At 45.5% G+C, this 115,192-nt stretch overlaps 3 protein-coding genes across 8 annotated transcripts; 2 read left to right on the top strand and 1 right to left on the bottom strand.

Moving 5' to 3' along the window:
* Positions 1-6,592: 6,592 nt before the first annotated feature.
* Positions 6,593-24,073, top strand: DCAF12 (DDB1 and CUL4 associated factor 12). Of its 2 annotated transcripts, none has more exons than XM_081929874.1 (9): positions 6,593-6,946; positions 10,791-11,045; positions 14,746-14,952; positions 15,398-15,458; positions 17,136-17,329; positions 19,054-19,119; positions 20,283-20,445; positions 22,760-22,938; positions 23,879-24,073. In XM_081929874.1, exons 1-9 carry the CDS (start codon positions 6,878-6,880, stop codon positions 24,035-24,037), a joined length of 1,353 nt encoding a protein of 450 aa, XP_081786000.1. In that variant the 5' UTR covers positions 6,593-6,877; the 3' UTR covers positions 24,038-24,073. The 2 variants fall into 2 exon arrangements, with proteins under 2 accessions (XP_081786000.1, XP_081786001.1); XM_081929875.1 differs by lacking the exon at positions 6,593-6,946 and adding an exon at positions 9,269-9,596.
* Positions 24,074-36,579: 12,506 nt separating this feature from the next.
* UBAP2 (ubiquitin associated protein 2) lies at positions 36,580-112,434 on the top strand. 5 transcript variants are annotated; one of them, XM_081929608.1, is made up of 28 exons: positions 36,580-36,685; positions 57,016-57,155; positions 58,126-58,203; positions 58,675-58,785; positions 63,493-63,646; positions 64,457-64,534; positions 66,199-66,253; positions 70,013-70,113; positions 71,185-71,237; positions 73,129-73,196; positions 74,760-74,949; positions 76,204-76,417; positions 76,571-76,851; positions 80,359-80,531; positions 82,760-82,970; positions 84,939-84,978; positions 88,568-88,757; positions 89,277-89,343; positions 90,471-90,669; positions 93,523-93,614; positions 95,134-95,181; positions 104,601-104,679; positions 105,230-105,444; positions 107,716-107,815; positions 108,871-108,978; positions 110,017-110,084; positions 111,647-111,838; positions 112,073-112,434. In XM_081929608.1, the coding sequence occupies exons 2-28, from the start codon at positions 57,057-57,059 to the stop codon at positions 112,166-112,168; spliced, it is 3,360 nt and encodes a 1,119-aa protein (XP_081785734.1). In that variant the 5' UTR covers positions 36,580-36,685; positions 57,016-57,056; the 3' UTR covers positions 112,169-112,434. The 5 variants fall into 5 exon arrangements, with proteins under 5 accessions (XP_081785734.1, XP_081785731.1, XP_081785733.1 ...); XM_081929605.1 differs by having other exon boundaries at positions 95,131-95,181; XM_081929607.1 differs by lacking the exon at positions 36,580-36,685 and adding an exon at positions 37,028-37,047 and having other exon boundaries at positions 95,131-95,181.
* Positions 98,392-101,357, bottom strand: LOC309380160 (interferon type A3-like). The gene has a single exon (XM_081930031.1). The coding sequence runs from the start codon at positions 99,879-99,881 to the stop codon at positions 99,138-99,140; it is 744 nt and encodes a 247-aa protein (XP_081786157.1). The 5' UTR covers positions 99,882-101,357; the 3' UTR covers positions 98,392-99,137.
* Positions 112,435-115,192: the final 2,758 nt, after the last annotated feature.

Below are 115,192 nucleotides of genomic sequence, written 5' to 3'. Positions count from 1 at the left end.
ATATATATGCATTAGTTGTTGTCAATCCTGCCAGTGGTGTGGGTGTTGTGTGTGTGCTGCCATCGGTGCTGGATTATGATTGATGTTGTGTTCTGGTTATTGTCTTGTGTTACCTCCTTGATGTTTCTTTTGAAATGAATACATTATTATGTATCATTATTATTAATTAATAATTACCCAATCAAGCACCAGCAAAGCACAGGCATCCATTTATTAATTTATTTTAAATAACAATAGCAATAATTTGATATTTGTGAAGTACTCTACTTCTCATGGGAGGGGCGGGGAACAGAACTTTGTTAGACTTTCTTACACTCCACTGCTCACTCGTCCCACCACCATTTTTCTGTTCTAGAATCATAGAATTGTAGACTTGGAACTGATCCTGAGCATCAACCCCCTGCAATAAAGAGATCTCAAGTCTTTTTATTAAAGTACACTCCTCCCCCCACCCAACTTGAGGGTGTCCTAATGTCCTGTAGTTGTTGGCATCCGACTGTCTCAAGTGACAATATGTTAAAATAATGTAAGGTAATCAGATCCTGGCAAAGATTGCCAAAGAAGAAGAAGAAGGTCCGTAGGAGGTAGTCCAGCTCCAGACTGTGCATGATGGTGAGGGAGAGAAAGAGAAGTGCCAGCGGAGGTCCCATCTACCCTTTTTCTGTGGTTATGTTTTAAGTTGTTTTTAAAGTTGTGTTTTCATTGTTGTAACCAGCCTCGGACCTTAAAGTGAAGGGATATAATTGCTGATGATAATAATGTTAAATTTAAAGTGGTTGTTGTTGTTTAGTCATTTAGTCGTGTCCGACTCTTCGTGACCCCCTGGACCAGAGCACACCAGGCACTCCTGTCTTCCACTGCCTCCCGCAGTTTGGTCAAACTCATGCTGGTAGCTTCGAGAACACTGTCTCACCATCTCGTCCTCTGTCGTCCCCTTCTCCTTATGCCCTCCATCTTTCCCAACATCAGGGTCTTTTCCAGGGAGTCTTCTCTTCTCTTCTCTTCTCTTCTCTTCTCTGGCCTCTTCTCTGAGGCCAAAGTATTGGAGCCTCAGCTTCAGGATCTGTACTTCCAATGAGCACTCAGGGCTGATTTCCTTCAGAATGGATACGTTTGATCTTCTTGAAGTCCATGGGACTCTCAAGAGTCTCCTCCAGCACCAGAATTCAAAAGCATCCATTCTTTGGTGATCAGCCTTCTTTATGGTCCATACTCTCAGTTCCATACATCACTACTGGGAAAACCATAGCTTTAACTATACGGACCTTTGTCGGCAAGGTGATGTCTCTGCTTTTTAAGATGCTGTCTAGGTTTGTCATTGCTTTTCTCCCAAGAAGCAGGTGTCTTTTAATTTCGTGACTGCTGTCACCATCTGCAGTGATCATGGAACCCAAAAAAGTAAAATCTCTCACTGCCTCCATTTCTTCCCCTTCTATTTGCCAGGAGGTGATGGGCCCAGTGGCCATGATCTTCGTTTTTTTGATGTTGAGCTTCAGACCATATTTTGCGCTCTCCTCTTTTACCCTCATTAAAAGGTTCTTTAATTTCTCCTCACTTTCTGCCATCAAGGTTGTGTCATCTTCATATCTGAGGTTGTTGATATTTCTTCTGGCAATCTTAATTCTGTCTTGGGATTCATCCACTCCAGCCTTTCGCATGATGAATTCTGCATATAAGTTAAAAAAGCAGGGAGACAATATACAGCCTTGTTGTACAGTACTCCTTTCCCAATTTTGAACCAATCAGTTGTTCTATACCCAGTTCTAACTGTAGCTTCTTCTCCCACATAGAGATTTCTCAGGAGATAGATGAGGTGATCTGGCACTCCCATTTCTTTAAGAACTTGCCATAGATTCTTACTGATGGTCGACACAGTCAAATGGTTTTGTGTAGTCAATGAAGCAGAAGTAGATGTCTTTCTGGAACTCTCTAGCTTTCTCCATGATCCAGTGCATGTTTGCAATTTGGTCTGTGGTTCCTCTGCCCCTTCGAAATCCAGCTTGCACTTCTGGGAGTTCTCGGTCCACATACTCCTTAAGCCTGACTTGTAGGATTTTAAGCATAACCTTGCTAGCGTGTGAAATGAGCACAATTGTGCGGTAGTTGGAGCATTTTTTGGCACTGCCCTTCTTTGGGATTGGGATGTAGACTGATCTTCTCCAATCCTCTGGCCACTGCTGAGTTTTCCAGACTTGCTGGCATATTGAGTGTAGCATCTTAACAGCATCATCTTTTAAAATTTAAAATAGTTCAGCTGGAATATCATCACTTCCACTGGCCTTGTTATTAGCAGTGCTTTCTATCATACCACTTTAAACAGTCATGGCTTCTCCCTAAGAATCCTGGGAACTGTAGTTTATAAGTGCCGAGAGTTCTTTACCTCAGAAAGCTACAATTCCCAAGGTGGTTTAAGGATCAAGCCCACTCCTGGGAATATAGTAGCTCTGGAAGGGGAATAGGGGTCTCCTAACTGCTCTCAGCACCCTTTGGGGAAAGCCTGAAGCGTTCTTGCTGCTTCCTTGAAATACAGAATAGAAAGAAAGAAAAGAGTGGTAGCTTTTTTTAAGGCTTATGTTCCAGGAAAACAAAATTTGATGGAGTAGGTCAATGAATAATGTGAAGGGAAATGCATGTGTCCTGGATTAGAAAGATGGGGTGGAGGATGGGAGGATGGCTTCAGGGTTAGGGCACATGGGTTAATAAAAGATATAATGAAGGATGCTGGTCTTGCCTGCGGCCTTCCCTTTGGGCATCTGGTCAGCCACTGCAAAAACAGGATGCTGGACTAGACCAACTTGATCTAGCAGGGTTTTTATTACTACTGTAGGTTTGGGACGCAGGTGGTGCTGTGGGTTAAACCGATCAGAAGGTTGGTGGTTCGAATCCCCATGACGGGGTGAGCTACTGTTGCTCGGTCCCTGCTCCTGCCAATCTAGCAGTTCGAAAGCACGTCAAAGTGCAAGTAGATGAATAGGTACCGCTCCGGCGGGAAGGTAAACTGCGTTTCCGTACGCTGCTCTGGTTCGCCAGAAGCGGCTTAGTCATGCTGGCCACATGACCCGAAAGCTGTACGCCGGCTCCCTCGGCCAGTAAAGCGAGATGAGCGCCACAACCCCAGAAGTTAGTTCTTGGTATGAGCTTTCGTGTGCATGCACACTTCTTCAGGTATCTGAAGAAGTGTGCATGCACACGAAAGCTCATACCAAGAACTAACTTAGTTGGTTTTTAAGGTGCTACTGGAATGAATTTTTTTTTGTTTTGACTATGGCAGACCAACACGGCTACCTATCTGTAACCGCAACCCCAGAGTTGACCATGACTGGACCTAATGGTCATGGGTTCCTTTACCTTTACCTAGGTTTGGGAAGGGATCTCCCTAAGCCCTATAAATGAATCAATGGTAAGATTTTCATTATTTGTGATATTAAGTGAAAATACCACCTGCAGAGGAATTCCTGGGCTATCCTATGCAAAATGACCTGGCCAAACTAGGCCATTAAGAAACAATACAGGACCATTGAGGGACATACATTAGCAGTACAAGAGAACTGTTCTTCCGCCCCTGCCCTGAGGTATGAATGGAGACAAGGGATTTGAAAGGTTGCCAGGGTAACGGAGTGTGATGTCAAAGGAATAGTTTTGGAAAGGGGCAGAAGGATCTTGGCTGGTGGCAGGTGGAGAGAGATACCTTGGACTCCAGTACTGCACTGTGCTGTGGGGAACAAGTCCCTCTTGCGATGACCGTACTGCAGGATCTGGTCTCTCTCCATCTAATTTCAGGTTTAAACATGTGAATAAATCTTTTTAAAGCTTTTGCCTTGTCTTCAGTTCTCCAAAGGAGCACAGACCCTGGTTGAAGGCCAAGACCCCTGGAATGTCTGAGTTTCCCCTAGAGTGGCTGGGGAAACTCAGCCAGATGGGTGGGGTATAAATAATGAATTATTATTATATCATGCACGGCTCAGCAGCTATTGGGGTGGCCTGCAAAATTATGATCTTAATTATTTTATTTATATGCCACATTTTCAAAGTTAAAACTATGCATAGGGCGGCTTACAATGTATAGATTATAACAAACATATCAAAAGGAGTAATAAATAAACAAGGCATCACAACGTGCACAAATTGAATAAATTCCACATCATTCATAAGATAAAAATAAAGATACTATTATAAGATAAAACTGCTCCTTTATCCCTCAAGGGTATCCAAGAGCCCTTCTAGAGTAAGTAGCTTCTCTCCTGTATGCCTGATGATTGCCTTTTCTGGCCAATCCTTTGAGATGCTAAATACTTGGTACCTGAATCTCTTATGCATATTGATGGTGTGATCAGCTTAGCAGATAATTGCCAGACTGTATTTGAAAAGGGAGGTGTAAGCCCCTACAATCCAAAGACCATGGGAAAGGTTTTCCCATTTCCTTCCTCCTTGCAGAGAAATATTTGAGGTCAATTTGGGAGAGTCAAAATGGCTTCAGGGTGGTTCTCCTGTACTATTTCTGACATGTGGTTTATATACCTATGTATGTGTTTGCCTTGTACATTTATGTACTTTTATTATATATATATATATATATATATATGCTTTCGTAGATTTTCACGGGTACAGGAATGCAGGTTTTGGTGTCCTCGGGTGTCTTCCCGTGTAAAAGTTGGGGTGTCTAGGCGACGTTTCGACGAGGTCTCACTCGTCATCTTCAGGCTGGTGCTTTCGGCTTCTTGTTACTGGAACAGAGCAGGATCTCAGTGTTTGAGTTCCTATAAATACTGTTGAGGGGGTGTGGTGTATAGCCTCCAATGTTCTGGGCAGAGAGGAAGTTCCCAGGCTAGTGTGCCTTTTCTTCTTTTGTTCCTTAATTACTTGAGGGATATCTTGAGTGATTTCTTGAGTGATATCCTGAGTACTACTTAGGTGGGTCATTAGGTGTGGATTAGTTGCTAAAGTCTTTGTGTCTTGACCTCTTGAACTTTGTGAAGAGTTTTTCTGAGAAGATGGCTGTACTGCACTTAGTTGTGCTCTGGCTTGGCTTCGTGTATAGGGGCGAGCTGTGGTTTTGTGGCCTGTGTCAGCCAGATCTGTGTAGGGATTGCAGGGGGGTGCAGCATCAAGAACACAAGAATGCCGTCAAAAAAGAAGAAAAAACTTCCTCTCTTTTCCAACACATGAAAGAAACAGGACACGAAATTAATTTTGCAGATTCCAAATTGCTCTTTAACATGGAACATCACCACAAGAGAATAATCATGGAAGCCATCGAGATAGAGAAACACCCTCACAACATGAACAAGCGTGACGACACATCCCGCTTGCCAGACATCTGGAAATTAGCCCTCCCCACAAAAACTGACACCAGATCCAGAGGCACACAGAACGCTATCACCAATCAACCACACCAGACCCAAACCCAGACCCTCTCCACAGATAAATTACAGACACCATCCAGTAGCCAAACCATGGTGGCACCTCCGGATGCTGCACCCCCCTGCAATCCCTACACAGATCTGGCTGACACAGGCCACAAAACCACAGCTCGCCCCTATACACGAAGCCAAGCCAGAGCACAACTAAGTGCAGTACAGCCATCTTCTCAGAAAAACTCTTCACAAAGTTCAAGAGGTCAAGACACAAAGACTTTAGCAACTAATCCACACCTAATGACCCACCTAAGTAGTACTCAGGATATCACTCAAGAAATCACTCAAGATATCCCTCAAGTAATTAAGGAACAAAAGAAGAAAAGGCACACTAGCCTGGGAACTTCCTCTCTGCCCAGAACATTGGAGGCTATACACCACACCCCCTCAACAGTATTTATAGGAACTCAAACACTGAGATCCTGCTCTGTTCCAGTAACAAGAAGCCGAAAGCACCAGCCTGAAGATGACGAGTGAGACCTCGTCGAAACGTCGCCTAGACACCCCAACTTTTACACGGGAAGACACCCGAGGACACCAAAACCTGCATATATATATATATATATACACCCCAACTTTTACACGGGAAGACACCCGAGGACACCAAAACCTGCATTCCTGTACCCGTGAAAATCTACGAAAGCATATATATATATATATATATGACCTTAGAATTCCTATAACAATACAAAAATTAACATCAACAACGCACCCTAACAACTCCCCCCTAAACAACACCCCAGCAGGTGCCTATACCTAGCTACTGTATATATTATTATTAGAATTTTTATTCCGCTCAGAGGTCTCAGGGCGGTTCACAGAATAAAATCAAAATATAAAACCACAAATAACAAAAGGTGACTAAACCGATTACAGTATTTAATTTAAACTAAATAAGGAAGTTGTTGTGGGAGGACGCAGCAGGCGCGCGTTCCTCTGCTGCCCTCCAGGGGGCTCCATAAGCAACCCTCAGCGCGCGCCTTGGCCAATCAGCCCCTGGGGGTGGGATCCAGCGCGCAGAGTATTGGTACGCCTGCCTCCCTCCAGTTGCCCAGCAACACCCCGAAGGGACCGCCCCTCGGAAGAGCTCCCGCGGGGCGAGGCTGCCGTTGCCGGGCAACCCCGCGCGGCTGTTGCGCAGGCGGGCGCGTCATTGGCCCGGACGCGCCGCAAAGCGCGCGCGGGGCCGTAAAGCGCCTTCCTTCCCTCCCTCCTCCCCGTCTGGTTTTCCGGGCGCAAAATGCCGTGAGCGGCGCCCGGTCGGGCGGGCCTGTGGAGGGCGGTCGGTCGGTCGGTCGTTCGCTGGCTGGCTCGGTGCGGGAGGGAGAGAAAGAGAGAGGCAAGGCCAGGCCGAGAGGAAGGGGAAGGGGCGACCCGGCTCCGTCCCATGCTCCGTCGGCGGCGGGCGGCCCTTTCCTCCCCCTGCCCCTTCATGCGGGGCCCGGGCCGGGGTCGCGCCGGAGATGGCCAGGAAGACAGTTAGCAGGAAGAGGAGGGCGGCGGCCCCCGCGGCGGGGCCCGGAGGAGAGCAGGTAGGCCCGGGGGCGGGGGCGGAGAGGGGCCAGGAAGAGCTGAGGGGCTGGCCCCCAAATAATGCATTTGGCCCTTGGGACTTGCTTGGGGAGGAGGGGGGCTTGTTTTGGGGAGGCGGGGGGCTGGCCCCCAAATAATGCATTTGGCCCTTGGGACTTGGTTGGGGAGGAGGGGAGCTTGTTTTGGGGAGGTGGGGGGCTGGCCCCCAAATAATGCATTTGGCCCTTGGGACTTGGGGAGGAGGGGCTTGTTTTGGGGAGACGGGGAGGTGGGGGGCTGGCCCCCAAATACTGTATTTGGCCCTTGGGACTTGGTTGGGGAGGAGAGGGCTTGTTTTGGGGAGGCGGGGGGCTGGCCCCCAAATACTGTATTTGGCCCTTGGGACTTGGTTGGGGAGGAGGGGGGCTTGTTTTGGGGAGGCGGGGGGCTGGCCCCCAAATACTGTATTTGGCCCTTGGGACTTGGTTGGGGAGTTGGGGGGCTTGTTTTGGGGAGGCGGGGGGCTGGCCCCCAAATACTATATTTGGCCCTTGGGACTTGGTTGGGAAGGAGAGGGCTTGTTTTGGGGAGCTGGGGGGCTGGCCCCCAAATAATGCATTTGGCCCTTGGGACTTGGTTGGGAAGGAGAGGGCTTGTTTTGGGGAGACGGGGAGCTGGGGGGCTGGCCCCCAAATAATGCATTTGGCCCTTGGGACTTGGTTGGGAAGGAGAGGGCTTGTTTTGGGGAGGAGGGGGCTGGCCCCCAAATACTATATTTGGCCCTTGGGACTTGGTTGGGGAGTTGGGGGGCTTGTTTTGGGGAGGCGGGGGGCTGGCCCCCAAATACTGTATTTGGCCCTTGGGACTTGGTTGGGGAGGAGGGGTTTGTATTGGGGAGCTGGGGGGCTGGCCCCCAAATACTGTATTTGGCCCTTGGGACTTGCTTGGGGAGGAGGGGGGCTTGTTTTGGGGAGATGGGGGGCTGGCCCCCAAATACTGTATTTGGCCCTTGGTTGGGGAGGAGGGGGGCTTGTTTTGGGGTGGTCGTTTCGGAGGACGTGGGCCAAGCAGCCTGGTGAGGGGCTTCCGGCCCAGATGGGCAGAGCCTGCTCTTTCTTGTAGGGGGGGCGTGTGATAGGAATTTTCCTCCTCCTTTCCTGCGTGTAAGAGGAGCACCTGGTTGCAACAGTTCAATAAAGATCAGGCTTACGAGCTGCTTTGCTTCTCAATATTCTCTGCTTGGCCTCTGTTATTTTCTCCGACCGATGGAGAACCCGTAAAGGACTCTAGAAGGGCTCTTGGGTACCCCTTAAGGGAAACGGGCAATTTTTGTTTACAACAGGGGACATAGGCTTGGGCCTCGGGTTGGCATCCGCCTGTCTCCGGACGCACACGGCGATGTGCCAGAGGCAGACGTGAAACATACCGTACGTGTGAATACACACACGCGCGTCCTCTGCTCCGTGCCGATCAATCAGTAATATAGTTCAGTGTATAATCAATATATGATACTGTATAAGGTAACGTGCAGGTTATTGTGGGGGCAGCGGCGGGGAGCGGGAGAAACGGAGGGGAGCGAAACAGAAGGTAAAGCGCCGCGGCTTGCGGGAAGGCAAGGAGTAAACAATGCGCACACATGTTTGCGCGGATCTGTAGAGTTACCTATTTCCTGTAGGTACCGGATTCCCGCCAAGGTGCCCAAGGCAGTTTGCAGTACTGTCTATTTCGCTTCCCTCGGTTTTCCCTCGATCCGTACCCGACACCGCCCCCATAAAAACTTTAATATTATGATCGATCGATCGATCCACACGACGGTGTGTTGCTTTGGAGGACAGAGAAAGGCCGGAGGGCCCGACTGCTCCATTGTCTCCGTTATTTGCAGCTGCCCCCCAGCTCAAAGCGCAAACAATGAAATCGGCAAATAAAACCAGTCTCGTCGCTCCCCCCCCCCCCAGAAAGCAAGCGAGGGTTTGGGCGCGTTAGCTCCGAGCCGCGGGTCCCAGCGCCTTGTCTCTCCATCCCCTTCTTCTGCCGTGGGGACCCTTCCTCCTCCCGCCGCTTGCTTTATCGGCGTTCAGAGGTAGGCTGCCCCTGAACATGCAGGCTCCGTTTCCTTCCCACCGCGCTCCTCCCCGTTGACTCTGATCTCTCCAAGGTGCGTGGAGTTGGAAAGGGCGATGAAGCCGCCCGGATCGGTGTCGGTCGAGGTGGCGCAGCCAGATGACACTTCCCGGTTGCCCAACCCCCGGGGCCTTCTTGCCACCTGCAATGGCGATGGCGGGGGTTGCTGGATGCGTCCTTGGAGCGGGGTGGTGATCATGGAGCGCAATTGGAGAGGGGACCAGGGCGCATCGCAGCTGCGCCCGGGAGAGCGCCGGGGGGCTGATCGGTGCCTGCTATTCGGCCTCCCCCTGGAAAGACCTGCTCCCCTCCCCTCTCCCACCAGCCCGAAGGAGAAGCCAGCGGCTCTCGGGAGCGCCCGAGCCCTGGATTCGGCGTTCGGAGCTTTGCAACCGCCTCGGCCCCGAACGCCAGGAGGGCACCAGGCGCGCCGGCCGCTGCTCTCCACCCAGTAGTGCCCAAACGCCCCCCAGGCTCCCGATGCTGCGGACCGCGTGTAAACGGAGGGGGTGGAGGCGGGGCTTGGCTGGCCAGAGGAGGGCGCATCAGGTTTGTTTTCGGGGGCTGGAGTAGAAAGGGAAGCTGGGCATCCGCGTGAGCGACAAGCCAAGGCCCCCATCTCCCCGAACCTCGCTCGCCTATGTAGCCCCGACGAGCTTGCTGGCTGGGGCAGAGTCCTTCAGAAGCCGCTGGCAAAGACTATTAAGACTAGCATGATTGATTGGTCCTCCATACAGAAAGGGGGGGGGTGGAAATCCCTGTAGGTGAAAACAACAACAAAGCAGCCCATCTGGAAGCTTGGGTGCAGCCGACTGACTTGCCAATTTCCCGTGTGCAGGGATTTCATTTTCGATTTTGTGTATTGGAGGCGCATTCTGTGATGTAAGTAGGAGTTGGCCCTGCTGCCTGAAGACCTAAAGTTTAGATGCAGTTTATTGTCTCGGGGGGAATTAAACTTTAGGTGTCTGGGTCAGCTGAAAATGTAAATTTATGTGAATCCATCTTGGTCCTCTGCAAACGGCCACATTGTAGTCCATGTTCATGGTACTAATGGTTCATTATTTTCCATTTTAACCCAAGGTGTAGGCACGATAATGCCTCAGAAAGTAAAGGTAGCTGTACTGGCCAGTAAGTAATATTTCAAAATCCACATCGGAGCAATCAGTATCTTTATTAGGCAAACCAATATGCCACGAAATGACGGGCAACCTTTCCAGGTCTCCAGAACTCTTCGGGCTAGATGGTAAACAAGCGAAGGAATGGCTGGTCATAATTAGAAATGAATTAACCATAAAATGTAAAATGAGCTAAAAAGCCAATGCTTATCACTTTACAATAGATTGTCAAAAAGCATGTATATCATATGTATAAGATAATAAAAAGTGTTAACAAGACATTGGAAATGAAACAAATCAGTGCCGTGTGAATACTCCTAGGGAAGAGGGTGTTGCATAAAGTGGGAGCCACCACAGATTAAGTCCTTCACTTGTTTGCCACTCACCTAACCTCTGAAGGCAGGGAACGTCTTAAGAGAAACGGACAGATTCCTTTATGAAGACGTGTCATTATTATTATTTATTATTCAGTAGAGCAAGATCCTAGAATATATCTCTGATCCAGTGAAAGATGTGTCATATTCTTAAGGGGTCTCTTTGTTACATAAAATGGATCTTCCCTCTGGGGCAGATAGGCAGAATCCTTTGAAGGTCATAAGTTACATGAACTGTTGTCATTTTCCCGCAGTATGGCTGGGACCACTCAGCTCACAAAAGGAAGCGGCTCCCCCCGGTTAAAAGGTCACTGGTGTGCTACTTGAAAGGAAGAGAGGTGCGGATGCAGGATGAGTCCAGCTACCACCGACTCCTGCACGGATATGCAGCCCAGCAACTGCCCAGTCTCCTGAAGGAAAGAGAGTTTCACCTTGGGACCCTCAATAAAGTGTTTGCATCTCAGTGGCTGAATCACCGGCAAGTGGTGTGTGGGACAAAATGCAACACAGTAAGTGCAAATATCTCTCTACCTCCTTAAGCTAGAACCGCTCCTGGATATTGTGTAGCTACACAAAGTGTTCAGAAAAAGACCAAGATGAGACCGTTTAAAACCTTGCCTGCTTTTTCCTAGCATTTGCTGCGTTTTCATACACACTTTCTACTTTCCCTTTTAGTTTTATCTATAAGCCGCCTTGAGTCCCTGTCGGGGAAAAAGACGGGGTAGGAATAAATGTACAGTACAGTATAGTAAAAATTATGCAGCATTTGTCTTTAATTGAAAGTGAGTTCATTACTGTATTATTTCAGCCTTGTATATAAACTTCTAGAACCTCCTAGCCTGCAATTATTATTTTTTTACTAGTGTGGTAGAGAGACCTTTCCTCCTCTGTCAGCCCATTTATTCGCCTGCCTGTAGTTCCTGGTTTCCTGTTGCAAGCCTGCTTGTACCTACCATAAATCTAAGGGTAAATTATTGTGTATATGCTCTGTGGTACAATGCCATTTTTGAGGTGAGGCAACCCGCACTGTGGGCAGTAGCTGAAGTGCAGCTGCACCATAGTTTTGTATAAAAGCGTGATATTAAAGTTTCTTTTTCACTTCATTTCCTAATGATCCCTAGCATGAAATTCACCCTTTACACTGCTGTCTCTCACTGCGTTGGCATCATTGAACAATCCAGTTACAACCCCAAGGTCTGTTTGATCTGGTCAATCGCTGCCCATGAGCTTATATGTGATCCATTTTTTTCAAAATAGGTTTTACATTGGTCATTTTCTAGTCCTCATTTATGGAGGCTGATTATAGAGACAAGTTACTTATTTTTGTTAGGAGGTCAGCCATTTCTCATTTAAAAACTCTTGGGTGGATGCCTTCCAGACCTGGTGATTTGTCAGTTTTAATTTTCTCAATCAGGCAGGGAATAATGCTGCATTTAATCAGAGCAGAGAATCTTGATCTGGCTATGTATAGGGCAGTTTCATGTGTTCTTAAATTGTGTGAATGCCAGTTTCATTGTAGAACACACACAGATCACTTTTTGACTCACAGTTCTTTTGTTTGAATGAGCTGTTGGCTTCAATTTGGTGCACTAAAAATCCATGTTTTCTTTTCACTGACAATCCTTCTAAATGGGAAATTTTTAAATACAGCCAACCCTCTATTATTATGGGGTTGAGTTCCTGGCCCTTGTGCGTGTCGGCAGGGCATGCACAAGCCTGTCCCATTCCGCCCCACTTCTTCTGGGTAAAAACTACCCGCGCTTTAGTGGTTGCGCATTAATTGAACATGCAAAAAATTGGTTTCCCGCTTGTTTGATACACTTGACCAAGTTCATTTTTGGTTCATTTGGGTTTTAGTTTGTGTAATGTAGTGGAGAGATGCATGGTGAACTGGAATAGTCAGGCTGATTGAAGAAGTCAGGGTATGAATGGTATCAGAAGATGGTCTTGAAGACACGTGTTTAGGTTTTTTAGCATTTGTAGGGGAATTGCATCAGTTGGCTTGAGTTTTACAGGTGAGCTGAAGCAAAACTAAGTAGTTTCGATTAAATTCAAATTTGAACTGTATAATTTGGGTTCCTAAGCTAGCATGAAATAGGCCTTGAGACCTTGTGGGAAAGAGCTTTGAATCTGGTGAGCAACGTTTTACATGCCTGAGCAAGAAGCAGATGACTGAAAATTTCCCAGTCCAGGTCTACAGTATTGCTGCTGCTGCTGCTGCCGCTGCCAACTTTTCTGCAAGGAGCACTTCAAATCTGAAAATGGATTCTGTGTCTGATTCATGCATGAATTGATTTAGCTTTGAGTGAGCAACTCGCTAGGCTTCCTAGCTACAGTTAGGATAATGAAACGAGTTCATTCATCCACTAATAAGACCAGTAGTAAAGCAAACCTAGAAATACTTGGATAACCTCTGGCCCGCTTATACAGGTTTCTGCACACTACATGGTTAAATTGAAATTAGTAGTTTACTCCAGAATTACACCCCATGATGTAAACACTCCCTCTTCTTTTCATAACGGGGACTGCTGCTTTGCCATCAGTTTTTTAAGGAGTTCTTGTTTGACCTTTTAAAATTTATTACTTTCATATTATGCTTCTGCTCGTGGTGCTACATACTGCATTTGTTGGATTGTTCTGCCTGAGTCTAAAAACGGAACTTCGATTTAAAATGGCTTGCATGCTCTGTGACAGAGCTGGGCTGTGCAAGAAGTTCTGGGTAGCTGATGGGCTTTTGTTACTCCTCAGAACTCTAGCTCTTCATTGTCTAAAGTGAATTTCTAGCCTTCAGGGATGCAGAAAAGCAGTATGTTTGAAAAGCAGCATAAAAATGCTCCGTATGTATATAGACGGCTGTCATATACACAGCCAGGCCCATTGATAGAGCTCAGTATTGTTGTCAGTGCCTGGCAGATGCTCTCCAGGTTTTCAGACAGGAGCGCCTCTCCCAGCCCTGTCCGGAGAGGCCAGGGATCAAATCTGGGATGACTGAGCTACAGCCCTTTCCCTTGCAGAAATATTCGTTGATTGGATGCAGTGTCTAAAAGGGGCCCCTGTGATTTGGCTTCCTGGTTGTATTTTTCACGGCGTTCCCCTAGAGCAGAACAAAGCATCTGTTTTGTAGGCAGCTGCAACCTGCTAAGTTAGCACGCCAGGCTCTGCAAGCAACCTCTTGTTGACTCTTCCTTAATAGATCTGGAGGGAAGGCAGCCAAGCAGCATAGATCTGTGTGAAGGTAGCAGTGCTGCAGTGTGGTTTGGTAGGTTGCATATTTCCCCTTCTCTCTATTACGTTTGGGTCTCCAGAGCAAACAAGTACTTACTTGGGTTCCTGCCTCCCATGTGCTAGCATGGGTAGGCAAACTAAGGCCTGGGGGCCAGATCCGGCCCAACCACTGCCTAAATCCAGCCCACGGACGGTCCAGGAATCAGTGTGTTTTTACATGACTAGAATGTCTCCTTTTATTTAAAATGCATCTCTGGGTTATTTGTGGAGCCTGCCTGGTGTTTTTACATGAGTAGAATATGTGATTTTATTTAAAATGCATCTCTGGGTTATTTGTGGGGCATAGGAATTCGTTCATCTTTCCCCCCCCCAAAAAAAAACCATAGTCTGGCCCCCCCAAGGTCTGTGGGACAGTGGACTGGCCCCCTGCTGAAAAAGTTTGCTGACCCCTGTGCTAGAGCATACGTGAGCAACTTCCCAGCTTGCACTTTGAGACAGTAGTGGGATCGCATTCCCTCAGGTGATCTGTCAGATCCCAGCTGCTGGTGGTGCCAAAGTTGTTGTGGGGAAGGAACACCAAAGTCAGGAACACCTGATGCAGAAAAATAAATTATTAACAGTAATATGCTTTTTCAGTGTTCGTTGTTTCACATTACCTTGCTTAAATCCTGCCCTGCGTGGTTGGCCAGCACCATCCCTATATTGTGGATGGTGGTAGAAGAATTGAACCAATGACTCCCTGGTTCTTTGTTCACCTTCTTTGGGCATGTTACCACAAAAGCATGGGCTGCTTCTTCTCTTTATGCAAAGCACGTTTGGTTAAAAATGTCCTATAATCACAGTGTTCTCTGTGCAGATTCAGCTTTAGGAATGACCACAGGTGTGTCTTCCTTCCTTCCTCCCTCCCTCCCTCCCTCCCTCCCTCCCTCCCTCCCTCCCTCCCTCCCTCCCTCCCTTCTTCCTTCCTTCTTTCCTTCCTTCCAGTTGTTTGTGGTCGATGTCCAGACGGGTCAGATTACCAAGATTCCAATTCTGAAGGACCGAGAACCAGACATGGTGAACCAGCAGGGCTGCGGGATTCACGCCATTGAGCTGAACCCTTCCAGGACCCTCTTGGCTACGGGAGGGGACAACCCAAACAGCCTTGCGATTTATCGCCTGCCTACACTTGATCCTGTCTGCGTGGGAGATGTAAGTGCCCCTACATGCTTCAGACGTTTTATTTCATTTTCATGGAAATTCTGTCTCAATCTGGTGATGAGTCCATTCGATGATGGGCAGATTAAAGAAGGCATCTTTATGTTAGTTGTCAGAAGTTGGATGGTCTGATGTACTTCTACATAACGGGAATGTTTAATATTCTGAAGCTGTGGGAGATTGCAGGGAATTGGATTTGGTTGGCGTCCTGTGAACTTGTTTATAATCTTCTAGTGTAAAAATCCAAAAACTGCCCCCTCTCATCAGGCATCTCTGGTTGCCTTTTTGGAGAACAACCTTGCATGCGTGTTATCAAGAAAACCAGCTGCATTTATTTGATGTTTAAGGAAATACATGAAACCTTTACCTTGATATATGAAACCTTTGCCTTGAAAGAATTCTCCCGCATCCTCATTTCTTCCTTCCTTTCTTTCTCTAGGACGGCCACAAAGATTGGATATTTTCTATTGCATGGATCAGTGACACCATGGCTGTTTCTGGTAACTTCTGCTAATGGCTTTATTTCTGTGCGCCCTAACATCTAACGGACTGTAGCTTCTCTTGTAACTCACAAGCTCCCCTCAGGCATTGTACATGTGTGTAAAACCAACAGTAGTGGGAACGTGTGTGGTAAACTCAGCTCCCACTCTGTCTCCATCCTTTTCCAGGGTTCCACGTCCTGGGAAGCCTCTGTGAAAACCAGGAAGATTCCTGCTTCAGGGAGTTGCTTTCCAGGTCATGGAGTGTTATGACAATGGCGATTAGCGTGCCTGTTGCTTTTACACATGAGTAGAATGCCTGAGGCTTCAAATGTGTCTTTTTGATTTTTTAATCATGTCTGTCTTAAGTACTTAAGCTCCCTTTTCCATATTCCCCCTACCCATCAACCCAAAAGAAAACGGCACTTTTTGCAAGGAGTTAGATGTCTCTAACATCTCTGTGTCCCTCATCAAAGTATATATCACACAGTTCCTCCGACCCCCTTGCAGCTTGTATGAGAGAATCTCACATTTTTGGCACCCAAGAGCTAGATTCCCTGCCCCCCAAGAGTTTTGTCATTCCATTCTAAAATTCAGCAGAGAACAAAAGGGCATGGACTTAGGCATGGAGGGATAGGTGGCCACTTGCAAGTTAGCAGAAAGGTGAATTTTTAGCCATGGCAAAGTGGCCAAGAAACTCTGGAGAGAGCACTGAAGTCTTCTGAAAGACCTGCCTAGGCTCTCTCTAGTTTCTGAGCCTTATTGTGGATCCACACCTTGAACATTATAGTGGCTTTTCTGTAACCAGAAAGGGTAGAGGCTTGAGGTTTCAGAGGAAATCTCATAACAACCACCACCCCATTGCCAAACTGCTTCCAATTCTACCCTAAAGTTCTGAAATACTGATACTTGAACCACAAGCTGGGCTGCTTGGCCCCAGTTCTGCATTGCCACTTCCTCGCCTGGAAGCTAAAATGGGCTTCTGAGCTTTTCCTGTGTCACCGTATGCTGTGATAATGGTTGCAGCATTTGCATATCTTCAGAATAGCAAATGAACCATGGCAGATTTCACTCTTCCATAGTGATTATAATTGCACTGTGTTACAGCCAAGCTGAGAAACAGCCCACAGGATGTACTGAGCGACGCTGACAGCGTTCGGCATAGCTCCAAAGCCCTCGCAGTGGAGGCTGGCTGGACTTTGTCCCACTGTAACACATCCAGTGGAGAAATGCCAGGACGCTGTGGCATGATCTTTATTTTTTGCTCTTGTTTACAACCTCCTGTAAAGTCTACAGTTGTGCCTTTGTCAGGATGCACTGCAGGACTGCGTTTACACAGTTTGTTCTGTCGTGTGTTAACCAAACAGACGGTTGCAGGAGGCTGTCAGAGTTCAATTAATCTTGAAAGAATTTCAGATGTTTGCCCCTTTTGGAATGCATTCTGTGTGCACAACCTTTTCTCTGCGGGAAACTGGGGGTTCTGCTCTCCTCGCTTGCCTGAAACATCCTGTGCCAAGATAGACAGTTCAGTGTTCCTGGCTTGGCCTGTGGCAGGCAGAGAGCTGCATTATGAGTGGTGCGTGACTGAATACGTAGCGCTTGCCTCTCTTTAGGCATGTGCCCCATCGCAGTCAGAGAGCGGCATAATACTAGGAGGGCATGTGTTTAATGTGTCCTTGGGTCTGCTGTCCCATGCAGGCTCCCGAGATGGTTCAATGGGGCTCTGGGAAGTGACGGATGAAGTCCTAGCCAAGAGCGATGCAAGACGCAACTTGTCTCGAGTTCCCGTCTATGCTCACATAACACACAGGGCTCTGAAGGACATCCCCAAGGAGAACACCAACCCGGACAACTGCAAGGTTCGGGCACTAGCTTTCAACAACAAGAACAAGGTCAGTAAGATAAATAAGTTCCGAGGTATCTGACCATAACCTCCTCATTGCCAGTGCTATAAATACGTTGAAAGTAGCTACGATCCCGAGAATTTCAGTGTTGGAATTGTTGTTGTTGTTGTTATGCACTCTGCTCCCACCTTTAGTGCCTTTTCTGGCTAAAACCACATTAGTAAAGGTAAAGGTACCCCTGCCCGTACGGGCCAGTCTTGACAGACTCTGGGGTTGTGCGCCCATCTCACTTAAGAGCCCAGGGGCCAGCGCTGTCCGGAGACACTTCCGGGTCACGTGGCCAGCGTGACAAAGCTGCATCTGGTGAGCCAGCGCAGCACACGGAAACACCGTTTACCTTCCCGCCAGTAAGCGGTCCCTATTTATCTACTTGCACCTGGGGGTGCTTTTGAACTGCTAGGTTGGCAGGCGCTGGGACCGAGCAACGGGAGCACGCCCCGCTGCTGGGATTCGAACCACCGACCTTTCGATCGGCAAGCCCTAGGCGCTGAGGCCTTAACCCACAGCGCCAACCACATTAAGTAACTGAAAAAAGTGTGTGCTGAAAGCTCAAAACAAAAAACGGCATATTTGAGTTTTCCAGGAATTCGCATGTGGGACACCCACCCACCCCATAACACCCAGCTGGGCTTCCCCCCATGTTTGCATTTTTACGTAAACACCTCTCACCCATTCTATCATTCCGGCCTGCTCCAGAATGCAAATTCTTGATGCTGGGAGAGGCGGAAGAAGAACACCCATATTTCTGCAGGTGTTGCAAATTAAGCAAATGTTAAAAATTGTGATGACGTTGAGGCAGGCACCTGCTGTGCTTCCCATTGGTTTGCTGACGCAGACACTGAAATCGAAGGGGGGAAGACAGATGCAATTATTTGTGTTGCAAATGGCAAAGGCACTGAGGGGGTCATGCCCCATGGTCTCTGTGGAGCAGTGATGTTGTGAAATAAGGCACTTATTTTTAAAATAAGGGATATCTGGCAGTCCTGCCTGGCTTTCGCCATCAGATTTTTGCAACCTGTGCCTCTGATTCTGAGGTCTAGAAACTGCTGAGTGCTTCATTTTTAAATAAAAACTAGGGCACTCTGGATTCTTAAGAGCTGCACACAGCAGCCTAGAGGTGCATGCAGTTCTTCTCTTGACCACTTTTGGCTATAAGCTTGTGCTGTTCTTTCTTCCCATGCTACCTTTCTGAATTTTAATGGTTTGCAGGAACCCACTGAAAAATTATAGTGTGCATCCTGTGGTTCTGTTGATGTTGCTAAATAATCATAATCATAATCATAATTGTTGTTGTTGTTGTATTTATTTATACCCCACCCGCTCTTGGCAGCTCCCAACCGAACATTAAAAACACAAATCTTAAAAAACTTTCCTAAACAGTCCCATCATGCCTGTGCTGTGCTGGCTGGGGCTGAAGGGAGTCCAGCAACACCTGGAGGGCTACACTTTTCCTATCCCTTTTCCAAAGCATTTTGTTTTAAATTACTTCAGTAATCCTTGGAAAAACCATCCATGTTAGGTCAATGGTGGTTGACCCAACATTGCAAATGGGGTCGGGCGGATGAGTTTGTGTCAGTGCTGAGATTCTGAGATGGGGTCTCTGGGTCTCTGTTGTTTTAGCATTGTATATTGGCAGACTTTTAATACTGATTGGTACTCCGCAAGGATCTTCTGCAGTGGCCAAGTGGATTACAAAGCTCTTTCTGTTCCAGGAGCTGGGAGCAGTGTCCCTGGATGGATATTTCCACCTCTGGAAAGCAGAATACACACTTTCAAAGGTAACCTGCTAGTGTGGGAAACATGTATGCTGGGCTTTATTCCTGATTTGGGATTGAATAAGTTTTGAGCCAAATTGCAGCACTTCCTGACAGTTGGAAGGGCTGACCAGAATTGTTGAGCTTTTTTTTAAAGGGGAAATGCCATACGTCGCTCACTGAAAAATCAACAGCTAACAAACGCACACGGTGCTAAACCCAATCATTGTATCCCCTATTGACATCAACAATCGCCAAACAACCGCCTGCTTGATGCGACGGAGGAAGAGAGAGAGGGTGGAGGGTGGCAGAGACATTCATTCCCCCATTCTTTTAATCCCTCGATCAGTAAGGATCCCGGGATCGACCGGGGATCTGTCTGTCGATCATGGTCGACCGGTTGAACATGTCTGCTCTAAAGCATAGCTGAGTGATTTATCAAAGGCTCTCTTATCTGCTGTAAAGCAGTCTCCGTGTTTCCAGTGACAACTGTTACAGTGGGTGGAGATTTGCAGTCAGTTTTGGACAGAGTTGCACCCGCCCATGAAATACCAGGCACATAGTTTGGGGGTTCTCCTGGGCTCGGTGCTGTGTATGGAGGGGCACACAGTGTCTGTGGCTAGGATGCCTTTTACCAGCTTAGAGTGATGGCTGCAGAGAAAGCAAAACTTGCCAGTGACACAAGCTCTGCTCACAGCAAGGGTGGATCTCTACCATGCATGGTCTGTCAGGTTGCCGATAAGGATGGCTCTAAATTGCCTGCTGGCTTACCGGGGCATTTAAGAGCTGCTTCAGGTACCCTGCTTACTGGCCCATCACTGAGGTTCAACAGATTGGCAGGTAATGGAGCAGGGCCTTTTCAGTGGTGAACCCATATTTTTGCCATTTTCTCCTGAAAGGTGGGGCATAGGAATCTGCCTTAAACCGAGTCAAACCATTGATCCATATAGTCCATTATTGTTAGCACTGATTGTCAGCAGTTCTGTAAGCAAGTTTAGCCTGCAAATACACTTCATTTCTCCTATTATTTGTTTGCAAGGCCTGCTAATTCTGGCTGGCAAACGTTTAAAAATCTAATAGTTGAATACAAAGAAGTATACTTTCTTGATACTTCATTGCATCCTATTGTTCATTGTCCTCTCTACTGCTTCTCATGTGGGTTGTTTTCTGTCTTTATTTCCCCCCAGCTGCTGTCAACGAAGCTACCATACTGCAGGGAGAATGTGTGTCTGGCCTATGGTCAGGAGTGGTCTGTGTACGCTGTTGGATCTCAGGCACATGTCTCCTTTCTGGACCCAAGGCAGCCTTCCCACAATGTCAAGTCTGTCTGTTCCAGGGAGCGAGGCAGTGGTAAGGATTCTTTGTGAGAAAACCTGAGCAGTGGAATTTCAGCCTATACACTAGGCAATATGTTACAGTGTTCCTTCACTGGATGATGTTGGCAATGGGATGGTGTTGTACATCCTCTGTAAGTGGGAAGGAGGAAAACTGGTGCTCCTGCAAGGATCTCCTCTGTGCCAAATAGTATAGAAGTAGTCTGCCCCATGGGTTGTTCTTAATATTCCTTTTAATACAATGTTATATTGTGAGAGCTCTGTTTGCATGGACAACTTGCCGGCTACGACTGCTTTCTTTGCAATTACTAATTCCAGCATCTCCATTTCTGCCCTTTCCCCCAATAATCAATTCATTTTTAAATTGTGATCATATCTTCTGAAGTAGTTGCAGTTTCCCATTTCGATGTCCTTTGAAATTCTTGCCTCCAAGTCACTATTGCATTGCTGTGATAGTACAGAACATCAGTACTGCAGTTGTTCTGTTACTCGGACAGATTCTGCACCATTTTCTAAGCAGTTATATAAACCTCCTAATTCTACTCCAGGTTGGATTTATGAGCTTGTCTTGTGAGACACCGTGTCTAAAGGTCTTTTTAAAATGTAGGTCTCTTAACCTACTGGCTCCAGGTTATCAGTAAGATGTCCCACACTTTTAGAGAGAAAAATCAAATATGGCATGGCATTCATTAAATCTATGTCTTGCCTTAAGCACCACTTTAATGTTTTCAAGGATCTAAATTGTTCTGTTTCATTCCTACATCTTTCCTGGCATCAAAATGAGGCTGACTTGTCCAAAATCCCTGGGTTTTCTCCTATTGGTTCAGTTATACTTCCCAGAACCTTGCTGATCTTTTATGATTGCCAAGGCCTTATTTTTAGCCAAATCTTGGGCCTCACTTGATGGCATAGGCCACGTCATCTGGCTGCTCATGTTGGTTGATATACGTTAAGAAGTCAAGGCAGACCTTGCACTGGCTCAGGGCTGTGCGATAATAATTCTTTCCTGTCTGGATTTTTTAAATAACACAGTTTGGTATACTGCGGCATTGAAGTGTAATTCATCATGTTCTTAAACCGCAGCAGCAAGGTTCTGTGACTAGAGGTTCATGCCCAAAATAGTTCAGAGAGTGGGTGCACACGAGAAAAGGTTTCCCATTATCTCCAGGTACCATTTGTGCCTGTGCATGACATTAAATCATTTAACGTTCAGAATTTTGAGACTGGGACTGGTTTTTGAAGTATCATAAATTTCAAAATCTGTTCTCGTATACTCCCCCCTTCACCGCCCCAGCTAATTGGCATATTGTTTATCTCCTTCATTTATTTTGTAATGTGGAAAGGGGCATTTTTTTGCTACTAATGAGACATAAAGCACAGCAGTTGCTGACATTCAGGTTCCTGTTAATAAAAGTACATTGGCGTTGACAGACTGGAACAAATCAAGGGGTCTGTGACCTTTTCTCCAACTGTGGGTTTCTCACAAACCTGGCAGGGTGATCACCATGTTGTCTTTCTCCACCACCTAGTAAGCAGAGGGAATGTAATGGTAATGGGGCCCCTGATCATTAGGTCCAGTCATGACCGACTGGGGTTGCGGTGCTCATCTCGCTTTATTGGCCGAGGGAGCCGGCGTACAGCTTCCGGGTCATGTGGCCAGCATGACTAAGCCGCTTCTGGCGAACCAGAGCAGCGCACGGAAACGCTGTTTACCTTCCCGCCGGAGCGGTACCTATTTATCTACTTGCACTTTGAGGTGCTTTTGGACTTCTAGGTTGACAGGAGCAGGGACCGAGCAACGGGAGCTCACTCCGTTGCGGGGATTTGAACCGCCAACCTTCTGATCTGCAAGCCCTAGACTCAGTGGTTTAACCAACAGCGCCACCCGCATCCCTTCTAGTAAGCAGAGGTAGACTGCTGCTAAAGGTGGTGGTTTCATTTCTAGCTGTTCTGACTAATTGTCCACACTGACACTGGCATTAATGAGGGAGAAGCAACTCCATCATGTCCCTTGATGTAAGGAGCGCAACTGCCATCAAGTCAGCTGTCTGTAGAGCTTGGGGGGGGGGGACTAAACAAAATTAAAGGAAAAAAAATACTCTTCACATTTTTTTGCTGAGGTGTCATTTCCCTTGTAAAAATCGTAAATTTGTAGAAATGCTGGAGGAAAATCTTCCTGGGCAATATTTTCTCTCTTAGAATGAGTGAAATCCTTTTGAAGATTTTTTTATTTTTTGAAAAAAAACGAAGGCAGCATTCTGAAATGATGATGATGATGATGATAACCATGGGCACAGATCTTGCCATTAATCATCTCCCCTCCACAACAGGTATTCGCTCTGTGAGCTTCTACGAACACATTATTACGGTGGGGACCGGGCAGGGTTCCTTGCTGTTCTATGACATCCGAGCCCAGAGGTTCCTGGACGAGAAGCCGCCGCACAGTTGCTACGGAACAAAATTAGGAGGAAGTGAAATTCTCAAGTTGTCGACTGGCAAAGGTTGGCTGGTGAGTAGTTTGTAGCTTGAACGAGAGGTAGCCTTCCCACAAACATTGCTTTTTAAGGGCTCTTCCGCTGACTGAGGGCTCTGTTTCTGGCAGCGTTGCCAGATACAGGTGAAATAAGCTGTTTGCTCTTTCCGGTGAACGGATGTGCCAGGCTATTAGAAGCTCTTGCTTTTCCTTTCCGTAAGAGTTTGGTCTGCAGAGCCTATGCAAGAGATTGCGCCACCGCCCTCTCCGCATCTTCTCCCACCACTGCTGCCATTCCTTCCTCTCCCCTGCTGGTGGCAGCGCTCTTGACCCTCCTCTCTCCATCCTGCCTTGGTCTAGATAGGGCTAAGAATGTCCTTCCTCAGAGTGAGGCATTCTGTGCTGCTGCCGTTTAAAGTTGCAGTACAAAGTGTAAAGGCCCCCCTTAAAGGGAGAGGGAGGAAGTGGGAAGCCTTGCCTGGTGGGTAGCAGGCCTGCGTGAATTTGCACCTTCCTGTACCCGCCACCTTCTGGCGGTTCCCTCCCTGCGAGAAGCAAAGCTACAGGGAACCAGGCAGAGGGCCTTCTTGGTAGTGGCACCTGCCCTGTGGAACACCCTCCCACCAGATGTCAAAGAGAACAACAACCATACTTTTAGAAGACATCTGAAGCTTTTAATGTTTAATAGACTATTGTATTTTAATATTCTGTTGAAAGCTGCCCAGAGTGGCTTGAGAAACGCAGCCAGATGGGCGGGGTGTAATTATTATAATTATTATTATTATTAGGCTGAAAACCAGCTTCAGCTTAAATTGGTGGCTCTTATTTTGCTGCTGTTCTCCATCTTGTTAAACAGCTTGGTTTTCCTAGCTGGTCGGCAGCTTCCCAATTCCCTTTTGAGTGCTCCCGGGGATGCGCAGCAGCCAGTTGCGGGGAAGGTCATGACTGACTCAGTTGTTGCCCTTTCCTTTGACAGAATCATGATGAAACCTGGCGGAATTACTTTTCAGACATCAGCTCCTTCCCAAACGCTGTTTACACCCACTGCTACGACTCGTCTGGCACGAAACTCTTTGTGGCAGGAGGTCCCCTTCCGTCTGGACTCCATGGGAATTATGCTGGTCTCTGGAGCTAAGAACAATTTCCAAACAAAGATCTTTCGTGCAAATTATTTCCCCCTCTGGCATTTCTTTTTTAAAACACAAAGGAATTGTGTGACGACTACACTGTTCTCTTCTGGTTTTGATGCAACTTGGGGTCAACCTTTTCTTTTGTTTTCTTTTCGGAAGGGGGCGCAGCATCTTCCACCCGTTTCCCAACAGTTTTTGTACATTTTTTGAACAGTTTTAGTTTTGGTTTAATCTCCTTTGATCTTTCTACAACGGGGTTTATAAACCCTTCTTTTTATTGCATTTCTTAAAAATGGCTGGGTCTTTGCCCTGAGCTTAGGCTAACCAAACTTACATGCCCCCTCCTCCCCTTACTTTGCTGTGAGGTAGAAATCCTCCATTAGATCGGCTGCTGCCAAGCTTTCTGTGAAAGCCCAGGGGCTGCGAGTGCGAGTGTGTGTGTGCGTTGGGGTGTATGTACGTACGTGCTGGTACTTTGTCAGTCACATTACCTGGAATAAAAGCTTCTTGTAATTAAAAGGAAAAAAAATTAAAAAGTATTTATATAATGAGATACGTTACTACTTTATCCACAGAGCCCAGCTTGCACCTGGCTTCACGTTATTTTGAAAAGTACAAGTTTAATGATGCTGTACTGGGTCCAACATGTGACCTGTGTTCTAGGTCTGTCTTGCCTTCTCTTTTCCCCTTTCCTCCTCCCACAGACCCACAGGAAGGATATGAGTGTATAGATGGTTGCAGGGCGAAATTCGTGGTCCATGAGAGCTCTGTGAAAGAGGTGGTGGAGGAAGAAATGGCCCGTTTTCACAGTCCACCTGTGTTAGATTTTTAGTTCTGCTGGGTGAACTGCTTTCTGAGACTGGCCCCATAGATCTGCCAAATAACTACCCCAAATGGCCTCCAGCGTTGAAAATTGTGTGTGGCCCAGCTCATTAAAGCCACTGAAACGTCTTTTAGCACTGCAGGCAGGGATAGTGACTTAAAACGTAAGCCCTACATAGCTCTGTTTAACACGGAGTGGCAATGTCTGCCTTGTGTTGGGTTCATTAGCAAGGCAATCCAAGATCCCACAAGAAGCAGCACGAGCCATAGGCTGGTCTTCTGGACTTACTGCACACGAGCGGAGACTTTTTGCCCGTGTCTGGCCTTTGGGGCTTTCTTGATGGAAGTCCCACAGGGACCCATGTGGCTGTTCTGACCCGGGTAATTCGTAACCCCTCTAAATTGGACCATCCAAGAAAATGCACTTGCAGCACGGCGTTTGTTGCTATGGCAAAATGCTTGGTTTGCTTCTTCTCTGCCAAGACAAGAAACAACACCGCAAGACAAAATCGGAGCTTTAAGCCCTTTTGCTTCTTCTCAGCTGGAGTTCAGTTTTGCTGCCCAGTTTGCCAAAGGCTGCTGCTGCTGCTGCTGCTGCTGCTGTGCCACAAAGAAACTGCACTTGTGGGGCTGGAAATAAGTAGCGAGCTGAAGAAATCCATGTCTTAGGTGAGACTGGCTGAAGCGTCCCTCTGTGTGGTTTAATACTCTGGCCTGGCATTCTTCCAAGCAGCTTCTGGATAATGTTAGCCCCATGTCTGCGCTGGGCATGGTGCAGAGCTTTCTGCCTCTCCTATTGTAGCGAAGGAGCGGGAGTATTGGCCTTCGGCTGTGGTTGTCCATTGTGTCTTCGGTTTCTTTGTTATGGAGGCCTGTGTGGAACACAGACTCATGCAGAAGAAGGAGCTGTGCTGCTCTGAGCATTGAAGGAAGCTCTTTCTCTGGATGGCATAGTCTGAAAGTAAGCCTGTTTTTGCCCCTGGGGTTGGGCAAAGAGGTAGATGAAATATGCCTCCAATTTCCAATTCATATGATGGGTTTTGGCTGTCAGAAGTCTGAGATCTAAAGAGAGCCACTGCCATGATACTTTTTTGGCGAGGGGCAGCAGCTGGCACTAAGTTGCGGCTTTAATACTGTGCAAGCTTAAAGGGTTCCTTGTGAATGCAACTGTGCCCCTGGACTTTGGTCTGGAGCCTGAAGAAAGCATATTTCATGGTAACATTAGCTTCTCTCATTCCACTTACGATCTGAGATTCTTTCCTACAAAAGGGGGCGAGAACTTCTAAAAGCACCTGTGGTGTCAAATGTTGGGATCCTTGTTAAGTCCTTATTTCATCTTCCATCTTACGATTGAGAAAAGCGGAGGCCGCAAGAAGAGCTTATGCCTCCGGACGCTGAGGCTGCACCATGTATTCCAGGGCAGCCATTTTAACAGCGATGTTTTTGATCCGTTTTGTATTTGTTTTGTGGTTCTCTTTCGCAGGCTATCTTGAAAACCTAGATTAATAAAATTTAAGAAAAGCAAAAAACCACAGTGAGCCAGACACACGATTTGATGCTGCCTGTCAGCTCCAGCTCCTGGATCTTGCGCCCCTTCGTCATAAACATGGTAGAGTTTTGCATGTGTACACTCTCTGGAGGCACATGGCTGCAAAGGCCTTTTTCATGCATTTATGAGAGTTCATTGAATAACTGCCCCCTTCCCCGAATAAAACAGTTCCCAAAAAATCATTTCCACTCTTAAGTGCCTGGACATGCAGGAAACACTGAGGGCTGTTTCACAGATCATGTGTCGCAAAGATGGGCCTGCTAATGAAACATGGTCAGTAGGGGGTCTTAGTCAGGGCTGGACCCCCAGCTAACAGCTATACGATTGCAAAGGGTCGGTGTCATCTGTATGGCATGTTTTGAACTTTCTCCTTCCAACATCTTAGAAATAGGGTTGGGTCCAGTGGCGGTGCTCAATTGGTGGTAAAACATCTATCGGTGGAACTGAGCGAAGCAGGGTTTGATTGTTTTTTTTTGTAATTCCCCTTTCTACCCTACACTATGCCTATTAAATCTGTTGCACAGCAGTCAGGGCTCCTCTAGAGCAGATTTGGGGGGGCTCCACCCCCTAAATTCCACCGATGGATACCTGAGTGTCAGGTAAGCTACACTGTTAGATACATACCCTGGGAAAATTGTGAATCTGCTCGTAAGTCAAACCAAGTGGGGTGTTTCTGAGACATAATCCCAGCAGCTTTGGAGACTGTAATGTCCTTCCCAGCCTTTCACAAAGAATTCCGTTTCCTTCCACCCCCTTGAGGTGAAATGAATGTCGTCATCTGGGTGCTGGATCTTAAACCTCCTTAAACTTGTACTTTTAAAAATGGGCCTGTGCACCTGGTCAACTCTTGCTCATAGCCTCCCACAGTCTCAGGGTTATATGTCACTACAATTTTCATCCAAATGACAGCACACAGGACCAATCAGAGGTTAACGTGCCTTTCTCCTATGGTACCTTGATCTTTGCAAAGCTGCCTACGACAGGATTTGCTGTTTGTCACCGTCTTTCATCTGGATATTGTTTTGTCTCTTTTTCTAAAATATACATATATATATAATGATAATGAAATGTTCTAAGCTGCAACCAACCTGTTCAGTGAATTGTAACTTTTTTAATTTGATGTTCAAGAGTGGTGTATAAAATCAAATGTGTGGATTTGTCTGAAAGTGAGAGTTTTTCCGCTGCCACGCTTAACTTGTTGAGGGGACGGTGGTGCTCCGCTTTATTTCCGGGTGGTGGTTTGCAAACTGCACTGCTTGGCTCCAAATAGATACTTATTCAATCCAAACAGATGGTTTATTAGGCAGATAGTCTAAAGCAAAGTCTTTATTATTTCCTCAAAAGCTTTCTTGGTACATCTGTGATGGACACACACACACACACACACAGAGAGAGGGAGAGAGAGAGAGAGAGATTTGCAGAGTTTTCAGAAGCTTATGGAAAAACCTGACTTTGAACTCACACACAAGTTTGAGAGAGAGGTAACATCACAGTTTCAAAAAAGAGAATAGCCCTTGACAATGTATAATTTGGAAACTGCGTATTTGAAATTGCATGCAGTTTGCATTTTTAATCCTCTTGGAAGCCTGTGGACTGCATGAGGAACCAATGCTATGGGATGCGCAGAAAACAGCTTGGAAGTGTTGCTGCAATAAAGCAGGGAGTGGGGTGGGGTGGGGTAAACTAATGACTAATAAAGCCAGAATTGCTTCTGCTGCCTTCTATGTTTGAAAGCACGATATGCCCCATATCAGTCAGTCTTTGTTTTCCAGGATCACGTTAAACTGGCTGTTTGGTGCTTTCCAAAGTAAGGGCTGTAGCTCAGTGATAAAACACATGTGATGCATGCAGGAGTCCCCAAGTTCAATCCCTGATATATCTCCAGGTGTGGTTGGAGAAGACTTTGCTGTCTGAGGCCCTGGAGAGCTGCAGTCAATCTCTGGACAATCCTGAGCTAAAGAGAGCAATGATCTAACTAGGTGGCTTCCTGTGTTTGCATGTGACAGAAACATAGGTTCCTGGAGTGGGTAACTTGTATGTAAAAGGTAAAGGGTAAATGGACCCCTGACCATTAGGTCCAGTCGTAACCGACTCTGGGGTTGCAGCGCTCATCTTGATTTATTGGCCAAGGGAGCCGGCGTACAGATTCTGGGTCATGTGACCAGCATGACTAAGCCACTTCTGGCAAACCAGAGTAGCGCACGGAAACACCGTTTACCTTCCCACCAGAGTGGTACCTATTTATCTACTTGCACTTTGACGTGCTTTAGAACTGCTAGCTTGGCAGGAGCAGGGACCGAGCAATTGGAGCTCACCCTGTCATGGGGATTCAAACCGCCGACCTTCTAATTGGCAAGTCCTAGGCACTGAGGTTTACCCACAGCGCCACCCGCGTCCCAACTTGTATGTAGAGGTGGTCAAAACTAAGTATGGCTTTTACACTGCTGGAACGGCTTCTTCGTACTATTAAAATCTGCATACCACCCTGTACCTATAGATGTCAGGGCAGTTCACAACAAAAAATTACAATATAAACATAAGAATAAAAATTACAATATAAACACATAATAAAAATAAAACAAAGACAACCCAATAAGAAGTATGCACTTGCCTGGGACATGTGAAAATATTATTATTATTAATTTTATATCCCGCCCATCTGGCTGGGCTTCCCCAGCCACTCTGGGCGGCTTCCAACAAAACACTAAAATACAGTAATGCATCAAACATTAAAAGCTTCCCTAAACAGGGCTGCCTTCAGATGTCTTCTAAAAGTATTGTAGTTGTTTTTCTCTTTGACATCTGGTGGGAGGGCGTTCCACAGGGCAGGTGCCACCACCGAGAAGGCCCTCTGCCTGGTTCCCTGTAGCTTGGCTTCTCGCAGTGAGGGAACTGCCAGAAGGCCCCTGGCACTGGACCTCAGTGTCCGGGTAGAACGATGGGGGTGGAGACGCTCCTTCAGGTATACTAGACCGAGGCTGTTTAGGGCTTTCAAGGTCAGCACCAACACTTTGAATTGTGCTCAGAAACGTAATGGAAGCCAGGTCAAGACTGGTGTTATGTGGTCTCGGAGGCCACTCCCAGTCACCAGTCTAGTTGCTGCATTCTGGATTAGTTGTAGTTTCCGGGTCACCTTCAAAGTTAGCCCCACGTAAAGCACATTGCAGTAGTCCAAGCGGGAGATAACCAGATCATGCACCACTCTGGCGAGGCAGTCCTTCTAAATTGTCATTAACTTGCATCTAGACTTATTAAATAAGGGACGCAGGTGGCGCTGTGGGTTAAACCACAGAGCCTAGGACTTGCCAATCAGAAGGTCAGTGGTTCGGATCCCTGCGGCGGGGTGAGCTCCCATTGCTCAGTCCCTGCTCCTGCCAATCTAGCAGTTCGAAAGCACGTCAAAGTGCTAGTAGATAAATAGGTACCGCTCCGGCGGGAAGGTAAACGGCGTTTCCATGCGCTGCTCTGGTTCGCCAGAAGTGGCTTAGTCATGCTGGCCACATGACCCGGAAGCTGTACACCGGCTCCCTTGGCCAATAAAGCGAGATGAGCGCCAAGCATTTCTGCAATCTTAGTATGGGTATCTCAATAAAGTGTATTTGCGCAGTGATCCCAAGTGCTTTTTTTCACTCCTGTGTCTCTATGAGCTTCCCAAGAAGCATGCTTGCCATACAGTACTATACTAGAAGATGTGGATGGCATCGAATTATTCTTGTATGCTCTTAAAAAAAAGAAGCACCATAAAATAAATTGCAGCAGAGCAGAGAACCCAGTGTAAAATAAAACCTGGACGTTAAAACACCTGAATGGCCTTGGCCAAAAAAAAAAAAAAGTTTTTCATCTGAGAAAGTTGGTGCCTGGCAAACCTTTGGGGGGGTGCAAATTTCAGAAGCAGGGCACCAGAATAAAGAAGGCCTGGTCTACAGTTTACTGCCTGCCTTTTGTCAAATAGCAGAGAGGCCTAAAACCAGGTCTGCAGAGGCTGGTCTAAGCATCTAGGCAGGCTCAAGTGCTAAAATGCAGACCTTCAACCTGTGCCATTTTTCTTGGCTGCGCGCATACCGTATTTTTTGCTCCATAAGACACACTTTTTTTCCTCTTAAAAACTAAGGGGAAATGTCTGTGCGTCTTATGGAGCGAATATGTGGTCCCTGGAGCTTAATTGCCAGAGTGTGGCACGCTTCTGAGCTGTTCTTTGGGGCTGGTGGGGGAAACCCCGGGTGTCAGCAGAGCAGCCGGGGCTTTCCCCTCCAGCCCCGGGAGCAGCGGGCAGGCTGCACGCAGATGCGTGCTCCTGAGCCGCTCTTTGGGTCTGGCAGGGGAAACCCCAGGTGCTGGCAGAGCAGCCGGGGCTTCCCCCTCCAGCCCCGACAAGCTCTTGCTTAGCCGTGCACAGCCTCCCCAGCCCAGGAGAGGCTGTGCGTGGCTATCCCATAAGCCAGGACAGCAAGAGGGACTGCTGCACACTGTCCTGGCTTCTGGGATTCAGAATATTTTTTTTTCTTGTTTTCCTTTTCCAAAAACTAGGTGCAGCTTATGGTCTGGTGCGTCTTGTAGAGCGAAAAATAAAGTAAATGTCACACTTCTTGGATTATGGCCTGTTGTGCAAATGTAAAAGGCACAGAGTTTTTGCTGGGCAAAAAGGGGTCAGCTCTATATGGAAGAGGCTGAGAGATCCACTTCTCTCTCTCCTAGGCTGCTAAAACCAAGTATTCACACTGGGTTGGGCAGGTGGCTCCTTCGTACCAGCAAGAAGCAAAGCGATGACTCACTTTGGCACCCGTGTGGGCAGGCAACTGTCTGCTTCTGCTGATGAGCGAAGGTGCACATGGAGTTCCTTACCTCTGCTTGGCAGGCTGCTGCCCACACAGCATACAAACAAAGAGGGTGGCTTCAGGCATGACAATCCTTTGCACCCAGTCAAACCCATCCTTGCTCGCTGCAGCTACGAATGGCATCTGAAAATGATTTTGCAAAGGGATGTGGCTGTCAGGAGTTCAGCCTACACTTGAGTAGGACCCTGGCAGAGACACATGCCCGACTGGCATGTTCTCGCCCTCCTGGTCGATCGTTTGGGAGCTTCATAAGCTTTCTTCAGCCCGAACATCACAGCGACCGATGCCAACAGACATCGGCACATTTAGAGATCTGCAGAGTTTGTACACCTTCGTGACAGACCTCAGCAACTCAGCATTTTGGCTAATCTACTTTATTTACAGATAAACACACACGGAGCACTGCAACATGGCTCCCTCGCTCTCTAGCATCAGACAGCAAAGAGAAAAAGAACAAAAGACATCAGTCCCACTTCACAGAACACAGTAACACAAACATCCTGTCTTCGTCACTTCCCACTCTAGAGTCGAAACGCACACCGTCATGTGATAGACAAAAATCCCATGACTGCAATTGTAGATCAGGAATTCTAACAGTGGCCGAGGCTGAAGGGGAAGATTCTTTAGAATTCCAGTTGTAGGATCATAGTCCAAATGGGCTAAATAAGCTGTGTTAGGCCTGTAATAATATCATTTCCCGATTGCTCAGCTATTGCTCAGCATAATCCTCTTTGTAGTATTAAGCAAAATACGAGTTGGACTTACAAGAAAGCATCACAATGTATCCCTAACGTGAAGCTGTCGGCAGCTCCTCCCAGATTCTGTTTTACTCATGAAACTTCTCTGAGGAAGGAAAGGTTGATATGCTGGTGTTTGGAGTAAAAAAAAAAAAACTCAGCAGAAGTTGGATTTATTAGTGAATCCCTGTTGGGATTTGCAATGTCACATTCGAACCCTGCCTCTCTAGTATCAGCCCAGAGGCATCTGAAACAGCTGCCAGTTTTGCTCCACAAAATTACCAGGTCTAGGCCTCTCCGAGAAACCCTATACATATGCATATACAAATCTATGCATCACATTTGCTATGTCAAACAGTTTAAAAAAGGACTTTTGTTAACACTGCACTCTTCCTCCCAATACCTGGAGCACACCCAAAATCAGTTTCATAACCACCTCTGGTTGCGAATGGGATCCATTCCGGAGACCCGTTCGCAACCTGAGCAGAACGCAACCCATGTCTGCGGGTCGCGATTCGCTGCTTCTGCGCATGCACGTGACGTCATTTTGAGCGTCTGCACAAGCGGCGAAACCCGGAAGTAACCCTTTCTGGTACTTCCAGGTCGCTGCGGGATGCAACCTGAAAACGCTCAACCTGAAGCAAACGCAACATGAGGTAAAAAGGTAAAGGACCCCGTGACGATTAGGTCCAGTCGTGACCGACTCTGGGGTTGCAGCGCTCATTTTGCCTTATTGGCCGAGGGAGCCGGTGTACAGCTTCCAGGTCATGTGGCCAGCATGACTAAGCCGCTTCTGGCAAAACAGCAGCGCACAGAAATGCCGTTTACCTTCCCACCGCAGTGGTACCTATTTATCTACTTACACTTTGACATGCTTTCGAACAGCTAGGTTGGCAGGAGCAGGGATCGAGCAACAGGAGCTCACCCTGTCGCGGGGATTCGAACCGCCGACCTCCTGATTGGCAAGTTCTAGGCTCTGTGGTTTGACCCACAGCACCACCCGTGTCACAACAGGAGGTATGACTGTAATTAAAATTCACAGGACAGTCTAATTATTGTTTTAAAAGTAAATAGCACTCCTCAAAAAAAGGAATAAAATAATTGATATGCTGCCAGTTTGCTGTCACATCACCCATACGTGACTCAACTTTTAGCATAAACTGGCCACCTAACTGTCTTTTGTAGAAGTCTTGCGCAAAATTTGGCCTGTGTAGAATTCCTCCCTGCTCCAAAGTTCTTGGGGAATCAAGGAGCTATAGGGCCTTTGTCCTGGAAAGGGGCAGCCCTGATTCACCTTTTCCAGGAGGCTATGATGCTGCGATGTGGACAAGTGACTCCCACCAGCGTGATGAAGCACTCTCCTCTTCAGCTTCTATCTTTGTTGCTGGGTGCCGCTTGCCAACAAGCCATCTTCATTAGAAGGGGGATGCCAAGTCACGATTAGAAGATGCTAATAATAGTCATTAGCACTGCGCAGATTAAGAGAGCACAGGGACTTGTTTGTGGCAAAGCGTGGCAAAACGGCTCTGAGACCTGCAATTATTCCCCCTCCCTGGTACAGAGATAATGCAAACGAGCAAAGCCCAGCTCGTTTAGGCCTGCGTCTCGATCAGCTTGGGTCTCTTTCGCACACCGCGCAACAAAAGAACAGGGCTTGCCATGGTGTGTACAGAGTAGAGAGACACAAGATCCATAGCTTGGTAATGGAGCATGTATGTGCTTTGAAAGCAGAAAGGCCGGATCTGACCTAACCAAACCCATCTGCAGAAGTGATATGCAAGGACTTCTGCTAGTGCAATGGGGTTTTCGCGTCTCTACTCACTCAGTGCCCCCTTAAATTGGCTCTGGAGGGTGTGGTGGGGCAGCCCCTGAACACTGCACATGGGGAAGGGGTGGGGTGTTCTTTTTTGTAATATAATTTTATTAAAGGTAAAGGTAAAGGCCAGTCGTATCCGACTCTAGGGTTGTGCACCCATCTCACTTAAGAGGCCGGGGGCCAGCGCTGTCCGGAGACACTTTCGGGTCACGTGGCCAGCGTGACGAAGCTGCTCTGGCGAGCCAGCACCAACGCAGCACACGGAAACGTCGTTTATCTTTCCGCTATAAAGCGGTACCTATTTATCTACTTGCACTTAGGGGTGCTTTCGAACTGCTAGGTGGGCAGGAGCTGGGACCGAACCGCGGGAGCTCACCCCGCCGCGGGGATTCGAACCGCCGACCATTCGATCGGCAAGTCCTAGGCACTGAGATTTTACCCACAGTGCCACCCGCGCATTAGTTTTTTAAAAAACATATTTTCAACAGTAATTAAACATACTTTTACATCTTATTCAAACTTCCATCAATCCTGTCTGAAAATTCTCCAATCTAATCTCTCAGTATGCATTTCTTATCTTCCCTATTACATTTCAAACTCATAACCAATATCTCTGTCTTTTTCTACTTTGTAACACTTCGTATATTTCTCCTTACAAAACTTCTTGTAGTCCCACTAGCATAATTTGTTGATTACAGTTGCTCTTCAAATAATTCATATACTTCTTCCAATCTTCTGTAAATCTCTGGTCCCGCAGGTTTCGAAATCCTTCCTGTCATTTTGTCCAATTCTGCATAGTCCATTAATTTCGTCTGCCATTCTTCTTTCATCGGAATTTCTTCTTGTTTCCATTTCTGGGCTAACAATACTCTTGCCACAGTTACAGATAGGTAGCCGTGTTGGTCTGCCATAGTCAAAACAAAAAAAATTCCTTCCAGTAGCACCTTAAAGACCAACTAAGTTAGTTCTTGGTATGAGCTTTCGTGTGCATGCACACTTCTTCAGATACACACTGAAGAAGTGTGCATGCACACGAAAGCTCATACCAAGAACTAACTTAGTTGGTCTTTAAGGTGCTACTGGAAGGAATTTTTTTGTTAATACTCTTGCCGCAGTTGTTACATATAAAAACAATTTAACATCTTGCCTATTAACGTCCTGACCTATAACACCAAGTAAAAATACTTATGTTTTTTAAAAATATATATATATTTCAACATCTTTTTCATCTCATTATATATCATTTCCCAGAGGTTCTTTACTTTTTTACATTCAGGGGTGGGATGTTCTACCTGGCAAGTGGATATGCTTCCGCAGACGGAACATTTGTAATAGAGTGATGCTGAACTCTACCTCATGGTCTCTGGTTCAAGCCCTGATGTCTCCAGGTAGTGTTGATGCTGAGCTAGGTAGATCAGCAGTCTGACTTGTGAGGCAGTCCCTAGCCAATCACGGTTCCCTGCAAAATGCATCAGTGACATATGCGTTTGCAAAGATACCATTGTGCCCACATTCATTTGAATAATGCTCACACTTATTTTATACTGGCCTGGAACGCACCGTATGAGGGAGAAGTTTAGAAACAATTTAAATAAATAATCGCTTCATTCCCACCCCCATATATGCTTATAATTTTTTTTATTTATTAATTTATCAGAAAGCTTTTTATACTTCTTTTCATTTACAGAAACGCCAAAGCACTTCACACAATACATACCAAAGAGAGAGAGAGAGAATGCAGTAAAGTTAACGATATCCAATCATTTACAATGATTTCAATGGATCTGATTGGGGGGTTACTTAGCTGGCTGTTACCCAGTCAATAAAAAGATCAAAACAACTAAGGACTGCTTTGTGTTACCTTCTATTATATGTTTATATTAGCCTACATTTACATAACAAGTTCATATTGCATAAAGCATATAATAATAATAATAATAATATTTTTTATACCCCGCCCTCCCCAGCCAAGGCCGGGCTCAGGGCAGTTAACAAGCAATAATAAAAACAAGTTGAATGACTTAAAAACAGGATTAAAATACATTAAAATATTGAAACATTAAAATATTAAAATGCAGCCTTATCACAGGAGAAAGGAAAAAGAAAAAAGCAATATCTGTATAATAATATAATATAATATAATATAATATAATATAATATAATATAATATAATATAATATAATATAATATAATATAATATGGAACAGCAACAAACTTCGCTGCTTGCCTCTTTAAGGACTTTTAAGTATTCCACAGCAAATATAACCCACGGCGGGGCCGGCAACGTCACCCTTTCATCTCCGACACGCCCCCTCCCAGGCCGCGCCCCCTCTCCTGGTGACGTATGAGGCCCGCAGCGACTACGCCACACGCGCGCTCTCTCTCTCTCCTTCTCCTTCTCACCGTAATTGAAGTGCCGCTGGAGGTCACGTGCGAGCGGACGTAGCCCGGCTCCTCCTCCATCTCCTCCGGAGGTAAGAGTCACGTGGGGGCAGGCGAGCGGCCGCAGAAAAGAAGCTTCTTACGAGAGCCTTTCTTTCTCGCCACCCCCCCGGATCACGTGGGAGGGAATGAGCCGGCGTGATTGGCGGGAGACGGCGTCGTGCGTGCGTGAGAAGGGGAAGCGGCGCGAGGCTGCCGCCCGCCGTACGGCGCATGCGCGGGGGGACGGCGAGATAGAGAGAGCGCGCGCGCGCGCCTGCAGCCGCGTCACGTGCTGAGGGCGGGGCTGTGCAGGCCGCAAGGGAGAGACAGAGAGAGAGAGAGAGAGCGGGCGCGCGCGCGCGGGAACGCGGGGGCGAGGCGAGGGGAGGGCAGAGGCGAGGAGTCACGTGACAGTGGTGGGCGCCGCTGCCGCCGCCGCCGCCGCTGCCGCTTTGTGAGCACATTGGCAGGTAACGAGCGCGCGACCGCGGGCGGGGAGAGGCGGATTCGGCGGGCTCCCCTCCCTTCACGGGGAAAGAAAGAAAGACAGACAGACCGGGGGGGGGAGGGGGGTTGAAATATTAGTCCATGGGGGGGGGGAGAAAGGAAGGAACAGGCGCGCGCAGCCTCTCAGCCTCCCCTCAGGGGCCAGTGGGGGGGGGAGGGGGAAAACCGAAGGAGACCACGGACCCCCCCCGAGCTCCGCTTAAAGGAGGAGGGGGCGGCCTAGAAGGTCCCCTCGCCCCTTTGAAGTCCCTCGGAAGGGCGGCGGGGCCCTCACCCCCCCCCCCCGAAGTGAAAACGTGAGAGGGAAAATGGCCCCCCACCGCCTGTGAGTGCGTGTGAATACCGTCCATGGGGAGGGGGGGCTGAGGGAGAAGGGTGCCCCCACTCCTCTTGTGAGGGGAAGGCGGACGGTGGGGGGGGGGCTGCTGGAGTTTCCCTCCCGTGTCGGCTACCTCGTGGTTTTTGGAGGGGAAAGTGGGTGTGTGGTGAGGGGAAAGTTGGCGGTGGGGCCTGGGGGGGGTCCCTCTCTCCCCGCCCCCCACCCCGTAACACACACGCTCCCAAGGGAGGCAGGGGCTGGGACAAATAAAGCTTAAAAACTCCTGGAAAGTTGCTGAGTTGTTTCTCACTCTCTCTTGCTCTACTCCCCCCCCCCATCTTTTCACGACTATTTGCTCCCTTTTGAGGTGGAAGTGGTGGTGGAGACCCCACCCTCTCATGCCCTTCTCTCCCCCAGCCCCAGAAACCTTTTATTTTCTCTCCAGGGGGCAAGAGAAGTTCGCAGACTGCCCCACCCCAGTGCACCGTCATGTTGGCGATGGAGAAGGACCGGGGGGGGGGGGAGCGTGGCAGCAGGAACTCTCTTTGTGGAGAGGAAAGGAAAAGTTCAGGGAAAATATTCCCCCCCCCCAGCCCCCTTCCCCAGGATAAAGGCGAAATGATGGATACCAGGCCCTGGGACAGCTTCTGCCTTTCAGTATCCCTGCTATGCCATGGAGCAAAGCCAGCCAGCCTCCTCTCTTCGCCCCCACAACCCCTCCAGTTTTATTTTGGGAGGTTGGTGATCCCTTTCCCTGGGTTTGGTGCCTTTCTGCACTTGGACTAGCGTTGGCTGCTTTCCCAGTAGGAGCAGTTGCCAACCTGTCTCCCACCCTTGCTTCCTAGAACAGGGTCTCCTGATACTTGAGTTTCTTTCTCTCACTCCCTCTCTCTCTCTCCCCCCCCCCCATCTGCTTGCAGTGTGTTTGGTCTCTACTCTTCCGCCTGATCTGATTGTATCACCCTGTAGGTGCATGTGAGGGTCTTCGGTATGACCCTCTGAAAGGGGATTTTTCCATCGCTGCTTCCTCCCTCAAACAACCTAACAGGGTTATGTTAGGGTCAGCAACAATTATGCCCCCCTTTTAAGAAATCACTGATACCTGAAGGGTCTCTATAAGCAATGGCACCACCTAAAGAGCTAGAGGAGGTTACTTGAGGACAAGACCTGTGAATAGTCATCCCTCTGCTTGTTGCCCTTATGCCTTCCCTGTGTTGTCTCTCTCCTCTGTTTGGGCTTGTGAGGAAATGGAAGCTGGGACAGGGTTGTGTTATTGGGATTGCATACTTAAAAAAACAAACAAATAATTCTGTCTTATGTTGCTGCTGTTTGTGAAAGAAATTGCAGCAACAATAGTGACCCATTTTCTTCAAAAAGTGTTGAGCGTTCCAAAAGAGTCACTTGCTATTTCAGGTCTGACTGCAGTGAGTTCTGGAATTCAGGGGATCATGGCAAGTTTGAGGAGTATTGCTAAGTATTGAACTAAGCATGAAACTGTCTTGGTTCGGTACACCTTCCTCCTTCGGTTGCAGTTAAACATGTTTAAGGCCAGCCTCAAGTCTGTGTTTACAATTCTCTTACACCTGAAGGGGGTAATGATCCTGCAGAATTGAAACTAGTACCTCTGTGCTGTGAATTTCCTGGTGGTTAACTTGGCCTCCTGTAAGTGACTACTAAGACTAGTTCAGTCCTGCCCTCTTGGTGCCAAAGAGCCACCTGTCTTCCTCTTCTCTATTGCCTTTATTTGAATCAGTGATGAAAGGAGTTATAATAATGTAGCACAATTGAGGGAATATTCTTTTGAGTGATTTAGGCAGGAAAAAGTGAGGGCCTATTCTGTGTTTGGAACAGTTGCTTTTTTCACCCAGGGAGGGAAGTAGGAGCTGGTTTTAAATACGGTGAAAAGAGGGGGGAAAGAGCAGACTTAGAACAGCAATGCTTCTTTCCTAAAATAGCATCATAAAAGGTGTTACTTGCTTTAGTATCCTTAGCAGCTGTTTATAGTAGTTCCTCACATCTTTCTCACATCAGTCTCTGTTTGCACATTTACCTAACTAGCTTTGTTTGTAAAAGCCATGCATTGTTTGTCTGCTGCCTTTAGCTTTGTGTGAAACAATATACCTCCAAAGCTAAAATCAGCTTGCAGTACTGGAGTGGTCTTTTTTTACTCCAAATGTGCTACTTGAAGGTGTTGTGTTAATTATTGCAAACACATGTTAAGGTACAGTCTGGGGGAAGTGAAGGTGTTTTAGGTTTTTGTTTTTGTTTGTTCTCCCAAATATTTGTGAATTTTAACTTAAGCTGTGAATGGGTTTTTTTTTTTTTGTATCTGGCAGGTTTTACAGTATATGTAGAAAATGCTTTTTTAAACATGCTATTTCCTACAAGTTGGGTGAAAGCCTGGAATTCAGGTTAATCTCTTTTTGCCCTTTCCGCTTGAGAGATAAGTAGATATGTTCCAAGTTGTTGTTATATCTTTAAATGTATTTGAGTTAGAATTTAAGAGTGGTCTAGGCAGAGTTCAAAAATCTTAGGTTTCCAAATGTGTTTTTAGTCTTGTATTATCTTTCTTTAAACATAAAAATAGGGCAGCTTGGAAATAGGCAGGCTGAGTTTCAGATTGTTTTTGCAGCAAACTTGTTCAGTGGCTGTTTAAAGGTTCTTTGTGTTGCTTTTGCTGGCAACCATCCATATAGGTTTAGCTGCATTGCTAGGCAGCCTCCTACATCTCTTTATTCAGAGCTGCTGTATGCAGTGTTTGTCAAATACAGGATTGAGAAAATCTTCACTTTAAAGACTTACTTTCAGGCACCTCTCTCTGCAGGTCTGCCAAAGTCTGAGCTTGTGCATTGTCTGTATACTATATTAAATGCGAGGCTATAAATGGGGCGGCCAGTGTCTGGTGATAGACTTGTGCTAATACAAGAAAGTGAAAATGCCTAAATCTTGCAACTAGGAAACTGTGAAGAATTGGGTGGAGTAAGAATTGATATCTAAGGGCGCACTTCTTCCAAGCTCAATTTCACTCCTAATCCCTTAGGGGGCAAAAGAATAGAAGAAAGGGTCATTGTTGTTGAGTGGGCAGTGGATTGGGTTTGGTGGGAACATGTGACCTCTATTCCCCCATTGCCCTCTAAGTATGAAAGGCAAGTGCACCACTAGGCGGGAAGAGGGTGTTGTGATACGGTGCTATTTTATTTTCAAGGATGATGGAGGGTCCTTTTGGACAGGCCTCTGCAACATGACTTTTCTTTTTAATATAATCAATACTTACTGATGTTTTCAGTGATGTTTTTATGAATACCTTTGTTAAATTTACTTTTATATTCTAATGCTGAGTTTGCGGTATTCCAAGCTGCATAAGAGACCTAGATTTTCATTGTAGGAAGAACAAGATGTGTAAAACCTTTGACAGCAGGAAAAGAACTGGAGCACAGAAAACTTTAGAAAACTTGTTGCCTTTTCTAATGTTGGCAAACTACCTTTGGCCTGAATCGCTGCTTCCTCAAGAGGCTCTTCTGTGTGCTCCAGAAATATGTTCCCTCTAGCTACCTTTTTATTCCTTACTAGTATGAAAATACCGATAAGCTCCAGTTACTTTTTTCTAAGCTGTGAAGTAGCAGTGAGGCTTTGTGTGTGTGTGTGAGAATCACAAATGTTCTAAATTCTTATACTGTACACTGAAATGGAAAAGCTGCAAGCTATACAATAATGAAGTATCAAGGCATGATTAGAGGTGACCTAGATGTACTCTATTTTTCATAGTCATTTCCAGCATCACTTGTCCTCAGTGATTGGCTACATAATACTGTGATGTCATCCTGCCTTTGATTAGCTGATAGCCAATAGCAACTGGTGGGCCACAAGTGGGGTGTGGGCTATATAACTAAACCCAAAATAATTATTGTTTTTAATTCATAATTGGTATGATGAACTCTCCTGCAACTTTTGTTGGCATGTTAAAACGCTGTGTTGATGTCACTTGTAACCAAATGTCAGAAAGGCTTGAGTCTTTACATTTTAACAGTTGGGACCGCTGTGTGGCAGCTGATGCGAAATCCAGTGACAGTTTGTCACAAGGAGCTTGTACAGAGTGTTCTTTTGAGTGACTGTGCAACAGAAGCAAACTGTAATAATCACTCAAAACAACCCTGTATGAGCACCTTGTGGCAAACGGTCAATTGGTCTGCTGCCAGGGTTAGTTAATAGTTTAGGCCAGGGTAATTTGGAGTTTGTGTAGTCAAAATTTGCCAACTGCATTTCTGTTGAAGAAATAGTAGTTTGAGTGGACATGAAACCTGTTTGAAACTGAAGTCACAAAGTTGTCTTTGTGCAAAAGGAGCAGCTGTTGTGTCCTAGGACCCTCAGAGATGAGCTTTTGGAAGTGAGGTTGTCTGAATTTTGGCTTCATGTTAACAAAATTACCCAGTTACTACTGAGTATCTTGACTTTGTTGCTGCCATTTGGTAGTACATATCTTTAGGAAACGGGTTTCCCACAATGATTGCTATGAATAATAATAATAATAATAATAATAATAATAATAATAATAATAAATTTTATTTATATCCCGCCCTCCCCAGCCAAAGCCGGGCTCAGGGCGGCTAACAAAAATAAAACAGTACAAAAGTACAGTACAAACAACACTCTAAAATCATTCATTGTAAAATTGATTCAAATCAAGCCACTGGCAACCATTGTGCCAGAGCTCCACGAAGATTGCCGAGGGAGGGAGTCAGGCTGTGCCCTGGCCAAAGGCCTGGTGGAACAGCTCTGTCTTGCAGGCCCTGCGGAAAGATGTCAAGTCCCGCAGGGCCCTAGTCTCTAGTGACAGAGCGTTCCACCAGATCGGAGCCACAGCCGAAAAAGCCCTGGCTATGCATCCACATGGATCTGCTTGTTGGCAAAATGCGAGCTTAGCCATCCCAGTGATACTTCCCCTAATGGACTTCATTTTGAATTAAAATATTAAATATATTCCTGGTTTGTAATATCGAACATTGCTTGTGTAACATATGTTTTTAGAATAAATTCTTATAGCTTATATAAATCAGTATCCTCATTGCCTCATTAGATTTATCCTACACATTGTTTGCCCATGTATATATTGCATTGTGCGTAGTCTGTGATTTGATCATATATCTGTTCATTGGTGCCATTCTTTGTCATGAGCCGGTGCCCCAAGACCCAGGGCACTTCCGTCTCCTTTGTTTAGCTGAGTAGCGGAACTTTGGCAGACACGTGGATTCCAATAAGACACAGAATGCAGGAAATGTCGTTAGTAGAGTTTACTAGGGCATAAATCATACAGTTCATTGCTAGATCCCTAGGAAGGCAAAACTTAGTTCATTTAGAGCAAATCCAGTTTCCAGCAGTTAAAAATCACACCACACAAATATAAATGCAAAAATGAAAGTAAAAACAGAATAGCAGTAGGAAAGAAAGAGAATAACGAAGCAGCCTTGGCAGTCAGTTGATATAGTCAACAGTCTTGAAAAATAGAGATAGCACAGTAGGAAAACAACATCTGTGCTCTTTCTGCCTTCCAGAAGACCTGAAAACCTTTTAAACCTTAGAATATACCAGAACGCTTCTGGTGGCTTCTGTACTTCATTCGCTGACATTATTGTAGGAGGAGGATTTCCTATCGTGTGCTGTTGAGATTTTCCATTTGTGTCACTGCAAGAAATGCTTTGAGGAATACTGGACAGTGGAACCCTTCTTACAACTTAATTCAGTCTTCTAACAGATTAGCTGGAGGAGATGCTAACCTGCTTAAGTGGAACAGCTTGCATTAAGATCAATAGAGTATTGAAGGAGCTTTGATCTTTCCCTATTTTTTTAAAAAAAATTCTAAATATTTCTTTTGAGAGGGTGGAGATTTTTTCTTTATTCTACTTTGTAAAAAAAGTTTAAGATGAGTTTTAATCTTGCATTATGCTTTGTATACTGTTTTATCAATGTTTGTAGGATACAACTACTAAATGAATCTGGTTACTTGGATAGAACAAAAACATTTTCCTGATTTATGTGTCTGGGCCATTGAAATAACTTGACTTAATGAGGAAAAAGACTCATAGTTCTTTAGATAATTGGTGGTAAGATTAGCTTCATACAAGAGTGGCTGTTCTCTTTGGCAGCTGTTAAACAGAAAATCCTTATTAATGTAGTTCTGCAACAGCATTTCTCACTGAAAATGTTTAATCTGTTCAGCACTACAAGGTTACTTAAGGAGAAGAGGGAGTTTGCCATAGGGCCCCGGCTGATATTCTTTTGTTACTTACCGATTATGGAATATATACATTTTGTTGGATTAAATGGTGCTGTTGTGGTTATTAGTTTAACTCTTTACAGTGTTAGAAACTCAGATATATAAGCTAATTGCCAGATGACACCTTGATTTAGGTTATGGTCACTGCAACAGAATGTCTAGGAGCATTTTTTTGTAATGGGCTTTATTATTATTATTGTTATTCATTTCATTTCTATACTCCTTTATATATAGGATTGCCGCCTAACATGTCCATCTGGCTGGCTGGTGTGTCTACAATGCTGCAAAAGTCAGCTGGTCTGTGGGGCAGCACAGCCCCAGAAGGCAGTCCCCACCCCAAACATTTAAGTTTAAATCTAGCACAATACTTTACATAACAGATATATGTGATCAGTTTAGAATGTGCCTGCTAACTAAGCTAAACTAGATCAGATGTTAATGTTTAATTTATTTTAATACTGTATCAAGGTGGAACAGAGGCTAGATGTTGGCTGAGTTTGAGTATAGTAAAAGAGACTTAAAGGAATAGAGTGGTATGATTTTTTTTTCATGTTTTGGTAGACTTCAGGTTATATTTTAGTGAGTAAGATCTAATTTATATATTTTAACTGCTGCTATATCTGTACTGTCCCTGTTATACTGAACTGCCTGTTTATTTTCCAACTTATGTCTAGAGTTGCAGCAGCTAGAGGATTATGTAGTTAGGTCATACTTCATCTTTTCATCCAGGTGAAAGAGAACTTAGTGTGGGATGGGGGCAAGGAGAAGTTTGTAAACCCTCACACATCTGCTTTGCGCCTTGAAAATCATGTGAATAACAAGGACTTATCAAGGTTGCTGTTGCATTCTTTATGTGCAGTGAGCCATGGTGCCCCAACCTTTTCTTGTCAGTGCAAGTGATTTTCAAACATAGCCAATGTATGTGGGACGTTTCTTCCTGCTCATGATAAAAATAGTTTTGTATCTGCATGCACAGACTTGGAACCTTTGTAATTTGTAATATAATTCAGCACCAAGTTAAATGTACCAATACATTTATTTCAATTAATATGGCTTGAATATGAATACTGAATTGTGCATAGCATCTTGGGAAATCAGCTTATGGGTTGTATCCAACTAAGTTCAACTTAAAATCAAAACACTGAAATTAGTGGAAGATACTAACTTGAGTTCATTATTTTCAGTGAGTCTGTTTCATGTACAGTACGGCTTGCTTAGATACAGCTGCAAGACACTAAATCTATTTTGTAGTGTATTTCCTGATGCTGTTTCTTTAAGTCCTCTTTACAGTTACCTATGCACAATTGAAGGACTTAGTCTCACTTTGCATTGGGCTATATATACAAAAGTACAAAATACAAAGCTGGAGGATGCACACATGTACAGTTAGATGATTGAGTCTTCAAAAACCTCTAGTTGTGACTGGGAAAAGGATCTAAACTCCAAATTCAAGTCTGAGAGTTATCTGCATGCCTTCCACACTTGATAGGTCGTGTGTGTGTTTTGCATTGGGATTGTGTACCTGCGAACAAAAATGTAAAATGAGAGCCAGTTTTCTTGTGGTACGTGCCACATCTTAAAGTTTTAGGGGCAGCCTGCTTTTGGAAATGTAATGAAATGGTTATGAGAATTTGGTACCATCCTCAAGACTCATTGAATGTTGAATGGGGATTATCATAGGGAAGTTGGCCTTGGTTTCATTTAACTGCTTTGATATAATGCCTGAAACCCTTGGTCAATATCTATTCATGTAGAAAAACTACATATTATTTACAATATGACATCTAACGTTTCAGAAACTTCTGGAAAGTCCTTTTTCTTCAGGGTTCCCAGGGCACTTTAGTATGACTTGGAAAAAAATGGTAGTACTCTGGGAGAAACAAAGACCTGTGAGGTTCTGGATATTTTCCCTTCCAGTCAGCTGTCAGTGAAGGAGGAAAATTCTGTCTCTGCATAGGAGTCAGGAAGTGATCTAATCACACTCAGAGCAGATATGCTCAAGAATTTGTCTCTCAGCTTAGGGAACACAGCTCTCGGCTCCCTTTGAGCCTGGGTGTCCAATTTCAATTTTCTTGTCATTTCTATCATAGCTAAGTAGCTGTAGAATAGAACTGGAATCTTAGACTTTGAAGGGACCCATAGGGTGTGTGGTCCTTTTGCCTAAGGAAGGAAGTCTTAAGTTTACAATATCCTTGGCACATGTTGTAAAGATATGCAAGTCAGCCATCTCCATACTGAACCCCTCTTACAGTTAAAAAGCTTGACCTTTCTAACAAATTCCCTGAAATGTACTTTACCAGTTTTTAATTTATTGTTGCCAGCTTCATTCTCTCATGTACAGTAGTACCTTGGGTTGCATGCACTTCAGGTTACAGACTCCGCTAACCCAGAAATATTACCTCGGGTTAAGAACTTTGCTTCAGGATGAGAACAGAAATCGTGCAGCGGCGGCGCAACAGCAGCAGGAGGCCCCATTAGCTAAAGTGGTGCTTCAGGTTAAGAACAGTTTCAGGTTAAGAATAGACCTCCAGAACAAATTAAGTTCTTAATCCGAGGTACCACTGTATATAGGAAACAATTATATTGTGCTAGTGCTGTTATTTGGCCTGGTCAGTGTGTGCTGGTACTCACCTTTAAAGCCTAAACAGTTTGAGTCCAGTTTACTTGAAGAAGGGGGAAAGGTGTGTTGTGGCTGAAATGCCTTTTAGTACCCCATATACCTTTTGGGGCCAAGGTGAACTGATTGCCTTTACAGGTGAACACAATGAAATCAGTTGTGACGGATGCTCTGAAGTCCCAAAGTTGGGGTGTCTAATTCATACAGGGCTCGCAAAGGGCCCTGTATGGTGCAGTGTTTCCCAACTGGGGGCCATATGCCCCCCCAGGATATTCCAAGGGGGCCACAGGTGAAAATTACATAAATGGGGGGCCACAGATGGAAGTGAGAAGAAAAGAAAAGAAAAATCATATATATATAAAATCCTGATTGGCTGGGTATCTGCTTGGCAAATCACAAGCAGGTAAGGGGGTGGCCCACCAGGGGGCGGCCTAGCACTTCGTTTTATATTGAATTTGTATAGTCATGGTTTGTTTACAGTAGGAGAGGGCTATCTCTGAGGCTCCCATTTTGACCACTGCTTGTAGTTGCCGCCAGTGCTGGGCCAGGTGGCAGCCTGGGCCTGACTCTGCAAGGCGTGGGGTGCAATCCACCCCAGACCTAACCAAGCAGTGTCATCTGGTGCTGCTGACTTGTATCTAGTAAATAACTAAGTGTCGTGATTTCAGTGGGCCTCACTCTCAGGTAAAGGTGGGGGACTATAGTGTTTTATCTAGGCAGCCAGGGCTCCTCCAGAGGACAATATCTTTTTGCACCAGGTCAGAGAGGACTACCTGCTTTTAATTCCCCCCTCCCCATATATACAGAACTCCCTTTTGCAGAGGCTCCAAGTGTCCCTATTTTCCAGGGACAGTCCTGGATTTAGAGAAGTTGTCCCAGTTTCTGATTTGATCCCGGAATGTCCCACTTTTCCTTAGGATGTTCCTATTTTCAGCAGAGAAATGTTGGCGGGTATGGAGTTATCTGACCCCCAAGCCCTCTGAAGTCAGCACCGTATAGGAAAGTTATTTTAATGTTTATTATTTTATTATGTTTTTATATAAGTTGGAAGCCTTCCAGAGTGGCTGGGGCAACCCAGTCAGATGGGCGGGATATAAATAGTAAAATTATTATTATGGTATATTATTTTCATCGGAGTAATGTTGGAGGGTATGCTTTTGGACTGTTATTTGTAGTTTTCACCCTCTTTCAAATAATTGGGGTCAAATAAGTGTTGTTTACATTGAAGATGGATCTCCTTCGGGAGGTTCTGGGTTCTCCTTCCTTGGAGGTTTCTAAGCAGAGGTTGGATGGCCATTGGTCATGGATTCTTTAGCTGAGTTTCCTACATTGCACTAGAAAGATGACTCTTGGGGTCCCTTCCAGCTGTGTTTTTCTGCTTCAACAATATTTTGTTATTTTTCTATCATTTTATGTAATTGTATGTTGTATAAATTATAGAAATTATGAATAAAATAGGTTCTGTTAACAAACAGAGCATTTAAATTGCTACCTTTCTACCGGTAGGACGGGGTGGAAGGCCACAGGAAGGAAACAAGGTCAGAAGGGGGCCGTGATCGGGAAAAGGTTGGTAAACACTGCTGAGGCTTTAGAGAACTCACTAGCAGAGCCAACCCAGCAGGCTTTGACTCTACCACCCATCAGCTCAGGGGTCTTAAAGCCAAAGCCCACTTTCCCTTGCCAGTGCAATTGAAGACTCCTGGTGGTGCCTTGGCAGCCACATCCACCTTCCCCATATTTGATGACATATGATGGCAGGTGGGTGTGGTTTTGGGGAAACGGCTTTGCAGGTCAAGTTTGGCCCATGGTCCTGAGGTTCCCCACCCAAACTCTTTTTTCAGCACCTTTTAGTGTCATTGGAAATCTATTCAAATGCTAAGCAACTTCTGTGGTGTGAACTCTGCCAGGGTTTCATGCTTCTGTAGTAATTCAGCAGTGAATAGGCTAGGCTGAGTACAGTTAGAGAAAATAAGGCTTTCAGGGAATAGAACGGAAATTTTAACATCCCTGTTTGCCCACTTAAATCCAGTTGCGTTTGTATTTCTTTGGTTTGATTTTCAGTCAGTGGTCTCTCCTGCCTTCGGCAATATTCCGTCTTAAATTTGAAGAGTATTCTGCAGTACTGACCTTGTGCCAATTACTGTGACAACAGAATGATGTCACAAATCCAGAGTTATGGCTCTGGCATTGTGCATCAGGTTTTGCCTCAAGTAGGTCTCAGAGAATAGAAAGGAAGGTAAATGTTGTTAGTCTTCAATCTTGCCACTGAGGAAGATGGGCCATAGAGAGGTTAAGGTAAGGACTTTGGGGTGGGGGCTGGCTTTCAAGGGCTGTGGTGATTAGGCTGCTATTGTTTACATCTTGAGTTCGAGAACAAACAAAGGATGTTGTACTAAGTGATACTTAATATACATATTTTTTTAAAAAAATGTGTATACGTACATTATTTTTACCTTTTTAAATGTATATTTGGATATTGAATTGGAGCGGAATAAAAATCTTAATAGCCTAGTCCAGGGGTCAGCAACCTTTTTTAGCTGTGGGCCGGTCCACCGTCCCTCAGACCATGTGGTGGGCTGGACTATACTTTGGGGGGGGGGGGAATGAATGAACGAATTCCTATGCCCACAAATATCCCAGAGATGCATTTTAAATAAAAGGACTCATTCTGCTCATGTAAAAACACACTGAATCCCAGACTGCCCGCGGGCAGAATTGAGAAGGCAGTTGGGCCGCATCCAGCCCCCGGGCCTTAGGTTGCCTACCCCTGGCTTAGAGTGATGAATGGGTCACCATGTGATTCAAACTTCCTATGAAGTTGCTTTTTCAACTCATTTATGATGACACCTTGAGTTACAGCAACTACCGTAACTTACAACGCATTGCCGCTCTGCCAGTAAATTGCATGAGACTGTCCAATAAATGATTCCAGGAATTTCTCAGTGTCTGCTGCAGATGAAAATTTGATCATCAAAACTTTGAAAAGGTGTAGGGGGTGATGTCTATACCTGGTTTTATATCATCATTTTGTTTTGTCAGTCCTCTCTCTCCCTAGAGCAGGGGTCTGCAACCCGCGGCTCCGGAGCCGCATGTGGCTCTTTTACACCTTTGCCGCGGCTCCGGGGCAGATACTAGCGAGGGGAGGAGGCGCATTGTGCGCCCCAACACTCCCCACTGTGGCGGGCGCTGTACTGGCTGTGACGGCGCATGGGGGCGGTGTGTGCGTTAGTCACGCACCGTCTCGCCGTCACCTTCCTGCCCGCCCGCTACATTGTAAGGGGCATGTACGCAGGTCACTGTTTTGAAGGGGAGTGAAGAACACACACACACAAAAAAGGTAACTTGTTAATTTAACGTTTATTTCTATGAGGAGGAGTAATTCTGAGGGGTCAAATAAAGAAATAATAAAAAAGTGACAAAAAAGTTATTTTTATAATGACGAGTTTTGCAGCTCCCAGGTTTTTTTTTCCTTTGGAAACAGGTCCAAGTGGCTCTTTTTGTCTTAAAGGTTGCAGACCCCTGCCCTAGAGCTATGTGTGAGAGAGTGAAACATGTTTACATTTATTTATTTACTTGCAAGAGAGCTTTAGTGTGAGCAATTGATTTGGTCTTCTTTATTACATTTATGCGTATCTTGCTTTCTTCAATGATAGAACTCATACATTGTGTTCTTGGACATGCTGCCATCTAGGCAATCTTTAGGCCAGACCTGCTTAGTTTCAGCAAGGTTGTTGCATAATTTGCTTTCAGCCCAAGGCCTGGTATCTTCAGAAGGTGCCATGGTGATAAGAATGAGCAATGTGCACTGCAATGCTCCATTCAGTAGTCATAGAATCATAGAACTGTAGAGTTGGAAGGGACCCCAAGGGTCATCTAGTCCTACCCCTTGCAGCTCAGGAATCTTTTGCCCAATGGGAGACTCGAATCCATGACCCTTAGATTAATTGTCCCATGCTCTATCCACTGAGCTCTGTGTAAAACAGGTTGATTTATGAACAACTAGTCTGGTTGAGTGCCGCAGCCGCATAGTCGCCTTTGACTGGACTTAACCATCCAGGGGTCCTTTACCTTTTAATACTAATGTAAACAGTGGCTTAGCAGGAACAAGCAAGTGTGTTCTTGCACATCGAGAACATTGCAAGCAAGCAATTCCATTCCTGCTTCTGCAATTCTGCCAACACCTAAGCCTTAGTTTAGTTTAGCATTGATTGTGATTCAGGCTATTGTCTTGAGTTCATAAAGTAAGTATTTGTAAAGCATTGGATAAAGATACTAGGTGGTGGTGCATGTTCTGCCTTGTGTAAGGAAATTTCCAGTGGTAGCTGGAGTTTCCTAAAGGTTTATTCTCCTTTGTTAGCTTCATGGCAAGGGAAATCTTTCAGCTCAAAAGCATTTGCACCGGAAATGTTCTAGTGGACATTTTGTGGATTTCAAAGTACTCAGAAAGGAAGTTCCTGAGGAAAAGTGTTCCTAAGACAATATATGTTTTGATACTTTGCTATTCTCTGCGGAAGTGAATGGCAACAATGAGCTGTACTGCATTTTGAGCAACATGCAAGTGTTTGCAAACCCCTTCCCTCCAGTTTGCCCCATTTATTCCATTGATGAATTCAGAGGGCCTGAGGCTTCGAAGGAAGACCTCATGCTTGGCAAGAGTGCTGCACCTTTCCTTTGGAATGAGCGCTCTCACTCAAGTAGTGCTTATTGGTCAGCAGCTCTTAAGATGATTGCTAAGTAGTTCTTTGAGGGTTGGATTTCATGCACTTACAGAGTTGCAAACCCCATCAGCACAAAGCTCATCCTAACACTTGGCAAGATGTCAGGCTGTCTGGAGTGGTATTGGGATGATTCACTGTCACGGTGCCATCTAGGCTGTGTCGTACCAAAACTCCGTAAAGATTGAAAGTACAGGTGTCATCCCACTTATGTGTGTGCCAGGTCAGGAAATAAATAAATAGAGTCAAACAAGGAAATGGTGGGAGAGAGCTGGAGAGTCCTCCCTAGTGGCTTGCGAGGAGACCCTCCCTGGAGCCCGAAGAGGACTTCATACCTTATTGTCTTATTTTAAGTCTTCCTAGAATATTTTATAACACTGAGTTGACCAGCAGATGACTGATTAGTCATGCCCAGCTTCCAAAAACCATGGGTAACAACCAGATGCCTAAATAAGGGAATGCGACTTAGTGAGATTCCTTAACATTATACATTCTGTCGGTCATATAAAGCAAGACAGCATAAAAACATACCTGGGATTTGCTTGTGGTAGCAGTTAAGCTAGAAACCCAAACTTTATTAAAATGGATTGCTGGTTTCCATCAAATAATTCACCAGAGGTGTTGCTTTTAGCTTGGGACCAGTTTGCCCACTTCTGTCTGCAGACCTGGCATTGTTACAAGTGCCGCATAATACCTGTTCCACTTGTTCCTTCATTGTGGCAGCACCTACCCTTTGGAACTCCCTGCTTATTGATACCAGGCAGGCACCTTCACTGTAGTCTTTTTGACACCTGCTAAAAACATTTTTTTTTTTAGCCAAGCTTACCCAGATACAGTGGTACCACTGGATACGAACGGGATCCGTTCTGGAGCCCCATTCGCATCCAGAAGCGAACGTAACCCGTGTCCGTGGGTCGCGATTTGCAGCTTCCGTGCATGTGCGTGATGTCATTTTGACCGTCTGCGCATGCGCGAGTGGCAAAACCCAGAAGTAACATGCTCTGTTACTTCCGGGTCGCCACAGCGCGCAACCCAAAAATACTTCTCCCGAAGCTACTTCAACCTGAGGTATGACTGTATGTAGAATGCTTATGTGTGTTCTAATTTATTTTTAGTTTTTTATGTTTTAAATAGTAGTTTTTAACTGTTTCTACTGATAATATGGTTTATTCTCTTTGCAAACCTCTTTGAGGTTTAATTTTTTTACAGTCAAGTGGTGTATGCATTTTACTGAATACTGTAAATAAATAACTCTGGGAAATGTTTTATTTTTTAGGGGGCAGAGGGAGCTGAGGCTCCTTTTCATTCCTGTGCCACTAACAAAGCAACAGTTCCCAAGTTCCTTAAAAGTTTAATGTGTCTGTAGTGTATACATGGCCTGCTAACCTTCCTAGCATTAGTCCCTGGCTGCTGAAACCTTTTGTTCTTTTTTGACATTGGCAGTTGGGATCTCTTGGTCCCTTCCTTCTTCTGTCTTTCAACCAGCTAATGTTGCCCATTACTTTTGTGCATTAGGGGCAGATCTATGCTTCTTGGCCAGGGGCATTGGGAGTATGGTCATCTGTGATCTCCCGATTAACTTCTGAGCCCTCAGCTCGGCTATTTTTAGCAAGCGTTGCTTCTCTGCTTCTATTCTGGGGAAATATTTGAAACTTGTTCCAGGGGGAGGGGGAGCAGTTTAGAAAGTTCAGGAGAGTGCAGTGTATGAGCTTGTGTGTAAGCAGAACACACACGAATTGTTCCCCTCATCTGCCAAAAGCATGCAATGTTCTAGTCTTGGCTCACTGCACTTTGTTTCCTTGTACGTTGTTAGGTTTATAAGAATCTTGCTCTTAAATGTAAATTCCTAGCAACTGCATGTAGCTGTTGTGCCTTAGGCTTCTTGAGTAGGATTCAAAGCCGAGTGCTTCGTCTAGCCTTCGCTGATCCGGTGCCTTCCAGATGTTTTGAAGTACAGCTGAATGGGACTGTTTGGAGTCATGCTTCAGAACATTTGGAGGGCACCAGGCTGGGGAACACTGGTTTATTGCCTCACTTGAAATTTAAAATGGTCTGGTGGATAGAGGCTAAGATCTGGGTTCAAAATATAAATGTTAAACAATAACCACATCCACCTTCTCTCCTCACAATCTTTAGTCTCTGGCCCCATGGGCACAGGCTGAGCTAGATTGCATGTTGCATTAAACCACAGTTAAAAAACAACACTTATACCCACATACGCTGCTGAAAAGTTATTGTGCTCCTTGCCTATTCTTGCTGCTGTTGTGATGCTGGGAAACAAAGCTGGATTTTGTCTTGTTGTGATGTCCAAACCTAGACCCATGGTTTAGCCATGAGCGGTTGGCTAAGAATAAACCATGGTGACTGCTCATGGTTTGTTTGGAGAACAACACACCATAAGCCTCAGCTTGGACACCACAACAAGCCAGAGTGTGGCTGGGGTAGGGGAGGAGTACAGCAGAAGCATCTCACAAGTGTTGCACCATCATATTGTTTGTTCACATTAAGCCAACCTATAGCTGATTTTTTAAAACTATGACTTCTTTTTAATTGTTTCGGGACTGTATGAAATGTTTCTCATTTCTTCACCCCACTTTTCAACTCATACTTTTGGTTTTTCTGAAAAAATCCATACCATCCTTGAAGCCTAAAGGAAACAGGCTAAGCAGACCCAGCCATCTTAAAAGTATAAAATAGCCAGAACTTGAGTTCTAGCTGAGATTTTAGGTCTTGACTGATCCTCTTCTCTTTCCACACACAATGATTCTCTTCTCCCCCTCAATCTCCTTCCAGTGTGCCACCCCTCTCCAAATTCAAAAGCTCAAACCCTAGGTATAAGAACACTATTACCTGCTTGTTCCTGTAGTAGGCACACTACTGAGTTGGATGTTAAGGTAGTCTTTGGTTGAGTAGACCTGGAGCATTAATAATAGGCTTTTAGTCTTCCATCCTCTAGCAGGAACATCGCAATGCCATTTATAAACATATTTTAGGAGTACAAAATGCTGCCCTTTGCCACATCACTATTGTAAAGGAATTATAGGTTCTGTAAGAGCCTGATTTTCTTGCTCCAGTTCAGGAGGAGTATGTGTCTTAAAAAGAACAATGGTTATAATGTTCAGTTCTTTGCTTCTACTTGACCTATACCTTGTAACAGGGGAATCTTCCGCAGTTGTTGTTGTTTTTAATTCTTAAAACACACAATTGAACCAGAGGCCTGCATTCTGAGACCTGGAGATGGTGCTATGAGTACGGCAACCCCCATGTTACCCAATCTTTCCTCTTCAGGTGGGGTCAGTGGAGAGGAAGAATGCATTTCTGCACCTCTCTTTTCTCTAAGGCAGATGTTTTCAACCTTTTTGAGTTCATGGGTCCCTTGACCAACTGCATTCTACCTGCAACACCTCTGTGGGACTCAGGAGCCCAGTTATGTCACCCTTTGCATGCATAGCTGGCAGCCTCTCACCCTTTTTCGAACACCCCTTGTGGAGTGTGCCCTCAGCCTCCTTGCAGCAGGGAGCAGCAATGTCCCTCTGGCCTCCCCAGGAGACTTTTAGCTGTTCTGGGCGAGTCTGGGCCCTGCCTCCTGGACCAGGTAGAAATTGGAAAAGGTTTCTCCAATATATTTTCATTCTGTAGAGGGAATATTTAGAGTTATTAGGAGAGCCAAGGTGGCTTTTTGGGATTGTTCTGTGTGCTGAAATTATGTGTAATTTTCCCAGGGAATATTTCCTAAAATTTGAAGGGTGAAGGATTGGTTTTCTGCGGAGTATGTGTCTGCTGTGTGTGTGTATAACCTAAAATTTTATATAGCAACCTTGTCATAAGCAGATTGCCTCTGCTCCAACCTGAATAAATCAATTCTAGCTTTTAAAGCTGCCTTTCCAGTACAAAAAAGATCCAAAACAAAAGAACGGGAAAACATCCTGACAGTAAGAGAGCAGACCAGTTATATTCTAGTAGCCTTGGAACGGTTAGATGGTTGCAGATAACGGGTAAGAAATGTGTGGAAGCTGCAGTGAAGAAATGGCACAATGAAAGGGAAAACCTGGCTCCTTGTAAGCCCTTATTGCATCAGAAATCTTGAAAGGTCTTGGATACAGAATCTAGGCATCATTGCAGATTTTTAGGGAGCAAATTTCTAGCCCTTTCAGTGGAAGGTGAAGGTACAACAAAATTTATCTGTGAATAGTTCTGGCAAAAGAATTGGGGCCAGTTCATAGGGCCAGTTTAACATTCTAGTGGCGGCATAAAGTTAGTATTTTGTGACCTTATGAATGCCCTTACTTGCCTTAAAATGAGCAGTCAAATTGGGTGTGCTTCATGTCTTAGATTAAGCAGTACCTCAGAAAAGCTTGAGCTATAGACTTTCTGCACATCGTATCACACAAGTAGCACTTTATGCCTCTTCCTTTCCATACTGCTATCACATTATATGGCATGTGCAAATGGGCCTCAAGTAGTGAAAACTCTGCTGAGTAGGTGATCTTCGATCGTCTTAAAAGTAGCAGACAAGCTGGGCTTTGCCAGGTTCGGTCATAATGGAGTGTGGTCTTCTGGGTCAGATCCTGCAGCCATTTCCAGGTATAGGCAGCTCTCTAGTTAACTATGCTCAAGGAAGTGGTGGTTTGTTTGTTTGTTTGTTTGTTTGTTTTGCCATATCTCTGGAGCGATTCTTTCCTTATTGCGTTCAACGTTTCAGTTGCTGGGTATATAGGCTTGGCCAATAAAAGCTAAATTTGTTAATAGCTGGAAGAGGAGGTTAAAATTAAGACTGTGCAAAGCTACACCCAGCTTTGTCAGATTTTCCTTCTAAATGAAATTCTCAGGACTTTAAGGTGGGATAGTACTTGCCTGTCATCGTATGAGCCAGTCCAATGACTTCCTTCCTTCACTCCCACATTTTGGGTAGGTTTTCACACCCCACCTATGATCCATGAAATGTTGGGAAATTGAGGAAACTAAGGCATTTGGGTCAGCCCTAGTTAGAATGCTGGTGAGACTGCGCGAGTCAGCAGTGAAATGTCAGATGACTCTGTAGAATGCTGTGTAAGACTTCTTCAGATAGATAAAATGTTACGAGTTTGTGTTTGCAGTTGTTACTGTTTGCATATGGCAACATCCCACAGGTTGCTCATTTCTGGTGTGTTGGTTTGACCTAAGCAATCACTGGGACCTCCTCTCTCCCAGATATTTTTGATGAGCTTGTGAATTTGTTGTGTAAGTTCAACTCCACCCACTTTGAAGACTTCAGCAGGTATCCCATCAGGTCCGCTGGCTTCATTTTTCATTTGGTTAATAGCTGTACACGACTCTCCCAGATTTGGAGATACTAAGCCACTTGGTCAAAGGACCCCTGTGACCAGCCATAGCCATGATTACACCTATGTTCAGATGAATGGAGGCAGCCCCCCCCCATATGAGCACATGAATTTATAATTAGAAAAACTGGAATAGGAGTAGGTAGCCTTCTTAAATCACATACCTTTACTCGTACCTCACTTGTCTCCACAGTCATACCTCTTGTTACATTTGCTTCATGATACGTTTTTTCACGTTGCGTCCCGCAGTGACCCAGAAGTACCAGAAAGGGTTACTTTGTGCAGACGCACAAAATGATGTCATGCGCATGTGCAGAAGTGGCGAATTGTGACCCGCGCGTGCGCAGATGCAGGTTGTGTTCTTTTCAGGTTGCAAAAGGGGCTCTGGAACGGATCCCGTTCGCAACCAGAGGTACCACTGTACTTACCATTTGAACTGATATTAAAAGGAGTTAACGCCTTGAAGAATGTAGAAACAGCGTTAATTCAGATGTCCCCCCCCCCCTTTGTGGTACAGAACCCTTGATGGGAGTCATCTCATTAATCTCATGTGGTAGCAGCTGATATGGACCACATTAAAGGAAAGCTTTAGGTACAAAAGATGCAAACAACCCACAACCCATTTTCTTTCTTCATGTGGATTTTGGGCTTGCAATTTCTAGACGGCTCGACTTCTGTGCTGCACGGGAAACCACTTTTAAAGTTGGGGTAGGTTCCTAAAGCAGCTTCTAAAATGTCACCTGAGGCTCTTATTCAAGGAAAGGAAGTCTGAAATCTCTCAGTGTTCAAGCAAAGTAGCCTTTTGGATCCTGGCTCCGGCCTCCTCTGCAGATAGGCGTTTTGAGGTAGCGCCTTGCCAAACTTTTTAGGAAATGCATTTCTACTTCCCATGTGTGCAAAAAGAAAAAAGAAAAAAGATTGTCACATTGCTACTTGGGATATGAACATAATTAGCTCTCTTTTGTGTTAACCTGTATACCGTTATTTATGCCAGTTTTTCATATTAGGAACAGTGCTTAACTCAGCTGGATTTTTCCTCTCTCTTTTCAGATTTTCTATTTTGTACATACGTTGTTTTGTATATACTGTATATGATGACTTCGGTGGGCAGTGAACGTACCCGGGGCACTCGAGACAAAGTGCAGATTTCAGCCACACAGCTGACGCAACCACAGAAACCAGTAGTACAGGTAGGGATGTGGATATTCTGGATCCATGTATTGGTAATTCTTAACCTGTAAGAATTAATCAGGATCAAGCAACGATGTCGAAAATACCATTGCTCATTGGATTTGTACACATGACAGCCCATAAGATTCATCTTATCTACTTGAATTAGCAGTGCCTACCATCCAGTCTAGGATTGCAAACCCGTAGCCTTTCAAATTTTGCTCTAACTAAAAGTTCAAATTTTACTCAAATTTTAAATGAATTTTTAAAACTTAAAAAAATAAATAAAGTTTTCTGTAGCTCACATTTCAGAACTGCCAGTGGTGAATGACACAATGCTCAGTAATGTAACTGGATCAAAAAATCATTATTCATTACTTACACTGGCATTATCACAGGATTCCTGTTTGGGGAGTGGAGGAAATACCAGTACCCCTTGCCCCATTCCACCAGCCAGAACCATGCCAGTGCTCTGAAATAAACACTTTATTGAATTAAATTGTGTGCAAAGATTGAGTGACAGAATTAGGCAAAAAATGGGCAGGAAATTCAGGGTTTGTAGTTCTCTGATTAGGGCTCATAATAGGCCATGCACCTGAACAGTGGTTCCTTTGATAATTTAGATAAAACTTAACAACTTTGTCTTGTGTTCAATGCTAAATTATCTCCTTTAAGAACTGTTTTGTGAGGGATCGGCACTGGAGTTTGGACTTGTTAGATAGGAAAGGATGCCTCAGTGTTTCTTCCCTTGGAGTTAAAAATAAAACAGGGGGGGGGGACCAGTAGACTTCCAGGTTTTGTTCGACTCCAATTCCCATCTACCCTAGTCAGCATGGCCAGGGGACGATGGGAGTTGTAATTAACCTGTATCTGGAATGCCGCAGGTTCCACACCCCGGAACAAAAGAACAAATTGCGGGAGACTCAAGCATTTGGGGAAAATTTTGGCTTTGCGGTGTATTTCCATAACCGATCTGTTTGTGCTTCCCAGGCAACAGCGGAACAAATTCGCCTTGCTCAGATGATCTATGATAAGAACGATGCAGACTTTGAGGATAAAGTGAAACAGGTATCTGTTTTCCCCCCTGTCCCTGGTGAGTGGGCGGGTTGGCTTTCATGGACTGGTGGAGAATACCCTTTGCTACTTCAAGCCTGTTTCAAGTCCACTTGCTTACTAAAACTTGAGCTTGAATAATAATAATAATTATGAACTGTATTCAGCTAAGTTTCAGTCAGAGTAGACTCACTGAAATTAATGACCATGATTAACTTGGATCCATTCATTTAACTTGGATCCATTCATTTCAGTGGGTCCACTCTGACTGAAACTTAGCTGAATACAGCACTATAACCAGGCCCATGCAGAGCTTGTCTGAGGCCTGGGGCAACTTGTATTGCTACTCACTCAGTGCCTTTGGGATGGTGTATGTGTATATATAATTGTAGGTATATTTTTAACCTATTTTTCCGCTTGTTGCCTGGACTCCTTTTGTTGTGTTATCTCTTTAACGTGACTCATATATTTGTGGTTTTTTTCCAGCTTATGGAAGTGACTGGGAAGAATCAGGATGATTGCATAGTGGCTCTACATGACTGTAATGGAGATGTGAACAGAGCAATCAATATCTTGCTGGAAGGGAACTCTGACACAGTAAGGACTCTAGATCCTTTTCTTAAGCCTTGAGAGTAGCCTTGCCTGAAGAGTTAACACATGGAGACTTCCTGCTTTTCATTGGGGAATGAAAAGCTGTGGCCAAACTAAGAAAGATGTCAAATACTTACGTTTTAGAAACAACTTTGTTATATGTAGGTTTCAAAAACCTTTAAAACTAGTGAAACTCTGAAATTGGCCCCCAGCTCACTCAGTTAACTGGAAGAAATTCAGTTGTCTATCACTGGCAAAAAACAGATTTGAGCCCTGCTGTCAAGAATTTTCCAAGAAATTAAACACTGGAAAGAGCTGGTTAATTTTAAGTAGCCTGAGGTTATTTTGCTGCGTGACATCACAGTCACAAAGTGGTGCCTTGACTTGTCACAACAATAACATCTCTGTGTATCAATTTCTGATGCTCTTTAGTCTTAGGTAATAATATTATCCCATAGCACACCAATAGAGGTGACCAGAACTGTATAAACAATATTCTAAATACCGTTACACCATAGACTGTATAGTGATATTATAATATTGGAAGTTTTATTTTTCAGTTGCTTTCCTAATGATCTCTGTTTGGAGAGGTGCTTTGGGAACATTTCAGTCTTTTTGTTTTAATATCCTTGAACAGTTTAGTATCATCAGCAGACCTGGCCACCTCACTGCTCAACCTTAGCTCTAGATTGTTTATGAACAGATTAAAAAGCACAGGTACCAATACTGATCCTTGCAGGACTCCACTTTCAACGTCTCTCCGTTTGGAGGACTGTCCATTTTTTCCTACTCTCTGTTTCCTGTTACTTAACCACTCACTGGTCCACAAGAAAGTCTCTCTTCTTATTCCATGACTAGTAAGCTTACTCAAATCAGGAGTCTTTGGTGAAGTACCGTATTTTTCGCTCTATAACACGCACCCGACCATAACACGCACGTAGTTTTTAGAGGAGGAAAATCCGTAGGCATGCCACCCGTAGGCATAACCTCCATAACACGCACAGACATTTCCCCTTACTTTCTAGGAGGAAAAAAGTGAGTGTTATGGTGCAAAAAATACGGTATTTTGTTGAAAGCTATTGGAAAGTCCAAGTGCACTATGCCAACTGGATCACCTCTCTCTATATGCTTGTTGATACTCTCAAATAATTCTGAATAGGTTCATGAGACAGGATGTGCCATTGCAAAAGCCATGCTGGCTCAGCTTCCTCAAGGCTTGTTCTTCTCTGTGCTTGGTTATTTTATCTTTACCAATACTTTTCACCAGTTTTCCAGTTAAGTATCTGAGGAACAAGTTACATTTTGTTAGAAGTTCAGCAATTACACATTTGAGTTCTTTGATAACTTTCAGGTGGATGCCATTCAGACCTGGTGTTTTGTCAGTTTTTATTTTGTCTGTTAGGCCTAGAACTTCATCCCTCATCACCATTATCTGCCTCAGTTCCTTAGACTTCCTGCAAAAGTTTGTTCAGGTACTGGAGTCTGCAGACCAGGCTTGGGAGGATCCAATTAATTTTACTAGAACCCTGAGATCCACCAGCCAAAGCCAGATATAAAATAGTGGCAGGGATGGGGGCAATAACCTCATAATTCAGGAAAAGGGTTCTTTGTAGGGGATTCCTCATTTTGAGCCCAGGAAATTGTTTTACACTAAAATCTGCTCTCCCCCATAAATTCACCCCCCCAGCCACTTTTCTTCAGCTCAGCAGCCTAATTTAGAAGGGAGGAAAAGGTCTTGTTGTTCTTATTAAATAATTTGGTGTCAGAATCCAAGCTGAGCCACTGCAAATTTACTGGTAGAACCCCAATCTACCCCTGTTTTACTATCTACCTCCTGCCCACCCCTGTTTTAGAGTGCCACATGCTAAAAAGCAATCCACTGTAATTATCACCTAGATTCATCTTTCTGTCCTGCTACCAGTTAGAATTTCTGATGCAGTTTTCTTCAGACAAACAGGATATTGACCCTGGATCTGGAGAGCCTGGAAGTCTCTAAGTCTAAAGGAGCAGGTGAACTGGAGGTCTCCCCTGGAAAACTGGCAAAGCACTTAACTTCTGTACCTGCTTAGGATGAATTATCCCTGACCCTTGATACCTGCTACCAGGGTTCTGTAATGTGAAGGTGTATGCAAATGCTCAACTGGGGCACTCAAATGTAACTTTGACTATTCCTGCATAGGACTGTGTTTGAGGTTTTAAAAAATAAGGCCCCAAGAAAACTAAAGCTTCCAAATTTACTTTTTTCTTTCTTCCCTAATTCCAGTTTTGCTAGTTATGGAGGACAATGAATTGTACGGGGTATTTTAAGCTGCTCCCCCCACCTTTATTTTGGGAACTGTTAGAAAGTGGAATGAACTCCAAGGGAGGTTGTGGACTCTTATTCATTGGAGGTTTTTAAGCAGATGTTGGATGGCCATGTGTCATGGATGCTTTAGAGGAGATTCCTGCATTGCAGGGGGTGGACTAGATGACTCTCAGGGTCCCTTCCAGCCCTACAATTCTATAATTTTTCAACCACCTCTCTGGCTTCTGAGATATTAGTAGGCATTGCCCCCACACACTCAAGTATCTGTTTGCAACATAAGGTGTAGGAACTTGCTGCTTTCTTGAAAAATAGGAGCTCAGATTCTCTGGAAGCTGAATTCTGTGTTCAGCAGCTTATACTCCTCTACTATTTCTTCTGCTCTGTAGAATTTCGATAAGAAATCAGCCCCACTTCTGACCTTTGTGGCTCAGTGTGTGTAGAATGAGGATGGACAGCTCTCTGCCTCCTTTATTACGATATTACGATAAAACAAGAAAACCTATCACTATATGTTTGTGAGGGCCTGTGATACCCTCTTGAGCTTACTATCTACGTTTTGAATTGGGACCACAGACACACAAGTCTTCTTCATAGTCTCACTCTCATATCTGGAGTGAGACTGTACACTACCTAAATCAGGACTTTCTAGGATAAAAACAGCTGATATTTCCTCCCCGTCATGTTCTGGGCTGATTTGCACACTGTTAGTGGGTGGAACCTAAATCTCATTCCCCACCCCAAGTGCTCCATGAGCCAGCATCAGAGGGGATTCTCTTTCCTTGGAACCTAAGAAAAGCAAAAGCTTTTTGAGCCTCTTAGTGGGTGCACGAAAGATTCGTTTAGGTTCTCGTTTGCTTGCTGGCAAATTGGCTGTTGAGTTGGGGGTTGGGGAGAGATGACATTGGTGGAAAGCATTTTGGTAGCCAAGTCACTTTGAGATGTGCATATATTTTTCTTGGTATATTTTGCTAGGATTTATGCTTTGCTCTTTCACCATTCCTGGCTGGGCCAGGATATTCCCCTTGTAATTCAGGTTAAGCTATGCAGATCAAGCAAATACCTTTATGTTACATTCATGCAGAATTAATAATTGAGTGACAAAGCTCTGGGTATGTCTTTCTCAAGCGAAGACTAGCCTGGCACCAACTGGATTTTCAGTCGTTATTTATATACCACCATTGGCATTGTCAGACTGATCTCCTCCTTCCGCCTTCTCCCTCCACTCCCTTCTCATTTGTGTCCTGTGGAACAGCATCTCGTTTTTGTTTGAACTGATATGAGACATTTTTGGAGACAGTATTTGCCTGGAAAGTGGATAAAAATAAAGTACAAATTAGTCCAAAAAAGCAGCAAAACTCACCTCCCCGCCCGCCAATTCTTGCTGCTTAACCAGCAAACGCATGTGCCACAACTCAAGAACCAATAGACAAGATATTCTGGGAAATCCCCCTTTATTGTTGAACATTTTGAGTGTTGGCTGTTGTTGCAAGACTTGAGCAGTCAAAAAAAAAAAACCACTTCCACCGTCCATGGGGGCCACATGAAATGAGACAGCAGAGTATAACGGTAGGGTTTTGTACCCTAATCAGTAATGCAAGAATGTGTCTCAAGACGAGTTGGGATACAATACCAAAGTCAGTCATGAGATATTAGCATAGCCCAGGTGCAACTGGGCTACACCCCCATGCCCCTTGTCCACTGGCCATGCTTGCTGGGGGGTGTTGTGGGTTATAGTCCAACAATATCTAGAGACCCAAGGTTAGGGAAGGCTGATATAAGAGGGTGGGGAGGTAGATTTCAGTTCTGGATTCCATCCCCTTCTCAGACACAGTTGTGCTGGTGATCGTGGGCAAGTTGATACCTTCTTATGAAATGGGCCTAAATATGTCCTGCCTTAGTCATTAATAGTAAGGAAAGAGACTATGAGCCAAACACCTACATGGCATTAAACATATGGTTTAACGTTGTATGGACTTTTTAAAAAAGTAGATAACCAGGCTTTTGCCAAAAAGCAGCAACCCACCTCTGATACTATTTGGCACGAGTGATAGCCTCACTCCTGTGCCAAATAGCCATGGATGAGAGGGGTGATTTTAATCAGGACTATAGTATTTTGGGGTGTGTGAGGTCTGGACCCTGTTTTAATGCCACAAAGTTTGTCCCTGTAAAAAATGTTTTGCCATTAAAATGCCACAGGGATTAATTCCATTCCCAGGATGCTGAATTAGTGTTGATGGTTTCTAGGCTTTGCAGGTGCCCCCGAGGGTTTGTTTGACAATGGACCTTGCATGTCTGAAGGGCTGTAAAGGGTTCCCATAGAGCTTAGAGGTTTATACTGGAAGATATTCTCAAGGCAGTCTTTAAACCCCTTTTGAATTGTTCTGTGTTTTCCTTCTCCACCCAAATAGACTTCGTGGGAGACAGTGGGAGGAAAGAAGAAAAGTCTTGGAAAAGAGAGTTCAGAAAACAAAGAGAACAGAGAAAAGCGAGGGGACAGAGAAGTGAGCCGTGGACGGGGAAGTTCCAGCAGACGAGGAAGAGGGGGCAGCCGTGGTCGAGAGTGTAAGCGCAGGCACCTTGCTCCTAGGAACGCGGTTGCCTTAGTTTGCCTTTGCGTTCACAGAGGAGCGTGTTGTACTTGAGTTGCTTTGTTGTATGTTTGCAGTAGAGCACTGGGGGAAGAACCACAAACTATGCACGCAGAGCTGTTTCTCTTCAACAAAAGGATTTGCTTAGTTTGGGTACAATTTATACAGCCGTGAGAACCTGGTACTGGCTTGGTTTAATGACACTTTTCTCCCCTTCAAACAATAATACTAATAATATTGGGGTGTGTTTTCTGTATTGAGTATGGGCACATGAAAAATGTCTGAAAGCTAATCAAATATTTTAATATGGGCACTTATAGCCTGCTCACTCTTCAACCTCAAAGGAGCTGTTAAAGCTGCTCACAAATATTCAAAAACAGCAAATGCTCATCACTCTTAAACGCACACTCTGAAACAGCAACACAGTATAAAAACAAGGCCAGTGCCGTGCATATTGAACACAGAGTCCTAAAATATATAGCTTGATAAAAGGAAAGACATTTTATATTCAAGGCAGGAGCTTGTGGAAAGATTTAGGCATGATATCATCAAACCATTTATCTCTGCAGGCTTCTCAGTGAACCGAGGCTTCAGCTAACAGGCAGAGTAGCACCTGCAAGTCCAAATCCTTGTGTCTTGTTAGGACCCCTCACCCTTTCCATTCTTGCTGTGTGATTCTGTCTCCTGCGCAGTTGAAAAACAAAAAGTCTGATTGAGAGGGGGGCAAGCATTCATATTGTATATAGTAACGTTTTGCTTTCTGTATCTCTCCTCCCACATCTAGTTAGAGTAGAGGAGAATGGAGTGGATAACAGCCAAGCAGAGAGGCCTTCTGATCGTGGGAAACGTAGCAGAGGGAGAGGTAAGACAAACCTATGAATATTTTTGTTTTCCTTGAAAAAGGAACCTTGCAAGAAATAGCTTCTGTTAAGAGCCCTCCACCCTCTGACCCTGTACTCTACTTGCCTGATAATTCTTTTTCTTGCCCCTAAAGGGCTGCAGGACTTGTGAGCCATGCAGGCAACCATCTACCCCAGTAGTCTGTTCTCCCAGTGGCCAACCAGTGTCTAGGAGAATCCCGCAAGCAGGACCTGAGTGCTGTTTGCATTTTGTCCACGTGAATGTGGCCTAACTACTGGCATAAGCACTAGGATCTTGGTGCTTCCTGCTTAAGAATATCCTGGGACATTGCTGAAAACCAGCACCTCCTTTGCAGTTGATGCAAGATAAGCCTGAAGTACTTTCAGCTCAGGGAATATCTTTAAAAAAACATGCAGAAGAATACCCTGCTGTATTTCATAGCTGACGCATGCCATCACATGTGGCTTGTATTGTAAACTGTGTCCATGTTGAGGGCATGGCCTAGTTAAATGCTAAGGCTTGAAGACAGATAGCTTCTGCCTGCCTGCACTTTTAAACATCTAATCCATTTTGTATTTTGGGTCCAGTTTATCACCCTTGGTTGGTGTGTTGGTGGCTGTTCCAGACCACATGATTAAAAGCAGCCTTTGTAGAGTTCAGGAAGCAGAAATGTGTTTGGTTAGGCTGTCTTCAGTTCAGTGTTTCAAAATAGTGCAGCTGTGAGGATGTTGTCCTTGTAGACTAGTGATAACAGTGTAGTATTTTAATAGATGGAGAGATTGTTTTGCTGGAAGACTGCAAATAGAACAAGCAGGTGGGTGGGGGGGCTTGTGATGAGATTGTGGGTACAGGAGGAAGGGGTTTGTTTGAAGTAAAACTTTTCTTATCCTTTTCTAACCTACTCACATCCCAGCTGGCCAGCAGACTTCTGTAATTTTAGCTGGCTCATAGTACCAAGCTTTCATGCAGAGGGGCCAACATTAGAGTAAGAGTCTGGGGAGAGTGTATAGTTCCCTAGTTATAGGACTGAAGACCATATAAGTCGGTCCTGGGGACTGAGGCACAGTGGGTGAGGGTGAGAATCATTGGATCCTAACCTGCAAGTTGTAGAGAGCTTGCAGGTTGGAAAATAGGTTTCAGGCCTGGCTGAAATCTCATATACTTACAGCTTCAGTATTGACATATAACAAAGGGGTTTGTTTTCAAAGTGGATCTAGCTTCTTTAAAAGATAACTCTCCCCCAGTCTCCTTTTCTTGCAGCTGCAGGGTAAAAGAATAAGTTCTGCCCCATCCCATTTTATCCCCACAGCAACCCTGTGGGGTAGGTTATGTGAAGAGACAGTGGCTATTCCAAGGTTACTTTTCATGGCTGAGTGGGGATGTTAACTCTGGACTCCCAATCCTCTAACCACTGCACCACACTGCCACTATCAGGCTTTCCCTCTAGGTATTTATGAAGAGGATAGAAAAAGAGTTTCTTTTCTGCTGTCATGTTGTCTTGCTTCCTTGATTAAGAAGAGAGTGTGCTGTTTCTGAAGGAAATGAGGAGAGGAGAAATGGCTGAGCCCTACTATCTCAAGTTGACTCTCCCTCCTGAAACCTTGGGAGCTGAATGTTCAGCTTATCCACCTTTCACCCTTAAATGAGGCTCTTTCCTTCCCACAGGATTTGGACGTGGCAGAGGAAGAGGAGCAGGGAGGTTTTCAGCCCAAGGCATGGGGTAGGTTCTTTACACCATGTCAGTGAAAGAAAATATATCAGCTAAAATAGGACCTGTCAACACTGCTTAACTTTGTATTAAAGAAATTACACAGATCCATGTAATGGAGAATCTGTTAAATGTTTGACTGTATTGAGAGGACTTATTGACTCCCTTCGTCCTGATATCAGGAAACTTTATAAAAGTGAGGCAGGGGAAACACCCAAGTCCTTGTGAAATGGGTGCCTTCACTATTACAGCCTGACAGGCAAACTCTTGAGTAATTCAGCAAAACTTCCAGAGGCAGAGAGGGATTGACAACCTCAGGTAAGCATAAACCCAAGATGAGAATTAGTTCTATCAAATTGTCCCAGGAATTTAATTAAAACACAGAGAGTCTCTCTCTCTCATGCACACACACACGCACACACACAATACTGAGTGCAAGCTGGGGCATTGTAATATTACTGAATAGTAAGAGTTTTTAGTAAGAGTAATAGTAAGAGAGACCTTAAAGCCCTATACGGCCTAGGACCCTCGTACCTACGGGACCGCCTCTCCTGGATGCCCCACAGAGGAACTTACAGTCTTCAAATAAAAACATCTTGAAGGTCCCAGGCCACAGAGAGGTTAGGCTGGCCTCAACTAGAGCCAGGGCTTTTTCGGCTGCGGCTCCAACCTGGTGGAACACTCTGTCACAAGAGACAAGGGCCCTGCAGGACTTGACATCTTTCCGCAGGGCCTGCAAGACAGAGCTGTTCCACCAGGCCTTTGGTCAGGGCGCAGCCTGACTCCCTCCTTTGGCAATCTTTACAAAACTTTAGTTTATGGTTGCCATCAATTTTAATTTTAATTAATTTTTATAATGTTTTTATAATGTTGCACTGTTTTAGTGTTGTTAGCCGCCCTGAGCCCAGCTTCGGCTGGGGAGGGTGGGATACAAATAAAATTTATTATTATTATTTATTATTATTATTTTTGTTTGTTTTGACAATCATACTATTATGCATTATTATTATTTCCATAAAAACTTCTGTATCTAAACAAAAATTTATGCTATTAATATATTCATAACAGAATTATAACAATCACTTAGGTACAACTGTAAAATTATAGTGCATTGTGAGTCTCTAAGAAGAAAACCTCACAGGTGCTACAATTAAGACATGTACTATTTGAGAAGCATATGCACAATTGCATTTCGCAACTTCATGGATAGCACAAAATGGTTGTGTTATGTTGCTGCTAATATGGGGAGGGTGCCCTTGAAGATACTATGTAGATTCCAAAATAGCACTTGCAGGTGCCTAATAGAATTTGGAGATATGAAAGTGCAAAAGCAAAATAAATTTTCAGGGGTTTAAATAATCTGAACGTAAAACTTAACCTGGACTGCAGTATCTGTTGGCCTTGTGTTAAAAAATTTTAGGACGTCATGGAAGAAATTGACATCCAAATCAAAGAGTCTGTCAAATAAAAAAAACCCAGCATTGCCTTAGAAAGTATGAAGGCTTCCTAGCTGTGCTCTTGAGGTATTCATAGGCACGGCTGTGGTGTTGGTAGCCGTTTTTCTTAGTCTCAGAATTGGTGACTAATGGTGGCTGTTATATTAGCTGCCCCCCCCCAAAGTTATATTAGCTGCCCACCCAATGCACATTTGGTGAAGTGGGCTCACCCACTGAGGTTTAAGGCATGATAAATATGTTTGTCTGCAAGACCCTTCTTTTGTTTTTGGTGCACCATGCTTACCCCCTGGGAAGTCACAATCTCAGCACTGTTGGAACCATGAGCAGAAGGTGTTTTGCCATCTAATGTAGGCAGCAGGGCGTGGCGGATAAGGAGTTAAAAGGACTACTGGAGCTCATTCACCCCAACTATACTCCAGCTGAGAGTTTCTGAAATTACATCCTCTGCTGGCAGTAGGTGGTGGTTGCTCCTTGGCACCATCTGGCAGTGTCAAATTAATCGCGCATTCGCTCATTCACTTGCAACGCCTCTCACTGTGCAGTTAAAAACTGACCAACCTTGGCACTCTTTCCTTCTTTCCTCATGGTACGCTACAACATGAGCACAGTCAGTCTAAATGATAGTTTTGAGGCACAAGCAGACAGGCTTTTAAGAAGCACAGTGGTGGCTAAATTGCCCCTCCCCTCCATGTTTTGGGAATGCATTGAGATCAGGGATTTGTTGGCCTCCTCACTGTGTATAGAAGGCACATCCAGCTGTACAGGTTTATTCAGTGCAAGGTTGCTCGCTCGTTGTTATTCCATCCCATATTTCCTCAGCCATTGAGTTCTCCTGTTCAGATAGCTGTGGGATCTCCCAGTTCAGATATTGCTGCCTTTATGTGACGAGAAGAGCTGGGTGGGAGTGTGCAAGGTCACAGATATTGCTGCACGCAGTGAGGAGGGAGTATATTTTATTTAAACTGCTTTATAGCCTGCTGTCTTACAGTATAGTCTACAAGGTGGCAAGCATATACTGTATATAAAATGCAATTCAGATCAATAAAAGACCTTGTCGAAACTCCATTAAAGTGACTATACCAAAATATACACCTCATATTGTTATTATTATTAAATTTATATACAGCAAAGCTGCAAATTTAACTTGTGCACGTTCAGCTTTGTGCATGTGGCAAAAAAAAGTTTAAAAATTGGAAATAAGGTGGGTTTCCAGGAAATTTGACTTTGACCATCCCACCTGCTGGGAAATTTTTAATATTTGATGTTTTAGTATGTTCTGATGTATGTTGTGAGCTGCCCAGAGTGGCTGGGGAAACTCAGCCAGATGGGAGGGTATAAATAATAATAAAAATAAATAAATAAATAAATAAATAAATTAGACTATATGTGATTTTGGCTTTAGATGTGATCCCTGGAGCGTAACACTCGCATAAGTTGCATGCTTACAGTACTGCTTACATGCCCAAATGGCTTCTAAGCCATTTTATAATATAAGCAGAAGGACCCTCAAGCTGTCTCTCATTAAAATTAATTTGTTATAAATGTTTTATTTATGGTAGCAGGATGGAGGGGCAAGGGAATGTCTCTAGGAAGGTTTATCACAGCCTAGGTACTGTCACTGAAATGGCCCTTCCTTGTTACCTTTCTGACCTCCCAAGGGTGGGGTATAGGAGGATTATTCTAGCGAACAAGCAGACTCATATAGTCCGATACGTTGACCATATAACACCAGCCTTCTGAATCCCACCCAGAAGTGCACTGGCAGCTAGTGAAGATGTTTTTAGTTTCCAGACCATTTTATAAAACAGTATAGTGAGGTTGCTGGCCTAATTAGGCAGGGAGTTCCAAAGCGTAGGTCCTGCCACCCTGAGAGACAGGTGGAGAACAAATACTATATGATACTGGTTAAAAGTGCAAGTTCTGTACAGTCTGCACAAACTGCAGTTTCCAGACCAACCATAGGGAAACTTTGGCACATCCTGTTTAGTTAGTAATAGCCATTTAAGAAATTGATAGGAAGCTGTTTTTTCCCATCCACCTGTCTTCTAATCCAGTTTTAGCAATGCTAAAGAAGGGGTTTATTTTATGATTGCTGGGTGTGCATGTTCATAGTGGCACTTCCCTATTCCAGACTTCTCTGGAAGAGCACCTGGTTTGCCTGCTCAAGACCCTAGAATCAGTGCTCTCAACTTCCCAGAGAAGTGTTGCCCGTTGGAAAAGGCAGTGTTAGGCTCGACCGACCAACGGTCTAAGGCAGGTACACAAGCTCATCTTTCTGTACATTTCTGACTTTCTCAACTCTCTTGACCTGTAGGACGTTTAACCCTGCAGATTATACGGAGTCTTCTGCTACAGATGGCTTTGGAACAAAAGAATCTTGGGAGTCTGGGCAGAATGAGGCAGATGATGGAACAGGTGAGGCAACACCACCGAAGGTTTGAGAATTACAAATGTGCCAGAGTTAACATTAGCAAAAATATTACTATCATTATTCATAATGATAATGACCTGTGCTTCACCTGGGTTGCAACATTAAAACACAACATTGTAGTGTGCATGCATGTGTGCGCATGTGCATGTCCTCACAGGATATAGCTAAGAGGATATCACAAGGGAAGTGCCTTTGAAAATTGTTGCAATTGTGTTGCTCATTCTGATCCTTTATCTTAGAAAGGAGGCTTTCTGTGGCCACCTTTGTACTACAGTGGGAGAGGAGGGGATTGGGACCACCTCAGTAAGAGAATTCTGGGGTGTGTGTGTAAAAAAGCTCCTTAGATTTTGTGCTTGCTACACATCCTGCCCCCTTCCACAGTCTTGGATCGGGCTTGGCTCCTGTAGTCACACTGGGCTTCAGAGGTGCCCCATTGCAATGGCAACCTCCCTATTCCCAGATCCCAACTGATTTCAAAGGCTCAGGGCAAGTCCTTATGAAGAAAGTAGATGGTCTGTCCTCTTTTTCTAAGATGTTGGCAACAGGTGGCACCTAGCTGTGACAGAAGACAATTTTACACATGACCTGAATAGAAGCTTAGAGGGCACTGCTTGAACTGTATGTTGCAATCTGGCCTGTGCTGCTCTTGAGTTTCCTTAAATGCAAGTGGGATTTTCAAAATAAATTGTAGGGAAAAAACGTTATGCTCCCTAATCTTTGCTCTGCCAGCCTTCTTCTCTATCCTAAAACACTGCACCATTGATGACAGCACCAGCAGATGGATGCCCTGAGCATTGGGAGGCAGATGTGGTCTTGTTTTGAGCTATTTCAGAAAATAATAATTCTGTTAAATTTAGACAGTGTTAATGGAGGATTCATTAGGTTGGCTGAAAGCTATCATAATAAGTATGGTAATTAATACCTTGCAAGTTTTACCCTAAACTTCTATTTCTTTTCACATGGGTTTCCAGTTAGGGATGGATCTCTCAAAGGGGATGTATGGCACCAGGAATTGTGGGTTGATTGTTTCTCTTTTCTCTCTTTTATTGCCATAGGAGCATGGAAGAACACAATAGAAGAATGGACTGCTGAAGACTGGAATGAAGATGTAAGTCTGTAATCATTGAGTAGGCAGGAACACTGAATTCATTCTCTGATCAGCCAGTGCCACTTCCTTCTGAATGAGCTACCTAGAACGTTTTGCTAGCTTTTGGGACACCTTGTCTTGAACGTTGCCTGAACTTTGACTAATTTTAATCCCGATATATTGTTCAAATGTCTCTTTTCAAAAGAATCTTTGCTGCAGCAGGGCTGGCCAAATCTCATTTAAGCTGCGTTGCAAAGATTCTTTGGAAAGAAATGTTTGAACAGTATCCCAAGTTCAATGGTAAAAGCAGGACTTCAAAGGCAAGTGTGGGATATAAACTGAGCAAATAAATTAAATGTGAGAAAAACATTTCCCACTTTGCTCCATCCCATCCACTCTACTTCTTCCTTCATGGAAAGTACACAAGTAGTGTGTGAAAGGGGTACTTATCCCTTGATCATCCTTGGTAACTGATATTCTTAGGTAGTTTGGGACTGGGCAGAAGCTTTTCGGTTCAAATACTCTGTGAATTTGATGAAGGACACATTTAAATCTGCAGCCTATCCCCGAGTTTGCTTCTGAACAGATGATTCTTGCTAAGAGGGGCTCAGTGTGGCAATGAGACTTGCAAAGCAACTGGCAACCACAATTCATCATCTGTTTGTTTCGAGGAACTTGCCAAAGTGCCAGCGAGAGATTTTTGTTGTTGTTGTTTGCTTTTGTGCCATGATTAGGCTCGCCCAGAAGCAGATTAAATTGCTTCCCAGAAGCCTTATTGGATTCTGTGTAACAAAAAACTTTTCAGCTGCTGGGAACATCATGTGATCTGATAAATACCACCGTCCTCAGCAGGCTCTCTGAGCCATCACCCATTTGAAAATGATTCCCAGCCTGTAGCATCAGTTCTGGCCACAAGGACAGTGCAGTCTGTAGACTGATAATATAGCTGATCTTGCTGAAAAGAGACTCTTCTGCCTTTTACTGCTTTTGGAGGGGTTGGAGCTTGCTTGAAACAACCCAGGATTTATCCCAAGAGACCACTGACCCACCTATAGGTTACCTGGGCATCAGAAAAAATAAGATCCTCACGGGAAGCTTCCTTTGTCCTTCTAGGCTATCATAATGTAAGGCACTTTCAGTCTTGGGAGTGAGCGGGATCTGTTGGATCCTGAGCTGGCCCCACTGCTGTCATGTGATGGCATTGACCCGATTGCTCCAGGTTAGCATAGCATTCTGCCTCTCACTTCCCCGCCTTCTCCTTGGCCGGCATGTGCCTTTGGTTCCTGTTACGTATTGGACACTTAACAGTAGTCTGTAAACCCTCTTCATTGAGAGACTCTTCTGCTGTAACTTCCCTCGATTCTTTAATGTGTTTATATGCACCCCTTCTTCCCAGGAGCTCAGAGCACTTTGTTATGGCACCAGTGATCTCCAGCTATATATCTATACAGTGGTACCTTGGGTTAAGTACTTAATTTGTTCCGGAGGTCCGTTTTTAACCTGAAACAGTTCTTAACCTGAAGCACCACTTTAGCTAATGGGGCCTCCTGCTGCCGCTGTGCCGCCGGAGCACGATTTCTGTTCTCATCCTGAAGCAAAGTTCTTAACCCGAGGTGCTATTTCTGGGTTAGCGGAGTCTGTAACCTGAAGCACATGTAACCCTAGGTACCACTGTACTGAGGGGAGGCCGATTTCCTATCAAGCTTGAGAACCCCTTTGTTGTATGTTTCCTTCCTGAAATCCATTTATATGGGCCATAGTTCTGAAGCAAGCAAATTGGCTAGATGGAACACTTTGTCTTGCTCAGCATGTCTCTTCTTGTCTTTCTCGTGAATATTGTCTCCTGAAAAAGAATTGTGTGTTTAATGTGGCTAAAATTCAATTTCTTTCTCTCTCCCACCCCATGTCTCAGCTTTCAGAAACAAAGGTCTTCACTGCTTCATCTGTCCCAGTGGAGAACCATGTTGCTGCTGGCCAAAGGTATACCTTTCCCTGCTCTCTCTCTGTTCCACATCTAGATGAGCCGTTCACACAAACTAGTTCCTGCCGTGTTTGTGCTTTGAAGTGCAGTAGGTCACAATGTGCATCAGTGAAATGGTGCATATTTGAAATCCCATTGAAAAAGCCTGCAAACACCCTGTTTAACCCTCACTCCACTTCTGCCCCCTCTCGCTCTCCCCCCTTTTGTGACGTTTTCAGGTTACTTCTGTGTTCGGCATGTATGCACATTCGCACATGCATTGAACATGCATAAATCGGGGGTTGTGTGTATTGGATGTTGTTCTAAACTTTTAGCCTAAGTCAGATAAGTTTTATCTCAGATGATGGAATAGTTGACTTACAATCAGTTTGGTCTTTTAAGAAATTGAATCTCTTTGTTGTGGTGGTGAGCTGTGTGTGTGTGTGTGTGTGTGAGGGGGGGGGGAGAGAGAGAGAGAGAGAGAGTGATATATTACACCCACAAATAATGTGGGCTTGTGAATGTACATGGATGCAATGCAGATGAGAAACCACCGCTTTCAGTTTGTATCTGAAAAAATGAAGGTGGAATCGGGGGCCAAGAATGTGGACCTTTTCTTGCTCCTCCCTCATGTATGTTATTTATTTGCGCTGGCTTCAACTCTTCTTTCAGTTTTTCTGGCCATCCATCCATTATCCTCCTTTTTGCTGCCTCCTGGAGCTCATTTATGACTAATTCTAAATTCTCTGAAAAGCCGGATTATGGAAGAACAGTACACCATGCGAAGAAGCTGGCCAATTACTTGATTGTGCTGTGTTTGAGATTTTTTTGTGAAGTGTAATCCAGCCCCCCCCCCCAAGATTTGACTAATTTAAGATTTCATATTTCAAATTAAGATAATGATTGAAGTGGTGCCAGTATCTGGTGATTTGTCAGCAGTCAGGTCTGTAAATATGACTTGCAATTTAAGAGTAATTTACATGCTCAGAATATCCAGATTGAGATCTGCCTCTGTCCTCTTTCTCTGACAGGGCATTCATTGTTAAAACAAATCGCCTCCCTTGCATTGAGGTTTTGGGTGTCTCTCAGGCAAGATAAAGTGAATCCATTTAGGAGTAACTTCTTACCACAGGCAACAGTATAACATCAGAAAATGACCTAATCTATTTGGATGCTGTCAATATGAATGTTGGACAAATACTTGTCAGGGGTGCCTCAGGTGTACAATACCCTAACTTGCAGCATTGAGTAGGGGTGACCAGAACTACTTTAAGTCAAAATATGGTTTCCTCACATCTGTGCCTCCTTTGCGTCTTGACCATGGGTAGGTAAACTAAGGCCCGGGGGCTGGATCTGGCCCAATTGCCTTCTCAGTCCAGCCCGCAGACTGTCCAGGAATCAGTGTGTTTTTACATGAGTAGAATGTGTGCTTTTATTTAAAATGCATCTCTGAGTTATTTGTGGGGCATAGGAATTCGTTCATCCCCCCCCCCAAGGTCTGAGGGACAGTGGACCGGCCCCCTGCTGAAAAAAATTACTCATCCCTGGTCTTGACATCCTGTCCATAACTCTCTGTCTTGTAGCATCGACCTGGTGACGCTGCTTCAGAAGTCTGTAACGTCTGGCCAAGAAACTGAGGCAAACTCCTTCGAGACTCCTCAGCAGCAAGGCTTTGGGCAGGCTTTGGTCTTCACAAATTCCCAACACGATTCTCAGATGGCCTTGGGAGCAAGCAACACAAGCACTGTGAACTCCTATTCTCCGCAGAGCCTGGTAATGTTGCCCTGGATGCTATTTAAAAATGCCAGGCAGTTCTGTGCCCTGAATAATGTTTGCCGTCTTGCCTCCTTATTTGCAAAAGTGAAGCTAGATTGCCATGACATGGCATGTGAGCCTGTTCTTGCAAAGGATAACCTTAGTGTTTCCAGCCTCGCTTGGGGAGCCCCATCTTTGGTATGCTGACTTGTTCCCTGTCAGTGGCTGAAGTGACCTACTTGTATTGATTCTTGAAAGTACAGCAGAGGATACTCTGTGCATATTAATTAAAATAAAGCAGTTTTGCTCGTGAAATTGAGAGCGCTTCCAGGCTGGAGGACTGTGATGCATTCTTTCCAAGCACATATCTGACTGCTGCATGTGGAAATGAAAACTTTCTGAGTCTTCTAGCTCTGCGAAAATTGCTTTGCTAGTACAGGCAGGTATCGTTCTCCAAACAAAGAATGTTTCACTATATCTGGCACAGCTTCATCCTTCCCTCCCCCTAAAACTATCCCATAGTCATGAATTCATAAATTTGTTTGTATCCATTTTCTACATTGTATGTCATATTTACTGCTACAGTGATGCCTATGGGAGTTTACAGAGTAATGTAAGCAAAAAAGCAGATTTCTCCTCCAGGGTGTTCTATTGACAGAGAAGAAGGAAGGGAGAAAGGTCACAGGGTTCTACGCTCAAGAACAGTTGCATGTGCTTAAGCTTAGTTTCTATACAGCAGAGATTGGGATCCTATAGCCTGTGGGCCAATCGCGGTCGGCTGGAGGTTCTGTTTGGCCTGAACCATGTCCATATGTCCATGCCCTGAAGATACTGGGCAACATCAGCTGATGGGCAGGGTTGAGTCCTGCTGGGTGCTCCTTTGCCAGGGCATTCCCTATAGGGAACGTGTTGGTGAAGCAGACTTGTCTCCCACACCTCCACAAGTCAACTTTGGCAGTTGGGTGGGACTCAGCTGATGTCATGATTTACAGGTGGGCTACCCCATGATTTACAGGTGGGCTACCCCACCTGCCAAAGTTGGCCCTCTGCAGGGTTGATAATGATCTGGCCTGCAGGGCCAAAAACGTTCTCATCCCCTGATGTAGAAGGTGAGTACTAAAGATATCAGAGATTCCCACAGACATTTGTGTTTTTAATCACTGGCTGTGTATAATGTATTTGTCTTATTCTGTAATATATTATAAAACATGAATTGCTGTGTATTAATTCTAGTGAACCTTGGTGTGTTTTTCTCCTCCCCATTCTCATTAGTCTTCAGTCCTCTGTTCAGGGTTTGGGGAGCTTGGATCTTCAAAGCTGGCCAATTCCACTGGATCTCAGATTTTAGACCAGTTGAAATCTCCAGGCTTGGGCCAGTTCCCGTCGCAAGGTTCTCTCAGTACAAACTCCCCCATTTCCACAACCACAACATCATCCTGGGATGTAAAACCGTCAGTTTCACAGCCTTCTATCCTCAGTCAGTTTGGTAAGTGTTCATTGACCCCTTGGATTAAAGGGCGGGGGGGGGGGACAAGCAGCAACTTTATTGCTGTGTAGTGAAACCTGCTGACCAACTAGCTGTCCCTGGAGCAAGGGATGATGTAATTGTTCATTTTCTCCCCTTGGTCTTGGTGCTTAGACTTCAAATCCCAGCCTGAACCATCCCCAGTTCTGAGTCAGCTGACGCAGCGGCAGCAGCAGCAGCAGCAGCAAACACTGGCAGCCCCTGCCCCACCTCCTGGATTGGAATCCTTCACCCCACAGAAAGCCCGGGAGCCATCACCGGTTGACAGCTCAATGGCTGCCAGCAAAATGCTGCACCTCCCCAGCCTGTCTGCAGATAGCCAGGTGGCGCCTTCCCAGCAAACGCAGCAGAAACAGATCAAGCCGCCAAAACGGAGGATACCCCCAGCTTCAAAGGTGGGTAAAGCTGCAGAGCTCAAGCACTGGCAGTATTGCCCTTGCTAGACATAGGCAAAGGCCGTCAATTCATGAAAGAGCTTCACTCAATTTGTTGTTGTTGTTGAGTCGTTTAGTTGTGTCCAACTCTTCGTGACCCCGTGGACCAGAGCACGCCAGGCCCTCCTGTCTTCCACTGCCTCTCGCAGTTTGGTCAAACTCATGTTGGTAGCTTCGAAGACACTATCCAACCATCTTGTCCTCTGTCGTCCCCCTCTCCTTGTGCCCTCCATATTTCCCAACATCAGGGTCTTTCCCAGGGAGTCTTCTCTTCTCATGAGGTGGCCAAAGTCCTGGAGCCTCAGCTTCACTCAATTACCTGCGTCCTAACAGATTAAATAAATGTACAATATCGCCAAGCCTTCATATAGGTGTCTTTTTGAAACAGTAAGCAGTATATCTATTAGTGGCAGTAAGCAGTATATCTATTAGTATTATTTAGGTATAAAAGTATTTATATACTGCTATTTCACAAAATATTGGGAGGTTTACAACTATATGTAAACAATAAATCACTTTTAAAAAACCCTATTAAAATCAGTACTTTTATGTTATTAATAATGAAGGTGTGTGTATGTTCACTTAACTATTTAAACAGAAGCTGCTGCTCATGGTTGTGGGGAGAGGTGATCTTAAACACCAGAGTCAAAGTAGCTTCAGAAACAAATGGGTGCCCTTAACTTGCCGTCCCATAAATTAAAACATGCTTTCCATAAGCCTAATTTTGTACAGTTGTACAATGCAGTTGCACTTGGGCTGTACTCTTGTTTTGGAGACAGAAGAACTTACATTGATAGCTCTTCCTCAGAATGTCCCTTATCTGGCTGCTTGCTTTGTTTTGTGTCTGGCTTTTGTAGCTGGATGCTGGAGTTTAAAGTTTAAGCTGCTTAATAAACTTAGCAGGTGTTGAGTGCTGTGCAGATCACATAATCTTTAAAACGTTAATGCAGCTGCCTATGTAGCTTTCAAAATAAGGGTAAATTTGAACAGCATGCACTTGTTGGCATTCTGTGTGCAAATCTGGGAATTCTTAAGATGTTTAGAAGGTGGGAGCTTGGTATTTTTCCAGCGACGTTGTTGTACAAATCTGTCCCAAACTCTGTTTGTGGGGGTGTGAATGCTGCTTGCAACTATGAGATGAAGTTTTTATTTGGCTGAATCTGTATTACTCCCACTGACTGGCAGCAAATACATTCCTAAAAGTGAAGGTCTTAATAATAATAATAATAATAATAATAATAATAATAATAATAATAATTTATTATTTATACCCCGCCCATCTGGCTGGGCCTCCCCAGCCACTCTGGGCGGCTTCCATAAAAACCAAAAATACAATAAAATATCACACGTTAAAAACTTCCCTGAACAGGGCTGCCTTAAGATGTCTTCTCAATGTCAGGTAGTTGTTTATCGCTTTGACATCTGCTGGAAGGGCGTTCCACAGGGTGGGCGCCACTACCGAGAAGGCCCTCTGCCTGGTTCCCTGTAGCTTTGCTTCTCGCAATGAGGGAACCGCCAGAAGGCCCTCGGCGCTGGACCTCAGCGTCCGGGCAGAATGATGGGGGTGGAGACGCTCCTTCAGGTATACTGGACCGAGGCCGTTTAGGGCTTTAAAGGTCAGCACCAACACTTTGAATTGTGCTCGGAAATGTACTGGGAGCCAATGTAGGTCTTTCAAGACCGGTGTTATATGGTCTCGGCGGCCGCTCCCAGTCACCAGTCTAGCTGCCGCATTCTGGATTAGTTGTAGTTTCCGAGTCACCTTCAAAGGTAGCCCCACGTAGAGTGCATTGCAGTAGTCCAAGCGGGAGATAACCAGAGCATGCACCACTCTGGCGAGACAGTCCGCAGGCAGATAGGGTCTCAGCCTACGTACCAGATGGAGCTGGTAAACAGCTGCCCTGGACACAGATTTGACCTGTGCCTCCATGGACAGCTGTGAGTCCAAAATGACTCCCAGGCTGCGCACCTGGTCCTTCAGGGGCACAGTTACCCCATTCAGGACCAGGGAATCCTCCACACCTGCCCGCCTCCTGTCCCCCAGAAACAGTACTTCTGTCTTGTCAGGATTCAACCTCAATCTCTTAGCCGCCATCCATCCTCCAACCGCCTCCAGACACTCACACAGGACCTTCACTGCCCTCACTGGTTCTGATTTAAAAGAGAGGTAGAGCTGGGTATCATCTGCATACTGATGAACACCCAGCCCAAACCTCCTGATGATCTCTCCCAGTGGCTGCATGTAGATGTTGAAAAGCAAGGGGGAGAGGACAGAACCCTGAGGCACCCCACAAGTGAGAGCCCAGGGGTCTGAACACTCATCCCCCACCACCACTTTCTGAACACGGCCCAGGAGGAAGGAGCGGAACCACTGTAGGACAGTGCCCCCAGCTCCCAGCCCCTCAAGACGGTCCAGAAGGATGTTATGGTCGATGGTATCAAACGCCGCTGAGAGATCCAGCAGAACTAGGAAACAGCTCTCACCTTTGTCCCTAGCCCGCCGGAGATCATCAACCAGTGCGACCAAGGCAGTTTCAGTCCCATGATGAGGCCTGAATCCCGACTGGAAGGGATCCAAATCTGAAATAAATCTGAAATCAAGTTGTTTCCCTGTTTTTTTGCATCCCATTTTGTTTCCTGGCACAAATGCTGTGTGTCTTGGCCCATAAAGCTGTTATACGGTTTGGGACCAAGGTATGAACCTGTCTGCTCTTTTTGAGCTCTAGTCTGAGGACCATTGTCCCTGCCTTTTGGAGGTCACGTGGCTGGAGAGCGGGGCCTTTTCTGTGTTGTCGCTGCAGCTTTGGGATTCCCTTCCCCAGGATCCTTATATGGCACATGGAACTTTCGACTGTCAAGCTGAGACTGTTTTCTTCTCTTTAACTCCTAATGTCTGTTGAATAGTATTACAGTGGTGCCCCGCAAGATGAACGCCTCGCAAGACTGAAAACCCGCTAGACGAAAGGGTTTTCCGTTTTGGAGGCGCTTCACAAAACGAATTTCCCTATGGGCTTGCTTCGCAAGACGAAAATGTCTTGCGAGTTCCTGCGGTTTTTCCCCCTTCCCCCCCCTTTTCCTAAGCCGCTTATCAGCTGATCCGCTGATAAGCCGCTTAACAGCTGATCGCTAAAAGCCGCTAATAGCGCTAATCCGCTAAGCTATCAATGGGCTTGTTTTGCAAGACGAAAAAACGCTATACGAAGAGCCTCACGGAACGGATTAATTTCGTCTTGCGAGGCACCACTGTATTCTAGCTTTTGCTGTTAAATTGCACCACACTGTTTTTCTGGTTGTAGGGATTTGTGGGGGATACATTTAATTGCATCTGGAAATCTGTTTTATGAGCGGGATATTCATGCCTTAAATAGAAATAAAGTAAATATATTGTACAAAGCAGCATCTGTGCGGCAGAAATGATTCATTCTGGTGCCAAATCAACAGATTACCAACATGTTCCTTCATTTTCAGATCCCTTCCTCTGCTGTGGAGATGCCTGGATCCACAGACGTATCAGGGTTAAATGTGCAGTTTGGCGCTCTTGAGTTTGGGTTGGAGCCTTCTCTCTCGGAGTTTGGAACTGCTTCAAGCTACGAGAACACCAGCCAGGCACCCAACAACATCCTGTACCCAAAGCCCATAAAGTACGCACACTCTTCCGCTTCTGTCCTCTGGTCTGCTTCTCACCAAGCTTGATTTTGTGTCAGGGAAGATGTCTGAAGATAAAGGTGTTTTGTTCTAGGGACTCTGTGGCACAACCCTCCCGGGGCTGAAACAGATCTACTTGTAAATAAGAGAATCCTGGGTGTAGGGTTCTAAATGTAAAGAGGCTTATTACTTGCTGGCTGCGAAGACCTGCATTGAAAATCAGGCTGGAAGTGGAAATGGATGCTGCGAATGCCTTAGCTTTCCTATGAACTCCCTAATTATGTAAACTCCCACAGCTGTCTGTAGTACAATACAAAATAATAATAATTTATTTCTTATACCCAGTGCATCGGACTGGGTTGCCCCAGCCGCTCTGGGTGGTTTGGTTTTCCCTTTATTCCTTGGCAGCATTGGGCTTGGGTCTTAAAGTGCTACATGAGAAAACTTGCGATGGGAGCAAGAGCTCAGGAAGGGACAGGCTCTTTATTGAAATAAGCCTCAATATCAACAACAAAAAAAGCATCCTTTTCATCCATGAGCGTTGCAAAGGATTTGGGCTAGAGATGAGGAATTAGCTGACCTGAGGTCCAGGTTTATACCCTAGTTCAGATTTTCTGACTGCCAAACAAAGCAATGCCCTAAAAGAGATTGCACAGGAAGAAGAACACAAGTCAGAATATGAAGAAAGTGCACCACACCATGTGTGCCCTGGCTCTGTGCCGCTACGAGCATTGACAGTTTTGTCGCTCAGAGATGATCATCTTAAGTACTGACAAGAGTACTGTGCAAGAGCATTTTGTAGCTCAGGGTTACAGTGATAGAGCAGATTCGTACAGCTGTGGCCTTGTGAGTCTACTGAGTAAAATGACAGCTGAGTTTGTGAAGTAGGAAAATTGTCCTTATGGTGCACATAGGAGTCCTGCTGGATTAGGCCAAAAATCCAGCTAGCCAGATGCACACAAAGCGGGGCACGGCAGTATCTCTTCACCTTTTCTGTCCCCAGCATCTCAGGCTGCCTTTAGCAAATGGAGGCTCTGTTTAATTAACCTGGCTAATAGCCTCAGAATAGAGCTGTTTTCTGTGAATTACCTAGTGATTCTTTTAGGCCACGATAGTGGTCATCATCGTGTCTGATGGCAGTGAGTTCTGTTAGTTAAGTCTTCACAGTGTTTTAAGTTTACCTTGGTTGCATATATTATAATTCCTGGTCCTCAGTCTCTCTAATTCTCAAACGCAGTGTTTGCAGAGATGGGGGATCAGTCATTTTTGTGTCCTTCCAGGGAGGCCTGGGTGGAACTTACAGAGCCCCTGAAAGGGCCACATGTGAATGTCTGCTACCTCCTCCCACATTCCATGTTAAGACTTGTACCGGGTGCAGACATGGATGTCTTGAAAAACAGCCTTTTTTCTCTCCCCTCCTTCCCCTGTGTTTTTTATTATCTAGTCTGATTATGAGGGTTTTTTGGGCTGGACAAACGCTTGCACACTAGTTCGGGACTTATTAATTGGCCTAATAAAGGCATTGGCCCAATAAGGTATTTGGAATTTTCCTAATGGGCCAAGAAAACCACTATTTGGTTTTCTGTGTTTCCCTTTGGTAGCAAGCTCAGGCAGAACCAGCCCACCCAGGTGGCAGGGTGAGGTGACTGCCTCAGGCGGCAGGATCCACTGTGGTAGCAGACCCCAGTGTAGATCTTTGTTTCCCTTGCTCCTGATGCAGATCTTCACTCACCTTTTCTTTCCTAATGGGGAGGGAGAGTAGCATTTTGTGGTTCACCTCAGATGCCAAAATGTCTTGGGCCAGCCCTGAGCTCAGGACTGCCAAACTGGGTTTTAATGCTGCAAGAAGGGGAGGCAAAACATTTCCCCTCTTGACACCACTCACAACTATTATGCCTTCCCTTGGACTTCTCTTAAAAGCCAGGAGCAAAGTCTTTCTACCTGGAAACAGTGACGCAGAGCCATGGGAAACAAGTGGTGTCGATTTACTTCAAAGGTCGTCTCAAATTTTTGACTTCACCCTTGTGGCAGGACTCCAAAACCTCATTTTAAAGGCCTCTTTGTTTTTGAGTTGTGTGAGCATCCAGCATAGGCCTTTCCTTATTTTAAGCTGTTGAAACTTGCATATCTGGTTCAAAGCAGCTCTCTTGAGAGCTGATTAACTTCATGATGATATCTGAATCCGTGTTAACTGTGATGTCAAATGACTTTTGTTTTTTTCCAGCGATCCTTTGAATACCTCTTTGCCAATGTCCAATACAGTGCAGGAGCCCACCTATGCCACCCCTGCCATCACTTCTGCCAGCCTCAGCGGCTCCTCCCAGAGTGCTAGTCCCATAACAACCACGTCCTCCTTCGACCAGGCCTCTGTGCATAGCAGGATAACATACCAAAGTTCCGTGCCTCTATCAGAACCAATCTCAGCTGCTGTCACGGTGAGTAGGCTTTGCAAAGCATCCGTTGTGGAAATGTCACCATAGTGCAGCTTGCTTATGGAGGCCAGGCTTGAGATAAATGACCTAAGGCCTAATTCATCCATACCGCTCACAGTGTCTCAGGCTTAGCTTCAGATATCGTTGACTGAAATATTTTATTCTGTTTATTAGACTTTTGTCCTTCCCTTCTTCTCAAAGGAGCCCAAGGTGGCAAACAACAAAATGATGCATTGCAAAAGAACACATTTAAGAACAAACCATATTTTATCAGGTTTATATCCCACTGTTGTTTACATCCCAGCTGGGCAGCATCTAGCAGCAACGCCATATTGATTGCTTTGTCTTTTCAAATGAAGCCACAATGTTTTGGAGTCGATGCAACCTGAAAGTCCTTGAGCAGTCAAAAGTGCTTTGCACATATGCTCAGTAATCTGCAACAACCCTGCAAAGCAGGCTGGCAGCATTATCAAACCAACGCTGAGAACCACAGTCTTTCTTGAAGACTGTCTGATGAGTTGGGGACTAGCATAACTGATTACAAAACTTCAAACAGTACCAGTGATCAGTTGGCAGGAACTGTTCAAACTGCAGAAGACTTAATAAGCTTAAGAGACAGTCAGTGGTCATAGATGGGGATGTTTGGAAGTCTAGATATGCTTGCTCAGATGCAGGCAGCGCTGTGGTCTAAAACTCTGAGCCTCTTGGGCTTGCTGATTAGAAGGTCAGCAGTTTGAATCCACACGATGGGGTGAGCTTCCTTTGCTTAGTCCCAGCTTCTGCCAACCTAGCAGTTTAAAAGCGCAAGTAGACAAATAGGTACCACTGAGGCAGGAAGGTAAATGGCGTTTCTGTGCGCTCTGGCTTCCATCACTGTATTCTGTTGCACCAAAAGTGGTTTAGTTGTGCTGGCCACATAACTCAGAAAGCTGTCTGCGGACAAACGCTGGCTCCCTTGGCTTGAAACGTGAGATGAGCGCTGTCCCCTGTGTATGCTACAACGTACACAAACTAAGACATGTATTTGCAGAACTTGCAGTTTAAGAGTACCAGACAATAGTCACTTATCTCTCAACATGCTTTGAAAATCCCCTGCCTGTTAACAAGCATCCTCACTAAACTCTGTTCAGCTTATCCCCTCACTCCCTCTGACCAACCTTACATTTTGCATCACTCATTTTAATACTTTAAAAGTGTAAGCCACCTTGGCAGAAAAGTGATATAAGAAAGAAAGATGTGTACATAAATGCATATGGAGGGGATCATTAATGGCCAATCATGGTCTTATTTGTTTTTTCGCCTACTCCATCACACAGGCTTACAGAAAACAGCAATGACTTTGAAAAAGCATTTGTCCAGTTAAAACTGGATTTTAAAAGATAACATTGCTAAAAACCTGCCACACTTTAGATGGACTGCCCCCAATGTGTCACAAGGTTCTTTGAGTTAGTAAAACGTACCCCTTAATGTTTGGACGTGGGTGGCACAGTACATTAAAACCACAGAGCCTAGGGCTTGCCGATCAGAAGGTCGGTGGTTCGAATCCCCGTGATGGAGTGAGCTCCCGTTGCTTGGTCCCTGCTCCTGCCAACCTAGCAGTTCAAAAGCACATCAAAGTGCAAGTAGATAAATAGGTACCACTCCGGTGGGAAGGTAAACGGTGTTTCCGTGCGCTGCTCTGATTCGCCAGAAGCGGCTTAGTCATGCTGGCCACATGCTGAACACTGGCTCCCTCAGCCAATAAAGCGAGTTGAGCGCCGCAACCCCAGAGTCGTCCGCGACTGGACCTAATGGTCAGGGGTACCTTTACCCCTTAATGTACGCCCCTTACACATATTTCTCATTGTTTTTGCATGTTAGCACAAAAATGACCTTTCCTTTCCTGCTGTTTTAGCTGAGATTTGGCTACCTGTTTCATTTCACTTTTGGAGAGCTGATCCGCTAATTATTATTATTTGATTACTTTTCCAGAATGGACACAGCAGTGTGCGAACACAGCCAACCCTTGACAGTAAGTTCATAAACCTTCGTTATGCATGGAGTTACGAGATTTTCCTTGCCGTGCACTTTTGTAGTATGAGTTGGTAGCCTTCTGCTCTTGAAGATAAGGGTGGTGAGGACCGTATTTTATACTTGGAGCGTTTATGCTGCTTTTCCATGCAGGCCTTAGTAGTTCACAGTCAAGCCAGCTGTGTGAAGCTTGCCACCTGGTGTACAGATGGGTATTAGCAGTTAACCATATTGAGTTCAGGCCATTTCCTGCTTCCTCTGCATGTACCCTGTGCCCAAGCCCAGACTTTTGACAGGGCTGACCCTGCATCCCTTTTAGAAATCATTCACTAAGAATACCTGCGGCAATCCTGCAGGGAGCTGGCATCCTGTGTGAGGCCAGCACATGAGTTGCATACATGAGTTCTATGCCTGTGCACAGCCTCATTCAGGATATTTCCCAAGCTAGGCTGAAGTTTAGTCAATCCTGGACTGAGTTAGCATTCTGCTGACTGCCAGCGTTTGATTTGTTGCTTTCCTCTTTTGGGGCATGGTTTTCAGGTCTGATGGCAGATCGCTAGGCTAGTCTACTTCCACTGAATAACAGTTACTTGGGAGCACAAGTGAGGAGAACGCTGTTGCACTCAGGTTCTGCTTGTGGGGTTTCCAGAGGGATCTGGTTGGCTGCTATGAAAATAAAGCTGGACTAGATGGGCTTTTGGCCTGATCCAGCTGCAGGGCTTTCTTCTTACGTTTGCTTCAGTTTCCCCACCAATTCCCTTGTTCTCTCCCAGCATTTGGCTTGCCTGTTACTCTCAAATTCACATTCCTGGCAAGGGAAGCTGCCTGGACCAGCTCTCAAAAGGAATACATTGCTTTAAGGTCCTTTACGTAGGTTGACTAGTTAAAGCTTCAGACTAGATTGTTAGTGAAGTGTTTTGTTTTTTCTTCAAGTGCCATGACCTCACAACTGTGAGTGCCTAATTGTTCTCTGATGTGTTTGGATGTGTCTTGCTCCTTCCAACAGTTGCTGGGGTATTTTAAATTTCATTCACAGTAGTTAAAACTTCACCTTAAATTACTTGCTAGGCTGTCTTGCGGAGCGATTCCTGCTGGAGCAACTTGGTAACCCTGTGGAATCTAGCAAGCCACAATGAATAGACTATGATGTTCACCTTCCAAGCACATATCTGATACAATATGCTGTGGAAAATCCTGTGACTGAGTCTTTTCTGCTAACGTCTAGAGAGTTATGCTCTTACATTTTGTGTATTTTTAGAAAATAGGGCTGTTAAAATATTACAAAACCCAGAAGCAATTTTTTTCAGCAGTGTCCTGGGGATGGGAAGCAAGTCAATTTTTAAAGCTTATAGCTTTCCCTTGGGAACCTCCAGACTTTTCCAGCTATTTTTGTACAAAACAGCTTTACTTGGTGGGATTTTTGTTGTTGTAATTAATGTACCAAGAGAACCTGACCAGCTGACCTACAAGACACTCCTTACGCTTACTGCTGGGTAAGGAAATGGGTGAGGCTTATCAGGAAGGAAATCCACTGGGCTAACATCACATTTGGAGAACAAATACTGGGCCATAGTATTAAGTGGTCCATTGACATCTTGGAAGTTTGCGTTGCGTGAATCGTTCTGGGTTTTTTCTTTCTTTGTGGTACCCTTTTTTCTTAGCAGTCATTTTTGGGAGGCTTCTAGATTTCTCTTTTAAGCAGGGATTCTTCATGAGACACATTTTGCCATAATAAAACATAGATTTATACATTAACACATTAAAATAATTCTACTTGACACTTAGAGGCAAAATTCATGGTTGTGATATATGTCACTGGACTGAGTGCTTCAGAATGTGGGCTTGAATGCTTCTATATATTTTGCAGCCTGAATAGATTGTTTATTTGCTTGGGTGGCTGAGATCTACCCCTTTCTTGTCGAATTGTCCTTCCTGGCCAGTAGAATCTGCCAGGATCAGGCTGTCAGTATGGACTTTGGAGATGATAAATACTTAACTGAGGGAGAACGTAGTTCATCCTCTCTAAAGCAGTGTTTCCCAACCTTGGGCCTCCAGCTGTTTTTGAACTACAATTCCCATCATCCCTGACCACTGGTCTTGCTAGCTAGGGATGATGGGAGTTGTAGGCCAAAATCATCTGGAGGCCCAAGGTTGGGAAACACTGCTCTAAAGGATGCAGTGGCAAAGATGCTTCTGTAGAAGCCACATTTAAGTCCATTGGAGTATGGGAAATCTGTTTTGGATGGGGTTCAATTACTCCTGAAGAATCAGGTACACAGCCTGGATTTGCTCCTGGCTTCACCTCATTCAGTGAAAGTGCAGGTGTCACCAATGGCAATAATTCCTTTAACCAGCTTTAACTGGTTTTCCAGCCACTGACAATATCTAGAGTATATAGATCTTGCCTCTGTGACACTCGGGTTATATCCATTGTGCTTCATAGGGCTGCCTTTAAAGACCGTTTGGAAACTTTAACATTTCAGAATATGGAAGCAAAAATGCCAGTAGGGGCCAAGCATGCAGAACATACGACACCAGTTCAGTAACTGTTACACTGGCTGCCTGTTTGTATCTGACCCCAGTTCACAGTACTGCTTGTGATCATTTGAAGTCCATAATCGTTTGGAACCAGGTTGTCTGAGGGACTGCGTGGTCCCATACAAGCCTGTCTGAAAGTTGTAATCCATCACTGAGACCCTGCTGTCTGGTTTGTCCATAAGAAATATTAGGCTGAAGAGGGCCTTTTTAGTGATGGCCCCACACTTACGGAATACTCTTCCCTGGGAAACAGGAGCCTTTCCAATTAATAGCTGCTATTCAGTTTTAAGGGAAAGTAATACAGTGTGGTTGTACTTTGATTGTAACTTTATCATGTTTTATCGCTATTCTTGAATTTGATAAAATACCACCTTGAAGGGGCAGTTGTATGAATCTGATACAATCAATAAACTGTGTGCGTGCATGCGTGCGTACACACACACCTCCCATTCTCACTCCGTCGTCCTGTGCACAGATATCTGAATCACACAAGATAGCTCGGCTCTTTTAACGAGTTCTAGAAAGATGTTGCTGGGGGTTTTTTGTGTGTGTGCAAACCTGTGTGGACTATTCCTGGAGGTTTGCTTGTTTTGCGCACAATAGAGAAAACTAGGTTGGCTGGCTGTTGACTCCTCGGCAGCATAGATCATCGTCCACAGATGCCACCTCTCACAGCATCGTCTCTTGTACTGCTCTTTGCCCCTTCCAGATCTCCTGGCGGTTTCTTGCTTGGCTGAAATAACACAGCCACACTTGCTTGTTGGGGAGCTTGAATGGGCTGAGGGAGAGAACCATAGTGTGATAGAGGCATTACTTTTAAGAGTAGATGTACAGCCACTGGGCAAACAAAGTCATGGTGTGTGGATAATGAGAACCGTGTGGACTTGTCAGTGCGCAGAGTTGCTGATGCTTTCCTAAAGCCATTATGGCCCAGTGATTGGATATATGTTTTTCTCACGCGTGTGCCATTTTACACATACACCTTCCCAACCAGCTTGGTTGTGCTGTGCAGCAGGCCCCTCCTCTGAATTGCTTCTCCCAACTTATTTCAGCCACTCCATCAATTCCAGCCTCTAAGACAGAAACCTCTCCTCCGGCCCTGCCCGCCAAAGGCTGCTCCTTGCCTAGCACCACGGCCACCACAGCTTTGCTTCTACCTTCGGCACCACCGCATACAGCAGCACTTCCCAGCTTGCCGCAGTCAAATGACTTGGTCAGCAGCTCACTCTCCCAGTTAAGCAGGTACAGCAGTGTGGTATGGGGTGGGAATGAGTTGGAGGTGGGTGGGTGGGCAGGCGCACAAGTGGTGCTCCTCTGTGTCTCCTTAACCTGCACAAGGCCAGCTTACTCCAGTTTTATTTGACACACTTCCACCAAAGGCCCAAGTTGCACAATGATGCAGACACATGGCTCACCCACCACCACTGGTTACCAAAAGGGAGCCAGTTAGACCTCTGGAAATGCTGGGATTGTGTGGTGCTGGTGACCGGCTAACTCTTAGCACCTATATTTGCACCTGCTGAAGCTTCTGGTTTACAGGTCTAGCCTTGAGGTTACAAGACGTGGGTGGCTTTCTTTTAATGGTGAGAATTGCCCAGTGACCTACCAGCTCTTAAACTACCTGCCCACTCCAGTGCTGGTCATTGTAGTTTTGAAAGAAATCAGATATGTCCTCAAACGACAGTTTCCCCCCTCCCTCTAGGTACTCAGATGTGAACTGACCCTCAGTTATCTTATCCCTCACACTTGTTTTCCTCCCAGTTCTCTCTCAAATCATCAGAGCAGCCTCTCATCTGCCTCAGCACTGTCTTCATCTACATCACACACGGTAAGTTCCTTGCATTTTTCAAGAGCTTAAATTATCTACCCTGACTAAAAATTAGGCTATCTTGCAATGGAACGGGTGTCTTCCTTTTGACTTGGAATGAGGAATCGTTTCCCTTATACACAATCTTTTTGTCACTCGTTACCTGCCAGAACTAATAGTTCTGAATATTTTTTTCCCTTCTCTGTGCCTCAAGACATTGAGGTTTGCCTGCTGGGTAGCTTCCACCGTAATCAAAGGGGGAAATGGCACAGCATTGGAGAAGGATGCTACTTGAAAGTTGGTTGCCTGCTCTTGATGGGTTACCACTCCCTCTGAAGAAGCATGTACATAGCTTGGGGTACTTCTGGGTCCTTTGCTGTTGGGTCAGGTGGCCTCAGTGTTATGGAGTGCCTTCCATCAGCTGCAGCTAGTGGCCCAGCTGTGCCCCCATCTGCACAGGGACAGCCTAACTTCTGTTGTCTATGTTCTGGATTACTGGAACACATTATGCATGGGGTTGCCTCTCAAGATGGTTTGGAAACTTCAGCCGGTGCAGAAGTCAGTGGCCAGATTGTGCACTGGGGCAAGATGGTTTGAGCATATGATGCCAATCCTGGCCCAACTGCACTGGCATATGATGCCAATCCAGGCCCTATTCAAAATGCTGGGTGGCAACACAAGAAGGGGCCTTTTCTGCGGTGGCTCCCCATTTGTGGAATGTTCTCCCAGGGAGGCTTGCCTGGCACCTTAATTATATACCTTTAGGTGCCACGCAAAAACATTCCTCTTCTAATTTAACTAATTAAACTGTGCATGACCTTTTAAACTATGTATTGGGGGTGTATTGTTTTGTTTTGTTTTGTTATTATGGTATGAATTTTTATGTTTTCATATTGATAACTGCCCTGTGATATAGGGTGGTATAGAAATTTAAGTTAATGTTAATAATAATAATAATAATAATAATTATATTGGAGAATGTACTATAGAACTTTAAGAATGATTTTTGGGTGGCAGCACAAGACCCTCCTCTCCAGCTTCCCATGCTGCTTGCTTACAAAGTTTAGCATTTTTTTCCAGCCTGCCAGCCCCCTTTGCTTGCTCTTTAACCCCCTTTCTTTGTGTGTGCGTTTGTCTTTCCTTTCCAGCACACTAGTGTTGAGAACTCCGCTGCGCTCCAGCCTTCTGCTGCGCTCCAGCCTTCCACCACCTTTTCCGTTGCTTCAACCTTGGCCACCACCTCTTCGGTCTCCAGCATGGCCAACTCTACCAACAGCCTTGGCCTGAATGTGACCAGTGTCTCTCTGCCGGCTCCCACCACGCGGGCAGCTCCCTTAGTGTCTTCAGGTTCGCAATATTAACCGATCATGTGGATATAGCGAGAGAGGACGTTTGTCTGCCTGTTGAGCACCTCTTGTCCAGCCATAAAAACTGTGTTGAGAAATTCTATGCCTTTTCTAAAAGACTTCGCCTTTGCAGCATGCTTTGCACAGTGGCCTGTAAAATAAAAGTTGCCTGCCTTTTTAACGCGTGGGAATATTTGATGGGGGAAACCGCTACCAAGCATTTAACTTACTACCTTGTCTATATATATAGATCTCTCCCAACACCCACCCCTGGCTGTAAGGAAAAACAGAAAAGTGTCAGTGTGTCCCCTCTTCTTCAACCTTGCCAAAAACATTTCCAATTATCTGAAAATTTTAATCATGGAAAGCGAAATGTGTAATTTTTTGTGGGTATGATTTTCACAGTTCATTTAACACCGGCCTTTTTGTCTAGCCAAGTAGGTTCTGTTTGTGTTCCAGCAGGCTCTGTTCCCTGTGAGTGCATAGAACAGGAATGGAACGGTGGGTGGGTGCATTGGCAGAAGAGGCAAGGAAATACCTCCTCGCCAATCCCAGGGGATCTTAATGGTCTCTTGTGTTAAGTATTACAGGGAGAGAGGGTACAGCTTGTTTCTCAGGTGCATGCATTGCCCTCCAAAGGTTCATCATCTTTCCTGGCATTTCCCATTGAAGTATCTTGAGTGACAGGGCTGGGAAAGACCTTCCTATCCTCTGCTTTCAGTCAGAAGGGAGACAGCTGCAGACTGACTGTACAGCTTCAGAGGCTGCAGTCCTAACCACCCTGGCCTTGGAAGTAAGACACTCTGGATTACTTCTAAGCAGGCATGGCTAGGATTGTGCCGATAGCCCTTAAATTCTTGGGTTTTAAGGAGTCAGATCTTGCATACTAAGCAGTCTCAGCTGAATGTTTCCACAAGGAATGGGAAACACAATAAATTATCAAGGGAGCCGACAGTTAGCTTGATTGAGTCAATCTTTATTATTTAGCAGTGGGAAATCTGTGGCCCTCCAGGTGTTAGAAGCATGGAATTGTAGAATTGGAAGGGGCCACGCCAGTCATCTGGCCCAAACCCCCGCAATGCCGGAATCTTTTATCCAATGTGGGGATCAAATCCACAGACCTGGGATTAAGAGTCTCATGCTATACTGACTGTTGTGGACTATAACTCACACCAGCCCTGACTGTTAGCCTTGTTGACTCATGGAGGCTGTAGTCCAACAACATCTGGAACGTCACAGGTTTCCCATCCCTGGTTTAGATGCAGACAGTTGCAAGCTTGGCTTAAATTTACATCCTGCCCTGTCACTTAAAACACTTGGCAGATCATATTTACCAACACTCTGTTGTTGTTTAAATAAAACAGTTTAAGAAATATTGAATTGCCTCGCAGCTACCCTCAGATATTAAACACTTTCCCAGATAGGACTTGTGTCACTTCCAGAAAATGATGAGTTTTGCACTTTTCTGACTCAGCCCTCCTTCTTACACTGTCTACGATAAGAGCCCTTTTTTCTGTCCTTAGAGTTAGCTCTCCCGACCCCTTCAGGACAGAGTTGCAAAGTGCTGGAAAGTGAAATGGAATGTGGAAAATAAATGAAGACCTTCCAAATTGGAATGTTCTCAGTTGGGCCGTTCCAAACTCTGGCAAGAGTTTAGCCAGTCTATATTTGGAGACGTTTTGTGGCCAAGGTCGATGTAGGTAGACTTTACTATGTCGAAAGGAATAGAAAATGGTTGTGAGAGTCTACCTTAAGATTCTAGCATCCTTTTGCCTGAGTAGTTGTCCCTTCATGAGCATAAGCATGCTCTCAGTGGAGACTGTGCTCTACCAATGTGGTATTGAGCTGATATTTCTTAGCTAAGTTTAATAGAACATGTAAGGGTGCATCTCTTGCCAGTTTAAACAATGGTCTGCTTTGCACATTATGTTCAGCCAAACCATGGCTTCGTGGGAGCATGTGGGTTCCCAGAGAGGAGATTACAGTTCCTGGTGGCTCTAGCACAGCACTACACTGAGCAAAGCTTTGGTTTGGCTTAATGTACTGCATTGTGCAAACTCGGTCTGGTGGTTTAGCTTTTCTGGAGAACCTGAGTTGTAAAACGTAGGACAAACCTTGATTACAGCTCATGATTAGTCTGGAGAGAGCTTAGATCACAAGCTCAGGGAACCGACAAGAGAGCTTGTTGTTTGTCCCCACCAAGGAAGTGTAAAAAGCTGGCTAGCAAAGAAAACTGCTTCTTAATAACTTTTCTTGCCGTGCCTGCTGGTCTCAGAATTAAACTACTGCACGGTATAGAATTCCAGCCGCAGAGAGTTTACCTCCCCGGACAAAGACAAGAAGTTGAGGTCATGGGACCAGGGAAGGGTTAACATACAGAATGGGGAGGAAATAAGACTGCTGCAGTCCAGGAGAAAGCATCTATGGGAAGATGGAAGAGGCAGAAGAACTGGGGTAGGGGTGTGGGAATAAGGTGGAGGCAGCAGCCTGAAGGAGCCCCTTCCTGGAACCCTGAAGAAGCTGCTGCCTGAAGTGTAGACAAAGCTGAGCAAGATGGACCATTGGCAGATAAACAGGAAGATGTGTAAACAGCCCGCAAGCAAATTGGGAGGAATGCAGAATGAATGCTGTTTTGACATACCCCACCCTCAGATCAGAATAGTAAGAACTGAATATATAGTTGCCTCCATGTAAGCAAATCAGGATGCATGCTGAGTAAACACGTCGTCTGAAGGAGCCCAAAGAGCATATTTCAGACCCTGAAACTTCTCTCTCTCTCTTTCTTTTTCTTCCTTTTTTGTTGGTATTTTTGTTTTATATATTATATATAAAAACATGTCTTTTGGTTCTGCAGGCAAAGCACCCCCCAACCTGCCCCAAGGTGTACCACCCTTGTTACATAACCAGTATATTGTTGGACCTGGAGGACTTCTGCCAGCCTACCCAGTAAGCGGTTTCCTTGTGCCTCCCGCAAATGAACTTGGCTTTCACCTCCCTGTTGCAGGCGTCTGGGGCAGAGTGTGTCTGTGTCTGTCTGTCTGTCCGTCCGTCCGTCCCAGCCAGGTTGTGTAGAGTGGGCTGTCTGTGGACCACTGACTTGTTCTGTGGCTCAGTTCTAAAGATGATAATGAGAGGTGTACTGCTTGGGTTGCATGCACAGCTGGTCCCACCCTGAACCTGAAAGAGAACCCATTTTGCCAGCCTAGGACCTTCCAGGTGTTTTTGATTGCAACTCCTGCCAGGCCCAGCCAGCAAGAGCCCTTATTCCTCTGACCTGTGAATTTCAGTTGACTTAACATCTAATCTGGAGTATAGCAACAGTTTCTGAACTGACTTTTTGTTTCATAGAATTATAAGAGTTGGAAGAGATGCTGAGGTTCATCGAACCCCATCCCCTGCAATGCAGAAATCTCAGCTAAAGCATCCATGACAGAGGGCCATCCAACCTCTGCTTAAAAACCTCCAAGGAAAGGGTGGCAGGGATGCTTTAGTTGAGATTCCTACATTGCAGGGGGTTGGACTAGATGATCCTTGAGGCCCCTTCCAAATCTACAACGCTATGAGTCCGCTCCGCTGTTGGAACAGCTCTTACTGTCAATTGTCCCCTGACAGTTGTCTCACAAAGTCATTCACAAGCATCTTAGAAGTACATAGCTTTGCTTTCAAGCCATAGCCTTGGAACTGATGTTTGGAGGAAGGTGGAAGTCTTGGTTTCACTGTAGGCTCGCTCTTTCTTTTGACAGCCACAAGTTAAAAGTCCAATACAGGAATTGATGGGGGCAGGGCGCGAAAGTGAGGGAAATTGTATGTTTATTCCGAATGCATTGTCTGGTTCTGCTGTACCTGCATTTTTTGTCCCTTATAGAGTGAACTTGCAGCAAAGCTTAAGAGGGCCTTAAGACAGGGCTAGAAAAACAGTCTGATGCTACTGGACCACACACACACAAACACCCGGGGGGGGGGACATTCCTGACCATTGCCCATGCTGGCTGGAGCTGATGGGAGTTGCAGTTCTCTAGATGTTGATGGTCTCCACATTCCCCATCTCAAAGCAATATTCTCTCAGCCTGAGAACCCCTTTCCCCAGTCTACAACAGAAATACAACCATGCTGACCTACATTGCTGGGCTGTTGTATGCGTTATAAGAAGACTGTGTGGATGAGCTCTATAAATGTTAGGCACTTGAGAATGTGATGCTGCTTCTGCTGAATACTACGGATTGCATTTTCATTTAGCCAAAAGCACCAGGCTACTGTGCTTCACAGGGTAGTGTAATAAAAGGATGCTGTTCAGCCAGCATGACATTTGACATAACAAAAACCTGGTGGTTTTAAAATGCTGCTTGCTTTATGAGCCTGGATTGAGAATTTGCCGATCGAAGTGGTTCCTTGGGAGTGCTGCCTTACAACTTCTTTCTGTATTTTCTCCCTCTTCCTCCTCCTCCTCCTCTCTGTCTTCAAGCAGATTTATGGTTATGATGATCTCCAAATGCTGCAGTCCAGGCTGCCTGTGGTAAGTAGAATTTCCTGTGTTGGTTTTTTCAAGCTGTAACTGAACTGGTTTCATTTTTTGGAGGTTTATGCTGGTCATAGAGTAGTGGAATGTTCATGGGCTCTGAGGTGTATTCTGTCTTGCTGTGATGTGTTTATTTGCTCTGCAACTGCCTGTCTCTGTTTCTTTGCTTGCTTGTTTTAAACAAATTGCCCCTCTGTGATGCGCCTGCTTTTGGAGACCTGTGTATCCTGTTGGATTCCATTATGCCCTGCAGCAGCCTTCAACGACCTGCTGCCCTCCAGAGATTTTGGACTATATCTCCCATTGTCCCTGACCATTGCCCATGTTGGCTGGGGCTGATGGGAGCTGTAGACCAAATATCTGGAGGGACTGGGTTGGAGAAGTCTGCTAAGTGTTGTTGTGGGAAAAGGAGGGTTAATCCAGGATGGGATTTTGTTGACATACTCATGCTGCAACATTATGTAGCAGCAGTTCTCAACCTGTGGGTCCCCAGATGTTGTTGGACTACAACTCCCAACATCCCTGAACTCTGGCCTTGCTAGTCCAACAACATCTGGGGACCCACAGTTTGAGAAAGGCTGTTATATAGGATCTTGTGGCATGACCAGCCTCCTGGGAAGAGACCGTGATGCGCCCTGTTTTGAAGAAGCCTCTTTTGTCTCTGCACTGGGTAGGAGTTAAGCAACTCCCAATGGTGGCGCTTAGATGGGGTGCTGGAGGTATAAATGACTATCAGACTTTGAAAAGCTGATATCACCAGATCAAGTTCATCAATTCTCTTGAATTAATGAGAGTTTTAATTGGATTTTGAGTAAATGTGCAATGAGTTGTTGCTGCTTTGAATTTTATTGGGTGGTTATCTTCCTTAGTGGGTCATGGAAACTGCTATTCTGAATCATGGTTTTTAGGGGCTGGGTGGGCTGAATTTTGGGGGGGACCGCTGTTCTAGAACTGCATCAGCTGAGGTTCACGCCAAGGTTTGGAAAAAGACGGGAGTAGCCTTGGTGGGGCAATATTGGTCTTGAGATTGATGGGGGAGAGGGTCACTCCTGGTGGGGATTTTGTCATAAGTGATCATCGATCCCTTCTGACCTTGACAGATGGGTAGATTTTCTTTCCTGGAGTTGAGGGCACATTCTTCAACAATCCTTCTCAAGGTGGTATTGGTTGGCTGCGGCTCTGCTCTGAAATATTGGTTCACAAAGTTCTATCTTGTGCTCAACACTGTTTAATATCTTTGAGTAGCCAAAGGGTACAGCCAGCCAAATTGATTTTGTCGCCAGCAAACACATGCCCAACTCTGCTTAGTATTTGCATCTGATCCAGGAGTAGCAGTTGGTTTCTTTTGAATGAATGCTTGAGTGTTCTTATGGGCTGGCTGAAGATCAGTAAAATGAATCCTGCCAGGACAAAGTGGTTGATGGCCGACGGGTCTGGGAAATTTGGGTTGGGGTGATATTCTGTACAAGGTTCTCCTCTTTATCACCCTCGCCCTCAAAATGATGTTCGTAGTTTAGGGGCGCTGCTGGGCACTGTTGTGCTATTTAATTCACAGTTGGTGGAAGAACCTGGGAGTGTCATTTACTAGCTTTGGTTGGAAAGAAAAGCTGCAATCAGGACCTTGTTACTACAGTCATAAAAGGTAAAGGGACCCCTGACCATTAGGTCCAGTCGTGACCAACTCTGGGGTTGCAGTGCTCATCACTTTATTGGCCGAGGGAGCCGGCATACATCTACCCGGTAATGTGGCCAGTGTGTTACTTCCGGGTTTCGCCGCTTGCGCATGCGCAGACGGTCAAAATGACATGCACATGCGCGGAAGCGGCGAAACGTGACACGCGCAGTCACGTCTTACGTTCTATTCAGGATGCGAACGGGGCTCTGGAACAGATCCTGTTCGCATCCCGAGGTACCACTGCATTCTTGTTACCTGCCTAGTTAGATTACAGTATTGTAGCATCCGTAACCAGGTCTACCCGTGAAGATGGCTTGGAAACCTCTGTGAATCCATAGTGTTAATTTTGTTTGCTGGTTTGTGAAAGAGAGACTTGCCCAAGTGCATTGACTGCCTGTGAGTTTCTGGACACAATCCAAGGAACCAGTGAAAGCACCTCGGATCCTACACACTTCCTGGAGCCCCTTCTCCCAAAGTGCCTTCTGCTGCACTCAAATCATTGAGAGAAGCCTCCTTCCTTCCTTCATTGTGGTTGGACTGGAGAGGGTGCTTGTATAACACACACCATATTTGTCTTCCAGCAAGTGAAGACATTTCGATTTGCAAATAAAATGCCAGGTTCTGTAATGTGTCAGTTCATGTGTTTGAGGCTGTCAGTTTTGTTAGTGTTTTATGGTGGTTGTATTATTTACAGGTTTTTGCCCTATCAGTTTCTGTCCTTATTTTAAAAAGGACCATCTGATCTAAAACTTGTGTAGAAACCTGCCTGGAGCACTATACAGTGGTACCTTGGTTCTCAAACGCCTTGGTACTCAAACAACTTAGAACCCAAACACTGCAAACCTGGAAGTAAGTGTTCTGGTTTGTGAACTTTCTTCGGTAGTTGAACGTGCTCCGTTTTGAGGGTTAACGTTTCCGTTTTGAGTGCTACACTTCTGTTTTGAGTATTACGCTGAGGTCTTGCCTGTTTTTGCTATTTACCGTATTTTTCGCTCTATAGGACACACTTTTTCCCCTCCAAAAATGAAGGGGAAATGTGTGTGCGTCCTATGGAGCGAATGCAGGCTTTCGCTGAAGCCTGGAGAGCAAGAGGGGTCGGTGCGCACCAACCCCTCTCGCTCTCCAGGCTTCAGGAAGCTATCCGCAAGCCTGGGGAGCCCGGCGGGAACTCCCGCCGGGCTCAGAAGGCTTGTGGATAGCAGCCTGCATCCCAAAGCCCAGGGTGCGCTGCACAGCGCACCCCGGGCTTCGGGCAGATATCCGCAAGCCTTCGGGCAGATATCCGCAAGCGGGCAGATATCCGCAAGTTCCCGCCGGGCTCCCCAGGCTTGCGGATAGCAGCAAGCTCCGAGAGAGAAGGCAAAGTGGCGCGCAACCTCGCCCCCGCTCCCGGACCCGTTCTGGGGGCTGGGGTCGGGGGAAGCTCGGGCTTTCACTGCATTTTCCCCCTTTATTTAACCCCCCCCCCAAAAAAAAAATTAGGTGCGCCCTATGGTCCGGTGCACCCTATAGAGCGAAAAATACGGTATTTTGCGTTTTTGTTTTTGCGGCTCTTTTTTCTTTTGTGACTGTGTGGAACCCAGTTCAGCTACTGGTTGATTGATTGTGTGACTGCAGTATGTTGTGTATTGCTTTCATTTTATGGATCAATGGTCTCGTTAGATAGTAAAATTCATGTTAAATTGCTGTTTTAGGGGTTGTTTTTAAAAGTCTGGAACGGATTAATCCATTTTACATTACTTTCTATGGGAAAGTGTGTCTTGGTTTTGGAACGGACTTACAAAATGGATTAAGTTTGAGAACCAAGGTACCACTGTATAGCAGATTTTAATAACTAACTAATCAACCTTATAAGTAAAGATATCTTTGTTGTGTTTTGGTCTAAGTAGTTTTAAGTGATTCAGAGGCTCCTTGTTTTATACATTTGTAAGTCACTTCAAGAGTTCTTTTCTAGGAAGTGAAGAAAGATGCAATAAATAAACAAATACTTAAAATTGTTTTAATATAAAATTAACAAAAATACATAAATCTGCATCACATCAAATAAATAAATAAATAAATAACACATGTCAAGCTTCATAAAAAAATAAAACACCTATACAAAGTCTGTACATTCAGTATAATAAAGCCCCTTTAGCTCTTCCCATTTCTTTGGCAATTTCAGTGAGGTGGCTTGTAGCTTCCTCAACTTGTCTCTGCGAATGTTTCACAAATATTCGCTGTCAGTTTGTCATTTCTCCGCTCCGACGGTTCCTCGAGCGATGGTTGCAGAGGTTTGCTACCTCCTCATTCTCTTTGTCAGTATGTCAACGTACATGAGTCCTGATCGGACCTCCTGTTGCAGGCTCTCCCGGCAGCAAGTGCTGCCTCCGTTCCCTCTGAGAAAATTTCTGATCCTTCGAAAATACTTCTTCAGCTCCAGCTTGTTTCTCTGTTCCTCTAACTTCCCCGGTGTAGATTTTCTCCCTCCGAGGCAACTCTTGAGGACTTGGGTGTGTGCATGCACCATCTGGAGAGATCTGCGATAAAAGAGTGGCAGAGTTTGAAGAGAGGGGGCAGACACAAATCTCTCTTTCCGCTTCCCCTTTCTATCCCAACCATTCCCACCCACTCCTGCATCGTGGAGAGCAGAAACCCACCTCTCTCTGTGTGCAGCCTTCCAGACAGTCTTCAGTGAGTCACTGCTCAAGATGTGAAAGAACCCACGGAGAATTTCGTAGATTGCTTCCGTGGCAGGTTGCGACTCGCGTATTTCCAGGATCTTTGTAGGAAAGTTGAACGTGGTCGTTTTCTTCAGGCATCCTGGAGAGAACGTGGTGCTCATCTCTCGCCACAGCTCCAGGCTCTGCAGATTAAATACTTTTTGCCGGTGTTTCAGAAAGTTGCAGTCCAGCGCTGAGACTTGGACAGAAGACAGGAGCACCAGGCAAAGGAGCCCCGCATGCACACGCGTTTCGATTTCCATGGTGGTTCTCAGGCGGTTTCTGCTGGGGCTCACGTAACTTATCCACTTGCGATCCATCTTTGACTATGTGCTGGTCCTCCTGCATCTTCTATTTATCCTGCAGGACAGCTTTCCTTTCATCATTTGGGTTTTCCAGGTTTCATTTTCACTTTCCACTTGCCTGTTCAGCCATGCAACTGAACCTAAGGAGCTGGACTGTGGTGGGTCCTTAAGGGAGTTTTTTCTTCTTCTCCTCTGGTAACCCAGGATATAGTTTACTTTAGTTCCTCCTCCCCACTCCTCAAATTTCAGGAAGACCACAGGGCTATTTGTTTGCCTAATTTGTATACCAAATACACTCCTCAGAGCTATGGAGGCTGGCATGTATGCCATCCCAGGCCACCCTACCCACTGGAAAAAATCTGATTTGTGAACCTCATGTTGAAAATGGGGGTTTCATGACCCTCACTAGGTAGGTATCTCCCAAAATCACCTATAAAGCTGAAATTTGGTGTGCACAAAATATGAAGGCTACTGGTTTACATGGCATACTGACTTATTTCTTTAAATGTTTTAAAAACCCTTCCTTTTTATTGTTTTCTGGTTTGCCACCCTGCACATCTTTAGGCGTAAAGGCAGGATAAAAATAAAATAAATAAATAAAAGCATGCTTCTTTTTTTTGCATGCAAGTCTTCAACCCTGGCATGTATTTGCCCTCTTTGTATGCCATTGAGACCTCGGCAACATGTCTGGAAATAATCACTAAAGGTTGTGTGGCGTTAAGGAAGGAGCACACCTCATTTCAAGCAATGTATTTAATAAAAAGATCTTATGAACAGCGTGCATTAATGTAATGCAAGCATTGGAGGGTTGGAGCTAGTCGTTCAGTCTTAACAGCTTCAAAAGGCATGGAGAAAAGATGTGAGGCAGGTACAATGTGGTGGAACTGAGTAAGGAAAAGGGGAGGGGAGGGCAGGGGAAGAATCTTGGCTGAACCAGAGGGAGAAAGGGGGGGAGAGAGACCCTGAGAGTGTACAAATAAATTAGGAAGAGAGGGAAAAGCTGCAAATTCTGGATGGGATTTCAGTGGTTTGTTGGTTTGTTTGTTTTGTGGGTTGGAGGTGAGACTTCTAAGCCTATATATCAGATGTGGTTTGAAGGTGGTTATAAAATTGTCCGGGAAGAAAAGGAAAATGTTTTGGGAGTAGTTAGTTGGTGGGAAGGGAGGGAGAGAGCAGTTGGTCCACAGCGTGGGAGAGGGAAATGAGTAAAATTCTGAGGCAAGGATGAGACCCCCTACCCAATTAAAAAGCATGAGTCAGAAGAGTGGATTGCATGGCCCACTAAGATAATAACACAATGAAATTCAAAGCATTAACAATAAATGGCACATTTTTCCAAGTAAAGCTCAATAATTTAATTAATTCAGCAACATGGATGAACTTGATTCAGTGGTCATCAGCTTTTCTAAGTCTTTATAGTTATTTAAACCTCCAGCTCCTGCCTGCTTCGCTTCTCCCTCGACTCTTAGGACCCCCAGGTGCTCCCACTGACCCCCAGGGAGCGGTACCTCCCACTTTGGGAACCTCTGGACTGGACAAAGAAGCGTTGGTGCCTCTGTGGGAGTAGCTTGGAAGCAGGGTGGGTTTTAGGGGTGCTAGTGGAAGTGGGAAGGAAGGAGGAAGGCAGGCAGTAGCCCCTGAAATTTATGGCTTAGTGGGAGCTGGAAAGGTGGGGAGATAAGCAGGAATGTGGCAGGGAGGAGAAAGAATTTGAACTCTCCTGCCCTCACCTCTCAAGCCTGCCAGTCCTTTAGCTAGTAGATATCACAAAACCTTGTTCCTTGACCTTTCCATCCACCAGTCACCGAACATTTTGACGCCACCTCTTCAGAGTTGGGCCTCTGCTCTAGCAGCTTCCCCCTCACCATTGCTTACCATTCTTGACTGGTTAGCGGCTCTCCAAGGTTATTACTATCCTGTTCCTTTTAAGCGGAGGCGCCAGGAGATGAGCCTTGCGCATAAAAGGCACATGCATTATGTCCATCTGGCTGCTGCGCCCTCCTGGCCAGCGGCGCATTTGCCGCTGCTTCCCCCTTTTTTGCATCGCACCTTCGCACAGCCTTCCACCCCTGCCTTCCTCCGCTGCCCGTGAAGGCTGAATCCCATTTGCCATGCCTGGCGTATTTCATTAATATGCAGCATTTACACATGGAAGCTGAAATAATCAGCATGTAAAGGGGTTCAAGAGGAGACGGTTAGGGAGGACGGGGCTGCCAAAGATCGTCTACTCCACCCCTTCCTTAATGCACCATCCTACATGTGTGTTGGACACACACAAACACAGACTTCCCCACGGATGAATCCATCTAACTCATGAGTAGGCAAACTAAGGCCCAGGGGCCAGATCCGGCCCAATTGCCTATAAATCCGGCCCGCAGAGGGTCCAGGAGTCAGTGTGTTTTTACATGAGTAGGATGTGTCCTTTTATTTAAAATGCATCTCTGGGTTATTTGTGGGGCATAAGAATTCGTTCATTTGTTTTTTCAAAATATAGTCTGGCCCCCCACAAGGTCTGGGGGACAGTGGACCGGCCCCCTGCTGAAAAAGTTTGCTGACACCTGATCTAACCGCAAACAGAGACACAAAGGCGACTAAGTGTCCCATGTATTCAGAGCCTCCTATGCTTAATCTCAGGGTAATGGGTTTGAGCCCCACGCTGGGCAAAATAATAATAATAAATAATATTAAATTTTATTTATACCTCGCCCTCCCCAGCCAAGATTCCTGTATTGCAAGGGGTTGGACTAGATGACTCTCCCTTCCAACTCTATGGTGACATCGGTGATGGTGACACTCAAATACTTGGGGTGGCTTTCTTAAATCTGTGAGCCAGGTATCTTACCTACTGTATGGGCAGTGAATAAAGCCAGGGTCGCTAGCAAGTCTGAAACGGAAGAAGCTGGCAACCAAGACAGTATCCCAGCCCTTGGTTGTCTCATGAGTCATTGAACATGTTTACATCTATCGTCTCCTTCCTCTCAAGGGCTCAGGGCAGATAGGTCAAAGCCCAGCTACCCTGCTCTGGAAGTTACAAGAGACTGTGAACCTCAAATTGAGAAGAAAGGGGTGGTGAGAGCAGCCATTCAGGTGCAGAAGAGGAACCAGAAATCGAAATTTTGGCTAGGGAGGATTAGTCTCACGGGCATTTTTGTAGCCCCTCCTGGGAGCATATTGCAATTGTCTGTTTCAGTTTGGAGAGCTCATGGGTACTTCCCCTCCAAAAAAAAAATCCCCCTCAAACATGATTGCATCATTTCAGTATCAAAATGTAGGATTAAAACACAAACAGTGCAGACATCTGGATGGCTTTTTGCACCAGCGACGTTTTTTTAAAAAGAGTTTTTGTTGGCTTTCGTTACCCGTTGCATCGTGTTGGGGTGATCTGCCAAGAAACCGAAAAACCCAACCGTGGTAAAACTACGAAAGTGGCACATTTAGATGAGCCAGAAAGGAATGTTCTCATTGTTAAATAAATGCCGAAGTCGTCTTGTGACTTGTAGAAAAGTGCTAATGCCGGGTTCTTTTGGTTTACGTCCAGTCTTCTGAAATCTCCCCCCCCCCCCCGGCAGTAAAAATGTGTGTTAAAGGAGCTTTAAGCAAACAATTATGAAGCCGTTGTGTATTGCTGTATTGCTGTGGGTTGAAGCTGTGTCCCCATCCTTACTTCCTTGGCTGCGAGCCATCCTTCTCTGTTTTGGAAACCCAAAAACGGCAAGGGGAAATCCAGCTGAGATATCGAAAGTAATATTGGCTGGAACAAAAAAACAGGCAGGGCTGCTCCAAATATGGGCACAGAAGGTGCGGGCTGAGTTGAGATGTGTCGCTCCTCAAAGTGTTTTGCTGCTGCAGCCAGAGAGACAGGGGCATGGGGATTAAAAAATAAAATAAAAAGGAGGTCATCTTCTTGCAATATTTTTGGGTTGGACATATCACTAACTGTCTAGGAATCATAACCCTTTAAGAGAAGTAACAGAACTTGAAAGATGAAGTATAAAAGGGGAGAGGCAAGAAGTAGCAAATGAAAAGTATACTGGTGCCCATGTGCTAAAATCCGGGGAGGGGGGGGCATGACAAATTCACATGTTAGAAGGATGAATGATAACTGTCTGGGAGAGCTGGAGCCCATGAGAAAATTATTTTGAAAGTGAGAGAAGGCAAGGAATCTAATTATTTATTGAAAAGTGGAGCATTTTCATTATGCGCTGATGGAATAAGACACAGGAAAATATCTACATACCTTGCTGAAAACAGTGTAAGGACTGGTACAGCATATTTATATTTTCTTTTTTGCTGCTGTTGCTGATGATTTCTATATGCTAATTATTCACAGAAAAACAACCCTGTACATTATTATGCATACACATATTTATCTCTCTCTGCATATAGATAGATATAGATCATTTTGTATAATGTATAGCATACTATGTATATTACATTTTCTCTGCACCCTGGAGAAGACTTCTATGAATCTTTCCAATAAGTGTGTTGCTGTTCTTGTTTCTTAACCCTTGATTGGTGCATTGTTTGTGCTTTGCTGGAAAAGACACTTTGGCCATGTTCAAAGAAATGACCGCTTAGGAGTAGCCCCATGTGGGGCAAGATGCACGTTAAGGACAGTTGTTTATTTTCCTTGCAAAGTGCTCTGGCTAGTAACACTAAACAAAAGGCTGTGCAGAGAGATCCTAGCTGGCTTCACTGTGAATCTAAACATTGCTGATGTTGGTTTCTCCTCAGGATTACTACGGAATTACATTCCCTGCTCCAGCAACCTTAACGGGCAGAGAGGGGAGCCTTGCTAACAACCCTTACTCAGGTGAGTCTGCATCCCAAAATGTTGCCTGTGCCAAGTGAAGAAGGTGATGCTTTGCTCATTGTGGCTGCCAGGTTTGCTGGTTCCATCTTTAAGGAATAAATGTATGTATGCAACCTGCAGAATTCATGCTGCCAGACCTATGACTTAATATGGACACTTATTTTCACGGGGGTGGGGAGGGACATGCTTGTGAGCTTGGTGGAAGCATTAATTAATTAATTAAACGTATATCCCGCCCTTCATCAAAAGATCTCAGGGCAGATTCACAGCATCTTTCTGGCCAGCGTTAGAAAGACAAGGGGTAGATCTTTGGGCTTGATCCTGCTTGGCTGCAGCACTAAGATGAATTGAGGGTTGAGTATAAGATGCGTACGCTTAACAAAACTCACCTGTTCTATAAATGCAATTCAGTATTGCTAAATTCATGAAAGCGGAAAGATTTGGGCTTCACCCCTCTATAAGGGCCTCTGCTGGCCTCTGGGTCTGCCTAGATCCTTGAGTTTAGACAGCCACCCGATCTCCCAATGGGCTTTTTTTCTTTTCTTCCCAGGTGATGTAACAAAATTTGGTCGGGGAGATGCTGCCTCGCCTGCCCCGGCCACCACTCTCGCCCAGGCTCAGCAGAACCAGGCACAGACTCACCACACGGCTCAGCAGCCCTTCCTCAACCCCGCCCTGCCACCCGGGTACAGCTACACTGGGTTGCCCTATTATGCCGGCGTGCCAGGAGTCCCCAGCGCATTCCAGTATGGGCCCACGATGTTTGTAAGTCACAGGGGGGGGGGGTGTCGGAAGGGGTTGCACCTCAGCTTTGGCTTGGATTCCTCTGAAATTGTGGCCTGGGGATTCCACAGGGTGGGTGAACAGACTTTGCAGAGCAAAGAGGGATTTTGTCAGAGTGTGTGGGTTGTGGGTGTACAAAACCACACCCTCTGTGGCAGTGTGATTTGAGTCTCACCACATCGGGCAGTTCACCCCGTAAAGTTTTCTCCCAGGAAAGCTCTGAGGATGGGATGGCCTCATGTTTGGCATGCAAGGATTCACATCGTCCCCTGGTCAAAGAAGTCCTGTCTGTGTCTGTGGTCTCCTGGAGCTCTTTGTTCTCTGGTCACCTTTGGGCAATGCTGTCTCATTCCTGCATTGCAAAGGGTTGTATGATCCTATAGTTCCTGTTTGTCTAGATTGCCCACGTTTGTGAGGGAATGTCCCTGCCAAGAGGGGTGACCTGCCATGGCTTGCAAAAAGGCATTGCCATCTGTGCTGTGAGAACCCAAGCATGTGTATTTCAGCCAGAAAAGTATGGCAGTTGGTCAGCTTTTTCAAGCCTGGGAATTGCCTCACACCTCAGACTGAAGCATGAAATTCACTTCAGGATATTTGGGGGGGGGGTTTCCCCCCACTGTACACTTTCTTTCCACCTTCTCCCCCAAAACCCCAATTTTTTAACAGCAGCAACAATTGAAATGGTGTTGTTGCCACTGGCGTGAGCAGCTGTAATTCATGATGCTTCAGAGCCTGCCGTTTGAAGGCAAGAATGTCAGGAGATGGGACAGTATGTCACAGGACGGTTTTTGTAGAGAACAGAACTCAGGAAGTGCTGGATGAGCATACCTGAGGAGGTCTAGAATGAGCTAGAAGCAAGTGGGGAGGCCCTGAAATGCCTGCGAAGAACACTTGAAGTTGGAATTCTCTCGAATTTAATGGAATTCAAATTGTAATATGATAAAGTACAATATAAGAAAAAAAAGAAGCAATAAAAATACAATTCAAAATCATGATGCATTTAGCAGAGCATATTACAGTTCCTAAACAGGCAGGAAAATCGTTAAGTGGTCCTTGGGTGGGTGGGAGATTGGAAACCACTAGACTGAAAATAACCAAGAACTGAGTTTTGCTGCTACAGAAAAATAAAGAACCAGTTCAGGAGAGATAGCTCTTGCACAGACCCTTTAATTTTATGGATTTTGTGCACTCCATATTAGGTACCTTATATTTGTCAGGACACAGATTAAGAAAGCACATCAACCCAGGTGCATAAAATGCTACGTCAGTTTTATTTGCGGTGGGAAGGTGGAACCGAAGGTGGGAATAATAACTTTTGCTGGATGTTACTGGGTCCAGGAGAAAAAAAAGGGTGGATCTTGCAGAATCTCCAACAAGCTCTTGATTTTAATTCTTAGGGTTTGGGTGGGGAGACATCAAGCTCCATACTACCACCATGATAACGGTTCACACCATTTATCTGGACAAATATATTTTCGAGTCAGATTCAGAAAGATTAGTGCACCCACCTTGTATGTTCTTTCCCTTTTGCAAAACTGGTTAGCAAAGCATGTCAGCAAAGAGATCAGATCAAACAGACATTGGTGATACTTCATGGGGTCCTTTTCCAACGCTAAAACTCAGTGATTCTAAGTGTCCTCTAGTCCAACCTGCTGCAATGCAAGGATCTCGGCTAAAGCAGATGGCCATCTAACCTCTGCTTAGAAACCTCCAAGGAAGGAGAGTCCACCACCTTCCAAGGGAGACTGTTTCACAGTTGAACAGCTCTTACCCGTGCTGCTCCTTAGCTCAGTGCCCTTTAGGTATACAGTGGACCCTCTGGATACGAATTTAATTCATTCTGGAGGTCCGTGCACACCCTGAAAAATCCGTAACCAGAGGTGCCACTTCTGCGTGCGCACACAGCGCGATAGAGCGCTTCTGCGCATGCACATTGTGCGCAGTGCGCTTCTGGGCTTGCGGCAAAATCTGGAAAAATACTTCCGGGTTTGCTGCTTTTGCAACTCGAATATTACGTATCCAGAGAGGTACGTAACCTGAGGGTCCACTGCAGTTGGGAGCTGCCGGCTGGGCACTTGGTCTCCTCCCATGTGTTCTCTGCTTTCCTGCCTGGGGTGAGCTCTCCTGCTCCCTGTTCCTTAGCCAAGTGGCACGGGCTCTTGAAAATAGAGGTGCCTCTTCGACATGTCCACCAGGTGGCAGTCGAGAACTTCCAGCTGCTGCCACCTGACTCCTTTATCTGCCTTCTTCCAGGTCCCACCAGCTTCGGCCAAGCAGCATAGTGTCAGCTTGAACACAGCCACCACACCCTTCCAGCAGGCGACCGGCTACGGTCAGCACAGCTACGGAGCAGGTAAGAGGGGAGCATAGGCTGTCCGTTCTCTGGAATGTGCAGAGCAGGCACAAAACAGCAAGTGGACTTGCTGTCTCTTTCTAATGCTGCTTCTCTTAGTTATGGGGAGAGGACCCCCCTGGAATGAGATACTGCTGCTCCCACCCCCCTCTGGGATGCAGGACTTTGGAGACTTCTATAAAAACTCAATGAAGGTGGTGGGCAGGAGCCCCGTAAGAGTTTGTTGTGATGCCCTGCTGCTCTTGAAAACATAGGGCGGGGTGAAGGGAGGCTGGAAGCTTCTACAGAATCAGAGTTGCTTATTTAGGCATTTGGAGGGACGGCTCCTTTATTTTTCCGGCTTAGAAATGCTTGGCTCCAAGTCCCTCACAGTTCCCCACAACCCAGTATCTTCCAGATATTTTGAACTTCAACTCCCATCCTCCCTGACCGTTGGCCGCACCAGATGGGACTGATGGGAATTGTAGTTCCAAGCCATCAAAAGATGGCGGAGACGTGTGGTGTAAGTGGGGAAGGCATCTCTGCTCATGGGAAGCCTTTCGAAACCAAGACCACTATTCCATTCAAGCCAGCGGTAGTGTCCTGGGCTGTAGAGGCAGAGTAAGGCTTGGCTAAGGGTTAAACCACACAGCCTAGGACTTGCCGATCAGAAGGTCAGCGGTTCGAATCCCTGTGATGGGGTGAGCTCCCGTTGCTCGGTCCCTGCTCCTGCCAACCTAGCAGTTCGAAAGCACGAAGTACAAGTAGATAAATAGGTATCACTCCAGCAGGAAGGTAAACGGTGTTTCAGTGTGCTGCTCTGGTTCTCCAGAAGTGGCTTAGTCATGCTGGCCACATGACCCAGCTCCCTCGGCCAGTAAAGCGAAATGAACACTGCAACCCCAGAGTCGGTCACGACTGGACCTAATGGTCAGGGGTCCCTTTACCTTTACCTAAGGCTTGGCTTATCTCAGAGCCACCAGAAAGCAACGCCTGCACATGATGTGATTGTACTTTAGGCACAGATGTGGTCCTGCCAGGAATCAACATATCCCACTTCTTGCGTTTTCCTCCAGGCTACGATGACCTGACGCAGGGGACGGCAGCTGGAGATTACAGCAAAGGGGGATACGCTGGGTCGGCGCAAGCACAAAACAAATCCTCTGGCAGTGGACCAGGAAAAGGTAATGTAGCCGTTGGTGTAGGTGCCTTCTCTCCCTCTGTTGCATCAGAAGACCCAGAGCAGGGATTTTTACGCACATTACTTAACGTTCCATCAGGCTCCCCCTCCAGCTGTCATCTGCAGCCCCTGTTTCGTCAAGCTGTAGAGGGAGGGAGGATTGCAGAACCTTTTAATTGGCTCTGTTGAAAGACTAGCATCTTTTGGCTTCACCTCTCACTGAAATTAGATAGTCGGCCACTGGGGGAAGCCCTTTGAATGACTTTGAGAGTGCCTTACAGTTTTTGAAATAAATATATGTAGGCATTGTTTTATAGTTCCCATTCAGAGAGCTTTCTCCAGTTCCTTCCAGGCGGAAGAGATGCACTTTTATCTTTTCTCAATTAAGTGTTACGAGATTAAACAAACCTCAGCATGCCTGGCCCAGAGCAAAGGGTTGAGGAAGACAACCTGGCCACTGCAAGCAGGACGTGAGAGCTGAATGGCCATTGTGTGCTCCTGTCCACGGCTGCTGAGAGACATTTTATTACGTGCATGGCCACTGACGTTTTATTTTACCCTCCTCTCCTCCTGCAGAAGACACAGATATGCATATGACAGGACACATGCAAACTTTCTGCAAAACTGTGTCCTCCTTTGCCAGTGGTTTGGAGGGCTCAGTCCATGTGTGGATTCTCTCCTCCCCTCATGGAACAAGTCTTGCCTCCCATCTTGGCAGTTGTCAACATATATTTTAATTGCAGCTTGAAAGAACAGCAGATCCTTCTGGGGTTTGGGAGGAAGAACCGAGCTCTGTGCTCCAAAGAAGGGTGAATATCACCAGAGACAGTTTTTGGGCAGTACAAACTGCAGGGGACGCCACAACTATGCTGTAGAACGGAGCGTGTTTGTAAATTTTCACATTGCACAGGGCACCCCAATGCTTGAGAGCCCAAAGTCCGCCACTGACATCAGCTGTGAGGCTTGAGAGATCCCATTGCCTTTGGCAGTTTTGATAACTCATTGTTCTCTCTTTTGCTTCCCTCCCTCCCTCCCCCCTCAGGTGTTTCTGTGACCTCAAGTAACACAGGTGTGCCTGATATTAGTGGTTCAGTCTACAATAAGACTCAGGTGAGGAACTGCCATGTGTCCAGCCGCTTTTGTGCCTGCAGTTCTGCTTCTTTTGACTCTCCCAGCTGTTGGCATTTTGACATCCCCGTTGGTGGATCATCTTTTGGCTCTCTTTAGGTGCTTCTGCACAGAGACCTTGGTGGGAGTCATGCCGAGGCAGAGCTGACTTCTCTCTCTTGAAAACATCTGGGGCTCTGTCTGGGCAGCTCATCTGCCCACCCCCAGACAAAAACACTGCTCCCAGTTACACCCTTGCCCATGTTGCTGTGCTCCACACATGTGGAATCTGATAGTGACAACTCTTGATGGCCCTTTCAAGCTCCATGTGCAGTGAATGACTGTACATATATACACAATGCTACAGAAATAAAGCAGAAACAGCATAGGGGTACAATTCAGCATAACAGGTAAAACCATGATCAAGGTGACTGGAGTCACATGCCTAAATTGGACAAATAAAAATGTCCATCACCAGGCCTCCATCCACAGACCAAGTGCCATTGCTTTGAATGTTGCTCTAGCCCAGAGGTGGTTAACCTTTTTTAAGAGGGCTGCATGCACCCTTGGCCAGCCTTCTGGGTCTGCTTGCGCACGCAGCTGATCTCTACAGATCTTTCCATGCGCCTCCTCCACAAGGTGGCAACGCGGGAAAGGGCCTTTTCCGTGGCACCTTCATTGCAAATCGTTAGGCACCAGGCAAAAACAGGCTTTTTAAAAACTGTGTGCTGGGAGGGTATTGTTTTCATTTACTATGTTATGTATTTTTATATTAAAAACTGCACTGTAATTCTAGGATGAAGGATATAGTATAGAGATGTAATTATTCTCTTTTTAAAAAATCTCCAACCAGGGTGGGGAAAGAGGCCTTATTACTCACTGTGCTCATCAAATGATTGACGCGGTAATTGTGGAGGGGGCATTGTATAGCACCATTTTTTTGTTTCCCCACTGGCAGCATACATGAGCTGGTTTCCCCCATAGAAGCCTTTTCAGTTCCTGAACCTGAGATTGCCCCCCCTCCCCCGGCTGTATCTGCCCCAAACTGAGCCTTGCCAGTGGAACATTTCTGAAGCGGAGCCCTAGTTGTTCCAAACCGCCTTCAAATCAAAACTCTGGTTGCAGATAGGTAAAGGTAAAGGTACCCCTGACCATTAGGTTCAGTCACAGACGACTCTGGGGTTGCGACACTCATCTCACTTTATTGGCCGAGGGAGCTGGCGTACAACTTCCGGGTCATGTGGCCAGCAGGACTAAGCCGCTTCTGGCGAACCAGAGCAGCGCACGGAAACGCCGTTTACCTTCCCGCCGGAGCGGTACCTATTTATCTACTTGCACTTTGACGTGCTTTCGAATTGCTAGGTTGGCAAGAGCAGGGACCGAGCAACAGGAGCTCACCCCGTCGCGGGGATTCGAACCGCCGACCTCCTGATCGGCAAGCCCTAGGCTCTTTGGTTTAGACCTGGTTAGATCTCTGGTTGCAGATACTGGTTCTGTAATAAGGGTTTGGAGAGAGTTCCCTTTCTGCGTGTCGAAGTGTCTTTTCTTTTTCCCTTCTTGTGCAGACTTTTGACAAGCAGGTATTCCACGCCGGCACTCCGCCCCCCTTCAGCCTGCCGTCAGCCCTGGGCTCTGCAGGGCCCCTGAACCCTGGTGCTGCCCCCGGCTACGCTCCGGCTCCCTTCCTGCACATCTTGCCTGCCCATCAGCAGCCTCATTCCCAGATGCTGCACCACCACCTTCAGCAGGACGGGCAGGTGAGTTGCCCCGAGAGGCACCTGAGAAGAGAAGCCCAAGATTGGGGAAATAACTCTGCAGCAGATTAATTATGGGGGGTGGGGCAGAGAAAAAGAGGGTGTCCCATTGCATGAGCGGAACCCTGTTTGCCCAGCACGGAGTGCAGCCCCGAGGGATGATGGGGACAAGGTGGTCAAATCCAGAGCCCCCTCTGACCCACCCACCCAACTTCCCCTCCCCTTGTCTCTTTCCAGGGTGGATCTGGTCAACGCAATCCACCAAGCGCCCTGCAGCAGAAGTCTCAGGCTACCAAAACCGCCTATGGAACGTCTCCATACTGGACAAATTAATCCAACACAGGAGGAGGAGGAGGAGGAGGAGAAGGGAGGGAAGACGCCCACTTCTCGGACTCCCACGCCTGCCAGGAGACAATCCGCTAGGAAGGGGTGGGTGGGCTTGAGACAAGGCAACCAAGCGCTCAGCCCAGGCAGGGCGGATCCACACCCCTTCCTTGTGCGCGCGACTCCTTACCTGCTTCCTTTATGATTTGCTGTTGTATGTAATATATTTATGTATGTATTTGTAAATGTAATAGAGCCTAATGGTGGTTTCTGCATTTTTTGAAGCCTGTTTATTTCCTTTCTTAGAGGTAGCTTGGACACAACACTTACCCTTTCTCTGAACTTTTTGTATTTTTCTGAGGATTTTTTTACATTTTCAAAGGACACAGTGTGCCATTTTCTTTCCTTTTTGGAACCAGAGGCTTGATTCAAAAGCAGGTGTTAGCTCAGGCGAGTTCGTCAGACTCACAGGAAGAACCAGGTGCTGGGTTTTGTCTCCTAGCTTCGTACCTGACATCTTGCTTTCTGAAGATTACAAGGAGCCGCCCTCCTCCCCTTCCTGCCAGCACAAGGATTTAACATTCACAAGAAGTCCCATTGCAGGTTGCAGCATCACCCCTTTTTATTGAGTTTTTAAAACACAAAAGCTACAGTGCTGTCTCCGCCACTGTTCGTTTTTGCAGCCAGCGCATACGGACTCCCCATCACATCCCAGAACTTCGTGTCTGCCAATTGGGCACAGCAGTGTAGCTGTTCTGTAAATAAGAAGGTGCAAAATAATTGTGTTTTGTAACTTGGCCTTTGGCTTCATGCCACAAACCTGAACTGGCTTGACAAGAACCAGTGATGTCTCCTTCTGCCCCTCAATTTTGGGGGTGGGGCCAGGGAGATCAGAGGGGTGTTTGTGGGAAGACACTTCATTCTTCCTGTCCTACACCAACACAAGTGAATGTTTTAGAAATTTCATTTTTTTATTGGCCTGAACTCCACCTAATAAAATTTCTGAGCGTGTCAGTAGTGTTTGGAGAATCAGTTGTCAAAAGTCTTCCCCTCCCACCATTACCCTTAGCAGTTCTTAAGAGCGAGAGAGAACCATGACACTCTCTTGGAATCCTATTAAGTCTTCAAGGTGCCACAAGACTCCTTGTGGTTTTAATCCTGGGTTGCCAGTGTGGCACCAGATCAGAGTTACAGTCCTAAATTTCTGGAGAGGCAACAAATTGAACTCTGCACCCACCAAGTAAGGCTCTAATGTAGCTCAAAATGGGCACATTGGGAGTTTATTCTACTTTCGCTGTCTGGGTATCAAAATACTATGGAACCTTTGAGCAAGGAAGGGTAAGGAACATTAGTAAAGGGACCCCTGACCATTTGGTCCAGTCGTGGCTGACTCTGGGGTTGCGGCGCTCACCTCACTTTACTGGCCGAGGGAGCCAGCGTACAGCTTCTGGGTCATGTGGCCAGCAGGACTAAGCCGCTTCTGACGAACCAGAGCAGCGCAGGGAAATGCCGTTTACCTTCCTGCCGGAGCAGTACCTATTTATCTACTTGCACTTTGGTGTGCTTTCGAACTTCTAGGTTGGCAGGAGCAGGGACCAAGCAACGGGAGCTCACCCCATCGCGGGGATTCGAACCACCGACCTTCTGATCGGCAAGCCCTAGGTTCTGTGGTTTAACCCACAGCGCCACCCATTTTAATGTTAAGGAACATTAAAATGCACTTAATTTTTTATCACACCTAAGTTCCCTCTCGTTGCTTTTAGGTTGCTGTATCTTCCTCCATAGCAGGTATGACTAGTAAATCATCCAGCGCACCAGTATACTCTTGCACACAGAGGTCTTTCCCATTACTTGGCTGCCCAGTCCTTTTAGCTAGAGATGAAGTCCAGCTATTCCTCCACCACCGGGAAGGATCCAGTTCTGGAGAATGCATGCATCCCTATATTGGACATGTGGAACCAGTGGCCCTGCAGATGTTGGGCTTCTGATCCCATCAGTCAAGACAGATTCAACAGTCGGGGATGATGGGTGTTGAAATTCAGTAACATCTAGCAGGCTGCAGGTTCCTTACCCTGCCAAAGAGGCTTTCTTTTTAATTATTCCTGTTTTGCAGGTATGAAGCAAGTAGAGAAGGAAGTTTTATGTTAAGAAAGCTTATGTTCTTAACCAGCTGTGAACTAAAGTACTAAACTCTAGCTTTTATTTTACAAAATGCCTTGCAAAGTGCTTTTGGATGCTCAACAGCGACACATCCACCCCCTTTGCTGGAATTAGGCTTGAACATATGCTACGGGGGGTGGTGTGGGGGTCAATAGAAAGCTGCTATCAAACCTAAATGACATGAGAGGAAGGCCCCATGGGGTTGCATCCAGTCTCTGGGTCACCAGTTCCTCACTCATTGCAGTTTAGGCCTGTCACTTCTTCCCCAGCATAAGGCTCCCTCTTACCTATGTTTTCACCTTTCCTGCTATTGCTTCTTGCAGAGTCTTGGGTGCAAAATCATGCTGGTAAATGGAGACATCTGCAATTCTAAAATGAGGAAATTTGCATAGCTTTTTATTTGTACAATTTATTCTCAAGAGGAAAAAAAAAATCAGGCTTCCTTAGCATTCTTTCTGACACACGGGTGCTCTGTCTGACCTGCCTTCTGTACATGGATGCACTAAGGGTCTCACTTCAGTACTGAAACCATTTCAGCTAACTTCTGTTTAGAATTTTAACCCACTAATGCCATCTTTAATTCCCTAAAGTGCAGCCATTTGTTTTTGTAACCTCACTGTTACACAAAAGTTTTTCCATACTGTACTAGATGCATTCTCCGCCTTTCTCGGAACATGTTAGCAAATTTCTATTTAGGCACATTTACAATTTAAGTAATGATTTATGGGCAGATCCATCTGAATTTATTTAACCAGAATATGGATTTCAAATAGCAGCCTACTGGTGCCTTGTGTGGGAAAATCCCTCCTGCATAGGACATTTACCTTACGAGCTATCACTTTCCCAAGTTCCTCTTTTACCTGCATTTTATTC

The sequence above is a fragment of the Podarcis melisellensis genome, assembly GCF_964234715.1.
Source record: "Podarcis melisellensis genome assembly, chromosome: 11".
In the NCBI taxonomy this organism is placed as follows: domain Eukaryota; kingdom Metazoa; phylum Chordata; class Lepidosauria; order Squamata; family Lacertidae; genus Podarcis; species Podarcis melisellensis.
Note: the sequence above shows the minus strand (reverse complement) of the source record. Positions and strands in the feature narration are given on the sequence as shown.

What these genes read in the sequence shown, in the direction of transcription:
- DCAF12 (XM_081929874.1), top strand. Translation starts at nt 6,878, where the DNA reads ATGGCCAGGAAGACAGTTAGCAGGAAGAGGAGGGCGGCGGCCCCCGCG. An exon ending in TGACACCATGGCTGTTTCTG is followed by an intron (nt 15,459 to 17,135) that starts GTAACTTCTGCT and finishes TGTCCCATGCAG; the next exon opens with GCTCCCGAGATGGTTCAATG. An exon ending in TTCCAGGGAGCGAGGCAGTG is followed by an intron (nt 20,446 to 22,759) that starts GTAAGGATTCTT and finishes CCTCCACAACAG; the next exon opens with GTATTCGCTCTGTGAGCTTC.
- UBAP2 (XM_081929605.1), top strand. Translation starts at nt 57,057, where the DNA reads ATGATGACTTCGGTGGGCAGTGAACGTACCCGGGGCACTCGAGACAAA. An exon ending in CTGAAGACTGGAATGAAGAT is followed by an intron (nt 71,238 to 73,128) that starts GTAAGTCTGTAA and finishes CCCATGTCTCAG; the next exon opens with CTTTCAGAAACAAAGGTCTT. An exon ending in TCAGCACAGCTACGGAGCAG is followed by an intron (nt 107,816 to 108,870) that starts GTAAGAGGGGAG and finishes GTTTTCCTCCAG; the next exon opens with GCTACGATGACCTGACGCAG.
- LOC309380160 (XM_081930031.1), bottom strand. Translation starts at nt 99,881, where the DNA reads ATGGATCGCAAGTGGATAAGTTACGTGAGCCCCAGCAGAAACCGCCTG.